The sequence below is a fragment of the Hylobates moloch genome, unplaced genomic scaffold, assembly GCF_009828535.3.
Source record: "Hylobates moloch isolate HMO894 unplaced genomic scaffold, HMol_V3 SCAFFOLD_6, whole genome shotgun sequence".
Classification (NCBI taxonomy): Eukaryota; Metazoa; Chordata; class Mammalia; order Primates; family Hylobatidae; genus Hylobates; species Hylobates moloch.
The window spans coordinates 67,929,132-68,073,310 of NW_026652281.1; the positions used below are offsets into that span (position 1 = coordinate 67,929,132).

The window sequence follows — 144,179 nt, forward strand, 5'->3', positions numbered from 1 at the left end:
CCTAGTATGTCAGAATGTGATTATATTTGAAAACAGGGTGATTATAGAGGTAAAAAAGTTACAATGAGCTCACTAGGATGGGCCCTCATCTGATATGACTGGTGTCCTTAAAAGGGGGATATGTGGGCAAAAAGACATGCATAGAGGGACGATGATGTAAAGAGACACAGGGAGAAGATGGACATCCACAAGCCAAGGAGGGAGGCCTGGAGCAGACCCCTCACAGCCCTCAGAAGAAACCAGCTCTGCCGACATCTTGATTTCCTAGACCAGTTCTCCAGAACTGTAAAGACAGTAACTTTCTGTTGTTTCAGGCAGCCTGAGCAAACTGATATACCATCTGTGGTAACTCTTCCCCCTTGCACCACTTCTTATGCACCCAGCTGCTCAGTCTTGGGCTATACACAGATCATAAGCTTCCTGAGAGCAAGGACGAGGATTATATTTTCCTTCTCAATCCCACAGGCCCCTGCATAGTGCAGAAGCTCAATGAAACCATGTTGATTTAAAGGACTTTCCCTCCCTTCCTCTGTTCCCCTTCTTCTTTTAGACTTTCTGGCACAGTTTGTATGGGAGGCTGAGCCTAATAAATGTGGTCCTTGCTGGTGGGCCTGGAGCATGGCTGTGCATTCACGCAGCTCTTGAGTTCTTGTGACTTAGTCTTTCTTTCAACTTCCAATCTGATGAAGGGAACAATCTTGCTCAGCTGTAGTGCATATCACCATGACCTTGAAATGACATCACAGTGCAAACATGGCAATCCCCATGAAGCTCTAGGGTTCAGGGGAGGGCATCCCAGGGAGGCCTTTCTGGGTGGTGAGGGGGTAGGGAAAGGGCCTCTGGCTGCTCCCTCCGGGAAGCTGCCTCTAGGTCCCAGGGCTTGAGATACCACAGAAGCCCGGCTCTCCCTAGGGGTGGCAACCTTGGTCTCCATGCAGACCCTTCTCAGAGCATGTTCCATTTGAACTTTGATAACGACAGCCTCTAAGACTGGGGTGCCTGCCCCTGCTCTGTCCTCAGGCGCAGCCCTCACGGCTGCAGGTGTGGTAGGGATTGCTGAGGGGGAGGGGAAGATACTTAGAGGCCCTAGAGGGATGGACTACTGAGGGAAGCCACTATGACTAGAAAGAAGAGGCACCTGGAGGAAGGGGGTGGGCTTCTGATGCAGGGAGGGGCTGTGAATCGTTACACGGTGGAGGGGGCTTGTGCCACGCTCTCAGAGGGTGCAGGAAATTGGACAAAGTGTTCTGGGGTTCAGGGGAAGGAGTGATCACATCTATCTGAAGGGTTGGAGAAGCCGCACCGGGGAGGTGACATCTGAATTAGGCCCTGGAGAGTGAACAAAAAACCCATAAGGAAGAGTGGAGGCTTCAGAGCTGCCCGCAGTCCTCCTCGCCCGGCACCTGAAGGTATAGCCCAGGGTGGGGAGACATTGCTGGCCAAAGAGCCCCATTTCTTCCAACTTAGTTGCCAAGGATGGGGCCTGTGATGGACCAGGTGCCAAGGGCATTTTAAAGAACAGAGCATGTCAGGAGAGTGGCGGGAAAACAGGGTTGCAGTATTAACCCCACTTTGCCATTCTCCAACTCCCTGTCCCCCTCCAACTTCCAAGCAGGTGACTTCCTGGCTCATTGCCTCAGCTGTGGAATGTGACAGACAGGAAGGCAGGACTGGACCTGGGATTCGAAAAGCCCAAAGCCACTCCAGAGTGTACAGGACCCCAGATCTAGCCAAAATATTTGGCATATGGGAGGTTTGATGAGAAGGTGATTTCCTTGGTGGTGAGGGGAAGAAGCAAAGCAATGACAGTACAGAGATGGGGATCCCTCGGAAACAGGGGGCAGATTGTCCTGTTTCCTGCAACCTAGAAAGAGCCCTGGGAGACCCCAGAGAGGAAATGGCTTGTGTGTGTGTTGAGGTAGATGGGACCTTGCCTTCTAGAGGTTCTATCCCAGCATGGTTCAGAACAGAACCAGTTCCTTCCCAAGACAGCTGCAGTGGGGGCAGCAAACCTTCAGGCTTAAAAGGACCATGACCTTGACAGGGCATCTGTCTAGTGACTGGGCTGAGAGGTGAGTGATGGCAGCTGCCCTGCACACCTCCAGGGATGTGCTCACACGGTGGCCTCTGCTGTAGGCAAAACTCTAAAGATACTCTCCCTTCTCCCTGTTTGGTCAATCAAACACAAATTTAGGTTCTGCTGGGAAGGGGCTTTGCAGGTGGAATTAAGGTTACTAATAAGCTGCCCTTAAATTACGGAGATAACCCAGCACATCCAGGTGGGCCCGAGGTAATCAAGCAGAAAAGGAAGGCGGAAGAGTCAGATGCCGCAGAAGGCCGAGTCCACGATCTTCCAAGTGCGAGAAAGATCTGATACCTCCTGGATGATGTGCAATGGACCAAAGAAGGAACTCTGAGGAGGTAAGGGTGACCCTAGCTGCCACCTAGCAAGTTTACCCACAAAGAACTGAACTTGGCCAGCAACCTGAACGAGCTTGGAAGACGATTCTTTCCTCGCGTCTCCAGCTGTAAGCCCAGCACAGCCATCACCTGGTAAGACCTATGTTGCACTTCTACAGAAACTGTGAGAAATAAGTTTGTGTTGTGTTAAAGCCATTATATTTGTGGTAATTTGTTACAGCAGTGAGAGCAAACTATACAGCCTTTGAATAGTGGTCTGCAGTTGTGTTGTGTAGGACACAAAGTAAGTGACAATAGGTGGCATCTTCTAGACACCTGTGTGACAAAAGACAATAAAGACCCCATCTCCCAGAGCTCAGTGGGACTTTGACAAGATCTTAGGTTCAGGATGTGGGTAAATTCTAAATCAACAGAGATTATGTTTCTGCCACACTGGCAGGATAGGAATCAAATAGAATTAAACTCTGTGACAGAAAAATGGTTTGTTGGCCAGGTGCAGTGGCTCAAGCCTGTAATCCCAACACTTTGGGAGGCTGAGGCGGGTGGATCACCTGAGATTGGGAGTTGGAGACAAGCCTGGCAACATGGTGAAACCCTGTCTCCACTAAAAATACAAAAATTATCCGGGCATGGTGGCGCACACCTGTAATCCCAGCTACACGGGGAGGCTGAGGCACAAGAATCGCTTGAACCTGGGAGGTGGAGATTGTGCCACTGCACTCTAGCCTGGGTGACAGAGCAAGACTCCGCCTAAAAAAAAAAAAAAAAAGACAAAAATGGTTTGTTTTCTGTACGCCTGAACTCGTGGCCTAAGATTGGGACCCACTTCAAGAAATCTTGTATTAAATGGAGCTGGAATTAAGGCCTCCTAAATGCTGACAGCTTCTGTGTCCAAGTTAGCTTTCAAAGGACAGGAGCAAGGGCGAGGAAGGCAGAACAGATAAATAGGTGAAGAGGTGCCCAGACAGGTCTTCACCCCAATACAGCCAGACCCACGGAACCTTCCACCAGCCCAGACAGGCTTTGCCCTGCTGCTGTCATGCTAGAGGAGCTCTGGGGCCTGACTGCTGCTGTGTGGGGGAAGAGCCAGCTGTCTGGGGGCTCTCAGAAGTACAGTTCTGCTTTCTCTGGCTTCCCACTGTTGGGACTCAGAACACAGTAGTCTAAAATGAAAGCCTCAGAAGTTAAAAGTTTTTCTCTGCATACCTGCTCTCCTGTCTCTCAGGCCCATTCTCCCCTAGTCTAGCCATAGAAACTAGAATCTCTCTTCCGCATAGAAACCAGAACCTCTTTTCCCCAAAGCCAGCCATAAATCCTAAAAATATTACTGTTATTTTCCCTCTGCCTTTCTGTGTAAAAACTGGCCATAAAGAAATGATTCGACTTACCTTGTTTGACTGTAAGTCGTAAGACCCCCATTCCAGAGAGGGTCCTGCCCCGCACATAGAAGAAAGGGATGCTGTGCAGAGAGGGCAAGAATCTACCCAGGCCTCACTGGATCTCCCAGCTCAGTCTATTCGCATTAGATCATACCCTTTTTTGGTCCACTCGCATTTCTACGTAGCTGTTTGTACTTCATTAATCTTAAGCATCAATATGGCCGATTTCCCTGTTATCTTTGGGTTTTCATTCTGAAGGCTCCTGTGTATAAACGTTAAATAAATGTGTATGACTTTTCTCCAGTCAACCTGCCTTTTACACAAAACATCTCACCCGTAGGGCTAACCTTCCTTGAAGGCATCCCCTGGGCTCCTTGCACCAGATAAGAAGGAGCAGGGGTTCCTGTGCTACAGCCAGAGCAAGCCTGTGGGCAGCCCCTGAGTGAGGTGTGTGACATGAAGGAGGGCTGAGATCTAGTGGCTGCTCCCAGTGCTCCCAGCACCCTGGTGACTTGGGAGGGCTGATGGATCTCCTAGAGTGACCAAGCATGCCAGGGACTCTCTGAGCTAGGTGCTGGGCTGCATGCAGAAAGCTCAGGATGTGTGGCTCGATGGAGGCTCTTATGATCATTTGACGACCTACCTTAGATTCTCTTTGGGGTCCAGAAGGCGGTGAGGCATTGGGGTCTCTGGGGTCACCGAGAAGCCTCCTGGGAGAGGTACACAAAGTCCTGTGGCATAAGGGTGTGTGCTCCATGGTCAGGATACTAGGTCCAAATCCTGTCTTTTCTCTTTATTAGCTGAGTGAACTTGGGCATGCTTCTTAACCTCTCTGGGCAGTAGTGCCCTGATTTATAATTGGGGTTATTGAGATGATTTTCTTGTTTGCTTTGTTGTAAGGCTTTAATGAGAAACAATTGGCATGTAGGATGTACACAACACATCTCAGCTATGATAACGCACAACAGGCCTAAAGAGGGAGGCTTTACATTTGATAGGATGCAAAAATCCTATTGAAAGTGCTCTATGAGTAGTTAGAGAAGAAGGTGTGGTTACTAGGAGTCAACAGAGGTTCCTGTGCAGTGGACAGTGGTGGCTCTTGGCTGTATATCATCTAACCCTCATTTTCTAGTAGCACCTATTACTTTTCCTTTTGGGGGACCATACTCCTGCGTTGTGGGGGGAGACAGTGCCCTTTCCTTCTAGACCCAAATGGGCCAGATCCTCCCTTTCCTACCTAGCCATGGGTTGGGCACATGCCTTTGGCTTGGCCAGTTACACTCTCTGTCCTGGAGATTGTCTCTGTTGTCTCTTAGTGGACTCCTATTAGGTAGATATTGGGTCTTCTGGATTGGTCATCTTTTCTCCCATTTTCTCTCTATTTATTTTTGTTCAATTTTCTGGATAGTTATCCTACTTTATCTTCCAGAGTTTCTGTTGAATTTACTACTTCAGTTGTTATAACTCCATCTCCAAGAACTATATCATGTTTTCCTTTTTTTTTTTTTATTTTTTTATTTTTTGAGACAGAGTCTTGCTCTGTTTCCCAGGCTGGAGTTCAGTGGCATGATCTCGGCTCACTGCAACCTCTGCCTCCTGGGTTTAAGCAATTCTCCTGCCTCAGCCTCCCAGTAGCTGGGATTACAGGTGTGCACCACCACATCCAGCTAATTTTTGTATTTTTCGTAGAGATGGGGTTTCACCATGTTGTTCAGGCTGATCTCGAACTCCTGACCTCAGGCAATCCGCCCCACTCAGCCTCCCAAAGTGCTGAGATTACAAGTGTGAGCCACCATGCCAGGCCTTCTTTCATGTTTTCTGATTACCCCCCATCCTCTTCTGTTTCTCTTTCATGGATGCATATCTTTTCATATTTCATAGATGATATTATTTATAGTGTTTTGTTTCATTTTGTTTTGAGGGATCCTCTGATTCCTTATAGTTTCTCTCTTTTTCCTCTGAGTTGCTTTTGTTCTGATTATTTGGTCCCTCACTTTTTAAAGCGAGGCACTAAAAAGCAAATTGAAAGTTCCTTGGGCGTTCCCATCCTATCACCCCACAATTGACAATCATCATCATGTTGATTTCCACCTCCCACATTTTTTCCTGAATGTTATTTTAACGCTTTTCATTATTTTATATGTTCCATTAAGCTAATGACCATATTTACTTATAATTTCCCAATTGTTTTTTTGGACTTTTTTTTTGTTTTTTAGAGAAAAGTTTGCTCTTAGAGGAAAGTTTGCTATAAATATCTTTCTACATGTGGCTTTTATTTCCATCTAAATTATTTTCTTGGAATAAATTTGAGGAGTAGAATTACCAGGTCAAAAGCTTATGGGTGTTTTCATCAGTCTTTCTTGTGTGTTGCCAAATTTCTAATGGTAGTGGATACAGGTACCAAAGCAGCAGCAACAGGAGTACAACCCTCCCAGCACTCTCTTTTTTGAGACAGGGTCTTGCTCTGTTGCCCGGGCTGGAGTGCAGTGGTGTGATCATAGCTCACTGCAGCTTCGACCTTCCAGGCTTAAGCCATCCTCCCACCTCAGCCTCCTGAGTAGCTGTGACTACAGGCACGCGCTACTGTGCCTGGCTAATTTTTTGTATTTTTTTTTTTTGTAGAAATGGGGTTTCATCATATTGCCCAGGCTGGTCCTGAACTCCTGAGCTCAGAGATCCACCTGCCTTGGCCTTGCAAAGTGCTGGGATGACAGGTTTCTGCCACTGCACCTGGCCAGCACTTGATTTTTGAGTCTTTTCTTTATAGTTGTTTGTTGTTGTAAAGGTACAAAATAACATCTTAACCTTATTATTTGAATTTGTCTATCTTTGAGTATTGGTGTGGTTGAACATTCTTTCATCTAGAACTGGGAAAATTGGCCGGGCGCAGTAGTTCATGCCTGTAATCCCAGCACTTTGGGAGGCTGAGATGGGTGGATCTCTTGAGGTCAGGAGTTCGAGACCAGCCTGGCCAACACGGTGAAACCCCATCTCTACTAAAAATACAAAAATTAGCTGGATGTGGTGGTGCATGCCTGTAATCCCAGCTACTTGGGAGGCTAAGGCAGGAGAATCACTTGAACCCAGGAGGTAGAGTTTGCAGTGAGCCAAGATCGTGCCATTGCACTCCAGTCTGGGTGACAGAGGGAGACTCTGTCTGAAAAAAAATTTAAAAATAGGGAAAATTAAGCCTGGAGAAAGTCTGTTAGCTATAAAAAAAAGTTCGTAAGGGAATTTCCAAATAGATACAAAAGCAACATTATTTTGTGTTAGTTGTGGTTCTTAACCTGGGGTCCAAGGGCTTGGGTGGATTGACTCCCTGAAATAATATGCAGAGTTTTGTGACCATATGCACAGTAGCATGGAAAGGGTCCTTGGCATTCATCACAATTTCACAAGGATCTGGACCTAAAAAGGCTCACTTACAGGATGGAAGATTTCTGCCCCAAGTAGAAAAAAGGCAACAGAGGAAAGCTCTCGAAGGCCACTTTTTGTTTGAAATTGCATTCTGCCACTTGCTAGCTCTGTGATCTCCAGCTAATTATTTACTTCTCTGTGCTGCAAGTTTCCTTGCCTGTCAGATCAGGTGGAGTAATATACAATAGCATCTATTTCATAGGATTGTTGTCGTGATTAAATCAGTTGACACAGGTCAAGCACTTTTAATTTAATTTTTATTTTTAAAGGAGTTGAGGTCCTGTTCTGTGGCCCAGGCTGGAGTGCAGTGGCGTAATCATAGCTCACTGCAGTCTTGAACTCCTGGGCTCAAGGAATCCTCTTGCCTCAGCCTTCCAAGTAGTTGGGACCACAGGTGCACACCACCACACCTAGCTAGTTAAATTACTTTTAATAGAGCCTGGCACATAGCAAGTGTTTAATAAATGATGTTTACTATTAGGAATTATTAATAACTAGAGCCTTCCAATAATAGAATAGGCTACAACATACAGCAGTGAGTTCCCTGTCACTTGAGGTCTTCATGAAGGAGATAACAGCTGTCAGGCAGGCTCTTGAGGGGATCCCTGAGTTGGGAGGGAGGAGGAATCTGGCATTCTGAGTTTCTGTGAATTAAATTTTCCTGTTGGGCATGTGACAAATGGTGAGACTAGCAGTTCTCAAGAAGCCAACAGGCCTCCAGCAGGAGTGACAGCTGCGCCTGCTAATATGGAAATGTATTTCTGAGCAAGCAGCCTGTTTCAAGAGCATGTTCCTGGCCCATTCTCCTGAGGGTGCAGAAGAATAGCTTTTTTTTTTTTTTTCTTTTTTTCTTTTGAGACAGAGTCTTGCTCTGTCACCCAGGCTGGAGTGCAATGGCGCGATCTCAGCTCACCGCAACCTCCGCCTCCCAGGTTCAAGCGTTTCTCCTGCCTCAGGCTCCTGAGTAGCTGGGATTACAGACGCGCACCACCACGCCTGGCTAATTTTTTTTAATTTTTAGTAGAGACGAGGTTTCACCATGTTGGCCAAGCTGGTCTGGAACTCCTGACCTTGTGATCTGCCCACCTCAGCCTCCCAAAGTGCTGAGATTACAGGCATGAGCCACTGTGCCTGGCCTGAAGAATAGTTTGAAAAAACCAAATGCAGTTTCTTCACCATTCTGTGCAGACAGACTAGGAGTGGGGAAATCACCATAATAGAGCAGGGGTTGGGGGCAGGGTGTATGGCGCAGGGGCAGAGTGTGTGCTCCCAGTAGCTTTGATGACTAACAGATATTTACTGAGCACTTACTGAAGGCTGTGGGTGGGTGTGATTGCAGGTGGTGAGTGAGGTTAAAAACATGAATTAGATCCAGTATCAGTGTCTCTTCATTTTTCTAGTTTTCATTATCCTTACTGGATTTCTAGGCTTTTCTTGGAAGGGCAGTAAAGCTCAGCTGAGTGGCTGAGGCATATGATTGTCTTTGGGTAGTGGGCTCAGAGAAAAGTTGGAAATTTCTTTTTTTAATTGAGATAGGGTCTCGCTCTGTTACCCAGGCTGGAGTACGGTAGTGCCATCGCAGCTCACTGTAGTCTTGAACTTCTAGGCTCAAGTGACCATCCCACCTCAGTCTCCCGAGGAGCTGGGACTACAGGTGTGCACCATCACATTCAGCTAAATCATTATTTTTGTACAGATGGGGTCTCCCTGTGTTGGTCAGGCTGATCTCAAACTCCTGGCCTCAAGTGATCCGCCTTGGCCTCCCAAAGTGCTGGGATTACAGGCGTGAGCCACTGCACCCGGCCAGAAATTTCTATATATATATGTCTGTGCGCATGCTTTTGAGCATAGGGTATCTGTTCAAACTTAATATTCCCTAATTTTGGAGTAAGTAAAATCTGAGTGCTGAGGAAGGTTTGCTTCTGGTCAGCTCCCCCAGAAGCAGACCCTGAGATAAGGATGAGTGAACCCTCTTTATTTGGGAGGTGGAGCACCCCTAGACTGGGGAGGGAGGAGAGGGGCCATTACCACTGAGGGCAGCTGGAGCCTAATCATGCGGGAACAATGCAGGGCACATTCCTCAGACTCAGCCCCCACCAGGCAAGGGGCTGAGGCTTTACACACCCATTCCCTTCATCTCAGTGGAGCCCATTCCTTAGGTCTCCTAAATCCCCCACACCTCCAACATAGGCAGAAAAAGCAGCTTCTGCACCAGAGGAAGCCCAGAAACAAAGAACTGCAGGTGCTGGTGCTTTGACATCCGTGAATGACAAAGTGAAAGAGAAATGGGCAGGCCACCAAAGCGTCTGCCACAGTGTTTCCAGCAGGGACGAAACTCCCTCGGTGTGAATGGGGCCGGGTGCGCATGGGGAAGCAGGATGGATCCCAGCGAGCTCTTTCTCAAGCCCGGTCCTCTGTAAAAGGTTGTTGGTCTGCGTACTTCATAGAGGGACTGGCCAAGAAGGCACAGGTGGGGTGAAATCTAGCCTGGGTTCCACCACTAAGCACCATATGGGTTCGAGGCACTCTGTATAGACTTAGGTTTGAACACCAAGGGAAGAGGGAGGTGTGAAGTCTGATGGGTGAGAGGAAGGTGAAGAGGAGGGAAGCTGGGGCCTGAGAAGTCCCAGGTCATACCTGCCTTCCACTGTTGAGTCTCTGCCCATCAAAACCGGAAGTGGGATGGCCTCCCAGGAGACCTCTGAAATTTCATCGTGTACAGTCTATCAGCATATTTTCTTTTTCGTCTTTTCTTTCTTTTTTTTTTTTTTTTTTTTTTTTTTTTTTTTGAGACAGAGTCTCACTCACACCAGGCTAGAGTGCAGAGGCACCATCATAGCTCACTGCAGCCTCAACCTCCAGGGCTTAAGCAATTCTCCCACCTCAGGCTCCCAAGTAGCTTGGACGACAGGCACATACCACCACATCCAGCTAATTTTTGTATTTTTTGAAGAAATGGAGTTTTACCACGTTGCTCAGGCTGGTCTCAAACTCCTGGGCTCAAGCGATCCACCTGCCTCGACCTCCCAAAGTGCTGGGGTTACAGGCGTGAGCTACGGTAATCCGACACTGCTTTTTCTTTGAGTCCTCTAGAGAGAAACCCCCTTTTGGACTTTACCCCTGACCTGGCCTACCTGAGGCAGTTCTCATAGCACGAAAATGAGAACCATGAGCCTGTAGCCCCAAAACCTGGGATCTGGCCTCAGTTTTGCTCCTAACTAGCCATGTAACCCTGACAAATCACAGAGGTGACTGGGCCTCAGTTTTTCCAACTGTAAAATGAAAAGGCTGCAACAAAAAGCTTCCTGATGACTCTTCAGATCTAAGATTTGGTGAGTCTATGCTTCTGGATACATGACTTTATAAACACTTCCCCATCTGGAATTTCTTTTGCGTTAAGGAGGATTAAATTTAGCTGGAAGTAACAGTAAAGCCCCAAGAACAGATGGAGATTTTTCATGTCCACAAAGTCCAGTGATAGAAATTTTATGGTCTGTTACTGGTATGTTACTCCATGGTGTCAGTTCTATCTTGTTCTCTGTGATGACACTTCTATTCCCAAGGCTTTCTTATCAACTCAAGACAGCCTCTGGAGCTCCAGCTATTATATCCATATTCCAGCCTAGGAGGAGGGAGAAGAGGACTAATAAGAAATATTAACGATCTGGCTGAGTGCGGTGGCTCACGACTGCACTTTGGGAGGCCGAGGCAGGCAGATCATGAGGTCAAGAGACTGAGACCATCCTGGCCAACATGGTGAAACCTAGCCGGATGTGGTGGTGCATGCCTGTAATCCCAGCTACTTGGGAGGCTGAGGCAGGAGAATCACTTGAACCCGGGGGGCGGAGGTTGCAGTGAGCCAAGATTGCACCACTGCACCCTAGCCTGGCGACAGAGTGAGACTCCATCTTAAAAAAAAAACAAAAAACAATTAACCCTCTTTAGAAGAGGATTCCCAGAAGCTACCATGAACTTTTTTGCTTATATGCCACTGATCAGAACTTAGATGGCCACAACTAACCTGGGAAGTGTAATCTTTTATTCTGGGTATCTGGGTTCCTGCAAAAATTTGGGGCACTATGACTATGAAAGAAGGGTACAGCTGGTATTGGGGGTGACTGCCTCACCTTAAATTTCTCCAGGTATGAGACCAAATAAACCACTTCAGTTAGACTCTGTCCCTTGTCATGTGTCCAATCTCAGGGGTCTCCACTTTGGGTTTTGCTCCTCCAGCTCTGCAGGCGTTTTGTGATTATTGGCCTCAACTTTTAGGCCCCTGTTTTCCATTATTTTCTCATTAGTGATGCCTGTGATGACCTAGCACCTCAATTATTCTTTGCACTTTGTAAGCCCAAAGCCTCTTTCAGTTGTTGGAGATAGTTGACTGATGTTTCGGGGTCCCCAAGACCACTACATTTAAGTGGTTTGCTAGAAAGTCTCATCAGAGGCTTTCTAGACAGGGATGTTTAGAACGAGGCTCTCTTTGGACCCAGATAAAAACTCTCAGGACTAAGTAAGTCTGAGTTCTTCAAATAAACAAATGCCCTCTAAATAGAATCTAGTGATTGGCTGAAGCATAACTCAGCATCTAGTTATGCTTACAGTTATAATTTATTACAGTGAAAGGATACAGGGCAAAATCAGCACACACACAAAAAAAGTGTATGGGGCCAAGTCCAGAGAAAACCAGGGGGCAAGCTACCAAGAGTCTTCTCCAGTGGAAGTCACATAATATGTGCTTAATTTCCCCAGCAATGAGTTGTGACAAGTTGTGATATGAAATGTTGGCCACAAGGGAAGCTCGTTAGAGACTCAGCACCCAGGGTTTTTATTAGGGTCTCATCCCATAGGCACCTTCTCCCTACCACGTACTAAAATTCCAACTCCCAGAAAGAAAGCAGATGCTCGGCATAAACCACACTGTACGGTCAAGACACGGTGAACCACTCTTATCAGTTTCAGAAATGGTGGGAACACTCTGGAGAGCCAAGTGCTCAGATACCAGCCAAGGGCCAACTTTGCTATTAGGCCTTTCTAACTAAAGATCGGCAGCCATCTCGGGCCTGCTGTTAACTCTTCTCTGCATACCTGATGAATGTGTGCTGTCGCTATAAAAGAATTTCAGATTTTGGAACCAGAGTCAGTGATGCTGGGTTTGAATCTCTCTCCGTCTATTCATAAGGTAGGTGTCCTCTACCTGAGACCTCAGCTCCTGTCGGCTGGCCCCCAGTGTACCCCTATCCTCTCCAGGCAGTGGTGACAACCCCTAACAGGTTGTTAGCCAGAGTGTTCCCAGACTGAACTGAGGATTGGGCTGCTTGTTCTCATGGCCCAGTAATGAGACGCAGATACACTGGGAAAGAAGAGAGTTTATTTCTGTAACCGGGTACAGGGAGAAGGCCAGGAAAATATTACCAGACCAACTCAAATTTACAAAGTTTTCCAGTGCTTATATACCTTTGAAGCTATATGTCTACGTGTAAGTGTGCATTCATCAAAAGACACAAGTGACTGATTCCCTCTAATCTATAACTAAGGTCCGGGTCCTGGAGACCTTCTTTTGGAGCCTCAGTAAGTTTATTTAATCTTGATGGGTCCAGGTGCTGGGGGTGATTACCCTTATCTTGTCTCCCGCTGAGTTATGGAGGTCTGGAGAGTTCTTTGCTGACCCCTAATAAAACGTGTTTAATCCTAAATGTGGGTACGAGGAATGTAAGAATTTCTTTGTTATCTTGTCATGCTTCAAGGCCCAGGAAAGGCCTAGGCAAGACTCTTGGTGGGCTTTTGTTACATTCCAGCCTTTGTGTAAGGGCACTGGCTCTTGCAGCCTTTAATATTTAACCTAAGCACTCAGTCAGTGCTGAAACAGTTGTCATGGAGGCCTGCCTGCTTAGCTGTTAGTGAGACCTGGCCTGCCACGAGAGGGGTTGAGTCCCAACCTTCTCCACATCCCCTGCAGGCCGCACAGGGTGCCTGGGAAATCCCAAGTACGGACTCTTATACTCGATCACTTACAGGGCCAGGTAGAAACTTATGTGTGTGGACACTGTGGTGCATGGAGAACACAGGCCCTTTTCAAGTTTCCTGTGCGTGAATGCAGATGGAGGCTGGAGCTTTTGACTTTTTAAAGAGAAGTTGGAAATCCAGGTTTTTGTGTAAAAACACTCAAATTTTAAATGTTTGCTCAAGTTAGCAAATAGAAAACCCAACAACAACCACCGGAACACTATATGGCCCAAAGAATTTTTGACTCAAGTAATTTAGGTCATGCAAACTGTCCTGGGCCAGGAAGCTGCCTGCCCCCTGCTCCCTGGGAGAGTTCTTCCTGGCAGGGATGTTTAGGACGAGGCTCTCTTTAGACCCCACTAAAACCTCTCAGGATTAAGTCTGGGTTCTTACAACAAACAAATGTCCTCTAAATAGAGCGAGAGAATCTAGTGGTTGGCTTTGAGGTGCATTTAATTCTTTTTTTTTTTTTTTTGAGATGGAATCCCCCTCTGCTGCCCAGGCTGGAGCGCAGTGGCACAATCTTACACAACCTCTGCGTCTGAGGTTCAAGTGATTCTCCTGTCTCAGCTTCCCAAGTAGCTGGGACTACAGGTGCGTGCCTGTAGTGGCTAATTTTTGTATTTTTAGTAGAGATGGGTTTTGCCATGTTGCCCAGGCTGGTCTCAAACTCCTAACCTCAAGTGATCTGCCCGCCTCCGCCTCTGCCTCCTAAAGTGCTGGGATCACAGGCGTGAGCCACTGTGCCTGGCCAGGTTCATTTAATTCTAAACTACACTATACTTTTGCAGTTATGATCAGTATTATTAATAGTAAGACAAAGGCTTTCAGTCATACAGAGGCCTGGATTAAAATGGACTGGCTTTGTGTACTTTTAAAATCCCTCCCAGTACCTAGCACAGTGCCTGGTGTATAGTAATTGCTCAGTGTGTGTCTGAAGAATGAGTGAATGATGAGTGTGGATAGATGAGTGGCTCTTTGCTTTGCTCATGGAGAAGACTCTATCCTGTGAATTTAGGCTGAGGGACAAGGCAGAAGTCTTTGCGAGGCAATACCTAAAAGAAAGCGAGGCCTCAGTGTTCATTCAGAGACTAAGTTGCAATAATTCACATTTAGGTGGTGGTTTCCTTCCTATGTGGTGGTTGTTGCTTTTTGTTGAGATGTTCGTTTTGATAAATAAGAGTTCTTTTTTTTTAGACAGGGTCTTGCTCTGTCACCCAGGCTGAAGTGCAGTGGTGCAATCATAGCTCACTGCAGCCTGTCCACTCAGGCTCAAGTAATCCTCCCATCTCAGCCTCCCAAGTAGCTGGGACTACAGCGCACACCACCATGCCTGATGAATTATTAAAACATTCTCAGTAGAGATGGGTCTCACTATGTTGCCCAGGCTGGTCTCAAATTCCCAAGCTGAAGCGATCCTCCTGCCTCAGCTTCCCAAAGTGCTAAGATTTCAGGCATGAGACACCACTCCTGGCCAATAAAATTGTTCTTAAGCCCTGCACTATTAGCATATAACATAGTGCTAGGAGCAGAGTAAGTGTTTAATAAATTGTAGTTGTTGTTATTCTTTTTTTTTTTTTTTTTTTTCCTGAGACACATACTTGCTCTGCTGCCCAGGCTGGAGTGCAGTGGCGCGGTCTCAGCTCACTGCAACCTCCGCTCCCTGGGTTCAAGCGATTCTCCTGCCTCAGCTTCCAGAGTAGCAGGGACTACAGGCGCAAGCCACCGCACCCGGCTAATTTTTGTATTTTCAGTAGGGATGGGGTTTCACCATGTTGGCCAGGATGGTCTCGGTCTCCGGACGTCGTGATCCGCCCGCCTCAGCCTCCCAAAGTGCTGGGATTACAGGCGTTTGTTATTCTACCTTTAATGAAATTTAGTCATCTTTTAGCTAAAAAAGTGGCTGGTTTAGGGGCTATTTTTAGAGGATTGCTGCCCCCTAGTGGATGATATGAAAGAGACAAGAATTTGAGGCCTCTTGGCCTCTCCAGTTCCACAAATTTGTACTTTATTGAGTGGTGGAGGGTGAGATAAACATGGCACGGTCCTCATCCTCCAGGAGCCTATAGAAAACCACAGGGCCACCGGGACTTTGGAGATGTTAGTTCTCAAGCCCTGATCCTCAGAATTCTGGTAGGAGGGGTAGGACTGGGATGGAATTGTGAGGAAAACTCCTTAAAAATATGCTAATGGAGAAAATTCCATTCAAATCTTCCTTCCATAAATTTTTCTTAGACATTAGATATCTGCTACTGTTTACTCTAATAGGTGCTACAAAATAAATAACTAATGAATGACTAGTAAATACCCCCAATGAGGCAGCAGATGCTCACACTTAGTTGGATGATGCTTGTGAACATATATGCTCACAGCAGTGAAATTCTATTGTGCTTTGCAGTATATAAATTTAATGTTACTCAACAAGTTAAACTTAATGAAAGGGAAACTTATGCACCGAATCACAGCTTGGATGATGGATAAAAGCAATCCTTCCTGCCCGCCTCAGTGTATCCTAAGCTGTGACTTCCTAGGTCTCCTCCTCCAGGCCAGGATGGGAACTGGGCTCAGCCACCCGTCTGCCTGGAGCCCTCAGCTCATGGGCTATTTGTGGAATTTCTAGGATGAGTGATCTGGCCTGGTTTAAATATAGGCATCTTTTACTTTTAGGAACAAATCTAAACAGTATGAGCCCAGGTGTGGCTGGGAGGCTGGGAGCCCAGGTGTGGCTGGGAGCCCAGGTGTGGGAGGCTGAGGTGGGAGGATTGCTTGAGCCCAGGAGTGTGAGACCAGCCTGGGCAACGTAGTGAGACCTCATTTCTAAAAAAGAATTTTTTAAAATTAGCTGTTGAAGTTGTTCACAATATGTTGCGGTAGTGCTTTGAGAAATTGACCCATTTCCTTTTCATATTTCCCTTTGCCCCAATCCTCCCATTCAGGTAGAGTGGACTCTGGGCCCACTATTTCAGTGAGGCTGTGGTGGTGTGAGTCAGAGCCAGCTTGCAAACTGTTCTAGTTTTTGTGTACCCAGAGCTAAGCCCATAGTCGAAGTCTGGGGTTTGTGGGAGTGTCTTAGTCCATTTTGTGTTGCAATAACAGAATACCATAGACTGGGTGACTTATAAAGTAAGGAAATTTATTTTACATGGGAGGTTGGGAAGTCCAAGATAGATCAAGGTGCCGGTATCTGGCAAAGACCTTTGTGCTGTGTCATCCCCTGGTGGCAGATGGAGGGGCAGAGAGTATAAGAGAGCAAAAAATGGAACTCGCAGCCTCAAGCCCTTTTATAACTGACATTAATCCATTCACAAGGGCTCCGCCCTCACGAATTAAACATCTCCCATTAGGTTTTACTTTTCAAAAGTGTTGTATTAGGGATTAAGTTTCCAACACACGAGCTTCAGGGGGCGCATTCAAGTCATAGCAGGGCATAAGTGAAGGAACACCGGGAATGGAAAAGATTTCTTGGCCAAAAGCAAGAGGGAGAATGAGGCTTCCCTCCTCATGCTTGAGAAGGATTCTCCCATGCTGAGAGAGAAGGAAGGGAGGCCTGTGGGGGCTTTCTGCAGTCCATAGGTAAGGGGCCAGTAAAGGAATGGCTGCAAAGTTTCACACAGATTTGAGGTCCCCAGTGTGGTCTGTTAGAGTATGGGGGGTGGGTGCTGACTATGGGCACATAGAAGGAATCTGTGTGGATAGATGTCCCCCTCCCCAAACACCTTGGTACTGAGAAGACATCCTAGAGTCTTGATTCTGGAAGAAGGATGGGAACCCCAAGAAAGACTGAGGTTATGTTTCTCTTGAGTTTGGCACAATAAGTTCTCAGAAGAAAAACAAGGTGAAATTTGGGAGATAAAGTTGTTTTTCTCAAAGACCTGAGTTGGAGGCATGATGCATGTCCACTCCATAGTTGAAGAGGTGGACAATGTGAGGAAAATGCTTTTCATTCTTTTATGATGAGCCAAGGAAATAAGCTAAAGTTACTTCTCAGTCAGGTGGTGCAGCCAGAATAGGAGAGCTTTCATTCTGGAGGCCTCATTCACCCCAGCCCTCCAGATAAGCAGACATGTTTAGGCATCCTTAAAATTTTTGATGTGGTAGGGAGAAGAGAGAGGTGCTCCTTGCCACATTGCCACACCAGGGCCCCAAGTTGGGGCTAGTGCATTCTTCAGGCCGTGTGTCCTGGCAAATGAGGGGCTTGAGAGCTGACAGCAGGATAGCTCAGGCCCCCAGCGTTGCTGCAGCCAGCTGCTTGGTGATGCTTTGGAGCCAGGGAGAGCTGAATCAAGGTCCTTTATCCCTCTGTGCGGTGACAGTCCCCAATGTAGAAAAGGGCAGTGCTCTGGAATGATTGTTAGTCCCTTATTTGGAACTGAGGATGCATTTCCCCAGATCTCCACCCCTCAATAAAAAAAAATCAGTGCTGACTGTCACTGTGCTGTTTTTTATTGATTTTGTTATTTGCTTATAAGGGTAGCTTTTATACACAGAAAACAATTTATGGTGACTGGTTTTTAATGTTTGATTAAAGTTACAAATTACAAAACCTTAAGTATAGAAGTTCAACTTAAAAATCTTAAGACTCTACTATATTCTATAAATATACAAATCTACTTATTACTTTATAGCAAAATTTATAATCACTTGTAAGCTTTTGATTACTGTCTAGTGCCATTTGTAAACTTAATTAAATTTCTTTAAATGCTCTAAATTCCATTTATAAATTTAATATATTTATAACATAATATACTATGCTAATTTGTAATACATTATAAACAATAAATTTAAATTGCATTTATAAAGTTAATGTTTTATTTTTATGTCACTTGTCTGACAAAACCTGCCTACGCACTTAAATAACCCTTGTAAATTAAAAAAATTTATATAGTAGATTATAAATTATCTGAACCACCTCAATATCATTTACATATTCAACCAAATTCTCCATACCTTCTGATTTTAAATCACAAGTCTGAAATCAAATACTCAACTACAGACAATCCCCAACTTATAATGGTTTGACTTAAGATTTTTTTGACTTTATGATGGGCTTATCAAGATATTAAATGCCATCCTGGCTAACACGGTGAAACCCCATCTCTACTAAAAAAATACAAAAAATTAGCCAGGCGTGCTGGCGGGCACCTGTAGTCCCAGCTACTCGGGAGGCTGAGGCAGGGGAATGGCATGAAGGCGGGAGGCGGAGCTTGCAGTGAGCCAAGATTGCACCACTGCACTCCAGCCTGGGCAACAGAGCGAGACTCCGTCTCAAAAAAAAAAAAGATATTAAATGCATTTTCACTTATGATATTTCTGACTTGCTGTGGGTTTATCCCAGGATGTAACTACATGGTAAGTTAGGGAGCATCTGTATGCATTTTAAACTAGAATCCCACGTTGAATTTATTGCATTCTTTATGCCAAATTCTCTTAGAGATTTCAAGTACTTTGACACATACACAAACACAATTCCCAAGCACCACACAAAAATATTAGGATGATGGGTCCAATTGACTTTGGCATCTCTGTACTTAGTTCTACAATTGTAGAATTATTTCTCAGGAATAAAAGACCCTTCTCCACTAAGGAAACTCTACTGCCTTAGGAAATTTGGGGTGCATGTCAATTGTCTGAGGTTGTTTATTAACCAATGATTTAGGCGAGGTGGTAAAATGTGGAGCTTGTAGGAGGCTTTCCTTATGCCTGAAGGAAAGGTTGTCTTTTACAAAAAACACAATTTATGGTGACTTTGGTTTTAAAATTAATATTTGATTAAAGTTACAAATTACAAAACCTTCAGTTAAAAAATTCAACTTAAAAATCTTATTACTTTACTATATTCTATAAATATGCAAATCTACTTATTACTCTATAGCAAAATATATAATCACTTTTAGGCTTTTGATTAATGTTTAGTCCCATTTGCAAACTTAATTAAATTTCCTTAAACACTCTAAATCCCATTTATAAATATAATATATTAATTTATGACAATATACTATGCTAATTTGTAACATTAAAAACTATATTTAAATTTCATTTATGAATTGTCATTTGATGAAACCTACCTATGTGCTTATATAACTTGTATTTTTAAAAAATTTATATAATGGATGAGAAATTATCTTAATCACCTCAATATTTGCGTATTCTACCAAATTCTCCTACCTTCTGACTTAAAATCACAAGTCTAAAATCAAATACTCTCTTCAGAAGGCCAAGGCAGGAGGATCATTTGAGCCCAGGAGTTTGAGACCAGCCTGGGCAACACAGTAAGACCCCATCTTTACAAAAAAAATACAAAAAATTAGCTGGGTATGGTGGCACGAGCCTGTAGTCTTAGCTACTCGGAAGGCTGAGGTGGGAGGACTACTTGAGCCCAGGAGGTTGAGGCTGCAGTGAGCTGAGATTGCACCACTGCACTGCAGCCTGAGCGACAGTGAGATCCTGTCTCAATAATAATAATAATGATGATGATGATGATAAACCAAATAATTCAACTATAAACAATTCCCAACTAATGATGGTTTGACTTACGATTTTTATCAAAACATAACCCTATTTAAATTGAGGAGTATCTGGACTTAATGATGGATGACTTAAACTTTTGACTTGGGTTTATTGGAGTACTAAATGCACTTTGGACTTAAGATATGTTCAACTTACGGATTTATTAGGACATAGCCCCATTTTAAGGTGAAGATCATCAGTCTGCATTCTAAACTGGAATCACAAGTTCAATTATTGCATTCTCTAATTATGCCAAATTCTCTTAGATATTTCAAGTGCGTTGCCACATATTCAAACAAAAATATTAGGATGATGGGTCCAATTTACTTCATCATCTCTATACTTAATTCTATAGTACTAGAATTATTTCTCTGGAATAAAACACCCTCACTGTGGAAACTATACTGCCCCAGGAAATTTGGGGTGAGCGTCTCTGTCGCCTGAGATTGCCTATGACCAAATTGGGCGGGGCTGTAAGATGCAGAGCTGTGGACACTGCAGGGGGTTTCTTCATGCCGCTGAAAGGTTGAGCCACCCTTACAGTCCCGATGTTACTGGGGACCCCAGGTGTGTATCCCAAACAGGGGCGCCCCACTTCTCACCCCTAGATTTATGCTGTACATTATCTAGTTTTCCCACGGCCTCACTTCTGGACCAGATTCTTTTTTGCTGCTTGAATCTGTTCCCAGTTATCTTCTAGCCTAGGCCATAAAAAATGCCTACAGATATTTCAATAGCAGGTGGCTGGATTATATATCTTCCTCCTTCTCTTTAACTCTATAGCCTGTCTCGAAAATTAACCTAAGGATAATCACCGTAATACTTCTGGAGCCTAGGACTAATAACCTGGATGGGGAGAAGGAAGAGTTTTTTTTTCCTCCTTCTTGGGTGTAGGCAAAAAGGGCTGCACCTCCCTTTGTGCACCTGCTGCCATGCCCCCAGGCCTCCTCTGGCTGCCCCCAGTGCCCTCATCCTGCCCCCAGAGATCTCCCACACGTCCTGTGGGATTCTACTCAGCCGTGGTCTTTTCCCTACAGTGACAATGCCTCTTTTCTTTCCCAGCCATGCCTCCCATTCCCCCAGTACTTAAAAAAAAAAAAGAGAAAGCATCTTGCTATGTTGCCCATGCTGGACTTGAACTCCTGGGCTCAAGTGATCCTCCCCATTCAGCCTCCCAGGTAGCTAGGACCACAGGCGCGCACCACCGTGCCCAGCTCCTCAGTCTTCTCGATCTCCATGAAAAGTCAGGAGGTGAATGGGCATTGGAATGAATTCATACTAGTTGGTGAGAGATTGATGGCCACTCAATCCTAGAGGTGTAAGATTCAAATGAAGCTGTTACTAACCTAATGGAACTGTAACAGGAATTTGAGTCATTGTGCTAAAGTTGAGCATAACAAATATCCAAGAAGCCCAGGGAGTTACCTGGGGGAGAGCATACCATACCTGCTAGCTCATCCCCTGAGTCTGCAACTGGCTAGCTTCTGTCAAGTGCTTCCTAATTTTCACTTTTTTTTTTTTTTTTTTTTTTTTTTGAGACATGTCTTGCTCTGTCGCCCAGGCTGGAGTGCAGTGGCACGATCCCAGCTCACTGCAACCTCCGCCTCCTGGGTTCAAGAGATTCTTGTGTTTCAGCCCCCTGAGGAGCTGGGAGTATAGGCAGGAGCCACTGCACCTGGCCTAATTTTTGTATCTTTAGTAGAGATGGGGTTTTACCATGTTGGCCAGACTGGTCCCAAACTCCTGACCTCAAGCGATCCTCCTGCCTAGGTCTCCCAAAATGCTAGGATTACAGGTGTAAGCCACAGCACCCCACCCATTTTCACTTTTCTTACTTCATTTCTTATGCAAGAAATTTTCTGAAAGCCTCAAGTTTTCTACATCAGCTTCAAAAATACAAAGAGGGCCAACTAGGAATAGGACAAGGTAGAATAATCACTTGTGTGCTGATAAATATTTAACAACCAGTTCTCTGGAGCCCTGATTTGTAGTGTTTGCCAGTTTCTGTGTAAATACTCCCACCATGGCCAATTTCAAACTACCAACAGTTTAACTGGCTCACAATATTCCTAAACTTGAATAGTTGGCTCTTATGAGCTGGTAGGAGCTGGCTTCAGCACACTGCTGGTTCTACATGCGTCTTTGTTTCTTGTTTTGCATAAATAACAAATTTTGTCTTCCCAAAAATGTAATAAGCTCCCTAAGGGATGGAATTATGTTCTAGATCTCCTGTGGGCCCATGGTTTCTAAAGCAGTTATAGACACAAAAGATTTAACCAAGAGAGTCTGTTTCCTGTGGACATACTGCGTTCTTGGGCTTGCACAGCCGACAGCAGGGAGGCTGCCCCAGGGGTGGGCATGGCGTGGGTTGCTGCCTCCTTCCACCAGCCTCACTCTCATTGCCCAGGCTGGAGTACAGTGGTGCAATCTCGGCTCACTGCAGCCTCTGCCTCCCGGGCTCAAGCGATTCTCCCATCTCAGCCTCCCAAATAGCTGGGACTACAGGCAAGTGGCACCACACCTGGCTAATTTTTGTATTTTTAGTAGAGATGGGTTTCGCCATGTTGGCCAGGCTGGTCTTGAACTCCTGGCCTCAAGTGATCTGCCTGCCTTGGCCTCCCAAAGTGCTTGGGACCACAGGCAAGCAGCACCACACCCGGCCCCACTAGAGTTTTTGATGTAGGAGATCGGATGTCCTGGATTACAAGGCAACACACATCTCCAGGCTGTACTTGAGGAGGACATCCAGAAATCCTCCAGATCTTATGCATGCACCATTGTATTTTCTCACTGTTAAGTCATGATAAAACTGTGGTGTTTTTTCTTCATACATGATTTAATATATCTCTAGGAATTCTGGAATAAGAAAATATATAACCACACAGCAATATTCTTTGAAACAAAATTTCTAGAGAATTTATAAAACTTTGCTTGGATCTCTGACTTACAACTGAAATACAAGAAAGGCTAGTGTACAAATTAGGCAAGTTTCTGCCCTGTACATCCAGCTACTGGTACCACAGATAGAGGATATGTTGTGACTTTTTGAGTTGAGGACTTTTATGATCACATACACTCTACTATCCTTTCACTTAAGAGGCATTCATTCATTCATTCATTCATTCTTCGTTTATTAATTCAGTAAACATTTAGTGGCTATCTGCTACATTCCAGATACTGTGGGAATATTGATTGCAGTGACATGATCCTTTATTGTCAATATGCTTACATTCCACTAGAGGGAGCCAAATATATAAATAAGCTTAAGAATTACGTTGAAGGGGCCAGAATAGAAGTCTGTGGAAGGTGTGGGATGGGAGGACAGCATCAGAAAGAATTGGGCAAATCTGTCCCAGGACTTGGTCAGAAAAACGCCTCCCTAAGGAAGGTGCCACCCCGAACACGTGTTTCTGAGACCCCTTACCCAAAATTAGGAGGCTACCGAGGTGAGCATGGAACGGTTAGGCGTTTTGTATGGAGCGAATTGGGGGGACCCCAGATGAAACCTCTGGCCTGGGCCCTGTGATTCACGCATAGGCTCATCTTATCGGCCACCGGGTTTGAGAAGAAACCACCACCCTGCAAGTTAACGGGGATCCCTCCGAGAACGGGCACCTCAAAGCCTGAGCCACGTGAGAGCAATGTCTGAGCAACACGGTTTTTAAAAATGATCTCTTCTCCTTTATTGCCACATTCACATAAAACGTTTTGATATATTTGGGTTGGTAACAGCCACAGTGTATATAAAGAAAATTAAAGGAAGTTAAAAAATATATGGTTTTAGTGTTCCGAAAAGCAGTTATGGATTGCTTCCTTGGTTTAATTATCGAAGCGGTCGAAATTCTGGGTTTGAAACTCTTGGAAGTCCTCAGGGATGGTGTCTGCAATAGGAATGCGCACAGGGAGGTTAGCGAGGCTCCTTCCACCCCGGACCCCGGCCCCCGCCCGCGGCGCAGGCGTCCTGTAGGGGGCGCTGTTAGCCTGCCCAGGAGGCCCCGCAGGCCCTCGCCGCCATTTTCTCCTGCAGGCTGCTTTGTAAACCGTTGGCTTAAAGCCCAGGAGTGCTCCTTTCCGGCCCTACAGAAAACCAGCAGGCAGAATGGATTTCGTATCTGTGATTATGTTTTAACCACATGAAAATAAACGCTTCCTGTAAATTAAATCTGACTGGATTTCTCCCTGAACCCCAAACCCTAAACCATGCAGTTAAATTCTATGGGTCTTAATTTCCACATGGATAAAATAGGATAAATGCGATCTGCTTTTTACTTCTGGTACACGGGGACTATCAGGTTTTAATGACTATGTGGTATGGGCGTTGGGCTTTTGCGGGGAAGTGCGGTATAAAAATAAGGTGGCAGGGTTTGACTAATCCTAGTAACAATATTGAACAGTAACGAGAATGCACGTTACCATTGCAGCGATACTTGAGGTTGGACCAGATGATGTTTTCTTGAGAGAAGCAGAAAACGCCAAGTCGGCCTCCACGCATTGTGGTGTCTATGGTGACTCCAGAGTCAGCCACCAACTCAGAGCCTTCATAAAATCGTACCCTGCAGACAACACAGCCGGAGGGGCCTCCATGAAATCCAACCCGGGTAAAGTGCCCACTGTGAGGCCCAGGGGCCCCACTTCTTACACGTACTTGCGTCTTTACTCTGTTTTAGGCTCCATTTTTCGCTCACCTGGATTGTACTGTAGCTGTTCCCACTTACTAGACTGGAAGTCCCTGAGGGCAGGGACTGTGTGTGTCCGTGTGTGTGTGTGTGTGTGTGTGTGTGTGTGTTGGGGGGTGTTTCTTCCCAACTTCTGCCTCTCACAAGGCCTAACATGATGTTGGTCACACTATCAAACTTGAGTTAAAAATCAAACCAAACCAAACCTGATGTCTTGAGTGAGAAAGTTTTGTGTTTTCATTGTCATGTAAGTTGCCTTGTCTAGATACCATGCTTAAAAACTTCTGCTTTTCCTTTGGTCTGATTTATATCTTTTGGTGGAATCTCAGAGCAATGATTCTCCACAGGAGACTGCACTCCCTAAGTAGAGTTGGAGGAATCTGTGGGGACACTTTGGGTTGTCACAGTGGCACTGAGTGATGGCAGCCAGGGATGCTGGATGGCGTGCAGTGCCCTGGAGAGAACAATCAAAACCTGTCCTGCATTCCATACACTTCTGGAGTGTTCCTCAGACACCAGGGTAGGTAAAGAGTAACTCTCAGGGCCTAGAACCTGACTCCCTTTCACTTGTAAACAGCAAGGATTTTTTGCATAAATTTTAATATAAACTATATTTTCCAGGGTAAATTGAGAAAAAATGTGTACCATTTGAGAAATTTACATGGCTGTCATCAACACCAGTGTAACATTTAAGTGACTGACACAACAGTCTGTTAGAATGTCACCTTCGTAGTGATTCTAGGCATGGGTGCAAGTGTCTGTTTCATTTTGTCTTCTGGTGTGGCTGTGCTGAAATATTTAAATTATTTTGTTATAAATTATTCTTCTTTCTCTATTATATTGTTAGGGCTCACATTGATTTTCTAGATTATATGTGTAGGTAGGTTGTAATTTCTATGATTCCATTTTGGGACGGTTCAAAATATTTATTATAAAAAAGGGGCATTGGGCTTAATAGGGCTGAGAACATGATCATCTTGCTGTGAGACAGAGTACATTTGACATAATGTCACAAAGAGAAACAAAATGTGAATTTGCCCTCATGATTTTCTTTTTTCCATGAGGCTGCTTTCCTTCCCTCCTCCCCGATGAGGAGAATGCACTCAGTACTCCTTCCTAAATATACTACATAGGCTAGGATGGGTGTTGATCTGCAAGTTCAAATGAAGACGACCACTATCTACATTTCAAAGATACAGCCCTAAGCCTCCTAATTTCCTGAGAATACTTAAAAAACAAACAAAAAGTCCTATAAAGAAACAAGACTACTTTGGCTTACATGACGATCAGTTCATGCCACGTGTAGTAGATGTCAGGCTTTGTGCTAGGCACTGGGGAGATCAAGATTAATAAGCTATGGCTGGGCACAGTGGCCCATGCCTGTAATCCCAGCATTTTGGGAGGCCGAGGCGGGCGGATCACAAGGTCAGGAGATGGAGACCAGGCTGGCCAACATAGTGAAACCCCGTCTCTACTAAAAATACAAAAATTAAAAATACAAAAATTAGCCTGGCGTGATGGCGCGTGCCTGCAATCCCAGCTACTCGGGAGGCTGAGGCAGAAGAATCACTTGAACCAGGAAGGCGGAGGTTGCAGTAAGCTGAGATCACGCCACAGTACTCCTGCCTGGCAACAGAGTGGGATTCCGTCTCAAAAAAAAAAAAAAAAAAAAGATACAAGCGCTGCTCTCATGCAGTTTGTGATCCAGTAGGGAAGACAGACTGTAAGGGGCATAGTGCAGTCAGGGTGAAATGTGCACTAGTAAGTGATTACACAGGGCCCAGAGGTGCCACAGGGGAGGGTGTGGAGAAGAGACCCCGCCACACCTCTTACCTCGTACCGATTGGCATGTCCACCCTCAGGCTTCTCTGCAGAGCATGGCAGAAGGGCACAGCCATCCAAATGCACCAACCCCACAATGCTGGGTCGTCCCCTCAGCTCTGCTCCTTCTATCCCCATGTTGGTCCTACTGTCCTGTCTGGGTGGTCTGACCCTGAGTACATTCTCCCCCACCTCTTTTCTAGGTTCCCCATCCTGCGGTCACAAAAGTCCTCGCATGTCCTTGGGGACTATCTCAGGTCAGAATTGCTCAGGGAAGTGAAGGCTCTGGGCTGCAGAACAGAGAATGCTTTGCTTCTAGAGCAAGGTAAGGAGATGGGGCCTCTACCTACCTGATGTAGCCCACCTGGGGCCTGTGCTGTAGGAACCAGCGGTAGGACACCTTGTCCTTCCAGCCCACATTCCTGGAGTCCTTCCACAGCAGCCTGACCTGGTCACTGGTGTCCCCTGTGTGCCACAGGGAGTTCCGGAGATGCTCCCCTGGACCTGTCTTAGACTTCACAGCCTGGATGATGACACAAGCAAGGTTTTAGGACAGGACACAGGCACCACCCTTCCTGCTTCCTGGATCTGAAGTGATGATCTAGGTTACAATCATGGTTATAATCTGACTGCCTTAGATTCAGAACAAAGCATAAACACTTAAATGCCATATATGGAGGTGACCCCAACCTTTTACTACTAAGCCTTGCCCAGCATTCCATTACACATTCCATGTTGTTCGTGCTGCACATCCACTGCTCCCTACATTGCCCAATGAGGGCTCTCATCAAATGTCTGGCTACTTAAGTCAGCCTTGTGTCCTAGCTGGAGTGACAGAAGTAGCCCATCAGCCCTCCTGTACAAAGTTGGACCTATCCATGAAATTTATTAGCCAGTTTCCAACACAGTGTGCCTGAAGATGCACTTTAAACCTTCCTTCTCTCTGACCTCATGTAGGCTGGGATTCCCCCATTAGAGGTTAGAATGTAGCTGGTACACAGGAATGAAGGCAAGGCCCTGCGTCAGCTGTAGTCTTCCCTGACTCTAACGTTAGCATAAATGCATCAATTTTTTTAGATTAACTAAGTACCATATGGGAAAACACAACATCTGAAAAAAGATGAGGGGTCCAGAAGAAAAGAAAGGGAGATGAATGACTTCAAACCACCAATACCTTAAGCTGAATGCCAGGTTCTGCAACTGCTCGGAATGGGGTGGCTTGCCAATATGTCTGCTCCGTCTGCTTCCACATGACCACGTAGAAGCTGGAGCTATCTTGGTAGCCAAAGATAAAGCCTGCATAGTCATCATCTGTCTGGGTATTTACATGGAAGGTCCCTTCGAAGTCAACGCCGTTAAAAGCCGTGTACCCTGTAAGGACCAGATAAGATTAGAACAATAGACAAACCACACTAGTAGCTGGAAGAATTCTATGCGAGTGGCAACTGAGGCCCTGCACGTACCCACTGCCAGGCCAGGATCACTGTTCATGGTCTGCACAATCTCCATGCCCTGCAGAGAGAATTGAGGGAGTTCAGAACAGTCTTGAAGGGGCCAAGTGACCTTAAGGAAGCTCAAAACCTCAGGCACCATGAGTGAGTGGCCAGTGATGTCTGGCCTCCATATAAAGATTTCATTATCTGAATAGTTGCTCTATTGTGTTATGTGCTCAAAGAAAGCATGTGCTTGTAAAGGTTAAAAAAAGCTCAAAGCTGAATAGAAATAAGTTTGCTGAGACTGTCACTTAAGTTGATTGAATAGGCCCTTAACTGGGGAGCATACAACATATACTTCTAATCAATGTGACTTTCTCTGTGACTCTGGAAAATCTACCAAGCCTCTCTGTGCCTGCATTTCTTAGTTACACAATGAGGAGGATATGCAGAAAGCAGTCTTGCAGAGATCAGAAGCGTGGGTTCTAGGGTCAGACTGCCTGGGTCCCAATTCCAGTCATCTCAGCTACTTACCACAGTGCTACCATCATTAAAGCTGCTACAATCATGAAAGCTGTAGCAGACAATTTCATCCTCTGTAAAATGGGCATAATTGAAGTAGTCTGTCATAAGGCTGTTGAGGAATAAGAGTGATGTGAAGAATGCCTGGCTCATTGTCTGTACCCTCTAAACATGACCTACCACTATCAGAAGGGCCTCTGTTGAGAGGCAAGGCTGAGCCACTGCCACCCATGTGACACTCACCTGGTTCAGGACCACCCAGTTGGGATCGATCTGGGCATCCCCTTCAGGATCCAGGACCACAGTCTGGTAAGCCCTGAAGTCGGTCAGGGTGACCTCTGCGTTCTCTGGGCAGACATCGATCCGATCGATGACCTGGTCCTGGTCAAAGTCAGACTCACAGATGTCTCCCACTCCGTCGCCTGAGTGGGGTGGAGAAAGGACAGGAGCTCAATAGTGCTCATACCCACCGCCACTCCTTGGCAGGGAAAGGGGCTGCATGAGGAACAGAAGGGCTCAAGCTCCCACAACCAGGGCCATGATTTCCCATCAGTATTGGGAGAGGAGCCCTGGGGACATGTTTGAGCTGGTGCCAGGCCCCATTCTGGAGTCCTCGTACTGGGTGACCAGGCCAGTCCTCCCAGAGCTTTTTGAAAGATCAATTTGAACAGTTGCCCTCCACTCTGTCCCCAGGAAGTTCTTATTACCTACAGTTGGGTTCACCAACTGGTGGATCTTAAGCTTGACCTCACATAAGCAAATGTCTACAGTACTTTCTGGACTGTAATGTGTAGAAAACAGGGAAATTATTGTTACCAGAATATCTCTAAGACTAACATCTGGTGGCTCCTAGACTGAATGTGGCCCCCACGTGTGTGTTGTTCAGCTAATGTGCTGGCATTTTTGCATGTGCACTGCTGTGGATGGGCATGCCCTCTCCAGGTCACTGCAGTCCCCAACACTCAACACTCCCTGCTGTCTCATGTCTGGCTTGGTGCAGACATTTTCTTATCTGCCTGGCCCCTGCAGGCATCTGTGTTTGTGGACCCAGCATATACCACTTCTACTGTGCCGTTCTCTCTATTCTGCTCCTTTTCTGGCACTCCTAGGGGAAGGTGGCAGGTGACAGGTAAGATGGTGGAGCAGCTCTCCAAGCCCTTTGGGGACTGAGCCACAGTGTGTGGCTGCTTCCCTGACCTGTGTGATGGCATCCTAGGGTTGTTCAGGAAGATGCAAAGCAGCTCAGTCCTGAATGAGTTGGAGACTGGTGTCTACCAGATATCTGCTGTCCACACAAGCTGCAGCTATGCAGAGAAGCTGGGTGTGGAGAAGCAGCTGATGGGAGCTGGGGATGTTCTGAGTTGGTGCCTGGAGAGAGGCGTGCCCCCATGTGCCTGGCTGAAGGGAGCCCAAGGGTGCTGTGCAGCTCTGGGCTGAGCCTGCTTACTGTTGCTATCCTCCTGGGCTGGGTTGGGGACCAGCCGGCAGTTGTCTGGTCCAGGGGGCACCAGGTCCGGGATACCATCATTGTCATCATCATCATCACACTCGTCACCAATTCCATCCTTATCGGTGTCCAGCTGGGCACTGTTAATGACGGTGGGGCAGTTGTCTGTGCTGTCCTGGTGCCCATCTCCATCACTGCAGGAGAAAGGACAGGTGATGTGGCTCACAGTTCAGCAGGGAACAGGAAGGATCCATTCTTAGGAAGGAGAGTCTGTGCTTGAGGTTTTTTTTTTAAACCAGGGTTGGCTTTTAAAATCAAACCCACTGGGGTCATTCCCTTAGATAAGGCTGCCCTATGGGCCTCAGAGACAATTTTCCCATCCCCAACCTCTTGAAACAAGTGAGTCATTTCCTCCTAAAGAAGATAAGGGTCTATTTCTATGATTTGTGACCAGATGCTCCTATCAGTCCCTGGGAACTGCTAGATGATACTCAACTCAGAGGATGTGTGAGGGGAACAGAGTGACAGGCAGAGAACCAGACAGCCTCAGTGTAAATCCTGGCTCAGCCACTGGCCAGTGTGTGACCTCAGGCATGACACCTGACCTCTCTATGGCTCAGTGTCTTCATCTGTAAAATGAGAATAGTACCTACCTCATAGGGTTGTTATGAAGATTAAATGATGAAAATCAGAATTTTGCATATTAAATTTCAATATATGAAAAAGTACTGACTCTTAGGAAGCCCTACAGTGTTTTCTGTTATATTACTCTTCACAATCCCTGGCTAATGGATCCAATGAGGATTCAGACCTGAACGCCATAGGGAGAAGGGCAAAGTGAACAGGGCCACGCCTTCTCGAGGGGAGTATGTAGGCCGGGCTCAGTGCTGGTCTAAAGGACTTCTCAGAACTCTCCTTCTCTGTCCACCTGACTTTCTGGGCTGAGGGGCCACCTGAAGATGAGTCTGCCTCCAAGAGGTGTCCTGGAGTCTGAGACCTCTCATGGTTACTCTGAAAAAGAATGAGTACTCCTTTAGACCTGGTCCACCCGCGGCCTGTCCTGGGCCAGGAGCTGCCCCTGCACCCTTTTGGAGAGGGAAGCCAGGGACCAGACCATGCTCTAGAGCCACAGCTTCCAGAAGGTACAGGGGGACAGAAAGGGTCCAGCAAAAGTGAAGTCAGCCTGGACAAGCAGATGATGTGGCTCAAACAGCAGAATCCCTGTGCATGCAGCAGGTCTGCTTTATAAAACACAAGACTGAGCTATTTCCATTAGCAGCCCTTCTATATAGCCCTGAACATTTTTATGCAAAAACAAGCAGTTCCTGCCCTCTTCTCCAACGTTCAACTTTGTGGGAATTAAAGCATAGCAGAATGAGTCATTTGTTTTGGGCAAATATCTAGAGGCTGGTGGGACAGGATATTTTAGAAATTAATGCAGACAGTAGTTAGAGTGCAAGATGACCTGCACCAGGGAACATTCTTGATGCACATCATTTACGGCAGTTGTCAGGACACAGTCCCACCTTCCCCTCGGAAGAGGAGAGGGACATCTGACGTCAGGCTCTGTTGCCGATGTGCCTTTCCTTGTACTGTGATACCAATAATAACATGGCCTCTGTTTTGTGCATGTCACCCTTGGGCCAGCGCTGTGCCAGGAGCTTTACCTACATTATCTTGAATTTTCACCATAACCTGAGTGATGCATTTATTCATCTCCTCTTTGCAGATGAAGTTGAGATGCCAAGAGACTGGGAAATATGTTTAAGTTCACTTAGCTAGTACAGTCAGGCCTCTGTATCCGCGGTTCCGTATCCGCAGATTCAACCAACTGAGGATTGAAAAGATTTGAAAAAGAACAATAAAAAATAACAAAAAATAATACAAATAAGAAACCAATGCAGCATAATAACTATTTACCTAGTATTTACATTGTATTAGGTATTAAGTAATCTAGAGAGGATTTTTAAAGCATATAGGAGGACAGGTATAGGTTATATGCAGATATCACATCATTTTATATAAGGGACTTGAGTATTTGAGGATTTTGGTATCCTGGGGGCAGAGGGGTATCCTGGGACCAATACCCTGGGATACTGAGGGATGACTATATGTACTTCGCAGCAAGGACACAGAGCATAATGAAAGAGATGCACACTTTGGGAGGCTGAGGCAGGTGGATCACTTGAGGCCAGGAGTTCGAGACCAGCCCGGCCAACATGGTGAAACTCTGTCTCTACTAAAAATACAAAAATTAGCCAGGGATGGTGGCACACACCTGTAATCCCAGCTACGCGGCAGTCTGAGGCATGAGAATTGCTTGAACCCAGGAGGTAGAGGTTGCAGTGAGCAGAGATCACGCCAGCCTGGGTGACAGAGCAAGACTCCATCTCAAAAAAAAAAAAAAAAAAAAAAAAGCTGTGGCTTCATAGGAGCTGTCCTTGAGTAAGGTTTGGGTCAGGAACTGGTTTCTGCAGGGCAACCTCTAATCCAGGTATCAGGAGAGAAATTACATCTTTTTTTGCTTTGTCTTTTAGAATCCTTTCCCTCTCATCCTTGTCCTGGCTGTCTTTGTAAGAATTCCCTAAGGAGACAAAAGGGTTTAGAACCTTGGGTTGCAGATGCCTCTAGGGCTGAGTGACACACGTCTGTTTTTGATGATGTTCTTCCAGAATCTGATCAGTTGATCCAGCCTTGAGTCTTAATGTAGGACTCCATCGTGTTGAGCTAGGAGGGTTCACAAAACTCACTTCCACAGAACAATTCCACTTAAATAAGGAAAACTGAATTAAAAAAAATTTCAAGGACCAGGAAATAATAGCAATCCCTCAGCAAACTGACAGCCTTCTATTTTGGGATGATGGTGAAGTTTTCCTGAGCTGAAAGAATATAAAAATGAAAGAGCTAATGTCTATTGAGTGCTATGTATATTACAGAAATCATAATGAGCACTTTCCGTGGATCAACTCAATCTTCACGATGGTCCTATGAGCTAGATCTACTGTCATCCTCATTTTACAGATGAGAAAATTGAGGCACAGAAGTATTAGGTAATTTGCCTGAGGTTAGCTGGCATGTAAGAGAAGAAGCTGAAATTTATATCTAGCTGTCTTATTCCAGAGCCCATCTGTGAAGCATGATGCTATATTACCTCTCCTGAAATAGATCTCGCTTGCTGGAGTGCCTAGTAACCTATTCTGACACCGTTATCCCCTATACAGAACTTTCAGGGAGAATTTTCATGGTAATTCTGACCAGAGGCAGGGCTCTATTATCCCACCAGCAGCTCAGTCCACCCAGAAAGATCCCAAGGAATGGAGCAGCAGGAAGTTCTGAAATTTAAAACCCTCTCCAGGCCGGGCGCGGTGGCTCATGCCTGTAATCCCAGCACTTTGGGAGGCCGAGGTGGGCAGATCACGAGGTCAGGAGATGGAGACCATCCTGGCTAATATGGTGAAACCCTGTCTCTACTAAAAATACAAAAAAAATTAGCCAGGCATGGTAGCGGGCGCCTGTGGTCCCAGCTACTTTGGAGGCTGAGGCAGGAGAACGGTGTAAACCTGGGAGGCGGAGCTTGCAGTGAGCCGAGATCGCACGACTGTACTTCAGCCAGGGCAAGAGCGAGACTCCACCTCCAAAAAAAAAAAAAACCCTCTCCGGATGTTTGCATCTGGCTCTCTGCAGTTGGGAGACATGCCATACCTGTCCTGATTGGTGTCACAGGAGTCCCCAACCAGATCATTATCCACATCAGACTGCAAAGAGAACAGCACACGTTATTTATTCCTGGGCCTGCACATACCGAATGTTCCAGAGAAGGCAGACCTCACCCATCATCATCATTGGATTTGGGGAATTATTTCTCTGGAACTGGGGTGGTGCAAAACTGCAAAAGGACAACACCATATTGGTGTAGGCACAATGCTGAATTTTCAAAAAAGCCTTCTAAAATATCAAGCTACATGGATGGGCTGCCCACACACCAGATGAGCTGATTGGAAAGGGGCGCTGGGGTAGCATGGTGGCAGGTGGAGGCCTGGAACTCTGGCACGGGTCAGAGGCAGCCAGCCACAGGCATGGGGAGAAGGCAAGTTGATTTTGCTTTGCTTCTGCAATTTGAAATTCAGCCAAAATCGTGAGTGAGTCACAGAGGGCAACCATGACTCCCCTCTCTCAGGGCTTTAAAAATAAATGACACATCATACCCAATTATCCAGACAGGGAGGAGGAGTGAGAAGGGAGATGCAACACATCCCTGGCTGAACTTAATCTGAAATGTCCATACATAGGCTGTGTAGGGGTTTAGGGACTAAAGGGACACAAGGCTCCCAATGGTTAATTTCCATGTTCCGTTTTCCTTTCTGCAGGAAAAGTACTTGTATTGAGCATCATGAAGCTCGTGTTACTAACCTCACAGGCAATCGACAGCCTAGGAGATAGTCCCTAGGGCTTCAGATCTTGTGTGGTGTTGATCCCACCATCTTCAGGCTCACAGTGTGTCATTTTTCCACCTCTGCTTTGTTAGGTAAGTGGCAACAGCTAAGAGGCGCTGCTGTTTTTCTAGACACCTGTCTTAAATGAGTCTTTGCATAGAGGAATTCATCCTGGAGTTTGAATTCCCCAGTATCCTACTAACCTGGTTAGGGTTGCTGACATCAGGACAACTGTCACAGGCATCCCCAACACCATCACCATCCTTGTCCCGTTGGTCACGATTGGGAAATTTTGGGCAGTTGTCCAGAATGTTTTTTATTCCTGTAAGAAAGAAATGCTACCTTGAGTCAGGGGAATGTCACTGACTTCTAGGTGCTGGAGAGATCAGGCGCATGGTGAGTCGCTTCTGCCTGGGCCAGTGTCACACAGGGACTACCGTTTTCTGCAGTTATTCAGAGGTAGCTTCAAAGGATGGATTCTGGGAGACTTAAAAATGAACAGCCTCAGAAGTATTTATGACTGAATTCTAATTTGTCCAAGATGTCAAGGGCTATGATAGCAACCACAAGGAGGGGATCATGATGGCTGTATGGACTGACCTTGGAGAGGGAGGATCTCGTGGGTATCTGAGCTATGACTGAGACCCTAGGGCTCTAGGCAGTGTTGTGCTGGAGCTGGGTCCATTGTGTCCCTCTCTTTTCAGTTTTGTGTTTGATTATGTCACATTGGTAGCTTGAAATCAGCAATGAGGACAGTATGGAGTTACATCATGGAAACTGGAAAATGCTACCAACCAGGTCTTTCTGTGGTTTGCTTACCAGCATATACCACTGGAAATGGGTCATCAGTTAGGCTTGCAGAAGGTGAGGTCATGTTTTACGGGGGTGTGCATGTTCTGGAGTGGGGTGTGTGTATGTGTGTGTTCGGGCAGGTGATATTTCAAAAAGGTTTTTCCTTCAAGTGCCCACAATGGGATGTGTAGCCTGTGATGTGTAGTCTGTGACCCTGCTCAATGCCTTCTCATTCAGCTCTCCACTTCTGGGTCTCTCACGTGTAGAAAAGATAGTGGAGAGTGAGGAAAGGTAGAAATGGGAAGGGAGATGCCCCAAAAAGACACACCCTGACAAGACACTGCTTGAAGGGGTCCTATAAAGTTTCTGGCAATGATACAGAGTCCTGGAAACATTCAGAGCCATTAGGTAGTGGAGTGGGCTGTGGGGTCTCCTTCCATAGACACAAGTCCACCTTGGGTCCTCCAGATGCAGGCCACAGTGAGCCACCCACAGCTGGAAGGCCCTGAATCAGTCATTCTATTCCTACTCTCTCAGAGAACAATGGAACAAGGTCAATTGAATCCCAAATAAAAGACAAAAGCAAGACAAATCTACCATCTCCATCCATGTCATCATCACAGGCATCTCCTCTTCCATCCCCATCCGTGTCTTTCTGGTCGTTATTTAAGACACTCAGGCAGTTATCACAGGCATCCCCAAAGATATCTTTATCACTGTTCCTTTGGTCCACATTGTGAATCAGGACACAGTTATCCTAAAAGATGGAAGGATAGAACATCACTCATACTTTTACTAAATCTACTTCCCCCATTGTTATGAAGCGTCAGAACTCTGGTGGCCCAAGTTTGTCAGTTTTATATTTCAAACATTTGTGAATCTTATAGGGTAAAAAGCTGCAGTGCTGCGGAATGCAGGCATGGAAACTAACATTTGGGATGATTCATATACATAGTTGACATCACAGGCTTTCTCCCATCATCCCTGGTATGTGGCAATTCACAGGCCTTCCCAGCGAAGCAGGTACCTGCTCATTCAGGATCCCGTCTCCGTCAGCATCCTCGTCACAAGCGTCGCCAATGCCATCACTGTCTGCATCTTCTTGGCCAGAATTTGGCACATACTTGCAGTTGTCCTTAGGGGGAAAACGCAGTTCCGAGTGACATCCTACATTTGTGTTAAGCCAGTAACTGTTTCTGACCTCAAGACACTGTGGCTTTATTGTTGGTGGCTGTTTCACTTCATCTGAGATGCAGCTACTTTACAAGTACAATTTTAAATTAGATCCACAGATCCTCTCCCCATAGAAGATGTGACTTTGGAAAGCCACAGTGCATGTGTGCCTACTGCCACCCCACACCCCTTACCTTTTTACAGTTCCTGGCAGAACATGGCAGTTCTTCGTCGGGGTAACTGTCGATGTCCACATCCTTTCCGCAGACATAGCCATCGCCAGCCCAGCCGACTCCACACTGTAAAGGGAAAGCCCATCAGAGGCCTGGGAAGCTGAGCCTGGCAGGGAGCTGGTGGCTGACAAGGGCCTCTCTGCTCCTTTGCTCATTCCCAGGGGGAGGGCCCAGAGTCACTCAGCCTTGTTCGGTGGGGCTTAGAAACTATTTAATTGCACTTGAATAGTGTAATGGTTCACTATTCAAAAGATGTAAAGGGAGACTTAGAGAGAAAACTCTCCCTCCCACTTCCAGGAACAGGCAGAGCAGCAGAGGGGAGATGGGAGGAGGGGACCCAGAAGGTCACAGGGAACTGGAAATGCAGAGGGAGAGAAAGCTGACCTGGGACGGGAGGTAAAGGAGGGAGGAGGGAGAGAGTCTGAGGAGCAGAGTCTGGGCCAAGGGAAATCAGACTTATGTGAGCACAGGTTAAATTTCCTGGCCTCACCACCCAAAATAAGGAGCTTTCAGACCAGTGACTTCCTCAGCCGCAGCCTGCCTATTCTCAATCATCTGTGCTCTCCCTCTGCAACCAGGATTTAGGAGGCAGGACTCCAGAGAAACCCTCCCGGGCTCCTGGTTCCTGCTCACTTGCCCCAACAGGGCCTTTGGAAGGCCTGGAAGGCTGATCTACGAGGTTAGTCCTTGACTCACTTTAATGAGGAAAATATGTCCTCTAGGAACAAATACATTTTTAATGAGCCATTTTCTGGCAGATTCAATTATTTTAGTAGTCACACCAAGTTTATTAATCCTTTACCATCTGTCGTTGTGCCTTATTACAAATTCAAAAACATATTAAGAGCCCCATCACCCACCATCCCAGGGGAGTTGTCAATTTGTTCACAGAAAATGGGGATTTCAACAGAGATATACACTTGCTTCTCAATGACTGCTTTTTGGTAATAAACAAGCCCAACCATGAGGAATTCAGGAACTTGCTGGGGTTATTCCCCCTCTGATACAGCACATTCTTCCATCTGACCTTGTTACTGAATATCTGTATTGCCAGGGAGGGCTGACTTTATTATATTTATTTATTTAACTCATTTTTGACTCTTATTTTTCCTATTTGAAAAGTGGTAGGCTCATTGTGGAAAATTATGTATGCATAAAGATAAAGAAGCATAACTTTGAGATAAAGATGGAAAAGGGATCCGAGAATCCATCTTGCTACTCAGGGGCGATCACTGTGAACCAGTGACTCCAGAGTCTGACGGGCCACCTGCCAAGAGCCTGGCACCCCAGGAAGTGCAGAGGAGGGCGGCAGCTGAAGTCTGCTGATTTTTTCAGTACCTAGGATCCCCAGGACTTTGGATCCTTGGATTTGGGAATGGATGGCAGGAGCATGCCCTCTCCTTCACATAGGGCCCACTACAAGCTCAGCATGAGACCCGTGTCAGGCCCTGCTGTGACTGCTCTACTCTCTTCCCAGCCTCTCCTCCCCAGACCAGCTCCATGGCTGGAGAATGCACAGGAGGCATGACCATTCACGGAGCTGTCCCTGATTGGAGTGGAGGTAGACATAGAGCAGGGCACTGTCTGGCCCCTGCCAGTCACCTATGGAAGACGGGAGGTTTCTCCCGGAGGGACTATGACAGTCCCCACCTCTACATGATGGCCCACCCCCCACAGGAGCGTCGAAGCAGACAGACTCTGGAAGTTGTAAGAATGAGGACAGTTAGAGATGACAGCAGGTATGTTGTCATTATACAGGCAGGTAGATGGGGCAGAAGAAGGAAAGGGGAGAAGAATGTTCCTTCACCTCCCTGCTGCTGGCTTCTGGGCCTTTCCATAGAAGGTGCTTGGGAGCTGGGGCTTCACCGGAGGCTCTGGCATCCAGGTGCCCAAGTGGACAGTGTTACCCGACAGCCAAGAGGGAGAGAAAAGGCAGCTGATGGTTAGATGGATGCCAGGCTGCTCCCCACAAACTCAGTGGACCCTGTTCCTATTACACTCCATGCTCATTTAATTGCAATGCTTTCATTTTGGAGTACTTTTACCCCGAAGCACATAGAAACTGGAGAGAGTTGGTGTTAAAAATGGAAGAGGAAAAATGATAGAGGAAGTCAAAAAACAACTTACCACGCATGTCACATCCCCCTGCCTCTCTTCAATGCACTGGGCATTCACACTGCAAGGGTTCAGCTCTGGGTTTCTGCAGTTTCTTTCCGCTTTGCATCCCCTTATCTGATCACCAGTATACCCTGGCTTACAAGGCCCACAGCGGTAAGATCCCTGCAAGGAACAAAGATCAGGTGATGAGCTGAAAGCTGTGGGCAAAGGTACAGTTTGAGCAAAGGTACAGTTATTGTGTATATTTTCACTGGTACTCATTGCTGGCAGGAATCAGGCAACAGACCCATGCCTTCCTCTCTGCTTACATGTAAGATCATGTGAATGTTGATGAAAACACCATCAGACTGGAGGCTGTGTCCGGCCACTCAGACAAAGAAGGAATAGAAGTGAGGGAAGAAGGCTGGACTGTGAACCAATGACACTGAGTTGCCTGTGCCACCCACCGTGGAGGGCATAGGGGACAGGCCAAAAGTTCCAGTGAAGTCCTGGGAGAAATTTACTCGGGACAGGGAGATGATCTGCTTAAAAAGCAAGTTAATTTTTCTTCTTTCCGTTCCTTGGCTCTTTTACAACGGAATGACAAAGGAATGGGTGCACAGAGAAATGCTGGTGGCCTGCATTGAGAATTTCTGATGAGGTAGGCTGAGAAACTGACAAATGAGCTGTCAGCTCCACTGCAATGACACTTCAGGGGCCAGGTGTTTTTAGCTTTTATTTATATAATATATAGTATTACACTGCACTATATATGTAATATATATTATATATTATACAATATGTATAAAAATCAAAATTAAAATTTTCATCTTTGTTGAGGTATAATTGACAAAACTGAATATATTTAAAGTGTGCAGTGTGATGATGTGATATACGTATACATTGTGAAATGATTACCAGTCAGTTAAGTAACACATCCATCAACTCACATAGTTACCTTCCTTTTTTTTCAGTGAGAACACTTAAGATCTGCTCTCTTAGCAGATTTCATATATATAATACAGTATTAACTACAGTCACCATACTGTACATTAGATCTTTTTCATCTTATGCAGTTTTGTTGGCATAAAATTTACAGATCGTAAAAGACATCCATTTGAAGTATACAATTTAATGATTTAAGTCACTCACAACCTCTTAATTGCCAAATCCAAAGCATGATTTCCGATGACCTGTCTCGATCTCTCAGCCTCCCCTGGCTGTGCTGTCAGCTGCTCCTTTTTCTGGCTTCTGCTCTTTTTCCTTGGCCTAGTCCTTCATTTTTGGGGTTTCCTGGAGTTCTATTTACTGTCTACTTTCCTTCTCTCTAGGTGGCTCAGTTATTACCTTTACACCAAGATCTTGCAAATCTATTTGCAGACTACTTTGTCCTGGTAAAAGCTGAGAAGAAGCCAGGCGCGGTGGCTCACGCTTGTAATCCCAGCACTTTGGGAGGCCGAGGCAGGCGGATCATGAGGTCAGGAGATCGAGACCACGCTGAAACACCGTCTCTACTAAAAATACAAAAAAATTAGCCTGGCGTGGTGGCGGGTGCCTGTAGTCACAGCTACTTGGAGAGGCTGAGGCAGAAGAATGGTGTGAACCCAGGAGGCGAAGCTTGCAGTGAGCCGAGATTGCGCCACTGCACTCCAGCCTGGGCGACAGAGCAAGACTCCATCTCAAAAAAAAAAAAAAAAAGCGGAGAAGCATCTATTCCTAAGCAATATAGCATTGTGGAGAAGAACTCAGGCTCTGTAGCCAACCTGGAAGATGTGTGACCTTAGTCTAAATACATAACATTTCTTTTTTTTCCTTTTGGAGACAGGGTCTCCCTCTGTCACCCAGACTAGAGTGCAGTGGCGATCACAGCTCACTGTAGCCTCAAACTACTCTTGTACCAAAATGATCCTTCAGCCTCAGCCTCCTGGGGAGCTGGGACTATAGGCATGCTCCACCATGCCTGGACTTAATGATGTAATATTTCTGTCCCTCAGTTTCTTCAATTGTAAAATGGGGATAATAATAATCCCTGTTTATGAGGTTGTTGTGAGGATTAAAATAAGTGACTTGATAAACATAAAGTGCTTTTACTTACAAGGAAACAAGGAATCTAGAGGTTGGATAACTTTCAAATAGTCATACACACAATCAGTAGTTCTTTTCTTGATAGTCAACTCTGATACATCTCTCATCTTGGACACAGTTTGATAGGAACTTTCAGAAATAAAACCCATATCTGAATACTTAAGTTATAGGCATCCCTAGGTGCTAAGCACTTCAATTTAATACAATGAAAAGTTTTGAAAAGTTTTTTTTTTTTTTTTTTTGAGATGGAGTCTTGCTCTGTCGCCCAGGCTGGAGTTCAGTGGTGCGATCTCGGCTCACTGCAAGCTCCGCCTCCTGGGTTCATGTCATTCTCCTGCCTCAGCCTCCGGAGTAGCTGGGACTACAGGCACCCGCCACCAGGCCCGGCTAATTTTTTTTTGTATTTTTAGTAGGGATGGGGTTTCACCATGTTAGCCAGGATGGTCTCGATCTCCTGACCCCATGATTAAAAAGTTTTATGAAAATAAATAATGCCATTTGGGGACTGTGTAGTCACCAGTAAAATACTGAACTATTAATATAAACTATGAAGCTCTTCACAATTTTAAAATACAGGAGTACTAATTTATTCAATAAATAGTTATCTAATAGCCTAATATTGCAACTTTGATAGAAAATAAAGAACAAACTTGGCACTTATAAAATTATTCTTACATAAAAATTACTTATAAAATCACTCATATCAAACACTATTTCAGCACAAACTTTTGCCTTTATTTTGCCAGTATTCGAATATATTATGCCCACATGTTCTAGGTGTGTTTGGAAGCTATGATCTATAAACATACACTTGTTTTAATAACCAGTTCTGCTTTGATAACAACAGCTGTGAGAAATACTTACCAAAGTATTAACGCAGATCGAGTTGGGAACGCACGCTCCATTTCGACACTCATCAATGTCAGTGCAGACCTAGTGCAGAAAAGTTCAGAGAAAGTTTAGCGAGACATGCTGCTTAAATAGAAATGCAAATCTCCTGTGTTTTGCTATCTTTGTGTGAAGTGAAGATGCAGAATTTCGGGTAGAATGGTAATCTGAGGGTTATTTGTGCCATCTCCCTTGCATTTATACCAGTTTGTACTTAATCTAATTGCAAATGAGAATTGCTTTCATGGTATTGAAAGTTATTCAGAAAAGACAACTTGTGTAATTCATCCGTTCCACCACCTTTTTAGGTTAGGAAAGCTTTATTTATTTTTTATCTTGCTTGGGACTCAATGTAGTTCTCCTATATGAGGATTCTTAGCTTTTTTCAATTCTGGAACATTCTCAGCTTCCCCCGACTGCTTTCTAGTCTTTCTTTGGAACTACAGTTGGATGAATATCGAACTTTCTTGTTAATATCTTCTTTTGACTCCTAACCTCTTGTTTATATGCTCCATGTCGTTATTTCTCTGTGCTGCGTTCTAGATGATTTCTTTAGACTCACCTCCTAGCCTATGAATTCCCTGCTAAGCTGTGTCTAATCTGTTTTGCCTATCTATTAAGTTCAACAATTTTCCATTGATAAAACTTTTATTTGTCTGTTTTACAAACTTGTCTGTTTTTCTCACATTGCCCTGTGCTTTTTTGTTGTTGTTGTTGAGACAGGGTCTCACTCTGTCGCTCAGGCTGGAGTGCAGTGGCATGATCACAGCTCACGGCAGCCTCGACCTCCCAGACTCAGGTGATCTCCCACCTCAACCTCCCAAGGTAGCTGAGACCACAGGCAGGCACCATCACACCCGGCTAATTTTTTTGTGTGTATTTTTTGTAGGGATGGGATTTTGCCATGTTGCCCAGTTGGGGCATTGGCCTATTCTTTAAGTATGGTATTTATTTCTTTACTTTTTTATATTTACTTTGCATTTATCATGTTTCCTCATGGTAGTTTCTTTATATAAACTGCCATTTTTGTTTATGAGCATATCTTCAGTAGCCCAAATTTTGCCTATGGGCATTCCATTGGCCCTGAATTTTGGCGTGTCTTTACAGAGTGGTGTGCCTTTGACTTGTGTCAGAGCCCTGGGGATTTCGCTTCTTCATGGCTGGTTATTATTTTAATTTTTTGGCTTGTGTTTCTGCATTATATGTATAACAGATTTGGAACTCATAACTGTATGTGGTACAAGTGTGGTGCTTTGATTTGTTGTGGGCAATTTTCATTTTTGTCAACCATGTCTTAAAGCTGAAGTCAAGCTTCTTTGTTGTTTCTTAGGGCTAATAAAGGTTTCCTGTCTCCTTGTAATGGATAGGGTGGTTCTTTGAGGGTCCTGGACTTATGCAGGGGTGTTAGGCCTTTCCAAAGTTCTCAGACTACATTGCTGCATCCACTCTACACAGGTGGTAAAAGCCAGGTCCCTGTTACTAAGACCTGGACCCAACTCCAACCTCCCAGGATCTGCTGAGGCATCAGCTCTAGTCACAGTTCTGGCTTTGAGTTTTCTCTTTGTTTCTGGACACTGCGCCATTTCCTTTTATTTTCTTTGACTTTGGAATGCAGTAACATTTGCTGTTAAATTTAGCAAGGTGGCTCCCTTCCACTTCAGTTCTGTCTGCCATGTTACTGGAAATCTATTGAGAAGCACTCCTTACTACCTTACACCAAGTACCTTATGTTTCCTTGGTTTGTTCTTAGAGATTTCATCTTTAGAGGACTCTAACAGCTTCTTATCATTCCTATATGTCTAGCTGGCCTCCCTTTTCTTGTCTAAAAAATCATGCCCTCCAAGGACTTCATGACTAAAACACCTAAAGCAATGGCAACAAAAGCCAAAATTGACAAATGGGATCTAATTAAACTAAAGAGCGTCTGCACAGCAAAAGAAACCACCATCAGAGTGAACAGGCAGCCTACAGAATAGGAGAACATTTTTACAATCTATCCATCTGACAAAGGGCTAATATCCAGAATCTACAAAGAACTTAAACAATTTATAGGAAAAAATCAAACAACCCCATCAAAAAGTGGGCAAAGGATATGAACAGACACTTCTCAAAAGAAGACAGTTATGCAGCCAACAGACACATGAAAAAATGCTCAACATCACTGGCCATCAGAGAAATGCAAATCAAAACCACAATGAGATACCATCTCACACCAGTTAGAATGGAGATCATTGAAAAGTCAGAAAACAATAGGTGCTGAAGAGGATGTGGAGAAGTAGGAACACTTTTACACTGTTGATGGGACTGTAAACTAGTTCAACCATTGTGGAAGACAGTGTGGCGATTCCTCAAGGATCTAGAACTAGAAATACCATTTGACCCAGCCATCCCATTACTGGGCATATACCCAAAGGATTATAAATCATGCTGCTATAAAGACACATGCACACATATGTTTATTGCGGCACTATTCACAATAGCAAAGACTTGGAACCAACCCAAATGTCCACCAATGATAGACTGGATTAAGAAAATGTAGCACATATACACCATGGAATACTATGCAGCCATAAAAAGGATGAGTTCATGTCGTTTGTAGGGACATGGGTGAAGCTGGAAACCATCATTCTCAGCAAACTATCGCAAGGACAGAAAACCAAACACCACACGTTCTCACTCTTAGTTGGGAATTGAACAATGAGAACACTTGGACACAGGGTGGGGAATGTCACACACCAGAGCCTGTCATGGGGTAGGGGTAGGGGGGAGGGATAGCGTTAGGAGATATACCTAATGTAAATGACAAGGTAACAGGTGCAGCACACCAACATGGCACATGTATACATAGGTAACAAACCTGCACGTTGTGCATATGTACCCTAGAACTTAAAGTATAACAATAATTAAAAAAAATCATGCCCTCTAGAACCCTTTGATAGGCAGCTAGGAAATAATAAACCCCTGCCTTTCTTCAAAGCTAATAATTTCCCTAAGGTAGTAAAATATATTTATAGAACAACCATTTTTAAGGACTAAAAACATCAAAAAGGATTTCACAGTCAGTTAAATAATGACCAGGATATAGTAGAGCATTTGGAAATAAGTGGAGACTGTCAAATACTCAAGTGCTTTATGGCAATTTATAGCTTACATAAGAAAAAGGGGAGGTTGCTTTGGGGGATTATTTCTACTCTTAAAATCCCCTCATCTCTGAAACAGCTTCGGATTGGCAACAATGACTCTACAAAAGTGACCTAATTTTTCAAAGCTTTTGTCTCCCTGGTTCTCAACTTATGCTGCAGGACAAAATGTTCAACGGCTATCAACAAAATAAGACTGAAATTATGCCAATAGCCATATTACCCCATTTACTGTTTATCTAGAGATAGATACTCTATTATCTCATCTTAAAAACTTCCTCCCTTCTAGATTTTATAAATGTAAATACTCAGAAACAGTTGAAAAGCTTCCTAATTTGCTCATTTTGCACTATGACATTCCACATGGCCTTGGCTGCTCATGGAGGTAAAGGGTTATACCGAAGAGGTGGGAACCAACCACAGTTGTTTTGTTAAGATGAGAAATGAATAGAAACCATGACTTCAGCCTACCTGCTTGTTTGACTTGGCAAAACTGATCCCAACACCCTGCACCATGGGCCCTGTGAAGCCCACTGGGCAGGCGTCACATCTGAAGCCAGGAGACAAATTTATGCAGCGCACGCCTGGGTAGCAGGGATGGTATTTGCACTGGAGACAAAAAAGTTCAAAGTCTTTAGCCACACTGAGAAAACACTCTCAAACTTTTCTTCATCTATTTGCACATACTTGTTTAGTCATTTAACTATCTTTTGGTGGAAAAAATAATAAAAGGAAATAAAGGCTTCCAACTCCATTTACCCACTGAATCCCTGACCACACAATCTGAGGTTGCTTTTTAGTAGGCTTTGCTGTGTTGTAGAATAATGGCACATCCATGTTGAAAGGGTCCTTGATATTAACCAGCCTACCTCTCAATGTAATAAGCCCCCTGATATTCTGACATGGAATTTGCAAATCTCTGTGAAAGGACTATGTCCCTGGACCACTTAGCTGGCTGTTAGATGCCTCCAAAAGCATCAGCAAAACTACTCAATCAGGAAGACCTCAAGAAGGCAAAGCCAGGGCTGGTGCCTCTTCAGTACCACGTAATCCCTCAGGGCCTGTGCCTGCCTCCTGTCAAGTCCATGCTATTCCAAGGCTCTAGGGATCTTGGAGATTGTTTTTTTTTTTTTTTTTTTTAAACCACTTCAACTAATGTAAAAAACATGACCACTTCCTGCCCTTTCAGAAAGAGGAAAATTCCAGCTCACAGATAAAAACCAGATGCAGTTCAGTGAAATGTATGCAGATGTTTCTCCAATTGAGGGATTACTAGAGACCATCTTAATTGCTTACTACTAGGGAAGGTAATCAGCTGAGTGTTACTAAGGTTACCACGGGCCTGCAGGAGCCCCAGGGAGCCAGTGTGCCTAAGTTCCCTACCTGCATCTCTCCCCTGCGCTTCTCCTCTCAGCCTTCCTTGGGCTGGGTGGGAGGAGAAAGGCACATTGAAGGCACATTTTGGTGGCAGCCTTCCTACCTGCTATGAACACTACTTTGCAACTGGACTGGTGATTGCCTAACCATGTTGTTTTTTTTATTTTTTCTTTTTTTTTTTTTGAGACACGGTTGTGCCCAGGCTAGAGTGCAGTGGTGCCATCATGGCTCACTGCAGCCTCAACCTCCTGCCTCAGGCAATCCTCCTACTTCATCTTCCAGAGTAGCTGGGACCACAGGCACATGCCACCATGCCCAGGTAATTATCATATTTTTTGTAGAGATAGGATTTTTTTCTTGTTGCCCAGGCTGGTCTCAAACTCCTGGGCTCATGTGATCCTACTGCCTCAGCCTCCCAAAAAAGTGTTGAGATTGCAGGCTTCAGCCACTAGGCCTGGCCTGCCTAACCAGGGTCTTGAAACAGTCTTTTCTGGGGCTCTGCCAGCCGGTCAAACAGCTGGTATTTGCTGGATGTGCCTCCTCTGGGGCCCTCCCTGGTCACGTTTAGTTACTCGTAGGTTACAGGGCCTCCCCCTTGTTGGTGTGAGATTCCCCTCTGCTCCTTTATTTTAGGAAGCCTGAAGAAATCCATGGTGACTCCTGAAATATACCCTTAGAAAAGTCCTCCCCTTCCGTATTTGCAAAAGTGGGGGAAAAACAAAATTGTAGCACAGACTACTTAAGAGAAATAACCAATGCAAATGTCAGTGTGTAAAGCAGAAACCTCAGCACTGTAGCCAATGGACCAGTAGAAGAGTTGGAAACACAGAGGAAAAATGACAAATGCAGCCATAACCTTGGGTCATGTCTCCTTCCGCCGTCCCTGTGTCTCAGGGTCTCCAAGCAAGTGGTTTTTCGATGGAGCCTGGAGAACAGCCCAAGTCAGCCCTTAATCATCAGCTTGGCTTCTTTTTCCAAAAAGCTGCAGGGTAAGGAGGATACTTAGGGATCCCCTCCCTGTCTAAGTGAACTTTTACCTCATCAACATCAATACAGGTGATCCCATTTCCTGTGTAGCCCTCGGGGCAGAGCCCACACTGGAAGCCATCTCTGCTGTCGGTACATTGGACACCTCGGAAACATGGGTTGGAGTCACACCGACGAGGTGGGCGTGTTGGCGGTGCAGGGGGCGCCGGGGGCACCACTGTGCTTAGAGTTGGAGACTGAAACTTGAGAGGACCTAGAGAAAAACAATCATCCACAGGCGTATTCACCGCCAGGAAGATATATGGAAGGCAAAACAAAATTTGGTTTCCTATTGAACTTTTCCTCCCTCCCCTCCAACTATGTGGTAGACCTTCAGAAACTGCGGTCAACACAGCCTCACCACAAGCCCTTCATCAGCCTGCATCATCCGACTCAGGCGAGCCCATTACTAGAAAAGCACTTACCGCAAGCCTGGCATTCAGCTATGGTGTTCCGCAAAAATGATGTTTCCTTAACCTTTAAAAATGAGAAGGGGAAAAAAGGATTGAAAAGGAATGCCTGATATCATCCAGGAATGAAAGAATCCATGTGGAGCTATCTATGTAACACTTTCTCCGGTTCCAGGTTCTCTGCCTCAGCCTCCTGAGTAGTGATTACAGGATGACCACCATGCCTGTTAATTTTGGTTTTTTAGAGAGTCAGGCTGGTCTCGAACTCCTGACCTCATGATCCGCCCATCTCAGCCTCCCAAAGTGCTGGGATTACAGGCGTGAGGCACCGCACCTGGCTCTCTGTAACACTTCTTACAGTAGCGTTAGCAGCCCTTGATGGCTCCCGCTCTGCTTAGAGCCATGGTGTGTTCATCATGAGTTTGGCCCCCATTTCCAGAGAACTTCCAGCACAGCCCTGGTGTGCGGGGCTGCATGGGCCCCCAGAAATCTGGTTCAGAGGCCGCCCCCGTGCCTGGGCAGGCCTGCAGCTCCACTAGCTTGTGGGGAGCTGCTCTGAGAAGACCAGGGCTTTTCTGATGATATGTCCCGCTTGTTACCTGCTGTCTCAGAAGGTCCTTCACCTCTCCCAGGAGTTGGTTTAATTGTGTCATTTGACCCAAAAACTGCCGGTTAAAGTCCCCTGCAGGAACAGCAAAAGGCAAAGAGTTTTCAGCCAGTGATGGTCATTTCTAAGTGACTCAAAACCAAATTATTCCCCAGGAAATCATCATGACAAGATGATTCAAAAACCCAGAATATTTGAATTTAATTTGGGGTAATTTCTTTAATTCAGCTAAAAAAAAATGATAATGATGCCACTGACTAAGTCTAAATTCATGTGAATCATAAAAATAAAAGCATAATGAAAATATTCCTTGCCCTGGATTTTGTTCAAGAGCCCGATTTTCATAGATACGTCTTGTTGGGCTGCTCTGTTGACAGTCCCACTTTTTGGTGATGGGACTCAGCCTATTCAGGGTCTTTGGAGTTTGTGTTGATGAAGGTATGCAAACTGCCCAAGAGCCCACACCTGTGCCTGTGGCAGCCAGCGGTTCACTCTGCTGCAGGAAGCAGTCTTGCAGGCTGGCCACCTGGAACAGTGAGCCTCTCACCACCAGCTTCAGCTCTTCCAAGAAGTCCTGGAAGAAATCACATTCATACCACAGATTGCTGACACTGTTCAAAAGCCAATGTGCTTGCCTACTCACGCAATTTTCATAATCAAGTAGTCCTGTATACTTGGACCCTCTGACATCTTACATAATTTTGTAGGATCACATTTTTTCCTAAAGCCTGCCAGCCCTATCTTTTTGACTAAAGTGAATATGTAAGTAGCCAGTAGCCTAGGAAAATGCTGGCATTGTCACCAAGAGGGCTGAGAAAACAAAAGGCTCTTTTCCTACATGGCAAAGGAGTTATTTTGTGACAGGAGCCTCTTAAGAATTGTCTGTAACTTGTTTATGGAATTTAGATCATAATAAATAAGGTGTTAACCTCAATTTTAAGCAGTATTATTTTTTGGATGTCTTGGCTCAAGGGTCTAGAAAAGCCTCTGATTTCTTTGGGATATGAGAATGAATAAATGATATCTTCTATGATCATTAGGTAGTTGGCATCATATTTTTACATTACGGGTTGATATTATTCATTGTTAGTCAAAAAGTCAATTTCCTTGCCCTTTTATCTTGTGAATTCTGCTTGCAATCACTTTTATTATATCTATATACAACAAAACGTTTATGTTAACTGCCAAAGTCATCATCCTTATTTTAGAAATGAGCACAACTAAGGATTTTCAGAGGAATTCTGCTTTTTGATTTAGCTAAGATTTAGGCAACATGTGCTGTTTAACACATATTGTATTGGACATCAGACTATAATCTCTGCAGTCAGGAAAATGACTGGCTTTGCCCACCATGGTAGCACTAATGCCTAGAATGTGCCTATTTGTTGACTGACTGAATGAGTGAGTGGGTGACTATGAGACTGAGCCACTGTGATCACTACCATGGTCTAAGGAGGTAGAGCTTCTGAGAAAATTCCAGTAAGTACAGTGTCTGATGACTTTGTCAGGGCTGAGTCCTGACTTTTAGAAATTGACTTATTTGGTGGTGAACACTAATTTCTGAAATGAGCAGTGACACAATTTCTGACTGTCATTCTGATTATGTGTGCTACTTTGGGGATGCAGAAATAGAGTTTAGCATATCTTTCTATTTTTTTCCATATGTAAATCTACATTAAAAATCTCTCTATAGATGACTGAAAAACAAAAATCCCCCAAAACCTTGGATTTTAGCTTTCTTGGAATTTCCGATTAAAAATGCTTCCTGTTGTTCAAGCGCAAAACTTCTAGGATCAGATTCATAGTTTTTATATTACTATCTAAAACTGCACAGCATTCCTACTTGCAATGGAAATTATTGCTTACACCCTGCTTCTCTGTACAAAGGGCTCAGAGTAGCTTGTAACTAAAGCATATATTAATGTAATGAATTAACAAATGGAAAGTGAGGATTGAGAGGTAGCAGACAAAAGTAATATGGGCCATTATAGATGAACATAGTTACTGATTTGACATTAGCTTATATAGTGGATGAAATTCAGGAACTTTAACCAGTTATACGTTATTGGAAAGGACAAAGAATACTAGTTCTTTATAGAAAACAAAGCACTGCCTAGCACAAAATCCTAAAAGAAATGTATGCGGCAATTTCTACAGCAAGTGCAATGACAGAATAATAAAAATACCATCACAACATGGAGTAAAACAGAAGACAGAGGTGATGGTATCTTAAGACCAAATGCAGCTAAGCTAAGCTCCCTTTTGTTAGTGGACGTTCTGACAAGACCTGTGAAAATGCTGTTATGAAAGCTTGGCAGTTTCCAATCATTCTTTTTTATTTTCATTATAGAAAATTGAAAATAGATAATGTCATCACCCTGAGGTAGTTATTTTTACTTTTGCCCTTCCTTCCCAACGTTACAATTGTATCCAGAGTCTCTACTTATCACTGAAAGCACAAGCTCTCAATTTTGGCATCACATTAGAATTGGTGTTTTAAAAATATGCTGATGTCCCTAGCATAAAAATATGCTAGGCCCCACCCGACAGATTTGGATTCCGTTTGTCTTAGGGGCAGCCCCCTATCACTTGCTTTTCAAGCTCCCCAGGTGATTCTGATGTGCAAGCGGCATTAGACCCACTGACCTGCAGCAGGAATTTCTCAGCACACTCCTCTGCGCACCCTAGGCACTGGCAGCTCATTTTTCCACTTCAGAGAATGGTTTGTGGGTTCCTACCTGTGGCTTCCTCTGGAAAGTCCTCAATTCAATGGTCTCAGGTTTCTGGGAGGGGCCAGCAAAGGCCCTGGGGAGATTGTGAATGGAATCCACCTGGATGCAGTCCAGGTAGAGCTCTAGGGAGCCAGCCCCTCGCTGCAAATTGCTCAGCCTCAGGAGGATCCTGTGCCGCCTTCCGTCTGCCAGCTGCAGGTTGTTGAAAACCACCAAATGCACCTTCCCATCGTTCTTCAGGTAACGGAGGATGGCTGGAAGCAAGCACAGATCAACAAATGGTGTGATAAGTGGAAGAGGGGGAAGTGGAGGGTCAACAAATGGTGTGGCAAGTGTCCTGTGCTGAACAGCCTCCTGGTAACAAGACTGGGTTGCTGGACGGAATGTGAGTGAGAAATAACCACAAATATTGATTCACCATCTTCTGTGTGCTAGGCACTGTTTCAGGCACTGGGAACCAACTGTCCTCCTGAGAATGTTTTGTGTTGATGGAGAAACAGACAATATGTGGCAAATTTGAAAATAAACAATACAATTCTCATATAGTGATTAGTACAATGAGCACGCAGAACCCCATCTGAAAGCAAAGTAAACTCTATGTAAGCTTAGAGTATGAATCCATTCATTCACCAAACACTTGCTGAGCACTACCATGGGGCTAGGGGCTGTCCTTAGGTGCTTTAAATACTTGATTTCTTCCCTTTTTTTTTTTTTTTTTTTTAAAGACAGGATCTCACTCTGTCCCCCAGGCTGCAGTGCAGTGGGATGATCTCAACTCACTGCAGCCTCTGCCTCCTAGGCTCAAGTCATCCTTCTATCTTAGCCTCCTAAGTAGTTGGGACCACAGGTGTGAGCCACCACACCCAGCTAATTTATATATTTTTTGTAGAGACAGGGTTTTGCCATGTTGCCCAGGCTGGTCTCGAAATCCTGAGCTCAAGTGATTCACCTGCCTCGGCCTCCCAAAGTGGTGGGATTACAGGTGTGAGCCACTGTGCCCAGCCTAAATACTTAATTTCTACTCACTGCAACCAAATGCAATTGGAATAACTATGGATGAGGAAAGTGAGGCTCAGATAAGTGAAGGCACTTGCTCAAGGACATAGGAAGCGGCAGGACTAGAATCTGAACCTGAGTATGGTTCATTCCATGACTAAAGCAATGCTAGGCATGCACAGGCCTTAGTCAGCACACATCAAATCGAGTGTAATCTGTCATATCGTCCCTCAGCAACCCATCCCTGAATTTAACAATGCTCAATTAGATAATTAGAGGTACTGGCTGGGCACAGAGGCTCATGCCTGTAATCCGAGCACTTTGGGAGGCCGAGGTGGGAGAATCGCTTCAGTTCAGGAGTTTGAAATCAAGCTAGGCAACGTAGTTAGACCTCATCTCTGCAAAAAATAAATTTAAAAAAATTGGCCAGGATGGACACGGTGGCTCACGCCTGTAATCCCAGCACTTTGGGAGGCTGAGGAGGGCAGATCATGAGGTCAGGAGTTCAAGACCAGCCTGACCAATATGGTGAAACCCCGTCTCTATTAAAAATACAAAAATTAGCCAGGCATGGTGGTGTTCGCCTGTAGTCCCAGCTACTCAGGAGGCTGAGGCAGGAGAATTGCTTGAACCTGGGAAGCAGAGGTTGCAGTGAGCCAAGATCACACCACTGCACTCCAGCCTGGGTGACAGAGCAAGACTCCATTTCAAAAAAAAAAAAAATGGCCAGGTGTGGTGGCACATACTTGTAGTCCCAGCTACTTGGGACACTGAGGTGGAGGATTGCTTGAGCCTGGGGGATTGAGGCTGCAGTGAGCCATAATCGAACCACTGCACTCCAGCCTGGGCAAAAGAGTGATCCCGTCTCAAAAAACAAAAAGAAAAGAAAAGAAAAGGTATCCATGGTTGTAAAAGGACTCCCACCTTATTTTCTGTTTTGTTTTGTTTTTCCTATGTGGGTAGCTATTCACATATCTGCTTAAGCCCACATATCTTCTGGTTTTCAGCCTTGTTGTCCTGAACATAAGAGGCCCTGAGCTAAAATCTGCTCTTGGAAGCTGACCCTTTGTGAGTGGAGCCCATTGGCTAAAGTTTGCTAGAAAGACCAAAGTGATTTCAGCTAGTGTCTAAACACGCCTCCAGGTGCATCCACAGGTACCATTCCCAAACCCAGCACTTTGGGAGGCCGAGGTGGGCAGATCACGAGGTCAGGAGTTCAAGATCAGCCTGACCAATATGGTGAAACCCTGTCTCTACTAAAAATACAAAAATTAGCCAGGCCTGGCTAATTTTCACCGGAAACAATCCCAGGAACAAGGTCGGAGGCTAACTGCAAATGTTGCTGGATAAGGGAGGTGGTAAACACATCATTGCAGCTGCAAAGCTCTGGCCAGTCTTCAGCTGTCCCAGGGTGGGAAAGCCTTAAGTAGAACTTAAAGTGGACCTTTTCTGGAGGGTAATTTAGTCACGTGCATCAGAACCTTAAACATATGTAAACCCAACAGCCCAGCATTACCACTTCTAGGAACTAAAACTGAGGAAATTAAAGAACAAAAAAAGAAGCACTTCAGCACTGTCCTGGGTTACAGAAAAAAAAACAGCACCAAGATGTATGGATGAGAATGTTCATTTCAGAAATACTTATTGTAATCAACACTTCGCACAACATATATGTCCAAAAGGAGAGGGCTGGCTACTTACAGTATAATCATAAAATGGAATACTTTGGAATAGCTGAATATTAAAAACACAAAAAGACATTCCCAGTATTTTGTTAAGTATTAAAAAAAAGGAGGTTATAGGTCAATATGGGTTTAGAAAAAAGTGTGCATGTATATATATATGTACATATATATACATACATACCCAGAAGATTAGAAGAAAATATGTCTACATTAATATGGTTATTTGCTGGGTGTTTGGATGGTATTTTTTTCTTCCTGCTCATCTTCATTGTTTTAACTTTTCTACAAGAAACAACCATTACTTGTATATAAAAATAATAAAAAGAAATATATTACACATATACACCCAGACTGTGCTGCTGTTAATCTGTGTGATTTGTGGCAAGTAACTTGGACCATCTTTCTCCTCAGGTACCTTTTCTGAAGAGTGTAAATGCCAAGATGGTGCTGCCCACAGATGAACTAGCCAAGAATACCTATTTATGTTGCAGTATCGCCAAAGAAAATAATCACTACAGTGGAACATGAAGGATATATTTTAAGGCTTTCTCCACATTAGACTTTCTAGGTTCATTTTCCCACCCTTCTGAAATCTCACTCGATTTTCCAGTTGACCATAGTCTGAAGAGAGCCAGTTGGCGTGAGGTTCTGTGACCTACAGAGATGGTGGGAGGAGTTAGATGGGAAATCTCTTATGTCGATGTGGTCACCACCACTTGCTTCCTGAGGGAGAAGAATCAGAAAGACCTGGCAAGACAGACTAGCTAGAAGGGCTTTCTGATTCCAGAACAATACTAAGTTTCCCGAAGTAAAGTATTAAATAAATATAAATAAATGGTAAGACGTATATAAATGTGGTATGAAGAGGAAGAAAATAATGGAATGGAGGAAAATAGACACAAATAGAAATTCTAAGGTATTTCTAATCTGGGATAGAACAGAATTCTTCTCCTTTTATTTAATATTAATTGTTGAGAATTCACATGTACCCCTTAAATATGTAAAAATTATTATCAGTAAATATAATTTGTATCTGAAAATTTTTTTAAATGTTGAGAATTTACAATAGTAACTGCACAGCTAGAAATTAGAACCATATATAGTAACCAAAAGAGGGAGAAATTGAGTCCAAACATACGCACTAACTCAATTTTTTAAAAACTTCTATTACATTACTATTTAGAACAGTTTTGCAAATACCTGTAGTTTTTACAGGCCAAGAAAAATACCACTTGGACCACCAAACTTGAATTAGGTCACACACACACACTCACTCACTAGCTCCTTATTTCAGTTATGGCCACTACCTCTGTTCTCTACATTAACTGTTTCAGAGCATACACATAGTGGCTTATAACAAAAACTCTTGATTTTTCCTCCTCAAACAAAGATTTCTGTGAAATTCAAAGGAAACATATTTTCTTGGGCATGTTGCCTGCTTTTAACAGGGCTTCACAGGGTATGTGGGCCCTGGTTTATTTTCATAACTAAATAGCTGGGTTTAATTTGATGAATAGTACCTAGTGGGATACTTTATATATAGCAGGTGCACATTAAATGTTGTTAATACAAACTTTCAATGAATAATTCAATGATTGTATTTAAAGCTTTTTATATAGAAAATAAAGTTTAGAGAGCAGCAATTCAACATCTCCTATTGTGTTCATACTCTCATTTAAGTGGATTCTGCACTTCTGCCTTGCTTTTCGTTGCAATGTAACACTCAAATGACAAATCCCTCATGCCCCTAGATCTCATGACAATAGCAAAAGAAAACGCAGGCAAGGAAAACCATGGAAACGTCCACCTTCACAATGTCTGTTTGTTAGCAGAAAAATTATCAAGTGCCTTGACATTTCCCGTTCTTCACACTTGATCCAATACTCATTTCTCTTATGGCTTCCATTTTTCATTTTCTTTTTTATTGCAAATTCTTTACTTCAGTGCCTCTACACTTATTTTATCATCAGAGCAGTTAGACTACCCAGAGGGCAAGCAGGCTCAGGAAACTCAACGTTTTCACATCAGTCATATGGAGTCTGGAAAAAGCAGAAAGCTCTGGCCCCAGGAGCCTGGAGCCTTTTGGGTGCGAGTTTTCCTCACCTTCTCCAGAGGCAGCGTCATCGGGAAGGGGAAGAGAACAGACAGGGTTCCCTTCCTCTTGCCAGCCCTCTTTCCCGGTGCTCATCCTGCCCTATCTTATCCCAACACACCCACACATAGCAGAAGGAGCAAAACGCAGGGGAAAACACTACAGAGGGAGGAGGATGACCGTTTTGTCCCTCCACGAAGGAAGAAGCAGCCAGGCCCCTGAGGCTGGAACCATCCCACCTCCCGGCTCGACCACACCTCTGCCTGGCCACCACCCTGGAGAGCACTCAGGAAAACAGTCACTGGGTATGAAACTGCCTTTGCCAAATTATAACTCAGGAAATCATGACAGTGAGAGAAATCAGACCTAACCGACTCTATCTGGCTTCTAACACTTAAGCTTTCCTTGTTCATTCCCGGGCATAGGCTGAACTAACTTTGGGAAGGAATTCAGTAGATGGTTTGACTCTGAAGCAAAATTGTTAACAGCCCTTTCCCGAAGACCCCCTTCTTGGCTGGGGACCAGTCTGCCTTTGCAGGACTAATAAATTAGCTACAGGATTAGAAATTACAGTTTAGAGGTCATGCAGCCTCTGGCCCCAAAAGTCTGAACCTACCCAAATTGCTCCTGGGGGTAACATCACTATTGTAAAACCTAACATCAGTGCTTGAGATATTTTGCAGACCCTGCACTGGATGTATCAGCTGACACCACCCAGACCAGTAATCTGGCCCAATCATTTCTGCCATCACACCCAGGAACAGAAGACATTAAGAAAACCTAATTTCGACTCACAATGATTTCATTTCCAACCTGACCAGTCAGCACTCCCCACTTCCCAAGCCCCTACCTGCAAAATTATTTTTAAAAACTCTGATCCCTGAATGCTTGGGGAGACTGATTTGAGTAATAATAAAACTCTGGTCTCCCACACAGCCAGCTCTACGTGTATTACCCTGTCTCCACTGCAATTCCCCTGTCTTGATAAATGGTTTCTGTGTAGGCAGTGGGCAAGGTGAACCCACTGGGCGGTTCCAGGTACAACTGTTTCTTCAGCTGCAGCACATTGAGTTCGCATCCTCGGTTTTCACTCACCACCAGCTGCACAGGTTTTCTTGGCAATTGCAGCTGGTTATCTTGCAGGGTTAGTACCCAGAATGCAGTGCAGATTGGATTGGAACTGAAGGCTGTCAGTCAGTGGGTGCTCGGATCTCAAACGGTGTCTCTGACTCTGCTCCACCTCTGGGCTTCTCTGTTAGATTCCTGACTCCCCTTCCTACTTTAGGTCTCTTTCTGCACGGACTTTTTGGACTGAGAGATTGAACTTCCTGTAGGACTGTTCTGATCAAGTTATTGCCTTCTCAATGCAAGCAAGCAAATGAAATCCTTCAATAACTCCCTAGTGGATTCTAAATAACGTTTCAACTCCTTATCCCAGGACTGGTCCTAATCTTTCCACCACCTTAAGTCCCTTCATGCTGCCAAGTCTATATCTTACTGATTTTCCCACATCCCATAGTATCTGAGGGCACCACTACAACTACTTATGAAGTGAAAAAAAAATAGATAAAATAGAGTGTGTCCACTCTGAGTTTTATTACTCACAATTATGTCTTTTTTAAAATGTGGAACACTTTGTTGGTTATATAAATCCTTTCCCTCTAAACTTGGCATCTTTGTGTAATTGACAATTTGGTCAGGAGTTTGAGACCAGCCTGGCCAACATGGTGAAACCCCATCTCTACTAAGGATAACAACAACAACAAAAAAAAATTAGGCGGGCGTGATGGCGCCTGCCTGTAACCCCAGCTACTTAGGAATGCCTGATTTTACGGCACTGTCCAAAAGCTACATTTCCATGCTTGGGACCAGCCGGACACAGGAACCACATAGCCCAGTCTGATTAAATATGATTTCAGTGACTGGCAGGAGATGAAAAAGCAAGCCCAGGCAATGAAGATTTGAAATATTGCTATCTTCAGAAAGAATTTTCAAAAGATGCTTTTTGAAAAGTGGACCTGGTAGTCAAAAATATTATGATATGTTGAATGTCAAAGTTATGAAGCAGGGTGTCAGCTTTAAAGAACTGGAAATGATAATATTTTGTCTGCTTGGGCAAAGGAGTCCAGAGTGGCCTGGCCTGCAAGCAGCAAACTCACAAAGGTAGTCCGGAGCTCTTTGCTTTGTTTGGCAAATGGCTTTGCTCTTTGGCACTTTTAAACATATGATGGAAGCCATCATTGTCAACCTTTCCTCTTCTTTTTAAATAATTGTACATTTAAAAATTGCCTCCTTGACATTAATGTCTCTTGCGATGGATATTCTTGTTTGCCTTTGCTTATTTATCTTCATGCTCTATACACTAGGTCTTTGTAACTTTAGTGCTTTGGAAATACATATAAAAGGTAAATCAGCAAATTGCTTTTTCTGAAAGTACTCTGGGTGACTCCTAGCTGTGATAAATGCAGTCTGTTTCAAAGTTTTCTTATGGCAATTTGAACAAATATAAAGTATACAGAGTATACACACACACACACACATCCATCTAGTGAAAGGAAACACAGCAATTATGCTAAACATCTGCAGAGGACTTTATGTTTTGAAAAAGTATGAGATTCATCATAGTATGCAACTATCTAGTAGACAACAAAGCTGTGAGTGTGCACAGAAGCCCAAGGTCATGTTACAGGAGAGAGCTGCAAAGCAATTTCTTAAGCGCCCATGAAACTTCTCTAGCCTTGGTAGAATGACAAAATATTAGCATTATAAGTCATCCAGCTTAATATCTCACTTCACAAATTCCTTCAATAAAAGTGCAGCCTCTACCAGCACATTTCCAGTAACAAGGAACTCATTACTCGGCAGAGAAGTCCATTTCACTTTTGGATCACTCTCCAAGACTTTCCTAATACAGAGCCAATATTTGTTTCCTCTGTCTTCTACCAATGGATCCTAATTTTACTCTTCAGAGCTAGAGAGAGATTTAGTCTGATCTTCATTCCAAATGACATTTTTCAAATATTATTTAAAATTTATTTTTAATTATTTTTATTTTTTTGAAACAAGATCTTGCCCTGTTGCCCAGGCTGGAGTGCAGTGGCATGATCACAGCTCACTGCTGCCTCAAACTCCTGGGTTCAAGTGATCCTCCTGCCACAGCCTCCTGAGCAGCTGGAACTACAGGCATATACCACCAAGCCAGGCTAATTTTTTAAAAAACGTATTTTTGTCTGGGCGCAGTGGCTCATGCCTGTAATCCCAGCACTTTGGGAGGCCGACGTGGGTGGATCACGTGGTCAGGAGTTTGAGACCAGCCTGGCCAACATGGTGAAACCCCATCTCTACTAAGGATAACAACAACAACAAAAAAAATTAGGTGGGCGTGGTGGCGCCTGCCTGTAACCCCAGCTACTCAGGAGGCTGAGGCAGGAGAATCGCTTGCACCTGGGAGACAGAGGTTGCAGTGAGCTGAGATCACGCCATTGCACTCCAGCCTGGGCAACAGGGTGAGACTCTGTCTCAAAAAAAAAAAAAAAAAATTATTCCTAATTTTTTACCCAGACTGGTCTTGAATGTGTGGGCTCAAGTGATACTCCTGCCTCAGACTCCCAAAGTGCTGGGATTACACGCATGAGCCACTGCACCTAGCCCTTTTTTCAAATATTGTAAGGCAATTTTCATATTTTTCATGTCTTCTGTCTGGCTCCTTCATTTTTCTAGTTCCTTTAACTTTTCTACTTAAATGTGGTAAAAAACAAAAAACAAAACCAAACAAAACAAAAAAATGGGGTCCAGATAGGTGCTCTTTTGGTGACTCTTTTCAAGGTAATCTTTGACTTGACAGTGTCCCTGTGAAATGTGTCCAGGACTAGACACAGTAGTAGAAGTGGCCTGGACAATTAAGAGTACAGTGGGACTATTAGCTTCCTTAACCTGGCCATATGTATGCACTAATGAAACCTAAAATGTAAGGAGCTTTTTATAAACAGTTGCATCACAGTATCTGTTCATTCATTCATTCGGCAAACATTTTTGAGTGTCCATTATGTGTCAGGCACTATCCTCAACACTGATTAGGATTTGTTGTTGATTAGAACTCTTAGGATAGATGTCTCCCATCCTGAACTTCTGCAATTTGCTTTTCACTCCTAGTTGACAGCTTTCATTTATTCTTGTTAAATATCATCTGATTGATTTTGGCCCATTGTATTATCTGGTAGGACTTTGTAAATATGAATGATAGCATCCAACATGTTCAACTCTTTTCTAGCTTTGAATTGCAAACACGATACAATGCTGTCTTTGCTCAAGTCACTGACATGTTGGACAGTTCAATACCCAAGACAGAGCCCTGTCAAAAACCACTAGATAATTTGCTATACAGTGACTTATCAACCCCAAGCGGTACTATTATCTAGCTCATTCTTTTTTATATTATTTAGAAAGGTATAATAAGTGACTTCATCCAATTCTTTTCTGAAGTCAGATACATTATGCTCACAGCATGTTTTTTTTTTTATCTATCAGCTTTGAAACGTTACTGAAAAAAAAAAGTTTGGCATGATTTATTCTTAGTAAATCCATTTTGTCTTAAAAAAAAATCCCAGATTTCTTTTCTAGGCAATCCCAAAATACATGAATAATCATATAACCCTCTGGAGCTCTGTCCTAAATTTCAGTAGCCTGTGGTTTTCAGAATCCACCCTTCCCTTCTTTACAAAAATGGAAACATTTGCCTGTCTTGTCTTTTAGGACCTTTCTGTTCTCCATGATTTCTAAATGATACTAACAGTGGCTCCACTATCACTTTCTTCACTAAATATCCCAATGTGTAATTCATCTGCACCTGAATAGTTAATCTCACTAAAGACAGTGGGCATTTTTCTGCTAGCTCCTCATCTAGCTTAGATTTTTGTTTTCTTTTAACTGTTCTTGACAATTTGAAGAACATTCCCCTTGATGGGTAAGACAGAAATAAAAGAGCCATCTATGACTTACCTCCATCACCTGTTAATCTCCCATTACCTATTCCAGGAGGGAGGCTTATTTCTTCTATATCTTCCATATCTTATTCTGAACATGGCTAAAAACATCCATTTTATTATCTTCTGTGTGAATCACCAACTTTGACTCAATTAGGTTTTAGCTTTTTTGTCCTAATTATTATAGTTTTGTGTCAAATTTTAAAATTCTTTCCATCTTCTGCATATGACCACTTTAAAATTAAGCTAATTCAAGGGCATGACATAGGAATATTGTGAAAGTTAAAAGGGGAAATAGGCTTTGAGCTTTTAACACAGTCCTGGTACATTAAAAAGACTCCATAGGGCCGGGCGTGGTTGCTCACGGCTGTAATCCCAGCACTTTGGGAGGCCGAAGCAGGCAGATCATCTGAGGTTGGGAGTTTGAGACCAGCCTGACCAACATGGAGAAACCCTGTCTCTACTAAAAATACAAAAATCAGCTGGGTCTGGTGGCGCATGCCTGTAAGCCCAGCTGATTGGGAGGCTGAGGCAGGAGAATCACTTGAACCTGGGAAGCGGAGGTTGCAGTGGGCCAAGATTGCGCCATTGTAGTCCAGCCTGGGAAACAAGAGCGAAACTCTGTCTCAAAAAAAAAAAAAAAAAAAAAAAAAAAGACTCCAGAAATATTATTATTATTAACGTTTGAGGCCCCTCATTTTTTCCACTTATTACTCGGTCTAAAACTTTATTTTTTAAGCTCTACCATCTCTCTTAATCTATATTTCTCTTTAGCTTGCAAGCTTCAGAACCACTACTCTGAACTATTTGACATGTCCTATCTTTAGGCCAAGGAGTTTGACTGACACTCTCTGGTCATTACAGCAAACACTTAGGGTTTCCTTCACTTCACAGCACCAAGTTGTTCTGAGACAATCATACTAAGACTAAAGAAGCAGTTCTTGTTTTCTTTTTCTGAAAGGTGAAATTGTCATCAGGGCAAGCCAAGAGTTCACCAAACCATCATCATTAGAAAACAGTTGCCTAAATAGTGGAAATCTCTCTCTCTCTAATACTGTTTAAAAGTATGAAAATTTTATTGAGCCTCATAGTCTGAAGAAAGTTATTATACCTTATATAATTCAGTTCTTGCAACCGGCCTGTGAGGTAGCTATTATTATCCCCATTTTATAGGCAATCAGCCAGGGCTAAGAGAGATTCAGAGATGTATTCATGGTGATGCAGTTTGTGACTCAAACTCAGGATACAAATTGGAAAGCTGTCTTTATGCCAGATACTAGAAGATCACCAGCCATATCTTCTATCCAGCCAGGTGGTTTCTGCAGGATGCTTATTTCTATCAAGATTTAAAGCCTGTATTACTAATAACCTGGCAGATCCACTTCTACTAGAAATACTACCTGTATCCTCTTACATCCTATTCCAAAAGGCCTTCAACATTTATTCATTAAAAAAAAAATCTTTTTTTGGCTGGGTGCGGTGGCTCAGACCTGTAAGCCCAGCAATTTAGGAGGCCAAGACAGGAGGATCACTTGAGACCAGGAGTTCGAGACCAGCCTGGCCAATATGGCAAAACCCCATCTCTACTAAAAAATAGAAAAATTAGCTGGGCATAGTGGTACACATGTAGTTCCAGCTACTTGGGAGGCTCAGGCAGGAGAATCAGTTGAACCTAGGAGGAGGAGGCTGCAGTGAGCCAAGATCTAGCCACTGCACTCCAGCCTGGGCGACAGAGCAAGACTCTATCTCAATAAATAAATAAATAATATTTTTTAATTACCTAATATGTGTCAGATATTGTGGAATCCCAGAATTTCACAATGGTGTATGTCATTTTTTACAAACAAATCTACTCTTCTCAGCCTCCATTTATTCTTTTCAATCTGTCCATGAACCACTTCTATGTACAAGGCCGCTTGCTAGGTGCTGCAGCAAATGCAAAGATAAGGGCTGTATAGTCCCTGTCTCAAGGGAGCTCCCAACCAAATGGAGAGAAGACCTAGAAGTAATTCAAGTACAAGGTGAGCTAAGATGAATGTCTTCCTTAAGAGGTACAAAGTCATATTAGAAAGAATATCAGAAGGAGCTGGAGATGGGTCTTGAATGTGTAGGATTTGGGTGTCGAGAGGTGATGTAGGACATGTGTCGAGGGAGCAGAGAGCAGGAACAAAAGGATGGAGGAGAGGCAGCATGCGTGGCCCCAAGGAATGGCAATAGCCTATCTTGGTGAAGCTCAGGCTGCATGGAGGTTGGGATGAGGGATAAACTGGAAAGGCTGCCTGGGGCCATGCAGTGGAAGCCCCGAATGCCTCGCTGAGACATGGGTACATTATTCAGTTTGGAAAGCGGGCCACTAGAGGTCTCAGAGGTCAGATGTATCTTGATCCAAATTATGTTTCTGAACAGTAATGAGGTGGCCTGGGGTACGCTGACTTGGAGAGGATGAGAGTAGAAGCAGAGAGCTCAGTGGCAAACTCTTTCTTTGCAGTCTTCATTAGCTACATTTTAATTTGTTCCAGGAGGTCATATGGGGCCCAGATGACCAAATTCTGCTCTTTGATGCTGTGTAGTCACCCTCCTTCATCTCCCAGTCCTGGACTTTAATGGAGGGAAGGGTGTGTTTTATTTCCTACTCAGGTGTTTTAAGTCAGTAGAGATCCATTTGGATTTCTTCTGTTTCACCGTTTTCCACGCAAATCAGCAAAAGACGAGATCAGCTGAACCTTGGCCAGATGAACGCTGTCTGGAGCCTACCATGTCCAGGAAGATAATTTATGGAGGGTTGTGGGGAGAATTATGTCAAGCCAGCATGGCCACCACTGAACACCGCAGTGGGGAGTCTCAACCACAGGCTCTGCCTTTTCCTTGGATCTGATGGACCCAGTGACTTCTTTTTATTGTTCCAGTCAGAATGGACTTCTTCTTCCTGAAACTTTTATATTCACCAGTGCTGGCAAATCTTCGTATTTTTTCCGACTGCTCCAGTGAAACAACTTCTCTACGTCATTCTTCAACTTTTCAAGTTCTAATAATGGTATAAATCCCTCTTTGCCTTATGAGAATTCTCATTTCTAGATTCTTCCAGGACTCCTTCTGCCCCCATAGTTTCTAAGAACAATTTATCTTTCCTACTAGGTTGGAGGGTAGGAAGATGTTCATCTTTCAGTTCTTCATCTCAACCCTTTCATCTTTTCCTCTCATTTGTTTTTTCTTTTGAGACAGAGTCTCGCTCTGTCACCCAGGCTGAAGTGTGGAGTGCAGCTGCACAATCTCAGCTCACTGCACCCTCTGCCTCCTGGGTTCAAGTGATTCTCCTGCCTCAGCCTCCCGAGTAGTTGTGACTATAGGCACACACTGCCATGCCCGGCTAATTTTTGTATTTTTAGTAGAGATGGGGTTTCTCCATGTTGGCCATGCTGCTCTTGAACTCCTGACCTCAGGTGATCTGCCTGCCTCAGCCTCCCAAAGTGCTGGGATTACAGCCCCTAAAATTTTTGATCAACTGGTATTTACAACTGACTCACATTACTAGTGATTCTTCAGAGGAAACATACTAACGATTCCCTTACCCTCTACCTACTGCCCATTAAATCTAGTGTTACTCTTGTCTATACAAACTGCAAGGATCAGTTCAGGGGAAGTTGCTTCCTTCTGTTTCCCAGCAACACAGACTTTCCACAATGGGCTCATACATACTGGCCAATTTAGAAATAGAGGGTGAGAGGCAGTGAGGGCAAAAGCTCGGAGCAGTTTTTTACTCTGTAGAGGAACTTCTGGCCATTAAGCTGGATGAACCAAAAGAAAAGTCTTTGCAATGCCTCTAAAATAGACAGGTTAGGAGAAGCTGCTGATCCACAGATGAAGAATGGTGATTTTTACAGATCACAAACTGAGTAGCTGGGTTGTCAGAAGATGAGCAGTTCCATCAACAGATGCTAGGCAAAATGGGGCTGTTTGATTCAAGGCAGAGACATGGGCAGAATCACCCCTCACTAGGGCTGAAGATGGGGAAAGGGGGACAGGAATGGTTGACCCATCTGCTGGCCATGTCCTCAGACTCACTTTATTATCTGACACCTCCTCACAGCCCCTGACAGGCTGTGAGGCACATACAGAGAAAGCGCACTTGGGAGTAGAGTGGAAGCAGGCAAGAAGCACATTGGAATCTGACAGAAAAGAAGGGGTTAAAGTCTCATTCCTTTATACTTTTAACTTTAGAGTCCTATGAAAGTTAAGAATTAGAAGCTTCTTTCATTTCCTAATGCCTACAGATTTAAGTGTACAATCACAAGTATAATCTAAGAGAGAATTTGAAGCACTAGGAAGTGTCTACTTTGTAAAGCAAACTGAAATAAACATAAAACCCAGCCAGAAGAACCAGTCCTCCTATTTTATTAAATGCATGAAGCAGCAGGAACACTCATCTGTCACATTCCTTAATAAACAGGAACAGGTGTTGTCCCCCGGGCAGGAGTGGAGGAGAAGGCAATGAAAAATAGTGACCATTTTCTTTGGGACCCACTTCTCAGTGCTTATAGTAACTCACTACGGCAACAAAACAAATGACAGCAGAGGGACCAAACCAGAGACAGGCCTGTGTAAATTGGCATGCACAGGGAGAAAAGAGCCCTATTCCTCCTGTTCTGCTGGTTGAGGTATATTCTTTCCATCACGGCCAGGTAGGTGCTTAAGGAGCTAGGAGCTAGGTCTACTGAGCACTGGCTTCAAAGGGAACATACGAATGCTATGGGGTGGCTGTCATGGGCTGAATGTTTGTATCTGTCCCCTTCCTCCCGCCCCACCAAATTCATAGACTGAACTCCTAATCTCCAGTGTGATGGTATTTGGAGGTGGGGCTTTTGGGAGACGATTAGGTTTAGATGAGGTCCTGAGGGTGTGGCCCTCATGATGGGAATAGTGACCTTATAAGAAAAGACACAAGAGAGCTTGCTGTCTGTCTTCATCATGTGAGGACACAATAAAAAGATGGCCATCTACAATCCAGGAACTGGGCCCTTATGAGGAGCCAAATCTGCAGGTGGTATGGTTTGGATATGGTATGTCTGTCCCTGTCAAAACTCGTGCTGAAATTTGGTCCCCAATGTGGCAGTGTTGGGAGGTAGAGCCTTGTGGGAGGCATATGGATTATGGGGTTGGATCTCTCATGAATGGCTTGGTGCTGTTCTCGAGATAGTGAGTTTCAGCTCTTGTGAAAATGGATTAGTTCTCAAGGGAATGGATTAGTTCTTGAGAGAGTGGGTTATTATAAAGCTAGGATGCCCCTCAGGTTTTTTGCCTCTTCCCATGCGTCTGCTCCCTCTTTGACCTTCTCCACCATGTTGTGACACAAGAAAGTCCTTGTCAGAAGCCAGGGCCATGCCCTTGAACTTCCAGCCTGCAGGACTGTGAGCTAAATAAATCTCTTTTCTTTATAAATTACCCAGTCTCCAGTAGTCTTTTATAGCAATACAAAATGGACTGAGATGGCACCATCATCTTAGACTTATCACTGTCTAGAACTGTGAGACCTAAATGTCTATTGTTTAAGCCACACAGTCTATGGTATTTTGTTATAGCAGCCTGAGCTGTCTAAGATAATGGCTGAGTTGTCCCTTGTCCTGTTCCAGAACTGGATTCAGAATAACATGAGGATGAGACAATGTCAAAAGGCATCTTGGTCACAGCAATTCCTTTTTTCTCCCAATGTCACTTTCTTCCTGAACCCCCCCGCCAACCCACCAATATAGGTAAATGTACAGTAAGAAGAATTCAGTATTAAAAACTGAAATGACTAGTGAGTGAGAATATAATTGTATAAGGAAACCATCTCAAAGACTCTATGCCCCTAATCCTGGAATAAAAAAAGGAGATTTTTGAGAAAATAATTTCAGCAAATTTGCTTACCTTTGTTTAAGCGTCCCATCACAGTAAATTCAAAATATTTACTGTTGTCAGTTGAAGAGTAAAGACCGAAGATGGTGGCTGAACTTTTAGTCTGCAGCTTGAAGGTGGAAATCACATAGAGATCATTCAGGGTGGGGTCTGTCAGGACTGGCAGCAGAGCGCCTGGGTTTAGCCTCTGACTGGAAGATGGGAGAAGGTCAAAGACTGGGAAGAAGGGAGAAGAAGGTGTATAAGTGAAAGATTCAATTTTGGGGAACACAGGGTTTTTTTGTTTGGGGGGGCAATTTGACAGTAAGCTACAAAGTAATGTAAACTAATCTTATAATCCCTTTTCCGTATTGCCAAACTCACCAGTTCTTCCCTGTCACTTTTATAGTGGCTGGACATTTGAGCCAGAAGAAATACAGCACAATATTCATCAATGGGTATAGCCCTCAGGAGAGGACTGAATTTGCAAACACAAAATTGGGTTTGGCTGAACAAGTAGCTCTGAAAATGCCCACCAGGAAAAGCACTAAAGGCTTAAAGTACAAGGGGGACTGGTGAAAGCATCCAAGCCATTGCTTTACTGATGTCCCCAAGCAGTGAATTTCTGTCATGGAGTCCCATAGGCACCTCCAGGACCAGAGCCAATTGTGTTTTTCTGGTCAGTGACAAATGACAGGAAATGAAGCAGAAAACATGGATATGGTGGTAGATGTGCTGGCAGAAAACGATTTGCTACCTTTGTGAGACCTAAGTGTTCCCTTTGTGCCTTTACAATTCTCCAACATTTCTCTGTTTAAAAAAATCCCAACGTGGAAACAAAACAAAATGATGTGGTTTCTGTTTCTTGACTGTATCTTGACTGATAGAATTGGTGTATAAAAATCAGAATCTGCATTTGTATAAGTTGCTTTTGATCAAGCAAGCAGTACTTTCTCTCACAAACTTTGTAATATTTATGAAAGCTATGAGAGAGTATGCACAGAGTCCTTTAAAAGGCAAAGGCCAAATTTGGGTCATACTCATTGGAAGTTATTTAGTATATCTATTAGCATATGCAAATATCATTTGAACAATTCCATAGGCTGCAGAAACTTCAGCACCTACAGCTGTCTCTTGGATATAATAATCTGGTTATTAAATGGGTAATACTGACAACTGATAAAGAGTTCTTACAAATCAACAAAATGATAAGCATCCTAATAGAAAAATGGCCAAGGAATATGAAAAGGCAATTTACATAAAAAAATTACAATGACCATTAAGCATATAAATAAATGTTCATGTATTTATCTAATGATGCAAGAGTTGCTAACTTAAACAATAACATATTGTTTTCACCATTGAATTGGAAAACCAGTAAATACAACAGTACTCAACTGTTCGTGAGTGTTCAGGGAAATGGGCACTCTCTGTACCACTGTGTAACATTTAAACTGGTATAAACATTTTGAAGACAGTTTAAACAACAGTATCAAAGGCCCTAAAACACATGTGCTCTTTGATCTAGCAATTCTACTTATGGGAATTTATCCTAGAGAAATAATGGATAACATGGTAAATGATTTAGGTACAAGAATATTAGACACTAGTGGTAATTCTAGAATTTCTATTTAGGAAAGAATTAGGTGAAAATCTAACTGGAAGAGAGGTAAACCTGAGCTCTGCTGGTATAGCATTTCGCTATGAAAACATTAACTGCCCTTAGCAAAAAAAAACAAGGGCTTGGCTGAGATTGAGGGGATGGTTAAATTCATCCCAAACCATCCTGTGACACTTGCACTTGTTCAATAAATTATTATTTACAATATCAAAACCAGAAACAACTTAAGGGTTCTATATTACAACCCTGGCTAAATACATTTTGGTTCTTCCAAACAGCAGACTACCTATTTTTAAAATGTAGCTGAATACTTACAGATATGAAAAGATGTCCATGATACATTAAGAAAAAAGCATTCTAAAACTATATGTATAACGTAATTCCATTTGAAATATATTTTTGCATAGAAAAAGATTTGAAATGAAAGACAATACAACAACATGCTAATGTTAATAGACGCTATCCCTGGGGATAGCGTCTATTAACATATAGTTATACATATAGTTGCATAAATATAAGTTTTAAATTTCCTCTTTTCTTTTTATTTGATTTTTTGCTTATCTAACTTTTATCTTTTCTACAATGGGCAGGTATTGCTTTTGTAATAAGAAAAGAATGAATGAAAGTTCTAAAGCAAACAGGCAAAAAACTAGTTACTCAAGAATGTCTACCCTTTTTAAAAGACAATTTGTCTTCAAACTGGATCTATATTGTATTTTTCACATGTACCAGGGGTCCTTACACAATAATGAAATTAATATGAGATGTGTTGGAAAGCAGAACATTTACTGTGTTCCTCTTAGTGCCTGTATCCCTAAACCATAAACACTGTTGTCTACTGCATTTAAAAAGGGAAATTGGATTTTTTAATTTTCAAGAGAATTAGAAACTTTACATTTCCACTAATGAGGGCAAAGGGAAATAAGGCAATATGTTTTAAAGTTCCATTCAGGACAAAACATCTTCAGAAGAGAGATATGTGTTTAAAGTATGGGAACTACCTTCAAAACAAAACTCTTAGTACTCTTGATTCTTGCTTTGACTATGATCAGGTTCATAATGTAACTCAACTAAACTTGCGGTATTTCAATCTATGGTTCGTCTGATTCATTTGCATCTCTCTCAAGAGGCAGAGATGGGATTAGTTAGTAATGAACATAGAGAGTGTTTTGAAAAGGAAATGAGACACTACCATTTTCTATTAATGTTATTACATTTTAGTAAAAGTGCCAGGATCAAAGCACAACCTTCTACTGTTAGGGGTGAAATTACTGCTACCAATGAGCGCAGCTACCATGGTATGTAAATTGAATATATACTAATTTAAGACTAGCAATGAAGCTCAGAGGAAGAAGGAGATAATCACATTATCCTGTTAAGCCTGATAATTGCAGACTAGATAATGCAATAAAAGAATCTATCAGAAACTTAATCAGATCATCTACAGCAACTAAATTACCCAGATAATTTAGGTTGTATAGGCCGAGTTCAAATCTCCATAAAATGGTCAGGTATGTCTGAGACATACCTAAGGCACACCATAAAGCTGTATGTTCAAAAGTCAAGAACGTATATAACACAAAAAAATTATACCTATAAATTCAAACTTGCCAAATATCATCACAATAAGACTTTTGAAGTGTTTAAAAGCTTCCTTTTTTACTTTCCTAGAAGTATGGGGCACAGACTACAGCATTTCAAATATGTGAACACAAACTAAAAGTTAGCAGTACTCTAACCCCTGAAACCACAATTCTGGTTGTCTGGTCTGGAATGAAAATGAGTTATTTGGCGAAATGCAGTTTAAATAGGTGATTCCAGCAGCGGGAGGCAGGGAAGTTGAGAACGCCCTCATAGGCGTCTTTGCTGTGGCTACAAGAGGAAAAACAACTTTTACTTCAAGTTGTGTGTCTCTTCCAGTTTTACTTCCACAGTCAGTAATAAATCAACCCAGGCACCAAGTTCAAACAGATGAAGCTCACCCCTGACCAGTTAGGGCCAGTTATAGCCCTAAGATCTTTCTTTGCTTAAATCATGTCTTCCTTTTGGTCTTTACAAAAAAATTCTGTTTAACTGCTTTCTACCCAATGGCTATTTCACCCCATTTCACCAAGGGGTTTGAGGATTGTCTAAGTATCTTTTCACATTATTTATTGAATTTTTACCGTTTCATAGAAAAAGACCAGTTTCTTTCTTTTTTCTTTTTAAATTATAGATTCAGGGGGTACATGTACAAGTTTGTTACATGGGTGTATTGCATAAGGCGGGATTTGAGCTTCTAGTGAACACATCACCCAGTGAACGTAGTACCCAATTGGTAGTTTTCCCAACCCTCCCCCCAGTGTCTACTGTTTCCATCTTTATGTCCATATGTATCCACTGTTTCGCTCCCGCTTGTGAGAACATGGTATTTGTTTTTCTGTTCCTGCCTTAATTGACTTAGGAAAATGGCCTCCAGCTGCATCCATCTTGCTGCAAAGAACTGATTTCATTGAAAAAGACCAGTTTCTCAGCCCTTCCTATTTACCTCAGAAATTAAGACATCAAGCCAACCCTTGAAAGAAACTTTCTTTTTGTCGTTCAAGCAAAGTCAGAGCAGAAAATGCAGGTGGCAGGGCAAGCAGAGTAATTCTGCGTCTTTCTCAGGGATGTCAAGAGCAGACTCTGGGCGAACATCGCTCCACCTGAGGAAGGATTTAGGGAGCAAGGCTGCCTGGAGGGAACCGGCACAGGGTACACGACCCGGAATTCACCCTATACCAGAGCCTAACATGTTAAGAGGTCTAGGGCCGTGTGGCAAGTTTTGAAGGCAACCCCACGTCTTTTCATAGTCTGAAACAATTTTGCATCCCCCGACTATTTAGGCAATTGTTCTCATCATTGGATAATCGAATTTCGGAAAATTCTAGACTAATCACTACCTCCACAATATGCTTTGATTGGGCCCGGGAGGGACAGAGAGGGGCTGAGCAAGGCCCCAGGAGCACAGGGCCGAGCAGGTCCCTCCACTCACTCAGCAGATGGGGCACCCGGTGCCCGGCGCTTCGGGGCCCGACCGGAGCCCACTTACCGTGGGGGGTGGCCTGGGCGCCGGCCGCTAGCCAAGGCTGCAGGACCAGGTGCAGCAGGAGGACGGCGGCTCTGCGGGGGGCCAGCATGTTGGCTCTTCCTGCTCCCCGCGAGGCCGGGGGCGACGGCGGCGTTGGCCCCGCCTGGGGGTCCCCGGGCCGTGCGTTGAACCTCGGTCGGGGCCCGGGCCGGCGGCGCAGGTGACCCGTGCTCGGCGTCCGGGCTGCCGTCGGGGGCGCGCTCGCGTCCCGGCCGCGCGGTGCTGGGGAGCTGGCTGCTGGGCTCCGCGGCCGCGGCCGGGCGCTTTATAGTGCGGCCAGGCGGGGGAGGGCCGGGACGGGGGCGGCCCCCTTGGCGGGATCCCCTGTCCTGGGAAGAGCTGGGCAGCTGGAGCCGCGAGCCGGGGCCGCAGGGAGAAAGGCGCGTGTGTGAGGATGGGAAGGAGCCTGGACAGACCAGGTCCTGGGGTGGGTGTAGACACGGCCCCGACGCGCGAGGGCAGGAGCGAAGATGGGCAGTCGGGGCTGGAGAGAAAGGGGTGCTGAGCAGAGGCACTCGGGGCCACAGGGGAGAAAGGAGAGGGAGGAAAGGGGCGAAAGGGAGGCAGAAAGTGACACTGACACACCCGCTTTGGGCACCTTCAGTCCCCCACCCCTTGCGCTCCTTTTGTTTTCTAAAAAGAAGAATATCCTTTGGATCGGCTTTGAACGCCCACCTTGGGTTCCCTTGCGAATGAATCCTGAAGTTCTCCAGGAACGCTCTGCCTCCTAAAGTGGCCCAGAGAGCAGCGAGTTTCTTTTATTTCTTCAAGCTTTTCTTGAATACTTGAAAGGTTGAATTTTTTTCTCTATCATTTTGAGACACAGCGAAAGTTTGAAAGTTTTTGTGTTTTTAATAGAAATAAAACACATCTCAAGGAATCCATCCAGACAGAGCCATTTCTAGGCTGGTGAATCTGTGCTTTATGGATAATTTGTTTTCAGTATGGTTTCCAAACGCCCTGCTTGCCCACCTCTATTCCTCTGTCACCAAAGATTCCGTGTGACAGTTTAAAGGACTTGAAAGAGATCGGAGGAACGCAAGTAATTCGTTCTCTTCCTGGGCAAAGCTCCCGGAATGATATGGATTAACTAGAGGAAAAAATATTTGATAAACAGTGGCAAACATTTCTCCTCTGTAACAATCTTGACTAATGGAGAAGATCCAGCAAAGTATTGCTATCTCTTTTATGTCTCAAATAATTCCATTTCAAAGTTTAATAAGCCACAAACTGGGAGATTAATGCACCATTTTATCCCCAAACTGTGCTAAAATAACCTGACACCAATTATCACTCAATTTACAGCTATCGACCTGGAGATTTGTGAGCTATCTGCAGAGCTCTCTAATATGTAAGGTCCAATACAGGTCTATCCAGGGTTCCTTTAATGCCACATCACACTAAAGTCACTCTTTGGAATGGGGCACCATATGTCTACACATGAGAGAGCACTGAAAGACACAGAGGATGTCCATACATATCAACTAATGAGATAAACTAGATTTGGGAATCTTCAAATCTCCAGACCTTGTTCCCAGGAGTGGCCTGGGTTTGAGAGGAATCTAGGCTCCCAACCTATGCTTCAAGTGGAATAGCCTTGCCTTTCTATGTTTTGTACAGTAGACTTCAGAGATTAGGATTTTCTGTGAAGACAATGTTTGGATGCCCAAAATTTTGAAAACCACTATTCAGTGGTTCTCAGCTGATTGGGTATATCAGAATCTCCTGGGGAATTTAAAAAACAGTGATTAGGTGCCTACAGGGAACAAATGAAACCAAACATCAAAAGAAACAATATACTATATCACACCATAGACTACTCTGATACATAAAATAGGGTTACTCCTTAAATGAGTCACCAAGCAAGCCTAGTAGATGCCTGTGAGAGTTCTTGTGCAGTGCGCCAGACATGGCCTGTTTCCTCTCAGATCTGGTGCTCACCTTCCACTGCATGCTTGTCAGCAGTCTACATAAAATGGGAGACTAGAGAGCAATAAGAAGGTAGAAGGTAGAAACTAGAGTATTTCCCTCTCTGTGACCTGAATGGATGCATCTTCTTTGTGACTCTTGCAGGTGAGGTCCACCATGATTCTAACTTCTGCCTTCTCACCATTTGCACCCTCCAGCCATGACATTGGAGGTCACTTAGTGGAGTTGCTAAAATGTGGATTGCCTCACTCTTCTGTTTGACATCTCAGTTCTTCTATTATATATGTAATCATTTCCCTGTATTAACATTTCTTCTATTTAAAATACCTAGAGTATTTGCTAGGAATCTCCGTGGTGAGGACGATGCACCACGTGCTGCTGGAGGTGGATGTGTTGGAGGGCACCCTGCAGTGCCCAGAGTCTGGACGTGTGTTCCCCATCAGCTGCAGGGTCCCCAACATGCTGTTGAATGATGAGGAAACTGAGAGTTGACTGTGCCAGGTGCCAGTTTTTCTTTTTATGACCGTGTGTATTTTTGTTGATGTTACCCTGTTTCCGAATTCTGCCATGTGTGTCCCCAACCCTTGACCCAATGACATACCAGATACACAGTGTTCTTGAGCACAATAGTATTTTTTTCTCATTAAAGATTCAAAACCAAAACAAACAAACAAAAAAACTAGGAATTTTCGATCCTAGCAAATTCCCAGCAAAATAGCTTGCACATCATGATGGTTAATGTTGAGTGTCAACTTGATTGGATTGAAGGATGCAAAGTATTGCTCTTGGGTGTGTCTGTGAGGGTGCTGCCAAAGGAGATTAACACCTGAGTCAGTGGACTGGGAAAGGCCAACCCACCCTCAATCTGGGTAGGCACCATCTAATCAGCTGCCAGTGTGGCTAGAATAAAGCAGGCAGGAGAAGACGGAAGAGCAGACTTGCTGAGTCTTCTGGCCTTGATCCTTTTCTGTGCTGGATGCTTCGTGCCCTCAAACATTAGACTCCAAGTTCTTCAGCTTTTGGACTCTTGGACCTACACTGGTGATTTGCCAGGGGATGTTGGGCCTTCAGCCACAGACCAAAGGTTGCACTGTCAGCTTCCCTACTGTGAGGTGTTGGGACTCGGTCTGGCTTCCTTGCTCCTCAGCTTGCAGACGGCCTATTGTGGGACTTCATCTTGTGATCGTGCGTCAATACTCCTTAATAAACTCCCCTTCCTATCTATCCTGTTAGTTCTGTCCCTCTAGAGAACCCTGACTAATACACACATATAGGCACACAATAAATTTTGGTTGACTACTAAGTGTAATGAAAAAACAAAAGAATCAAATGACTTTCTGTTAGCCTAACAGAATTTACAATCTGGTTTTGCTTTTAGAGGGCTTGCATTTTTATGCAGCCATTCACTGGGGAGTCTCAGTAAACTTTTTCTTTATGTCCTCAGGTCTACAGTAAATTTGATTATAATAAAATTAATTTAATTAGCTATGAAATATATGATAAAGGAGACAAAAGAGTTTATTTTCATTTCCATGCCACTTCTTGTTAAAATATCTATTCATGTACTTACATTGGATTTTATCTCATTTATTTTAATAATGTATTAATTTGTTTGATTTTTTTTCCAGTGTCCAACTGTGAGCTCCTTAGGATTATCTCATTTATTTTTGTAACTCTAATTCTAAGTACAGTACCTAATATTTAGTAGTAAATATATCATTGAATTGACTTTCCTTCTCTTAATACTGAACCTAGGATAAGAGCTGTGACATATTAGTAATCCATTCATAGGTGCAGTAGGTTACAAAAATGGCCCCAATTCTTTGCTCTTCTATGTACACATCTTTTATTTTTCTGTGTACACATCTCACAGCTTGGCCATGTAACATGCTTGGGCAACGGGATTTTGGCAAAAGTGCCACAGCAGAGGCTTAAAAAGTGCTTGTGTGATTGGGCTGGTTTACTCCTGCACCTTTGCCTTTGCCATGATAGCATGCCTGTGCTGGCCTATTGGAGGGTGAGAGACATGGAGCAGGGTACAGCCCACACCTGGCAAAGCCAGCCAAGATCAAGCTGACAGATGAATGAGTTCAGGCAAGATCAGCAGAGCTGTTTAGCTGACTCCAGATGTGTGAGCAGGACACATTTATTTTTGTATACCATTGAGGTTTGGGGTTGTTTGTTACGTAACAATATTGTAGCAATAGAGAACTGATATACTACATTTTATTTCTTTTCTAATTGTTGTAATACAGAGTATGACTTAATTTTTGATGTTTGACTACTGACAGCTCTCAAGCCCCACCACTTCCCTTCCTCTCTGTCCCACATCTGGGCAAACTGATAAGAATGCCTAGGTGCTCCTTCCTTGGCACTAGCAGGAAGTTCCAACAGTAAGCCCTAGCCCATGTACAGGAACCCTCACCACAGCCCCACTCCTAACCACAATAAGAATCCCAAAGCCATCCTCCTTTCTTGTTCTCAGACCAGCTTGGAAGCCCATCTTACTCTCCCCAAAAAAACGCATTATGTGAGCAATAAACCTTTCAAACCCCTTTGCTGCATGTGTGATGGCATTATTGATTTTGACATCCAAACACAGTTTCGAGAGTGGGGATCTATCCTGCTCCTGTGGGGTGACTACAGCACTATTCTTCACAAGTAGGGGATATCACCCATACTGTGCTCTGATATTTGGCACAACTAAGTAGAAGTTTTATACATATGTGTTAATTGATACAGGTATAATAATAAAGTTACCATTATTTATGTCAGGTTTTCCACTTGAATTTTTGAAGGAAACAGAAATGGATATAATTATTAACATTAAAAGATGGATAAAGGGGCCAGGCATGGTGGCTCATGCTTATAATCTCAGCACTTAGGATGCCAAGGTGGGAGAATCACTTGTGCCCAGGAGCTGGAGACCAACCTGGGCAACATAGTGAGAACTCATCTCTATAAAAATAAAAATTAAAACATCAGGCCAGGCGCGGTAGCTCACGCCTGTAATCTCAGCACTTTGGGAGGCCGAGGCCGGTGGATCACAAGGTCAGGAGTTCGAGACCAGCCTGGCCAACATGGTGAAACCCCATCCCTACTAAAAATACAAACAATTAGCCAGGCATGGTGGCGGGCACCTGTAATCCCAGCTACTCAGGAGGCTGAGGCAGGAGAATCGCTTGAACCCAGGAGGTGGAGGTTGCAGTGAGCCGAGATCACACCAGTGCACTCCAGCCCGGGCAACAGTGTGAGACTCCGTCTCAAAAAAAAAAAAAATTAAAAAATTAGTTAGGCATGGTGGTGCCCACCTGTGGCCCCAGGAACTTGGGAGGCTGGGGTGACAGAATTGGTTGGGCCCAGGAGGTTGAGACTGCAGTGAAAGCCATGATCATGCCACTGCATTCCAGCCTGGGCAACACAGCAAGACCCTGTCTCAAAAAAAAAAAAGATGTTTACATTCTACTGTGTGATGACATTTATACTCTAGCACTGGGAAAGGCAGACTTTGGACTCCTATCTAGTTCACTGTTAATAATAAAGGAAGGTGCTTAAGTGACAGGAAAAAAGCTATTCCAAAAACTACTTAGCACAGATAGGGGCTCAGTAAATGAAGCAGGAGTCTTTTGATTAGTGTGCAATTCAAAGTAGAATTTCCTCCCCAGAATTTAGAAGATATTTTGCTGTAGCAATTAGGCACTGACGATTAGTAAAGCAAGAAAAGAAGCGTGAAAACTCACTCATTTTCAATCTTACTAAGGGTCTTTATAAAAAAATTATCATTAACCTCTTTAATATATTTTACTAAATAAAGTGTAAAATCCTTAGAAAAATAGCCAGAAATCAATTGTGCGGACATTTGTTACAATTAATAATTATGTATACATTTAATAATTATGTATATACCAAACTTGAAGTCCAGAGAGAGTTTTTAACAACTAGGATCTCTTAAAGTAATTGCTTGCCTTCATTAAACAACACATTTATCCATCCATATGGTGGTTCCTGCAATGTCTAATGAAAACAATGATTATCATGCCAGGAATATCCCTTACTGAGTGCCAGGTGTCTAGATGTATTTGCTAAGAAAATATGATGCAGAGTGTAATGAATTAATATGACATAAAACAAACTTGCAAAATACACGAAAATTACATGAATTTGGATCCTCCTCAGCTTCCCAAGTAGCTGGGAATTTTGGATAGTTTGATTTTATTTGGGTTGAAGTTCATCTATGGGGAAAAAACGGTTTGCAAGCAAATGAATAGTATTACTTCAATTCCTGGGGGCATGTTTGTCCTAACTAAAAGAACTGTCACATCGAAGGATTTTAGTAGTTAACTTTCAACAGGAAAATCAGTGCTGCTAATTACAAATTACCTCTAATTAGTTCACTAAAGCTGTAGGTACAGATGAGACTATATAAGAAGAGTGTGTAAAATAAGAAAAAACGGGGAGGGGGGGTACAGGAACACTGGAGAACACTAGTATTAAGAGCCTAGTAGAAGGAGAAGCCAGAAATAAATACTTAAGGATGCAAAAGAAAATCTGGAAAGTATGGTTTTGTGGGCCGGGCATGGTAGCTCACGCCTGTAATCCCAGCACTTTGGGAGGCCAAGATGGGTGGATCACTTGAGGTCAGGAGTTTGAGACCAGCCTGGCCAACATGGTGAAACCCCATCTCTATTAAAAATACAAAAATTAGCTGGGCATGGTGGTGGGCGTCTGTAATCCCAGCTACTTGGGAGGTTGAGGCAGGAGAATCGCTTTGAACTCGGGAGGTGGAGGTTGCAGTGAGCCGAGATCGCACGACTGCATTCCATCCTGGGCGACATATCAAGATTCTGTCTCAAAACAAACAAACCAAAAAAAAAAAAGTATGGTGCAGGGGAGGCATAGTGAATAGTATCGACTATTTTGACCTGTGTGGAGAGGTCAGGCCAGATAAGAGCTAAAAACTGTGCTTGGGTTTATCAACTCGGAAGTCACTGGTGACTCTGTTGAAAGCAGTTTGATGGAGTAATGTGGGTGAAAGAAGGGCAGAGTATTGCTATTTGAGGAGTGAGGATGACAGAATAGGAAGTGGAGATGGTAAGGGTAGATAAGTTGGTGGGTTTTTAGAGACAGTGGCGGAGGTGCGGTGGGCTGGGGATGTCTTGCTGTGTTGCCCAGGCTGGTCTGAAACTCCTGGGTTCAAAAGATACTCCTGCCTCAGTCTCCTGTGTAGCTGGGATTGCAGGTGTGCACTACTGTGCCCTGCTAAGGATAGATTAACTTTTTGAAGTTTGTCTGTAAAGCAGAAGATGTATATAGAGCAGTAACTCTGTGGGAGAGATATGAACGTATTTTGATTTAGGTCGAATAGAGCTGCCAAGGAGGGAGGAGTTATGGTATTTTAAGTTTTCTTTTTCTTCCTTTTTTTTTTTTTTTCTTTTGGAGACAGGGTCTCACTCTGTCACCCAGGCTGGAGTGCAGTGGCACGACCTCGGCTCACTGCACCCTCAACCTTCTGGCCTCAAGTGATCCATCTCAACCTCCCAAGTAGCTGGGATTACATGTGTCCACTACATGCCTGGCCAATTTTTGTATTTTTTTTTTAGAAATGGGATTTTGCCATATTGCCTAGGCTAGTCTTGAACTCCTGGGCTCAAGAACTCCACCCGCCTCGGCCTCCCAAAGTGCTGGGATTACAGGTGTGAGCCGCTGTGTCCCGCATGATATTTTATGTTTTTTTGTAACAGGTTTTTCATTTTATGTGTCACATCATTCCTCTAGCAATGTAAGCTTTGCAAGAATGAAGTCTGTCAGTGTAATAAATGGTAACAAAATTCCCATCTTGGGGATTTATTATTTCCTACAACATGAAGTCCATGGGGAGAGAGCTGCGGAGGTGCTTTGGTGAATTAATGATGTTATGCCTGTGGACCAATTCCTGGACTTCCCTCATGGTTGCAAAATGGCTGCTGCAGCTCTAAACATTGTCTCTTTACATGATATCATCCAAAAGTAGGAAACAAGGAGAGGGTGGGGATTCTGCTCTTGTAGCTTTCTTTTTTCCGGTGAGAAAAACCTTTCCTAGAAGCACCCCAACAGACTTCTCTTCAGGTCTTACTGTCCAGGAGTTGGTCACAGACATACGCCTTTGTTTGCCAGAAAGGTGGAAAAGTAACAATCTGTTTTTTTCAGACTATTATAAGAGGTGGACTCTACCAGGAAGAAAGAAGGAGAAGGGAATGGATTATTGCCCATGTCCACATGATTGGCCGCAAGTTCTGTGTCTTCTGCTTTGTTAGTGCCTGCTGTAGTGCTGGGTGTTTACAGGTGGGTCTTTGGCAGTTTTATTCTCCAGTGAGGTTTATAGTGCGATAAAACAAATATGTGAGGTAGAGAGGAGAAGTAATGTCCTGGTAAATCAGAATGGGAATGAGAGTGTGGGGAAAAAAATTAAAGTCTTAGGGAAAAGTAAATGGGCGGAAAGAGTGAAAATGACTTCAATTTCAGTGGTTTTAATGCAACGAATACTCTCAATGTATTAAAAGTTTTAGACCAGGGACTGGCAACTATAGCCTATAGGCTGAATCTGGCCCACTGCTTGTTTTCATAGGATCAGGGAGCTAAGAATACTTTTTATAGTTTTAAATGATTGGAATTTAATATTTCTGATGTGAAAATCATGTGAAATTCAAATTTCAAGGCTCATAATTAAAGTTTTATTGGAACACAGCAATGCTGTGTCCATTTTTGTGGCACAACAGCACAGTTGAGTAGTTGTAACAGAGCCCATGTGGCCTGCGAAGGTCTCAGATATTTACTCTCTGGTCCTTTACAGAAAAGGTTACTGACCCCTGTTCTAGATCATGCCTTTTCTGGCAATCCTTGTCCATTAATATTAGACTCAATTATTAAGCAGAAGAAAACACAGAAGGAAGGAGAAGGAAATATTCGTGGGCTTCTTTTCTTGCTGGTAGTCCCTTCCCTACTTTCTTATCGACTACTCAGATCTAGGAGTCGAGGCACACAGGGCATTAGAATTACCATCTTGCCTCCTAGTACCACAAACTAAAAAATATTAAATCTGTTGTTCATCTCCTTCTAAGTATAGTGTTTCTTTCCAGTGGCATTAAAATGATCCGGGCTCATATAAATTTCAGGAGAAGTAGGAGGGAATTGGTCACTGATTTGAAAACTGTTTAACAGAAATGTGATTTCATGTATGGATCTAGGGAAATGTATACTGCAAACATAGTTTATTATTCCATTTGAGCGTTAAATTCCATTGGTATGTAGCATGTGCTTTATCATGCATGTCAGTTAAAAATGATTTTGCGACCTATATAATCCTCACGATAGGATTTCCTTGTGGAGTTCTGCCACGCCTCTTCACCAGAAGAGTTTTTGAGTATGGGTATAATTACTAGTGATGTTGGTTATTTTGGCCACCACATTTAAAAATTGACAAATGGGAAAGGAAAATAGATGTAACAAATCTAATAAAGTTTACCCAGAAATCCAGGGTGAGTAAATGTAGTAGAGGAATTTGGAATAAGAACAGAGAAGGGGGACGTGTGGAGGACCTCAGAAGGACAGGTGAGAGGCGACAAAGGGTCCCTCAAGGATGAATGAGCTCATCACATCCAGGGGTTTTGAGCACTGATTCCTTTAAAGCACCTATCAGGAAGAGCTCCTCCTGAGTGAGCCCCAAGCCCCATTCATGATTCCTTCTTCTTTCCTTGGTGTTCCCTGACCACTCCCTGCAAAGTAAGAGCTCATTTTCTAGTGCCTTTCCAGTGGGGCCAGGTGCTCCATCCACAGCAGCTCCCTAAAGTTGCTTGTGGGGTCATGGGCTTTGGGGCTAGTTCTCTGAGGGCTGCAGTGCCTTGAACACAATCTTTCAACACTGTCTGTGTATCCAATAGTTAAGCAGCTAAAATCAGAGGCCTGCAGACTTGCCCTAGCATACTTTATCAGGGCTTCTTCTGCGAGATTATGACTAGTTTTTCTCATCTTCTTTTGCACACCACAATGTTCTAATACATATATACGTGTACTCATATTCATGCGTGCATATATATGCATGTTTATGTATACGTACACATATACCCACACATCATCTTTTTCTTTTTCTGTGGAAGAGTATGGTAAGTTTTTACTGCCTAGAAACCCACATCATAATAATAATCAACTTTAAATATCTCATTCAGATAGGGAGCTTTGTCTTATATTTGATCTCATCTAATCTTTACAACAATGAGGTGGGACAGATGGGTGCCATAGTTATAATTATAACCCACCAATTTTTTCAGCAGGTACTATAGTTATAATTTCCACTGCACAGATTAGAAAACTGAACGTCAGGGAGATTGAACAACTCTCCCAAGGAAATGACGGAAAGTGGACTCGAACTCAGGTCTTCTGACCCTAGGCACAGTGTCCTTCTATTTGCCTGCACTGCCTTAGGGAGAGTGAATGTCTAATCAATGCATAAAACTTTGCTTCTGGGGCAGACTACGTGAATTGAGGCCATGAGAATGCATTTCTTGTAATTAATTGAATGTACTTCCTTCTTCACATATTATGTGAAGCCCAAAACTCAGCTTTTTAGTATTTGCTTTTTTTCTCTATATTTTTAGAAAGCCATTGCCAAAATGGTTGTGGTCACCAGCATAATACATCATGATACAGCCCTGTCCTGTGAAGGACTCCTAATGTTATGTACGATCTGGAGAGGTAGCACGGTGGAGCCACACCTGGGTTTGAAACCTGGCCCAGCCACTTACTAGCTGTGTGGCCTTGGGGAAGTCCCGTACGCTCTTGGAGGGATAAAGGAGTGGTGTCTTACTTTCCTCACTGGGAAATGGGAATGATAGCTACCTTATGGGTTAAGAACCAGCTCTAGGGTGGTGCGTGACATATCATGGCTCTCAATGAACAGCATTGGGCTTCTGACTTCAGGGACCTGAAACTGATTCCCAGGATGCATGATCTTGAAATATGTCCGAGAGCGGCCGGTAAAAACAAGAAGGGGTAGTGTCCTGGTTAGGAGTGCAACAGCCTTTAATACTGGCTCCATGACTATATGACCTTGGGAAGCCATTTAATGGTTCTGTTCCTTAGAGTGGTCATTCATAAGATGAGGATGCTAATGGGACCTGTTTTCAGGTGAGTGGAAAAGCCAATAGTACTGTTCTTAGTTGGAGGATGAATATAAACACTTAACCCATTGCCTGGCACATAGTGGTTTCCTCATTATTGTCTTTATTTTTGTGGGTGCTACGGTTTGGATATGGTTTGTCCCACCCACATTCATGTTGAAATTTGATCCTCTTTGTGGTGGTGTGGGGAGGTGGGCCCTAGTGAGAGGTGTGTGAATCCTGGGGATGGATTCCTCAGGAATAGATTAATGCCCTCCCGCAAAGGTGAGTGAGTTCTTACTCTCGTGGGATGGATTAGAATGGGGCGGGTTGTGAGAAAGAGCCTGCGCCCTGGCTCCTTGGTTTCTCTCTTGCTTCCCCTCGCACCATGTGATCTCTTTGCACACACCAGCTCCCCTTTTGCTTTCCACCGTGAGTTGAAGCAGCTTTAGGCCATCACCACATGAGGATGCCCAAACTTGAACTTTTCAGCCACCACAATCATAAGCCAAATAGACCTCTCTCTTTCTTTTAAAATAAACTACCCAGTCTTGGATATTCTGTTACAGCAACACTAAATGAATTAAGACAGTGGAGTTCAGATGTTTCCATTTGTAACTGAGTTTGTTAATCTATTATCACCCAAAGCTTAAAAAAGAGGAAACAGGGAAACTGTAGGTTATTGTTGACAATCTTTGAACAAGTAGAGCATACTCTGTTAGGGAAGGGGCACCTAACCCTCTTGTAAAAGGAAGGAAAATACAGCAGGACTTAGAGTAAATTTTAATTGCCCTGACTACAAGTAGAACGAGTGATTTCAGCTGCTTTTGTAACCTAGCGCAAATACTGCGCTCCAAACTCAGGTGGAGTCTGTGTTACTTTATATAGAGATATGATATATCTCACATGTGTATGTGCAGGTACAGCTAGGTATATTGTCCAACGTAGAGATGAGACAAATAGAGTTCAAGGGCTGGTTCAGGCCAAACAAGGTCTCAGGATAAAAATATCCAGCATCTACAACCTGTAAGTGACACTCGGGAATAATTATTCTGTGATAATCAGGGACTGGGTTATCATGTGATGTTATAATTCTGAGATTTGTTTTTTGCAGGATCATGTCTGTTTACTTTTTGCTTTATTTTTCTTTAATAAATCATTGAGGCTGGTGTTCTTGCAACTGAGGAAACTGATGATCACCTACTCAGCTATCCAGGGGAAAGGTCTATCCTAAATCTTAAGGGGAGGCTTGAGTAAAGGGGAGTGGACCATCCTCAGGCAGTAGCCTAGTCCTGAGGATCCCAAGCCCACTACGCTAAAAAGGAAACCATGAATGACATTGGCTTTAGAAACCTGCTTCTTATATAAAAATGTCCTTGCAAATTAAAAAGCATGAAAAAAGAGATGTACTGCACTTGTCAACAGGGCTATTTCCACATTGTTATGAACGTATTTATGACTTTTGAGAAGGTGTTTTCTCATGATCTGGCCTATCTTCATACTTTTTTTTGTACAGAATGTAGAATTCTGAATTCACAATAATTTGAATAAATGAGCTGCACAAATTAGGAGGAAAGATTGGTTTGATAGACCACTTTTTTGTGTTGAGACAACTGTATTTTCAACTGAGTAATTGAAAGGTGAACATGCTGGATTTATTGCCTTAGGGCCACCAGCTTTTTTACAGTATTATGGTAAAGAATCTTTTTTTCAAAACTTGCTTGTGGTTGTAACCACTATTTGAATCTCTTGCTTGTGGCTGTAACTACTATTTGAATCTCTGCAAGAATTGGAAGAAACGTGATTGCAATTTAACTTCCATTTAAAATGCTGTTGCATTGAGACTTCCGTTTCTAGTAGTGTAATGTGATGACATACCCTGAATGATCCTCCCAGTGAAAATAACTAAAAACTTGTGGTAGAAATTTTAAAATTAAATGAATTATTGAGCTGGCAAGAAAGCAAGAAACGTATAGAGACCAAATATAAAGTGAAAGCCTGAGTCCTGAGAGGGAAAGCGAGTGCCAAAGCTAGATTTTACCCCGAAAGTGTCTGATAAAACCTGGGACCTTAAACTTCTGTTGTATCAGTGTCATGGGTTGAAGAGATTAAGAAAAAGACATCCTAGGGTGAAAAGCCCAGTAGGAAACCTTTCATAGAAAACTGAGACATCAGGAGTCGCACCCTCAGTGTAGGGTAGCTTAGACATAAACCCTCCTCCCAAAAGGAGAGAACAAGAAACTTGCCTCTCCTGATTTTGGCTGTGGAGTAGAGGAGAACACCTCTAGGGGAATTCATGTGATTTTCCGATTTGTTTTTACACTTTCCCACAAAATTTAAAAATTTGTGGAAATTTTGAGCCTACAAAAAAGTTGAAAGAAAAGTACAATGAGGCCAAGTGCAGCTGCTCACGCCTGTAATCCTCGTACTTTGGGAGGCTGAGGGAAGAGGATTCTTTGACGCCAGGTGTTCAAGACCAGTCAGGGCAACATAGGCCCCGTCCTTACAAAATATACAAAACACAGACCCCATGTCTACAAAAAAATACAAAAATCTAAGCTGGATATAGTGGCTCATGTAGAGGCTGAGATACAAAGATCCCTTCAGTCTGGGAGTTTGAGGCTATAGTGAGCTATGATTGTACCACTGCACTCCAGCCTGGATGACAGAGACCCTGTCTCTAAGAAACAAAGTACTATAAACAGTGCTCTTGGAGTCACTACTTTATCTCATATGCCTATACATATGTGTGTATGTGTCTGCGTATAGATAATATGTTTTTTCACTTATTAACATACTTTTATTAAAATCAACTATTTTTCAAAACAAAAAAATTTAGTGATAAGACTAGCATTGTTTTACCTTTTTGCAAATCTCTTTTATGTCTGACAGTGGAAGACAGTTGGATTCTCAAGTCTGCTTCTTCATTTGATGCACTGCTTTGGTTAAAGTATATGAAGAAAAACTAGTTTCACATAGACTTGCAGTTGGAGGGAGAACTTCATGAACCCCCTGAAATGGTCTCAGGTACCATATTTCGAGAACCACTGCAACAAAACTGTTTCTCGGTTGAAGATTCTCTATAGCTACCAAATTAGTACTAGAACTGGCAATTCCTTCTGTGGCCCAAAACATTTTAACAAGTTGTGATGAGGTAGTGGTAGTAAGGGAAACTTGAACTCTTGTGTTAATTCAATTTTAGGTGACATCAGTTTTTAAATTGAGTTCACACATTTGCCAGCCAAGATTACATATTACAATTTTTCAAAATTTATTTTTCTAAGCTAAGAAGAGAAAGCAACATGTCATATGCAAGCAATGTTTACATTTGTATAGTGGTTTTGCATTTTATAAAGCCTCTTTCTGTGCCCCATGTAATGCCATGTAGTTCTCAGAAGCCTACATTATAGAGGAGGAAAGCTCAGGGTAGACAGGCAACGTGCCCGAGATTGCCATCAGTAGCCAGGCTATGCAACCAGGACTCAGAGCTGGGTCTGATGACTCTGAATCCCACGTTCTTTCCTCATTCAGCTGCCTGCTGCTATCACACCAGAGGAAGACAGGGCTGACTGCTGTTTTCAGGGTCAGCGATCCACATTCCCCCTTGTACGGTTGGAGTCCTCTGACTAAGCGATGCACTCACAGGACAACCCTGCTCTGGCTCTAATGAACACACATATCACTTTCTTTTTTTGTTTGTTTGTTTTTTGTTTTCTGAGACGGAGTCTCACTCTGTTGCCCAGGCTGGAGTGCAGTGGCGCAATCTCGGCTCACTGCAACCTTCGCCTCCCGGGTTCATGCCATTCTCCTGCCTCAGCCTCCCGAGTAGCTGGGATTACAGGCTCCTGCCACTACACCCGGCTAATTTTTTTTGTATTTTTAGCAGAGACGACGTTTCACCATCTTAGCCAGGATGGTCTCGATCTCCTGACCTTGTGATCCGCCTGTCTCCGCTCCCAAAGTGCTGGGATTACAGGCGTGAGCCACCGCGCCCGGCACATTTCACTTTCAAAAGGTGGCTTTTCAGCCTTGGAAGAGGGGACCCTTCATTTACGTTCACTTTTTTTCACATACACAAGAGACAGCATTCGCTCTAGAATCCAACTGGACTTTGACACAGAATACAATGTGGCTGCGAGAACAGCAAATGGCAAAGACAAAGCAGAAAAGACACAGTTCTAATTTATAATCAAGTGACAGAAGGGCAAGTCATTAAATGAATCACAAAACAGTTAAGTTTGATGGAAGAATTATTTTTCTGGTGCCCATACTTTTGGAATTCCTACTGTCTGTTGTCCAACAGACACAGCTGTTGTGTTTTGAGCCAGTGAGAGAGGCAGTGGAAGTGAAAAGCCGGTTACAGGCTCCCCGTCCAATGGTCCAAGCTTCTGAAGTGGCAGACTCTTGGTTAGCTTGACATTCTATGCAGATCCATGCTGTGATTCCTGCAGATGGCACAGTTATTAACCACAATATCCCAAGCCCAGAGGGCTGCTACTGCATTTCACTTTTTTACTTCAAAGCACTGCTGTTGGTACTGCTTGGGGTATACATATCCATTGCCACTGCCATTTTGGACTGGCTTTTTTTTTTTTTTTTTGTCTGTTTGAAAGCCAGTTATAAGCACAGGATACTTTACCCTTTAATACTTCAGCAGCCATCTCCTAGATGAAGGACATCTCTTGTATAATTGCAATATCCTTATCTCACCTAAGAAAAGTAATGATAATTCCATAATGTCATTTAATATACAGTTTGCATTCTAATTTTCTTTAGTGACTCCCAAATACCTTTTATGACTTAAAAAAATCCAGAAGTCAATGAAGGACATGCCTTGTATTGGGCTGTTCGTCTCTGTAGTTTCTTTTGATTTCTAAGTTATCTTATAAAGTGTACGTGTGTGTATGACTTTTTTGAAGAATCCAGGCTCTATAGAATGTCCTAGATTCTGTCCTATAGTCTTGATTTGATCAATTATTTCTCATGATTAGATTCAAGTTAAATATTTTTATCAATAATACTTCATAGTTGATGTTGCTTCTTGTGGTTTTGTAGTTCCAAATTCATGCTACTATAGTTGAGCCAGTGAGAAATGCAGTGGAAGTGGAAAGCATGACCAGGAAAAAAAAAAAAAAATCGAAGAGAGAACTGGTAGTCCTCCCAGGGAATCGAAGTAAAAGAAAATCCTTTCTGAAGGACAACAACTTTAACCAGTTCTCAAAAAATCCTACAGATAACATTCTAAAGAATATGAACTCCCCTCCCAACACACAAAGACAAAGTATACTAGGCAAAAGGTACACCAAGTAAGAACCAGAGGAAACAGCAGACAACAACATTACACTTTCACAGACTTGCAGATATTAGAAATATCAGAAGTAAACTATACAATAAATATATTTAATATGCTTTAAGAAGTAAAACAGACATTTGAAAATAATGACAAGAAATAAAAAACGTTTAAAAAATAAGTATATTTGGGCTGGGCACGATGGCTCACAACTGTAATCCTAGCACTTTGGAAGGCCAAGGTGGGCAGATCACCTAAAGTCAGGAGTTTGAGACCAGCCTGGCCAACATGGTGAAACCCCATCTCTACGAAAAATACAAAAATTAGCCAGGTGTGGTAGCAGGTGCCTCTAATCTCAGCTACTAGGGAAGCTGAGGCAGGAGAATCAATTGAACCCAGGGGGCAGAGATTGCAGTGAGCTGAGATCATGCCATTGCACTCCAGCCTGGACGACAAGAGCAAAACTCTGTCTCAAAAAAAAAAAAAAAAAAAGTATATTTGAACTGGAACTTCTGTAAGTGGAAAATATAATTTAAATTAAAATCAATGTAGGAATTAAACAGCAGACTGGACACAAAGAGGTAACTAGTGAAGTATAAGATAAATCTAAATAAATCATATAAAATATATAGTACAGAGAAATGAGATTTCAAAATATAATAAGAGAAAAAGAAGATAGAGTTTTTGAAAAAGTCCATATACCTAATTGGAGCTCTGGAAAAACATAGGAGGAAGAATGGAAAAGAGACAATATTCCAAGGAAAAATGGCTGAGAGTTTTTCAGAATTGTTGAAAGATGATAAGCCAAATCACAAGCAGATAAGCACAGATAAAATAATTCCTTGGCACATTATAGCGGAAGTTCAGAACAACAAGGTCAAAGAGAGGATCTATCTTAAAAGTAGCCAAAGATAAAAAACAAATCACCTCAAAGGAATAAAAAGTAGAGGTATAGCAGTATTTCCAACAGCATTAATGGAAGCCAGAATATTATTTTCAATGTGTCAAAGAAAAAAAAAGATCAATCCCAAATCCCACAATTAGTAAAAAGATCGTTTAAGAATAAAAGTAAAATAAAAGACATTTAAGACAAAACTGAGTATAGATCCTCACAAAAGAAAATTTTGAAGGATATACTTGAGGCTCACAGAAAATGAATCCAAATTGAAAGTCTGAAATTCAAGAAGAAATGGTGAGCAAAGACATTTATAAATAAATACACGTAAACACTGGCCATATAAAACAATGGTGATGATAATAATAATAGCGTTTAATTTGTAGAATTAAAAAGCAAAATAGAACTAAAACACTCAACTAAAACAACAAATAAAGTGGCATGGGAAGCAATTTGATTAGTCTTATAATCCCCTTCTATTTTTCAGAAGCAGTAAAAAGATTTAAACTTAGATTTTATTAAATATTAAAATATTTAGGTTAACCTCAAATGAATAGACAGAGGATGTATTATTTAAAAATTAGTAGATGGAAGAAATTGAACAAAGAACAAAATTCCTTAAAAAAACACACATTTTGTTGGGTTGCATGTTGTTAGATTGTATTGTGGTATTGTGTCATCCTTTTCACCGAGATTTTCTTATCTAAATAAAAAATTTCTTTCAGATTCGAGTGCCAAGAAAAAGCTTTCTTTATTTGGGGAGGTGTTCTTTACGGTATTATTTCGTACCTATTATAATTTCATGTATGCTTTTGCCACCAGGAAGCCCAGCTTGAACATTGGCCTCCATTTTAATAATTATGTAGGAACTAGCATTCTATACATCTTTCTAATTCTAATTCCTCCTCCCATCTTTGTCATCTAACATTTATTTTTATTTTTCTTGATCCTGATTTTTATCTTGTGTTCTTACCATCTGTCTTAAATGTTTTGGAACAACTTAAGTAGGAATAAACCAACATAATTGAATGGATCAATAAATAAATATAAAATGATTAAAGCAAATAGAAGATTGACACCTGGGAAGTGTAAACTCTTTTGCTCTTTTGTTTCTTCATTAGTGTCAGCACAGGGAGTGTGGTATGGGTTAATCTAACCGTTTTGAATCAGTTCATCCAAGGTTGGAATTTTAAGCAGTTTGTCTATGCTTGAGGTTTTGGGTAGCTGCGGGCAGTGCAAATCACTAACAGGACAGGCAAAATCTATTATGAAAAGGAGAAACAAAAACTTATCACCTCCCATTGCCAATACTTCACTGATCATTTTTTAGGGCTAGCAGTACTATAATCCTAAATACAATGATATGTGTATATTATTTGTTCATCATTTATGAAGAACTCAGTTTGGTTTCTCAAACAGAAACTGTCATCAGTAAAGAACCTGCCCTGCTTTCATACAATGAAACAGTTGAATTTGTTATAAGATTTTGTCTCACTGGATTCATTTTGTGCTAAAAATAATACCATTTCGCAGACCAATCCCACTCAAAAAAATCAGTGGAACACAGAAAAAGAACACAGAAAATAAAAATGAAATGAAATAAAACATGATGACATTTCAACACTACAGTGTAGGTGTTATATGGGAGGAAGGCAACAATGGGGTGACCCCAAGAATTAGGCTATGAAGGGACATAGCCCTTTGCCAGCTGAGCACATATAATGGGTCAAAACAGCATGCAGTCACATCTTCCAGAAAAAAGAAACTTCACTTTAATCTGTCTTGATTAAAGACATCAACACGTTTAAGGCAAGACCATGTCAATCAGAAAGGGAATCGGTGAGTCATTGAGGTTTGGAAATGTGTGACACAGGAAGAGTCAGTGAGGCAAAGTCTGGCAGTGGATGCGTGAATACTGTCCAGGGAAGGGTCTTCCTGGCCCCAAAAACAGCCCTTCTGGTCCAAGAGGCAGACAGAACCACATGGTGGAAATGGATGCATCATGTAATTATACACTGACCCCATTAAACATCACCCTTGTTGCTTGCCAAGCAACTTTCTGTTAAATTGGCTTCCTTGCGGTTTGTCTAAGAATGTACTTGCCAGGCTGATGCTAATGCTCACCTCGTAAAAGACACCTTGCCTTTTAATGACAACATTGGCAGTCTGCTTATTATTCTTCAGCTTCTTTCAGGCACTGACAAGAGTTTCTGCATCTCTGAGACTGAAGGCCTGACCCTGGTCCCTGGTGCCTTCATCATGGAAAGGAACACTTGCCTTGGGAGCCAGCATGCCAGTCTTCCCTGCAACAGCTGACCTTCCCCAGGGACCTTCTCCGTCAATGTTGACAACCAGCAATCATTTTACTAATGATGAGGATGATGTTGTTCCAGTGAAACACAGTATTATCAGGAGGTTTCTTATCAGAGGGAGAAATGTTCCAAAAGGCATAGGGATCGGCACCAGAACATGGACTTATCCCTCAGGGATACTGGTGATCTCACTTCCCTCAAAGGTGAGACAGGCTTCAGCCCTTGAGGGAGTGTCCTCTTACCTCCCTAAGTACTTGTAGGCCTTTATAGAGGGTCTCCCACTGTGACCACGCCATGCAAGCCCCACAAGGGCCTACTCACCTTGGCAGAACCTGATGGCTGGATCATCTAGGGGAAGTCCACACCTGAGATGCTCAGCCGCCTACTTAGCTCTTGCTGCCACCAACTCAGTACTAAAGAAACCAAAACTTTCCCCATCCCCTAACTGGATATTTATTTCAACGCCAAAAGGAAAAGTATGATAGGGTTACACCTTTTTTTCTTGCTTCATCTCTTCTCATCTAAATTTGGAAAATGTTCTAAGGTTGAGTACTGAATGTTAATTATTTTAGAAGATGTAAAGTTTCCATTAAAAGATTTCTTACCAGAATGGTGACATTTCCAAGTTTTTGAGAGTCACCACATTTCAACTGGCAAGGAGTGTTAGCAAGACTTTGGCTTTATCTGAATCTGGTAGTGATGAAATAAAATTATCAAAGAAAAGACGTCAGTTATTGAGTGCTACTCTTTTTCCTCATAATAAGGTTTGAAGAGATTAAGTGACAGACTTGGATTAACACCTGGTTCTCCAGACTGCTGGTCCGGTGCTCTTTCCACTTTCTCATTGAAATACAGGGCTGTAAATGAAGCTCTTAGTTTTATGCTTATGGTGACCCCAGGTAATAGAAGTATACTCCGTAGTTCCTTGGCTATTTTCCTCACGCTTGTCCAATTCAAAGTCTCTTCTTCACATTCCTCATACCCCAAATGTCTGTACCTTGGGCTATAACCCACACATGGTCATAAATAAATACCAGCAGCTACTCCATGGTATCAGACACTTTCTCCCTCTCTTCCCCCAAGTACTGGCTAACACCACATCCTTGGGCTCCACTACCACTCTTGCTGAGCCTAAGAGATATCTGAACTCCCTAACATCTCAATCAGTCTGAGAATGTTAATGCTTCCAAGGGTCCTGCTGTATCCACAGAACATTATTCTGCTTGTTCCAGAGATCCCACCACATCTGCGAGGGACCACTGTCATGACTGCTGGAATCATCAGTACCTCTGTTGGGAACCAGAGCTGTGTCTACTACATACCACTGGCACATCACCTGAAGACCATGGTCATATCTGTTGGAGGCCACTGCTACATCCATTGAGCATCCTCTGATGCTTTGGACACTGTGAGATTCCAAAGCTGGGCAGCATTTGAAGCAAAATTTGAGGCGTTATCTCTTTCCTGGTTAGGGAGGACATATGTATTGTAGGAAGTGGTGTTGGTGGTATCAAGACAACACTGTGCTGTACCCCAAAGCCTTAAGGAGTTTTTACTGAAACCGTTCTTTTCACAATTTACTTACAATCCCACCTCTACATGGGACTCAGTGATGAATTACAGGGAAGCTGGGCAAGGAGACATAGCCAAGAGCTGGGCTCCAAGCTATGTCTGGAATCTCTTCTTCTGAGGTTTTGTTACTGGATCAAGTTGACTTTCTTCTTACCTTATGGTAAACTTCCTTCAAAGAGGCTTACTTATGGGGTATCTACTATTAGAACTGTCATTTATCAGTGCCTACTACGTTCTAGGCCCTATGCCAAGAATGAATTGTATATCATTTAATTCTCACAACAGCCTTGTGAAACTATTATTATATCTCTATTTTACAAACGAGAAGATGAAGGATTAGAGGGGATACGGACTCTTCCAGTAGAGCTGGGGTTTAAACCCAGACCAGTGGAATACTGGAGCCTGCTTTCTCAACCCCATGCTACATGGCCAGGGTGCAAATATACCCTGGGCAGGCTGTCACCTACCCACTATCACATATGTCCAGCTACAGCTAAATCCCAGAGGCAAACATAAATAGGGCTCAAAGTGGGGCCCTTCATGGAGATAGCACTTTATTCTTAAAATATGACAATGCAGGATCCTGGCTAGACCCCTTTGGGTTTAAGAAATTACACGTTTGGCCAGGTGTGGTGGCTCATGCCTGTAATTCCAGCAGTTTGGGAGGCCAAGGCAGGCAGATCACCTGAGGTAGGGAGTTCGAGACCAGCCTGACCAACATGGTGAAACCTGTTTCTACTAAAAATACAAAAATTAGGCAGGCATAGTGGCGGGCACCTGTAATCCCAGCTACTTAGGAGGCTGAGGCAGGAGAATCACTTGAATCTAGGAGGCAGAGGTTGCAGTGAGCCAAGATAGCGCCATTGCACTCCAGCCTGGGTGACAGAGCGAGACTCTGTGTCAAAAAACAAAACAAAACAATTACACAGTTTTGATGGGGGAACAGGGCAGAAACTTGCCTTGTTTTGAGGATCCCTTGGCCCTGCCGATATGCAGCTGAGAAATCTCATGTGTTCCAGCACTGAGTTTCTGGGAGATGATGGGGGTGACGGCACGGGGAGAGGAGAGAGGATGTGTAGCAGTCAAGTGCTGTGCAGGAGAGTCCCAAGACGGGGCCAAGTAGGACCTCGTGTGACAGCCCCAGTCAGTAGGGGTAAAGATTTTCAAACACACTTTAATCTGAAGATAGAATGCCACTACTTAAGTAGAGTGAAATTTCCTGAGTTGTGAATCTGGATCTTAGTTCCAGCATACTTTGCAGATGGGATGAGGTTTTCTCATTAGGCGTATTTCAGGTGTTTGTTGTGGGGACACTCAGATTGTCTCAAGTGATGGACACTGATGGCCAGGAAGCCAAGGCAAAGAGAGCCCAGGAAATCACAGCCTTGGAGTGGGCCTGTGACGGGAAAGTGAGAAGCCCTGAGTCTTGATAAGCTTCTTAGCTTCAACCTCGAGTTGAAATTTGCCTCTGGGGAAGAGACCAAGGACACCTCTAGGAGCTCATCAGCCATTTGAGAAGTCAGATATTTTATGGTCCCTCCTACTCCCTCTGTTTGGGTTTCTAGAGTTTTAATGTGTTTTTCCTGTTGTACACACCACATACCCCTCTCCCTGTCCACAAGAGGAGGACCACATTGGTTAGTTAGATGCCCACACTACCTCATACAGTGTCACTACCAGTCAGAGTTTTATTACCAAGTTTCCTCATAGGCTACTGATAATCTTATGCTCATCCTAGAGGTGGTGGCTGCTTTATGTTAGTTTCCAATCCCTGGTTCAATCAGTGGCAGAGGCTGGTCTGGTTATTTTGTTCAGAAAGAAGGGGAGTGGGCCCTTAAGTATTTCTTGGTCTCCTTCCTTTATTTTTATTTTTACTTTTAAATTTTATTTATTTATTAATTTTTATTTTAGGTTCAGGGGTACATATGCAGGTTTGTTATATAAAGCGAAATTGCATGCCATGGGGGTTTGGTGCACAGAATATTCTGTCTTTCAGGTAATAAGCATACTTTGGTCTCCTTCTTTTAAACAGAACATTATTATGTTGAAAATCCAAGCAACACTAACAGAAAGTGATACATTTTAATAGTGCTATCTTGGGTCAATACAATTACTGTTTGAGTTTCTTTCTTTCTTTTTTTTTTTAGAAACAGAATCGTTTCTCAGCATATTTTATCTTTTACCTTAAGTGACTTTTTCTGATATGCAGCAGGTCTTAGGAAGAAAAGCATCTAAGTATCAGTTGTCCTTGTGACTTGGGGTTTCAGGTGCAGGTTGGAAGTGTGTCCTCAGGAGCCCCTTCCTGCAGAGTTCTGGGGAGTTGTCCCTGGCTCATTCTGAAGCCTACCTAAGTTTGGTGTAGTCCTCACTATTTAAAATATATTACTGGATGAGCAGTTTCTCAGTTGTTCTTATTCCATTTTTAGCTCTCTTTCTGCTTCTGTTTGGTGGGTTGCTTTCCTCAATGAAGTGGTTTTTGATCTAAAACAGTCAATAAGCTGAACAAATTCAAACAATGATTTTCCTTCCCTCTTGTGATTGCTCCCCACTATCCCTTCTCCCTTCTCCCTTCTTCCTTTTGGTGCTAGCTAGGCATAGGGCCTCCTAGCTAGAGACTGTATTTCCCAGCTTCTGTGGCAACTATGGTGGCTGTTCTAGACCTTCTAGATAATGAGGGGTGAATGGAAGTGGTTTACCCTTGTATTAGTCTGTTCTCATGCTGCTGATAAAGACATACATGAGACTGGGTAATTTACAAAAGAAAGACGTTTAATGGACTTGCAGTTCCACATGGCTGGGGAGGCCTCACAATCTTGGCAGAAGGCAAGGAGAAGCAAGTCACGTCTTACATGGATGGCAGCAGGCAAAGAGAGAAATTGTGCAGGGAAATTCCCCCTTTTAAAACTGTCAGGTCTCATGAGACTTATTCACTATCACAGGAATAGCATGGGAAAGACCTTCCCCCATGATTCAATTACCTCCCACTGGATCTCTCCCACAACACATGGGAATTCAAGAGGAGATTTGGGTGGGGACACAGCCAAACCATATCAATGCTATTTCCAGGTCACATCCTGTCCCAGATGCTCTGCTGTACTGCCATCTGTCCAACTGCAAGGCTACTGGCTGACAGCTCCCTTTGAGAATTGCCTTAGCTAAGAAAAGTCATCTCATTCAAGGTCACATCCCTTTCCAGGAATGGCTTGCAGCCAATATCTGGTCTCATCCCAGCTCTGAAGGACCAGCTCAGCTTCAACATCCCGTATTAGTTGGGTTGAGACCCTGTCGTGACTGTACTGCAGCTTAACTTTTCCATCTTCCCAGTTCTGCTTCCTTCCTTTCCTCCAGTGGGTGATAATTCATGGAGCACCCCATAGTGAACTTCCTGTACACTAATGTCCATCTCAGAGTCTGTTTCCTGGGGGACCCACTCAGCAACACAAATTTAAAAGAAAGCTATTCGCTGGCCTCCCTGCCTACCTTTCTACAGATTGGGACAGAGTGAGGGTAGTGGTGAGTGAGCTTTGACCATGTGGATGAGGAGAATGTCTTAAAGGGTGGGGAGCAACAAGATAGAAAGTACATGGGTCAAAGTACCTTACTTAGATGGCCTCAGGGATCAAACTTTCCACAAACTCTGAACTACTGACCACTGCATACTTCTACCCTGGTAGGTGAGAGAATTATCAACTTTGATCTCATTTGAGCCACTCTATTTTTTTGATCTCTAACTTAGAGCAGCTTAGCCTATACCTTGGAGTTGGGGAAAGTGTAGTCTGCTCCAATCAGATAATTTAGGACCTTGTAGACTGCAGTAAGGATTCTGGACTTTGTCTTAAGGGTAATGGGTTTTTGCTGTATCTCTAGGTGTTGTGTATTATGTTTATCCAAAGAATGAACTGTAGATCAGAACTGAGTTGCTTTGTCAGTGCAGTGGTCCAATCATGGTTCATTGCAGCCTTCAACTTCTGGGCTCAAGCAATCCTCCTGCTTCAGCCTCTTGAGTAGCTGGGACTACAGGCACATCCAGATGATTTTTTTAGGGGGTAGGGTGTGGGTAGAGACAGGGTCTCACTATGTTGCCTGGGCTGGTCTTGAACTCCTGGCTTCAAGCAATCCTCTTGCTTCCTCTTCCCAAAGTGCTGGGATTACAGGCTTGAGCCACCAAGGCTGGCTGCTTTAACATAACTTTTTTTAAAAAGCAATATAGCTAGGACACTTGGCCCCTAAATTTAGTGAGAATGATTCAAAAGAATTTTTTTGCATTATCCTGAGAAAAATACAAAATTGTAGGTGTCAATTAATAAAGGCAGAATAAGAAGTTCATGTATTCTCTTTGGAAACTTGTTTGAACCACTGTTTTTTTGAGTTTTTCTTCATTGGAAGTAGATTTGATTTTTCACTCCAATCTGGCAATCACAAAGAATTTGAGTGGAAAATAGGATTATGCTGAAAATTCCTTGGAGGAAGGAATGCTTAGTGACTCTCACTATACAACCGAAGAGCAGTAATTAGAGCCACAAAGACTCTAAAGGTTAATTCCTTAAAAACTTCCCCATAATATGTATAACCACATTAGTTTCTTGGTTTAGACAGCAAACTAAATTCATATGTTTTCTTGGGTAAAATAGAAGGAACAACACTTTAGCAAAATTCCCTGTCGAATTATTTTCTGAAAAATCAAACAGTAAACACTTCTCCTATTCTGATTCTCAATGCATCTCTTGGCAATTTTTTTTTGGACACACACATATAATTATTCAGCTAGGTGGTCTAGGTTGGAATTTCAGTTATTGCTATCCAAATAAAACACTCCTTTTCCAGAAATCAGCAGAATCTGTACTAACTGTTCTTTCAAAGCCTTGGATGAAGTCTATATTGGGAACCTGAGCCGTGTCATGAGTACTTTCTACTGCCTTTTTCTCTCAGAGCTGCTGGAGCAAACAGAAGCTTCTGTCATAGAGCCTCAGACTGCAAAATAATCCCACGTCTACCAGCTCTCTAGTTCCTCAACCATTTCCATTGGTGCTTCTCCCATGACATTTTAAAATACAGGCTACATAAAATATGGCTTTCGTCTTCTTTCTTCAAGATCAGGACAAGCTAGTTTTCTACTAAGATATTAATACATATACTGTACTTATAAATAAGCTTCTTCCCTCAGAACAGGGGTCCTCACCCAGGGATGATTTTGTGACCCCCTCCCCACCAGACATCTAGCAATGTCTAGACATTTTTGGTTGTCACAACTAGGGTATGCTACTGGCATCTCGTGGTAGAGGTGAGGGGTGCTGTTAAGCATTGAACAATGTACGAGAGCCCCTCACAACAAAGAATTAACTGCCCCAAAATCAATAGTGCCAATGTTGAGAAACCCTGCCTCTGTGAGATTTGAAATTGTATTGAGCTATTTTCCAAATTAATTGGCTATCATATGTACTTTGGATCTTATTCAGGGGCAGTGTTTGGAAGCAAATTTTGTCCTTTAGATTATAGTTGCCATACTTAACAAATAAAAACGTGGGAAGCCAGTGAGTCGAGATCGTGCCACTGCACTCCAGCCTGGGTGACAGAGCGAGACTCTGTCTCAAAAGAAACTTAAAAAAAAAATAATGTGGGAAGCCTGGTTAAGTTTGAAATTTTTACTTATAAGAAAAAATTACCTGCTATTCATATGAAATTCAAATTTAAGTGGGCATCATCTTATATTTTATCTGGCAACTCTGTCTTAGATGGAGACATTTGCCTTAGTTTCTCACTGGTAGACCTACATTTATATCTTAATTTAAACCACTGATTGTAGCTGGAAACTGCTTACTATTTTTCTATGTTAATATAGTACATAAACAAAGTATCTTTCAGAAAGACAGTATTACTATAAACACAGCCTTAAAGTATCATTAGTTTCTTCTTTGAAAATTATATCAATTTGATTTTCATTGACACCGATATGATGTGTTAATAAACTTTTTAATGCTTTTATGCTCTGCTAGAAGTTGTCCACATTTATTCCAGACCTGGGCCCAGTTTGTTGTAAGATCTTACCCCAAATACACAAATCAGGGTCTTTCATTCTCTTTTCTTGTAGGAGCATCTATTGCCTTAATTACTCTCAAAACCAACTAATTACTATTTGAGAAGAATCTGAATAACTGATATTGATAAAATCCAACATGCCATCCACATCAGTAGAAGAAAAGTGACAATAACGCCCCAAACAATGATATTTCAGAGCACTGTGTGGTATGTGCACAAGCCCAGGGCTAGGGGTCACAAGCCCGGCATTTTGGTTGAGGTTCTGCCACTGGCTTATACCTAGTCTCTCAATGATTCTCTGGGCTTCAGTTTTATTCACAGTTTCCACCCCCAAGGCAGATGGACCCCAAGAAGTACATCACTTGACAGAGCGCAAGCCTTGAGGTAGAACTTGAGTGAGAAACAGGATCTGAGTAGTAGCCACGTTCTGCAGACAGGACACACATGGTGGACGGTAGTAGGGATGCCTGCTTCTTAGAGGATTGGCCACGAACACCAGCCACCTAGCTTCATGGGGCAGACGAATTCCAGGAGGCACAGGGATGCCCCTGCACGAAGCACCACTGTGCTGGCTTTGGGCAACACAAAGGCTGCCCTTTGAAGGCCCGCAGACCACAGATAGGCATGGCTGGGACAAGTAGGAGCTGACACAAAATATCAGAGAGTTGAAAAAAATTACTACCATAAAATTAATTTAGTTCTTTTAACCATGCTATTGTATACATCTGTGAAATTCATATGAAAAAATAAACTTAATTACTCCCTGTTAGTATCTAGTCACATTATGGTCAAGTCTGGGTCTACACATTTATGGACTATGGAATTATGAATGAGGATGAACACTCCTAAGCTTTATCCTATTGTTCACTGGGCATCATCCACTCTTCCTTCTCTCTGCTCCTTCTGAGACTTTATCTCCTTGGTCTCATATTCTTGAGTGTAAGCTCCACAAGGGAAGGAATTTTTGTCCATTTTGTTCATTTATGCACCCCAGGCATCTAGAAGAGTGCCTGGCACATAGTTGGTGCTCAATACATGTTTATTATATGAATGAACAGCATACCCCTTTATTCTTCTTTAAAATTCCTTTTTATTTGTATAAATATATGAGGTGTAAGTGTAATTTTGTTACATGCATAGATTGCAAATTGGTAAAGTCAGGGCTTTTAGAGTATCCATCACTCAAATAACACACATTGTACCCATTAAGTAATCCTTCATCATCCACCCTGCCCCCTTTATTCTAAACCAGCTCTTGCAATGGCAGTGAGACTCCTTTTTGGGCCATTCCCTCTTCAGACATTTTAACTCCTGTGGGCCTGCCAGCAGGGTGATGTTGAGGTCCAGTGTGGAGAAGTGTCCAATCTGACAGTGAGTGGCAAGACAACCAAAGGGAAGAGGCCTATTTCCAAAAAGAACTAGAGCAGAGGTGTATTAGTCCATTTTCACGCTGCTGATGGGCAATTTACAAAATAAAGAGGTTTAATTGGACTTACAGTTCCACGTGGCTGGGGAAGCCTCACAATCACGGCAGAAGGCAAAAAGGAGCAAGTCTCCTCTTACATGGATGGCAGCAGGCAAAGAGAGAATGACGAAGACACAAAAGCGGAAACCCCTGATAAAACTATCAGATCTTGTGAGACTTATTCACTACCACGAGAACAGTACAGGGGAAAGCACCCCCATGATTCAATTATCTCCCACCAGGTCCCTCCCACAACACGTGGGAATTATGGGAGTACAATTCAAATGAGATTTGGGTGGGGACACAAAGCCAAACCATATCAAGAGGAAAGCTGATCAACCTGGAGGAAGGAAACCTCCATATTTTATAACTATGAGGGTAAAAGAGTTTCCCAATTCCTTTTCTGGAAATCTTTACTTTTCAGGAAAACTATAATACATGCTTTAGTTTAAAAACAATGCCACAGGCCGGGCATGGTGGTTCACATCTGTAATCCCAGCACTTTGGGAGGCTGAGGCAAGTGGATCACGAGGTCAAGAGATCGAGACCATCCTGGCTAACATGGTGAAACCCATGTCTACTAAAAATACAAAAATTAGCTGGGCCTGATGGCGCACGCCTGTAATCCCAGCTACTTGGGAGGCTGAGGCAGGAGAATTGCTTGAACCTGAGAGGCGGAGGGTGCAGTGAGCCGAGATCGTGCCACTGCACTCCAGCCTGGGCAACAGAGTGAGACTCCATCTCAAAAAACAAAACAAAACAAAACAATGCCACAAACAAAACATACTGTATACCGTGTTCCAGGTTATAAACATCTCTAACATATGTCATTTCTCCAGAGTCTCACAGTGCTCTGCCAGCCAGGCAGAAGAGGGATCAGGTCCCCCTTTATACAAAACAGGACACCAAGACTCAGGGAAGTTAAGTGAACTGCTCAGGCCAATATACAGCAGAGCCTGGACCCCAGTTCTCTAGAATTCACATCTAGTGCTCATTCCTCCGTGCACACTCTTTTTACAAAGTTTAAGATGCTTTGTGGTTTGGGTATATTAAAATACATTAGAAATGAATTAACTTATTCACAAACTTGTCAGGTCTTGTAAATTAAATTTGAAGTACATTTAATTCAGATAACTGCAAATTTGCTAATTAAATTAACCTTTAACTATGCTTATTTTTATTACACATGGAAATAACAAGTGGCTAAACCTTGAGAAATCCATAATCTATTTCTTTTTGCAAATGTATGAAAAGCTGGAGAATATTAGAGTAAAAAGGAAGACATCTACAATGTTTTCTGAATTTTCTGTTTAGTAGCACTAAGGCACTAAAATAAATATTAACAAAAGGAGCTAAGAACAATAAGGAAAACCCACCCTGTCCCAAGATATATCAAGGGCAACTTTTCCGTGTGAACTTTGTTTAATTACTATCATTTTCTGAGCTCTTATTATTATTCTAAATTTTAGATTTTTTTTTTTTTTGGCTGGGCGCGGTGGCTCATGCCTGTAATCCCAAGACTTTGGGAGGCCGAGGAGGGTGGATCACCTGAGGTCAGGAGTTTGAGACCAGCCTGGGTAACATGGTGAAACTGCCTCTCTACTAAAAATAGAAAAATTAGCTGGGTGTGGTGGTGGGCACCTGTAATCCCAGCTACTCAGGAGGCTGAGGCAGGAGAATCACTTGAACCCGGGAGGCGGAGGTTGCAGTGAGCCAAGATCACGCCACTGCACTCCACCCTGGGTGACAGAGCATGACTCTGTCTCAAAAAATAAAATAAAAATAAATAAATTGTTTTTTATTCTTCCTCTTGCCATGTGTAATTGAAAAGTGAAAGTTACACATGGTAAGTGAAACAATAAAAGACAATTTAAAATTTAGAATAATAAGAGCTAAATAATATGAAAAGTTGTGGCTTTGCCCTAGTGGATAAACACTTCTCTAACCTTTTATCTATTTGCTCACTTCTAGTCTTTTCTGAATTTCTAAATCAAACCCGTAGGCCACAGTTGCAGGAAGACCATAGCAGATGAGAAGCAACAAGGGGCCACCCTAGTGTCCTGCAAAGGTCTGAGTCTGCGGGACCCAGATCTGCATCTCCAGAATGAACACAGGGAGATGTTCCAGGTCACCAATATGTGGGAGCACCTACCTGGAAGGCAGAATCCTGACTTCCCTAGGCCAGTCCCATGTGGTGCTGGTCCCACTCACAGAATCTGAACAATATCATTTACACACATTCATCATCCCTCTAACATGGATAATCTAAAATTTTCCCATTTTCTCCATTTTGTGGGAGAAAACCAAAACCCTAAATCAACCCTGAATGACACTTGAAAAACCTGGCTTCCAGTTTCAGCTCAGTCATGGTGGCTGGGGTTCCCTGTGAAAGCTATTGTCACATGTGGAAACTGAGGAATCTGACTAGGAGATTTTCAGAACTCTTTTAGCTGTAACGCTTAGTTCCCTTTATCTTCACCTCTCTAGCCCTGAATCATGCAGGCCACATTAGCAGCATCCCAAGTATGAATGACCCTCCCTACTACTTACTACCAGATCCTCCTTGTGCTCAGCTACACTTTTAACTTTTAAAGAAACAGACTTGTAGAAGAATGTTTAAAACCCAGGATACATGAAGAGCTTCTCCAGAACCTCTCAACAAACTGCTTTTGATGATAAATACCAGATGCTATAGAGGACGATTAACTATGCAGACAACTTGCATGTAAATTATACAGTAACACAAGAAAGGGGTCTTCAGAGATATGGGATTTCATTTTGAATTTGGCGAAGGCATCTGCTTCTGTCCCCAAAGGGGGGTAGTTTAGAACTGCTTTAGGTTCATTCATACATATATACTCATTGTTTTTGTTCTTTTCTTCTTGAGGGAATTGCAGTTGCTCTTTTTTTCTTTTTTCTACTGGGAAGAACTGCTTTATGTTGGCTGGAGCTATTTTGTGGCTGGGTCATAGAGCTGAGAATACCATGGCAGCTGCTTGAGCCATTTGGTGAGAAACAGGTAGAGAGCTACTCAATCAGGGTAAGAATTGATAAGGCAAACAGCGTGATGTGACCTCTAACCTAACCCTTCCAGAAGCTCACTAGGTTCAGAACCATTCCTTCCCTTTTCCTCTCTCTCTCTTCTTACTTCTTCTCTTCCTCTCATCCTCTGCCCCTCCGATTTCTTTCTTGCTCCCTCTCATTTCCCTAAATATTGCCCGAATCTCCAATTCACTTTTAAAAGTTTATGAAATGTTTGTAGTATTTAGGGATTTATAAAGGTATAAGGAATAACTCAAGAAACATTAGTTCCTACTACTTAACTAAAGTTTGCAGTATTCAAACTGCAACTTACTGAAGCCTCTTCTATATCCCTCTCTTAATATCGATTCCCCTATCCCTTCTCCATCCCAGGAGTTAACCACAATATTCTACTTGCCACCCACTCACCTGTAACAGATCATAACATGGAATTTTAAGAAAACACACTTGTTCTTAGTGAAAAATGTATATTCCCTGTTCTGTTAAGAATCAGGGAATTTAGTTAAAATTTTAAAGAGAAAGAAAAAATGTTTTTTTTTTTTTTTCAAATGATCTTTCATTAAAATAACAGTTCCTCTACCTACCTTCCTGCTGTAAGGGGTATGCACTAATTAAGTTTCCCAGCACCATCAATGCTATTTTGTTCAGAAGTCTTTTTCTGATTCGGTGTAAATTTTAGGCTCTTTTATTTTGTTCTTAGGTTTTCCTTTTTTCCTTCTGGAGTTTCCTCAGCTGTCCAGTGTTTCTCTACTATCTCCAATTACAGGACTCACCACAATGACATTTACTGCTTGGACAATTTCTTCTGGAATATGAAATGCTCTCTGTCCCTGCACTCTGCTCTGCACCAAGTGATTACAGTTGACTTTCTCTGCACCCTTTCTATTTAAAAGATTTGATGAAAAAGCATAAACATCGTTCACATTAGGATAGAGCATGGGGTCACTGAGAGGGGACTTCCCAGCTTTTCCGAGGCAGCATGACTGTTATACAAGGCAAAAGTCTTTGGTCTCCTGTTTCTTTTTGGGACATGCTAATGGGTTAGGGGCAGGAGAGTCATCCTTAGTGACTGGGTCTCCCCTGACATCCATTGAGGGTATGTCAGTCTCCAATGCTAGGGCTGGGAGAAACCTGTTTTCATTAGGCCCAGCAGATGTGTCTTGGTAGAGGTGCCCTTGAGGTAGTGTGGCTTCAGATTCACACCTTTGTCAGGCAGCTACTGAAGGTAGTGGCTGGACATCAAAGAACAAAACGCCTGTTGTAGGGTACCCACCAGTGTAACCCCAGTATTAGATGCTGGTCAGTTTGTCATTTCACTATTAATGATAGTTAACAAAAGCAGAGTGCATGGTATGGTATAAAATATGGGACTAGAAAATGTCTAATCATTGGACTCAAAGTTCAAATTGAAAATAGAGATACTACACTGGCTTTTTCCAAATAATGCTTTCAATTATTTTCCAAATTAGTATTGTTTTTCTTCTTATAACTTATTTACATCTTTGGTAAATGGCTAATTTGAAGAATGTCTATGAAGTAAATATGGTTTAATGTAAAAATCATGGCTTTGGAGACAAACAGAACTGGGTAAAAATCCTCATGTAATCACTTTTTGAAACAAGATATTTACCCTTTGTGCCTCCAACTCCAAATTCCTTAGTGTGGGTAAATAGGCCTCTGACTGTGCCTGCAGTCTTATTTCTCATCATTATCTACTGCTCACTTTACCTTCCTGAAATGTTGAATTATACGTAGTTCTCAGACCACAATATACTATTGCTCTATTCCATGTTTTTATTTCAGCTGTTTTCTGTCTGGAACACCTCCCCTGGTACACCTCCTCCAGGAGTGCTTTACTGACACTGTTTCATCCCCAAGCCCTCTGCAGACGGGTGAATAATTCGTCTTCTATAACCTCGTAACAATTAATCGCCAATAGCACTCACCACACAGAGTGGACGTTACCGTGTTTATCTCCTCCATGTACGCCATTCAGTAACAAGAGCTACATCTGATTGATCTTGGTATCATTGGTGCCAGCATTTAGTAAACTCAATAAATGTTAGTTGGATTGAAAGGGTTATATCTGCAAAACGAGTAGAATACTATCCCTTCAGTTATTGTGAAGAAGAATTCAATAAATGGCACTGCTGGTTCTGTTACCCAAACTTCTCCTAAAATATTTCTAAAACACGGCAACAAATATGTAGTATATGCAAAGAAAAGATATATTGGCAGTCACCTCTAGATGTCGTTTTTGTACTCAAAAGATTTTCTGGAGAAAAATATGTTCAATGGAGTTGTAATTATATTTGCCAATTTTAAGATATGATTTGGCTTATGAAATCCAAATAAAGAGATGATGCTCATGGACCAGGTGAGAAGTTTTACTGAGAGTCAACTGGTCTAATTTTTATAAGTTGTTGGCGATGTCCATAGGTACAAGTCATCTCGAAGAATAAATCTAAAACTAAGCTGTTTTAAAAACAGGGCCAAATATATAATGAAAACATCTACATATAAAAAAAATCAGAGAAAAGAAAATCTTTTCTTTAAAATAGAGACCCTCTGGGAATGTTTTCTTTGGCCTCAGGAAGCTTCTACCACAATTCCCACCCGTAACCCTTCCTCTCCTCAACAGTGCACACACATACGCTCTCTTGGAAGCCTCTCTCCTGGATACTTATACTGAGTCACTGTTCCACACTGGAAATACACCTCTCTGGACTTGATTTGCTCACTCTCATCTTATCCTTTTGGTTTTCAGCACTATGGTTAACCTTGAATGAAGCTGAAGGTCACTTAATTATCCATACCAACAAATGGAGAAAAAGGCATATAAATTATGCTTATTCATGACAGCCTTATTGTCTCATCCCTAGGATGGAAATGAGAGCTGGGGAATGGAAGCCTGTGGTGGCAATAACAGAAGTCATGACATATTAGGAAGCCAAAAGATGGAAATGCCTTGTAGTCAAGGGTCAGCAAAAGGAGGAAGACTCCAGTTACTGAGTAGATGTGGGAGAAGAAAATGCAATGGAAAGAGAGGACATAGACACCTGAGGAAACCACCATAAGGAGGGGTAGACTTTGTGGTCAAAAGCAAAGGGTAACTTTGAGACATTTGAAACTGAAGAAGCAATAAAAGTTCTATTCTTGTAATAGTTGAATATGTTTTGTGTCCATCACCTATAAGCATCTATTATGTGCCTACTAAATGCTGTGGGGGATATAAGAGTTAGTCCCTGCATTTGAAGTAAAAATGAGTGTGCAGCTTTATGCAGGTGTAATTAAATGGTGTAAGCACAGCAATATAAATTAATAATAATTCACAAGTATTTATATACTGAGACATTTTATCAAGAAGTTAATATGCCATTCTCCCATATACCTACTCAGTATACTTCTTGGGTTGATTTTAATGTTGTTGCCTCAGCACCTTGATGAATAGGGTAAGCAAGACAGTTCCAAAAGCTATGAACAATACCCAACTGTGAACACCATTTCAAACTCATTGGACCCTGTTCTTTCCTCTTCCTAAGTCACTTTCATTACTCAAAATGTACACTAATTTCTTTTAGTTTGCTAAGATGGCATTTAAAGCACTGATGTGAGTAATGACTGACATTTCAAGAGGAAGTTCCATAAATTGAGGTATCAGACCAGATATATCTCATTTTACACAACTGATACGACTGTGGATTGAGAGAATTTTTATATATGGACTATTTTTAAATGCTAGGAGAGTTAGATGTTTAAAGCAATTTATGTATAAAGCAAAGAATCCTCCACTAATGAATCTTTCCTCAGGCAAATTTTAAAATGGCAGCATTTCACAAGGCAGGATTTATTTGTTCTTCATTATCGATGGCAGCCTATTAATCTGGAAAAGTAATATAACTCCCTATAAACTAAACAATACACATAATGACTTAAGTTCTGAAAATAACTAAGATCATTTTATACACTCATTTTTAAACATTTCAGAAAATGGGATCATATCCATAACTTTTTCAATTACTACCATAAAAATAGGAGGCATGTGAACTTAGTATTTTTGCTCCCTAGTAGACTTGGCTAATCCAATGGAGGAAATATGAATAAATATATCTATTTTTTCTTGTTTGGTGTAAAAAAATAAAGCTTGATATAATTATTCCTCACAGGGATAGTATAAGAAATGGATAAGCTATAAACTGTTAATGGGTTTAGAATTATAGTAATTCTTATTATGCCATAGCCCCTTAATTTTAGTAATATGGCTGTAAGAACTATTGATCCAGCAAATATATATATATTCAAACAAAGCATTTTAATACATCTTTTTTCTTAAAGAAAACTTTGAAATGTATCTTTAGCCAAACAGAGAATGCTGGACTGTTTGTAGATTATATTAAGGATTCCAGTGATTTCCAAGGTTGACTGAATCTCAGGGGTGTAGTGGGGTTACCCAGTCCTAAGATGATTTCCTGGAGAGCATCTTTACTCCCAGCTGTCCATCCTTATTCATTGTTACTGATTCTAGAGAGCCATGTGGCCACTGAACATAGCTCAGCATCACTTCTGGGAAAACATTTAAATGGCATGGTCTTGCTGATGAAAAGATGTCCAAAATACAAAGTTCCATGAAGGCAGATGGTCCACATTTTTAGTTGCCATCTGGTTGAATGCTCTGGACATTTCATGTGCCCATTTTTTGCATCACATGCCATTACATTACCTTTAATTCTTTTTAAAAACATCTAGTTTCAATTAAGTATAGACTCACAGGAAGTTGTAAAATAAATGTACAGGGAGGTTTCCCCCAATTGTAACATCTATTATAACTATTGTATGATATTAAAACCAGGAAAATGACATTGGTACAAACCACAGAGTTCATTCAGATTTCACCAATTTTGGGTCTGGGTCTATGTCTGTGTTGCTATGTCTCTTTTTCCTTATAAGGTCACCTTTATTAGGCTGTTATCACACTGCTACAAAGGAATACCTGAAACTGGGTAATTTATGAAGAAAACAGGTTTAATTGACTCACGACTCCACAGGCTCTGCAGGAAACACGGCTGAGGGGGTCTCAGAAAACTTACAATCATGGTGGAAGGCGAAGGGAAAGCAGCCATGTCCCACACAGCTGGAGCAGGAGGAAGAGAGAGAAAGGGGAGAAGCTACACATGTTCAAACAACCAGGACTCATGAGAATAGCAAGGGGGGAATCCCTCCTTGATCCAATCACCTCCCGTCAGGCCCCTCCTCCAACAGTGGGGATTACAATTTGACATGTGTTTTGGGCAGGGACACAAATCCAAACCATATCAGTTACTAAGCATTGGATTTGGAGTCTATCCTAATCCAGTATGATTGGGTTGTTTTCTTGTTGTAAGTTTTAAGAGTTATTTGTATGTTTTGGACCCAAGTCCTTTAACAGATATATGTTTTGAAAATTTTTTTCTCCCAGTCTGTGGCTTCTTGTCATTCTCTTAATAGGAAATGTTGTATTTTTATTATCAATTGTATATATTTCTTTTCTGTTGACACTTCCTCTCTGACCCACTGATTACATAGAAGTATGTTAATTTCCAAGTTTTTGGAGATTTTACTGTTGTCTTTCTGTTATTGATTTCTAGTTTAATTCCAGCACAGTCAAGTAATATATTCTGCATTATTTCATTAAAAACTTTTGTTGAGGTTTGCTTTATGACTCATAATAGCCTACTTTGGTGAATGTTATATAGGCTCTTAAAAACAATGTATGTTCTGCTGTCACTGGGTGGAGCATTCTATAAATGTCTATTAGATTCTGTTGTTTAATTCATCTATATCTTTGCTTATTTTTTGTCCAGTAGTTCTATCAATTGCTGAGTGTCGGGTAGAACTATAGCTTATATGTTATAGTTAAAATTATGGATTTGTCTATTTCTTCTTTCACCTCTATCAGTTTTTGCTTCATGTATCTTGAAGCACTGTTGTTTGGTGCACACATTTGGGATAAATATGTCATCTTGTGGATTGATCCATTTGTCATTATGTAATGTCCTTCTTGTCCCTAGTAATTTTCTTTTCTCTGAAGTCTATTTGATCTGCTATAGATATACATATATATATCTTATATATACACACACACACACACACACACACACACACTTATACGCATACTACTTTTTTTTCCTGATCAATGTTTGCACGGTATAACTTTTCCATCCTTTTAGGTTCCATCTACCAATGTCATGTTTGAAGGAAGTTTCTGATGGACAGCATACATTTGACTTAGGCTTTTTATCCACTCTGCCAATTTCTGTCTTTTAATTGGTGTATTGAGATCAACTTTACATTTAGAGTAAGTCTTGGTATTTTAGGATTTAAGCCTGCCATTTTGTTACCTGTTTTCTGTTTATTCTCAACTTCTCATCTCTCTGACTACCTCCCCACCTCCAACCTATCCCCTGCTGGCCCCTTGCCTTCTTGTGGGTTACTTGGACTTAAAAAAACAAACAAACAAACAAACAAAGAAACAAAACTATTTTGATTCATTTAGTATTTTTGAGTATATCACTTGTATAGTTCTCTTAGTGGCTACTCTCAGTATTACAATATACATATTTAACATCACAGTCTATTGGTATATTAGGTTTTACCACTTTGAGTGAAGTATAGAAACAAGGCTTCCATTATTTCCATTATTTACTTCCATTATAAGGTCTTTATTTCCACCTAGGACCCTTTACGAACCTCACTTTTTAAGTATAATTGTCCTATTTCCTCAACATAAATTGAGCACAATGTCAGATTATAATATTCTCATTTTGGTTTCATTTAATTCTTTTTCATACAAAAGACAGCAGGTTTACTATGCTGGAGGAGCAAAATGAATCCCTATCAGTATATATTACTGCCTGATCACCTTTACATAGCTACCAAACACATGAACTTGGCTTTTTATGCTTCTGGGTAACAAAGTACCTTTAGAGGAAGCCACATAACTGTACAAATTTAGCTAGACATCAGGATGGCTGAGCCCCCATCACGCTGAAGCTACAGAGTTCATCTTCTTTCAACTCCTGGGGCAACTCCTAGGGTACCATCCCTCTTCTATCATCCTCAGGACCAACTTTTAAGTGGTACTAAAATCTGGATTTCCAAATAAAACTTTTAAAATAATTGGTAAAATATAAATTGATCTTGTTACATTCTGGGGCCAACTTCATTTCCATTTAAAAAAACTGAATGAATATTTAAAGAATATCTGTTTAAAGAGGCACGTAATCATTAGCCTGCCCATGGCTCTCCCTTGATTTATCGCCTTAATACTAATTTACATTTGACCTTTACCACTGTCAGCAACGCTCCCATTCACTTTTTACTAACCCCTGATATAGTCTCTAAATTATTCCGTCTTTTGTGTGTGTGTGTGTGTGTGTGTGACAGAGTCACTCTGTCGCCTAGGCTGGAGTGCAGTGGTATGATCTGAGCTCACTGCAACCTCTGCCACCTGGGTTCAAGCGACTGTCTTGCCTCAGCCTCCTGAGTAGCTCGGATTACAGGTGTGCACCACCACATCCAGCTAATTTTTTTTTCTTTTTTTTAAGTAGAGATTGTGTTTTACCACGTTGGCCAGGCTGGTCTGGAACTCCTGACCTCAAGTGATCCTCAAGTGGTCTGCCTGCCTTGGCCTCCCAAAGTGCTGGGATTATAGGTGTGAGCCACTGTGCCCAGCTGTCTTTTTAAAGCCCCAATCTCTTTCTCTCAGGCACTTTTTATTTGTTTTCTAATGTAATAGGGAAATTTGAAGGTAACTGATTTATCTACTCAGCATCCCATAGTTCCCCTTGAAACTTCCTCCAGTGTCAGAAAGAGAGCATGTCTCTCATTTTCAATGCCAGCCCCGCTGCTCAAGCTCTGGATCTCAGCCTCAACTCTTAGGGCAATTCCTGGGATCACATCCTTCTTCTCTCCAGCATCTTCAGACTTTTACTCACTAATAGCCAATTTTGTCCTCATATGTGTGTAGATTCACCATGTCATCTCTTTCAAAAACTTTGAGTCTTTCGGTCCTGTCCCATTTCTCTTCTTCCTTTATCAGTCATATTCCTCATGCTCTTAGACCTGTCCTTATTGTTTATACCCTTTTCTCCAGTAATCCCTTGCCACTGATTTCTAACAACCTCCTCTATCAAAAATGCTCAGTGGAAGGGTGCCAAGTGACCTTCCTCCAATAATATTCAGTAGCATTTTCCACCACACTTTTACTTTATTTAATAGTTTATGGGTTTATAAAATGCTTCTTCTTATAATGTCCATGTAACAATAGCTGTCTACCTCCCATCCTTGACTATGTAAATCCACTAATACTGTATTTGGACTTTTACTCGTCTTTACTTTCTCAAAACTATAAATTCCCATGCCTTCCAATTCTGGTTCTCAAGTTAGTCAACCAATACTCTCCCTGAGCAGTCTCCAGCTTATAACCAAACCCAGCATTCGTTTACTCATCTTCAGATTCCTTGCCATAGTCGGTCCTGTTTCTATGCCTTCACTCATATAGCACAGCCCACATGCAATGCCTTACTCTGTGCCAATCTAAATGCAACGTACCCACCCTTCGAGATCAGCTAGCACCTTACTTCTTTCATTAGGCCTTTGCCAAGCATTGCAGTACATTCAAGCCTTTGTCTAAAACCATATTAGACTTGTCTTCTTGACAAAAATGGTACTTCCTAATAGTCTCTAGTTAGTTCAAATATGTGGGCCTTGTTTTATCAACTGTGCCTCTAAAAGCTTGAACATAAGTTTTTGCACAATCATGGCTCACTGCAATCTTCTCCTCCTGGGCTCAAGCGATCCTCCCACCTCAGCCTCCCAAGTAGCTGAGACTATAGGCACACACCATCATGCCCAGCTATAATTTTTGTGTTTCTGTTGAGACAAGGTTTCATCATGTTGTCCAAGCTTGTCTTGAACTGCTGGGTTCAAGTGATCCTCCTCCCAAAGTGTTAGGATTACAGGCGAACATAAATTTTTATTCCCTGACAGCTTTGCAGTGTGCTAGGCATACAGAAGCTGCTTAATGAATTTGTTTAATGGTGTAATACTAAACAAATATTATTTACATAAATAATAACAATAATATCATGGCATTGATATCTCCACTTTGGGTGAAACTGGGCTTTTTAATGGACTACACAGGAGGCTACATGAGGCAGTATGACACAGTGGTTAAGAGTATAAACTCTGAATTCTACCAGAGGTACAAGGAGGAGCTGGTACCATTCCTTCTGAAACTATTCCAATCAATAGAAAAAGAGGGAATCCTCCCTAACTCATTTTATGAGGCCAGCATCATCCTGATACCAAAGCCTGGCAGAGACACAACCAAAAAAGAGAATTTTAGACCAATATCCTTGATGAACATTGTTGCAAAAATCCTCAATAAAATACTGGCAAACCGAATCCAGCAGCACATCAAAAAGCTTATCCACCATGATCAAGTGGGCTTCATCCCTGGGATGCAAGGCTGGTTCAACATACACATATCAATAAACGTAATCCAGCATATAAACAGAACCAAAGACAAAAACCACATGGTTATCTCAATAGATGCAGAAAAGGCCTTTGACAAAATTCAACAACGCTTCATGCTAAAAACTCTCAATAAATTAGGTATTGATGGGATGTATCTCAAAATGATAAGAGCTATTTATGACAAACCCACAGCCAATATCATACTGAATGGGCAAAAACTGGAAGCATTCCCTTTGAAAACTGGCACAAGACAGGGATGCTCTCTCTCACCACTCCTATTCAACATAGTGTTGGAAGTTCTGGCCAGGGCAATTAGGCAGGAGAAAGAAATAAAGGGTATTCAATTAGGAAAAGAGGAAGTCAAATTGTCCCTGTTTGCAGATGACATGATTGTATATCTAGAAAACCCCACTGTCTCAGCCCAAAATCTCCTTAAGCTGATTAGCAACTTCAGCAAAGTCTCAGGATACAAAACCAATGTACAAAAATCACAAGCATTCTTATACACCAATAACAGACAGCCAAATCATGAGTGAACTCCCATTCACAATTGCTTCAAGAGAATAAAATATCTAGGAATCCAACTTACAAGGGATGTGAAGGACCTCTTCAAGGAGAACTACAAACCACTGCTCAATGAAATAAAAGAGGATACAAACAAATGGAAGAACATTCCATGCTCATGGGTAGGAAGAATCAATATCGTGAAAATGGCCATACTGCCCAAGGTAATTTATAGATTCAATGCCATCCCCATCAAGCTACCAATGACTTTCTTCACAGAATTAGAAAAAATTACTTTAAAGTTCATATGGAACCAAAAAAGAGCCCGCATCGCCAAGTCAATCCTAAGCCAAAAGAACAAAGCCAGAGGCATCACGCTACCTGACTTCAAACTATACTACAAGGCTACAGTAACCAAAGCAGCATGGTACTGGTAACAAAACAGAGATATAGATCAATGGAACAGAACAGAGCCCTCAGAAATAATGCCACATATCTACAACCATCTGATCTTTGACAAACCTGACAAAAACAAGAAATGGGGAAAGGATTCCCTATTTAATAAATGGTGCTGGGAAAACTGGCTAGCTGTATGTAGAAAGCTGAAACTGGATCCCTTCCTTACACTCTATACAAACATTAATTCAAGATGGATTAAAGACTTACATGTTACACCTAAAACCATAAAAACCCTAGAAGAAAACCTAGGCAATACCATTCAGGACATAGGCATAGGCAAGGACTTCATGTCTAAAACACCAAAAGCAATGGCAACAAAAGCCAAATTTGACAAATGGGATCTAATTAAACTAAAGAGCTTCTGCACAGCAAAAGAAACTACCATCAGAATGAACAGGCAACCTACAGAATGGGAGAAAATTTTCGCAATGTATTCATCTGACAAAGGGCTAATATCCAGAATCTACAATGAACTCAAACAAATTTACAAGAAAAAAACAACCCCATCAGAAAGTGGGCAAAGGATATGAACAGACACTTCTCAAAAGAAGACATTCATGCAGGGAAAAAACACATGAAAAAATGCTCATCATCACTGGCCATCAGAGAAATGCAAATCAAAACCATGATGAGATACCATCTCACACCAGTTAGAATGGCCATCATTAAAAAGTCAGGAAACAACAGGTGCTGGAGAGGATGTGGAGAAATAGGAACACTTTTACACTGTTGGTGGGACTGTAAACTAGTTCAACCATTGTAGAAGTCAGTGTGGCGATTCCTCAGGGATCTAAAACTAGAAATACCATTTGACCCAGCCATCCCATTACTGGGTATATACCCAAAGGATTATAAATCATGCTGCTATAAAGACACATGCACACATATGTTTATTGCAGCACTATTCATGATAGCAAAGACTTGGAACCAACCCGAATGTCCAAAAATGACATACTGGATTAAGAAAATGTGGCACATATACACCATGGAATACTATGCAGCCATAAAAAATGATGAGTTCATGTCCTTTGTAGGGACATGAATGAAACTGGAAACCATCATTCTCAGCAAGCTATTGCAAGGACAAAAAACGAATCACCGCATGTTGTCACTCATAGGTGGGAATTGAACAATGAGAACACATGGACACAGGAAGGGGAACATCACACTCCGGGGACTGTTGTGGGGTGGGGGGAGGGGGGAGGGATAGCATTAGGAGATATACCTAATGCTAAATGATGAGTTAATGGGTGCAGCACACCAATATGGCACATGTATATATATGTAACAAACCTGCACATTGTGCACATGTACCCTAAAACTTAAAGTATTGAAAAAAAAAGAGTATAAACGCTGAAGCCAAAACTGCCTGGGTTCAAACCTTGGTTCTACCACCTACTGGCTATATGGGTACTGATATTTTCTTCTATTTTCAAGGAGGGACACGAAGATGTTAGTTAACCTTAGGAAGGTACCTGTGTCATGAAATCATTATGGAGATCAAGTGAGTTATGTTAGATACTTGAAACAACTTCTGGCATGTAGAAATTGCTCCATAAATGTCAGAAATTATTAAATGTTCATTACACACAAAATGATAGCATCTCAGAGATAAAAGAACTTTTGCTTCATAAATGAATGAGCAGAGATATCAATGTAAAATGATTGGCTCAAGTGCATATGGCTAATCAGAGGCCAAGTCAACTCAGCTCTCCTGATTTCTATTCAGTGTTTGTTCTTTCCCCTCCTTAAGGATTTTATATCTGAACACAAATTACAGAATCTTCAAGTTCAAAGGGATATTTAAGACTTTACAATTTAATTTTCCCATAAGGGACCATATACTGCACCATCACTTGTCACAAACCTTTCATCTTTCCCAACAGCACCATTTCCCAGATTCTTAATCACCCAGACAAAAAGAGCCTAACAAACCTTGCACTGTGGCTCCCAAGTTAAGAAACGCACGAAGGATGGGTATGGATGCCAAGGTCAGGTTGCCTGAGTTCAGATGACTATCACCAGATGAAACCATTCTTAATGATCATCTTTTGAAAAATAAGATTTCTTTTTCCGGGAAAACACTGTCTGGGATACTCATTATAAAGCTGTGATTCAGGCCATCCCACACAAACATGGATGTTTTGCAGATAGTATTCTTCCCGGGAGGAATCTGAAGTTATGATTTAGATGAACTCTGAACAATACTCTAAAACAGCCAGGAAAAGGCAGAAGAGCCAACTAACCATACCAGGCATAATTTCTGAAGGTTTCAATTTTCTGTGTGGTTCTCTGGAACAGTATTCAGCCTGTTTGTGCAATCAGCTATGTTAGAGTTTTTAAATTCAATCTAACAGATACAGACTCTCAAGAGGAACTGCAGCAATAAAAGATTGCTATTATCTATGCACTAATAAACCTGTGCGTAAGGATTCTTTCATCAGATTAAATGACATGCTATTCTGTCTCAATTCAACACTAAGGGAAGAGATTTAATTTCTCTTCAATGCAAATGAAATCACTGTATGTAGCAGCAGCAGTACGGAAGAAGGCCAAACTGAGTAACTGTGTTATGTGTCCACTAAGAATGTTCATTCACTCCTCTCAGTCCTGCTACAAACAAGGCTCAGGAAATCCACATTCTTTCTGTATGATTGTTTTAAATGCCTGATTGTAGTATATGGACCCTCAGCTTTATGGCTTAGGATTTTTTTCCCCCTGCCTTGCCTTTGTCAGTCTATGGCTTGGCATTTCTAACCCTCAAAACAGGGAGGCACCATTACAATCTGAGAGTTGAATTACTTTACTTTCTTTATACTGAAGACTCAACAGATAGTCTCCACTGATCACACAGAGGATGCATTGTCCCTCCTTTGTGTTTCTGTAGTATTTTGCTTATATTTCTAACCCTACTCGTGATTATCTGACTTGTTACACCTTGGTGTGTGTATATCTCCTTTGTGCACTGTGAACTCCTGTGGACAGAATTCATGTTTTATATATTTCTGTATTGTTCCAGAGCCTTATGATGTCTAAGACATAGGAGCTGCTCAATAAATGTTTCAACAGTTGTAATGGTACATATGTTGCGCATTTTTCAATTATACAGTTATTATTAATGAATTCTCATTTCTGACATATCTCTTTTTCATTTCTGAGAACTCTTGGTTTTGAAACATGTAAAAAAGACTTTAGCAGGCTGGCACTGTAATTTAGATGATTATGTAAACAGTAAGGGAGTGCCTAGCAAATATTTGTTGAACAGTAATTATACGAAAAGTTGCAGAGGTTTCCTTTGAGTTTTAGTTAAGAAGATCCGACCATCTCAGTGGGATAGAGGAAAGGAAAGAACTCAGAGGCATGACTGGGAGGGTATCCCAGAAAGACTACTGTGCCTTCTAGAAAAAAGACCCAGCACCCAAGTTCTAACTCTGAGACCCAGTCATATGTTTGGATCATAGCATTCCCAAGACCAAAATTTCCTCTTTAATAGTTTTTCTGAGAAATTGTCAGGTTTAACGTCAAGAAACATTTAGTCTGTGCTCATTAGGCCCACAGACATGACTAGCTACATGATTTGAGGGGCCCAGTACAAAATAAAAATGCAGAGCCCCTTGTTCAAAACTTAAGAATTTCAAGACAGTGACGGAAGAGCATCAGCCAAATGAGGAGTCTTTTTAAGCACAGAGCCTTGTGTGGCTGTACAGGTCCCACACCTATGAAGCTAGCATTCTTCTGTGAAAGGCAAAAGGTCTCTAGCTAGGGCGAGAAGCTACAATTCAAGTATGCACAAGGGACTGCAGGAACCCAGAGCTCCTAACTTTGTAAAAACATCACAGGGAAGGTGAGTTAAGCTCATTTTTGAGGGAGCAGTTGCATAGGGAAGAAAGATATTCCAGATTGAAGGACCAGCACTGAAGGTGGGCACACTTTACGTGATGTTCAGAGATACTGTAACTTTTAAGCAGGGTGGTGCCAGTGAACATGAGGGTGAGAACAGAATGAGGCTGGAAAGGCAGGCAGAGGCCACATATATGGGAGAAGGGGTTGAACAATTACTGAGTGCCTCCTGTGTGCCAAGTTCTTTCTCTCCATGACATTTTAAATACCACAATCTTGTAAATACTGGGTCATCCCTGTTTTACAAACAGGTTAATTTAGGCATCACACAGCTTTAATGTTCAAAGGGTTTGGAACACTCTAGGGATCTAATAAATATTAATATTTGAAGAATTACAGGTGGGTCTGTCTGACTTAAGACGCAGAACTCTTACCCTTTAGGCCAAGCTGCTCCTAAGAGTTCTTTTTAATCCCTCCAGTCGTTCTCTCCCTCATCTCTCAAGAGCCCCCAAATTACCCTTCCTTCCCTTCGCCACGCCCCCGCGTTCCACGTGCCGGAAATTAGGAGGAAAAGTACTTCCGGGATAGTAAAGGTCGGCCCCCGCAAGATGGCGGCCCCCTTGGAACTCAGTTGCTGGGGAGGCGGCTGGGGGCTCCCATCGGTTCACAGCGAGTCCCTGGTGGTGATGGTGAGGCCGCCTCGCGGGCCAGGGCGCAGGAGGAAGGGGCGGGGCCGGAGGCGCGAGGCTAACTTGCCCCAGTTTCCCGCTGCGCTGCGGGGTCCAGGAGGGCCGGGCCGCTGCACGCTGCATTGCCCTGGGCTCCCTCCCACCGACGAGTCCCAACCTGGCCTGTACCGCCGCCGAACGCCGGCGGCAACGTCAAGGCTTCTCCGCTTGGCTCCGAGTTTTGTCCGCCTCACAAAGCTGTCTGGGCGGTGGAGTGAAACCCCGAAGCAAGGGGCGCGCCCTCCCTACTCTGCATCCCCAGGACCTTTTGGGGAGCAAAGTCCCCGAAAGCCGGGTGGCTGGCGCCCGCGTCCCTACTTGAGATCACGGGGAGGGATGCGGTCTCAGTATCAGTCGCCTTCTGCCTTTGGGGGATGGGGCTATGAAGTAAAGCTGCTCTGCAGCTTTGCATTACGCACTTGGTCTAAAATGTTTGATTGCAAACTCTGTTTCAGGCTTATGCCAGATTTTCTGGTGCACCCTTGAAAGTCAATGTGATAGATAACACCTGGAGAGGTTCAAGAGGTATAGTGTAAACCTTTACACTTCCCTTTCTGCACTTTTTTTTTTCTTCTTCCTCCATTTAAAGCTGTGAGGTATATAGCTATAATATTGAGGATTTAGTTTCTTACCGTGACCTTGGCTCTGTGTTGTTTATGGTTTGATCATTCTGAGTAATATCTCAAAGTGCAAGCGAAATCACTGGAAATTATGAGAAACGAAAATGTTCTCTAGAACTGCTCTTTGTGAAACAGCAAAAAACCCAAGACAAGCTTACTCATTTTTTCCCCTCTAAATGTGCAACTGGTATAGTTTTTAGGATACTGGACTCTCTCAGAGGAAATCACACTGTGTCCTTGTATGTAAACTGTTTTTTGATTATAGGTGATGTACCAATTTTGACAACTGAAGACGACATGGTTTCTCAGCCAGCAAAAATACTAAACTTTTTAAGAAAACAGGTGGGTGGTTCACTTTGAAGAAGTAGATTGGTAGATTGTTGATCCCTGCATGTTGGGCTTTCTTTTTTTTTTTTTGCCAACTCATTAGACAATTGGAGATACCTGAGACAAGATTTAAAAACAGATTTGAGAATCACTGCTCTAAAGCATGAGTTCTGTGATTTGAAAGTCATATAAGAGGTAGTCAATTTATATTTTAATAAACTTTGCTTGAATTGTATTGAAATTTATATGTAAGTAGATTTAATTTAGCCATTTTCACTATTACACTTATTGATGGGATTGTCTGTTTTGTCACATAGTTGGTACACGTTTTGTGCTGGGCATGACACCTGAGTTCTCACCAACTAGCAACTATGTTATTTTTAAAAAGCTCTTATAGCAGTTTTATGGAATAATGTATCTAAATGTTTTAACAGTAGAGAGTTATGTATCCAAAATGTTTAAACATGTAAAGATTTATATGAATGCATAAGTTACTTGTTTTGCCAATACTGTACTTAAAAAAAATTGTGTCAATAACATTTTGAACTTTTATAAATTGGAAGGTTTTTTCTTTTTTCATGGGGAGAAACACAGCCAATTGGAACTGTTTCTTTCTTGTTAAAAATAATAGTTGCTTTTATTAAGTTTGTACTACATGCCATGCACTGAACTAGGTCATTAACAAGCATGAAAATAATAGTAGTTAATATTGTAACATTTATTGACCATATTGTGTATGTGATGCTGTGCTAAGAACTTTATGTGCATTAAGCAGTAGATTTCACTGGATTTGTATTTCTCTGTCTCCCATTTTAATACCACGTTTACTATTTATAAGGGAAAATATGAATCCTGATTTGATTAGTTTTACTGTCTTTGGGCTGCTCTTTGACTTCTGAGTTTCTTTGGTTTTATTTTTTTTAATAGAAATATAATGCTGATTATGAACTCTCAGCAAAACAAGGGGCAGATACATTGGCTTATATTGCTCTCCTCGAAGAGAAGCTTCTCCCTGCAGTGGTGAGTGTTCTTAAATATTACAGTATTTTAGTAGCCTAGTTGCAAATGTACATAGTCTGTTTAGAAAAATACCAATGAGAAAAGTCTTAAGAGAACATTTTACTTATATGTTAATCTTAATTCCTTCATATTACTGTGAAATTGGATTCTGTTAGGCATTCAACTAGTATGTGAAACAACAAAGTAAAATAAAATGTCATGTTGGAAATTCTTTGTGGGAGATGGATCTTTTTGCTCCATGTATAGAATTGGGTGTAATTCATTCATTCAACAAATGTTTATTGAACACCTGCTATGTGTCAGGCCTTGTTCTGGGTGTTTGGAAGATAGCAGTCAACAAAACTCACACATTTAAAATAATCTTGTTTTATCCTGAGTCATTCTAACTGGAAAATTTGTATGAAGACACTTAATATAAAGATATTTATAAAAAACTCTCATGTTGATTGAGTGATCTTTCATTTAATAAAAGAACATCCTTGTAGTGTTCTTTCTCTTCTTTTGCAGCTTCACACATTCTGGGTTGAGAGTGACAATTACTTTACTGTGACAAAGCCATGGTTTGCTTCACAAATTCCTTTTCCTTTGAGTTTGATCCTGCCTGGAAGAATGTCTAAGGGAGCACTGAACAGGATTCTCCTGACCAGAGGACAGCCTCCCCTCTACCACCTCCGAGAAGTGGAAGCACAGGTATAGTATGGATTATTCTTCAAGCAAGGGCCCTAGAGAGAAAGGACAAGATAAAATGCAGACATGAGTTTACCTAGAGATGCCTTCCTCAAAAGTAGTTTTAGAGTATCTTTTCTACTTTTGAGATATAATTTCATCCTTATTAGATATACAGAGATGCCAAGGAGTGCCTAAATCTTCTATCAAACAGATTGGGAACATCTCAGTTTTTCTTTGGACATACGTGAGTATTCCCTTAAAAATCATTTTGATATTTTGTGCACATATATTCAGTGAGCAGCTATTTAAAGCAAGTCCTCTTATCTCCCCAAAAGATGAGTTTTTCACTTAAAAAAAAACACAAGATTTAGGCCGGTGCGGTGGCTCATGCCCGTAATCACAGCACTTTGGGAGGCCGAGTTGGGCGGATCACCTGAGGCCAGGAGTTGAAGACCAGCCTGCCCAACATGGCGAAACCCCATCTCTACTAAAAATACAAAAAATTAGCTGGGCGTGGTGGTGGGCACCTGTAATCCCAGCTACTTGGGAGGCTGAGGCAGGAGAATCGCTTGAACCTGGGAGGTAGAGGTTGCAGTGAGCTGAGATCATGCCACTGCACTCCAGCCTGGGTGACAAGAGTGAAAATCCGTGTCAAAAAACCAAAACAAACAAAAAAATTTAATAGGCTTTTATCGGAAACTTTTTCTACCAGTGATAATCTAACATTGACTTAATAGGCTGCATATGTGAATTTAAAAACATCTAAGACTGTTCCCACTCTGCCTCCAGTCTATTTAACATTTGTGAGTAAAAATGAATCTATAAGGACAATTTCATTTTCTTCTATAGTCTAAGCTACTCAATGAGTAAAACCTTAGTTGCATCATTTTTATAAACTAAAATGGATAGTAAACCTTTTAAGAGAGTATACTGTGTAATTCAGAATTGAGAATTTTGAAAAAAAAAAAACCATCCCAAGTTAGTATTTTCTTATGTGCTTAAAAAAAATCCTTAATTTAATATTTTCTTTTCTTTTTTTTTTTTTTTTGAGATGGAGTCTTGCTCTTGTCGCCCAGGCTAGAGTGCAGTGGTATGATCTTGGCTCATTGCAACCTCCACCTCCTGGGTTCAAGCAATTCTCCTGCCTCAACCTCCCAAGTAGCTGGGTTTACAGGTGCCTGCCACCACGCCCGGCTTTTTCCGCATTTTTAGCAGAGTCAGGGTTTCACCATGTTGGCCAGGCTTATCTCGAACTCCTGACCTCAAGTGATCTGCCCCCCTTGATCTCCCAAAGTGCTGGGATTACAGGCGTGAGCCACCACACCCGGCCTTCACTTAATATTGTCTTATGTGCTTTAAAAATCCTTAATTTATTTCTAGGCCTTCTACCTTGGATGCCTATGTTTTTGGTTTTCTTGCACCTCTTTACAAAGTACGGTTTCCTAAAGTTCAGCTACAAGAACATCTGAAACAGCTCTCCAACCTCTGTCGCTTTTGCGATGACATCCTGAGCAGTTATTTTAGGCTTAGTCTTGGAGGTAAGCTGGCTCTTTTTCAGCTAATGTTTGTATGCATATTCTCCTATGTATGTATAAGCAAAATCCACTACTTATTTTAATTTTAGAAGTTTGTGTATTGTCTTCAAATAGTGGTTTATAGCACTTCAAGGATTTGTGTTTTTCCGACTTCATTTTTATTCTCATGTTAGTTCTTATTTAAATAGATAAATAGATATTTGCCTTTTATCTATTCCTCTGGATTTTTACATTTCTTCTTGTTTTTTAAATATTACCCCTTTGAAGTGGGTCATTTTCTTCTAAAAGGTTAAAACCACAGGTATTAAGTCTTTGCTGAAAAACAGTATTTATCCTAATGCAAATGGGCAAGTACTTTAAATGATTTTTACCTGCTGCTTCTAGCATTTTCCTGCATGAACAGAAATCAGCAGCAGATTGATTTTGGTGAGGTACACTCCCATGATTCCACTACTTGAAAACTGATTGCATCAGAATGGAGGTATAGTAAATAGAGGGCACCTGTTACTTAGGATGTGCTTCGTTGAGAGAGTGGGGGCCTTGTGCTTAAGTGATTCAGATACTAAATTTCTATTGGGAGGGTTGGCTGAAATTGTCCTTTTAAGAAACAGGTTATAAAGATAGCTGGCTTAGGTGGACAGTTTATTATTTTATGGTGGGTTATGTATTCTGTATACAGGAAGGGGTTAGTAGTTTGGGAGTCATGAGATTAAGTAATGTTCAACCTTGTTAACTTGGGAGCAGTGGTTAGCAAACCTGATTATTTGACAGATAAAAAATCCTGGGTCCTATTCCAGACTTAACTAAATTAGAATCTTTTAGGCATCAGTCCTAGGAATTTGTAATTTTAAGTTCTTCTAAATACTTTGGATATCTGGTGGGCAACTTTTTGGGAGTTACTGCCTTAGAAAACTATCCAGATAGTTGTGACGAAAGACCTATTTGAAATGGATGCAAGAAAGGAATAGCTTAAACTTGAGAAGGAAATGAGGACTACTGTGCTGTTTTTTTTTTTTTTTTTTAAATACTAATTATTGTGGCCAATTGCAGAACACTTGGTTAGCAGTGTCTACTTAGTGGATAAATTTTTGTCCGTTTAGCTCAGGGTTTAGTTTTGGAGCATTCGAATTCCTCTCTTTGCCTTTAAACCCAGAATGGTTTTCCTCTTTGCCTTTTTTGGGGGAGGGTGGGGCACTGGACAGGGTGGGTAGACTCAAAATTCTTTCAATCTAAATAGCTTTAAAGGCTTTAAAAATTTCCTGTCTTTCTCTGATTTCTGTCCTGGCTTCTTAGGCATCTCTCCAGCTGGACAAGAAACGGTAGATGCAAATCTGCAGAAACTCACACAACTTGTAAATAAGGAATCCAACTTGATTGAAAAGGTCAAGTCTACTTCAATCATTTTATCATAGTTTAGTATTTTCCTTTCTGTAGCTAATATTGTCATTTGGGTCACGCATTAACTGTACCCTTTTAGTTTTTTTATAGAGTTTATTTTTCAGAAAACTGTTTAAATATACTTTCACTAAAGTTGTATGTAACATAGTATTTTGAAGCCCATAGTGGTCTGATTGGGGAAAGATCAGGTAAGAGTATCAGGTTTACTTTTGCCACACAATTAGTACCCTTTAAGCTAGGAAATCCAAAAGATTTGCTTTAAAAAAAACAAAGCGGCCAGGCGCAGTGGCTCACTCCTGTAATCTCAGCACTTTGGGAGGCCGAGGCGGGCAGATCATGAGGTCAGGAGATCGAGACCATCCTGGCTAATAGGGTGAAACCCCGTCTCTACTAAAAATACAAAAAATTAGCTGGGCGTGGTGGCGGGCACCTGTAGTCCCAGCTACTCAGGAAGCTGAGGCAGGAGAATGGCGTGAACCCAGGAGGCGGAGCTTGCAGTGAGCTGACATCGTGCCACTGCACTCCAGCCTGGGCAACAGAGCGAGACACCGTCTGAAAAAAAAACAAAAAAACACAAAGCAGAAACACTTCTTGCTGTGTGTCTGCCTCTCTGTCTCTTAATGTTTCTTAAGATTGTAAGCACTGGGCTTATCCTTTCTTATTAACAGCACCGTGTTCTTTTCTTCTTTCCACGTGAAAGTTTTATTTTTTCTCCTTCTTGTTGTTCTCTGCTCTAGATATAGTTTATAGTTTTTCACCAGTGTAGATATTTTGCCACTTGGGGTGTTCTTTTCATGAGAGAAACATTGAGGAACTGGGAGGGGAGAGAGCCAACAAAAGAAATTTCAAGTGTGATTCTAGTAGGAAAAATACAAAGAGGTTACATATTTTTTCCCCAGTAACTGATAAGCTTGCTTTTTTTTTTTTTCCTGATACAAATAGTATTACTTACTATTTTACAAACTCATAGGGCAATGAGGCCTGATGACACTGGCTAACAGTTTTTGAGGTCCACCACTGTGTTATTTGAGCTTGATGTGGGTTACCTCATTTAGAACTGATCCAGTGTTTGGAAAACCACTGGATTAGATTTAAAGAATTTATCTTTCTTTTTGCCTAATGTCCTAGCTTCCTTTGGTCTGCATACTCTCAGTTCTAAAAAGCTGGTCTTTTTTGATTGGAATACAGGTCATTTTCATTGAGGTAAAGAAGTATAGTTGAAAGAATAATAGTTTTGGAATCAGAAGACCTGGGTTCAAGTTTTAGCTCTCATACTAGCTTGTGACGTGGGGAAATCACTTAACCTTACAGAGTCTTGTTTTGCTCATTTGTACAACGAGGAAGGTCTGTGTCTGCCTTTTCTTAGTGTATCGGGAAGATCAAGTAAGATACTGTACGTGAACATAGTTTGCAAACTGGAGCTTAGTGTAACAGAACTGCTTTTACACTTACTATCAGAAGACCTCTTTAAGTTATGGTTGAGTTCAGTAGAATATTTATTTTGTGGAATTAACTATAATTCTGTGAAGGTATCAGGAATGAGCCACATTGCTTTTTACAGAAACTGAGTCAGCTGGTATTTGAGGTATGACATTTAGAATTCTTGAGATTATTTGTAAGAAAAAGGTTTCTCTAGCAGCCCAGGAAACATATGGTTCTGTACTCTTCTAGGCTGTAGTTTGGATGGGGAGGCCACAGTCCACATAAGCGGTGCCACAGCATTAGTCAGATGTATCTTTTGTACTTTCTACAGATGGATGACAATCTTCGCCAAAGCCCTCAGCTTCCTCCTCGGAAACTGCCAACACTTAAATTGACTCCAGCAGAAGAAGAAAATAATTCCTTCCAACGGCTTTCACCCTGACGATAGTCATGGTTTGTGGCCAAAGTCAAATGATTGTTGCAGTAATCTCTTACACCAAGTGTGTGAAGGCAAAAAGAAGATACCATAATAGGTATTAAGGAAGACTGTAAACCAAAAGGAACTTTCTATGCCATCTGTTTTTACTATTATTATTAGGAAGCTTGTATTCTAGCTTGGCACTGCATTTTTAATAACATCAAAGAGAATGCTAAATGAACTTGGGGGAGGGGGAAGAAAAACACTTCGTACTGTATACAAAGAACTGCCTTAATCATGGCAGATTTTTGCCTTTGGTTCACATGTTGCTGACCAAAAGCTACAATTCTGTTCTGAATGTGCACTCCTAATTTATTTGAGTTAGTTTATTCAATTATTAACTTAGTTTTCTTAGACCAGGCTGAATACCTAATATGTGGCTTTTTGGCTGAGGCTTTTTACTTCTGTTTAGAAATTTGATGCCTATTTTAGGAACCAGAAAAAGATAAATTGCTTCAGTAGAAGAGACCATATTTAACTTTAAAAAGTGATGAGGAATGTGCTTTTTAATTATGCTCTCATAAGTCTAATCTTTTGGGGGTTTAGTAGCACATAGATAAATATTAAAGGTGGTTACGTATAATAACATCTGATAATACTCATTTCAGTATAACATTGGTCTTTGCTGATGTGTTCGATATAGGTTAGGAAGGGGTCTTTTAGTTTACTTGGGCGAATGTGGCAGTTTTAGACCTATGTCTTTGTAGTACATCTTTAGTTGTCTTTCTTGTATTAATTCCAGAAGAAGTGAATGTACTGGTTATCGTTACTATGCTAGGCTGTAAAATCTTACTGAAATTGCCCACTTGTTAGACACTACTCAGGAGGAGCCCATGGGCAGGGTAGTAGAAAAACTGTGCATCTGGTCCAAGTTTTCTGTGCTTGGCTCAGGCTAATATTCTTTCATAAGATGCATATCATGTAGTCAAAAGCTTTCTGACAACCAATTATTTTTCATACGTTTCACTTACAGTCGAAGAATACAAAGGAGCAATCAGAAATAGCAGCTTTTAACGAATATTTTCTATTTATTGGTTGCTGAACTGTTAAGGGATTTGCTGTGTGGTAATTTTACTTATAATAGAAACTTGCTTATTTTAGTGGTTGAGGTGCTTTGGTTGTCCTAAAACCACTTCTGAGGTTTTTAAAATGTAGAACCATGTTTTTGATTAGTGTCTTAAAAGATTACTGTGGTGCTCAGCAAATCTTATCAAGTCGTGCAGGAACCCATATGTTAAGAAAACGAGTTTTGTAGTCAAAAGACTCATCTAATTTGAGCTGAGTGGAGCTCAGCTGTGTTTGACCCACATCCTCCCAATTTGTTCTGTATTTAGGTAGTTATTTATACAGGAGTCTTTAAGTCATTGTAAATATTTTTTCTTGAAAGTTTTAACTAAGTGAGAAGTAAGGTAGTCTTCAAAATCTTGGTCATCTGTTTGGATTAGGGAAAGTACCTCATGAGTTGCACATTACTTCTACAACAGGGTATGTGTGTGTGTGTGTTTGTGTGTGTCAGTCATCTTCAAAGGCAGATGATTAGATTCCAGCAATCTGAAATCTATTATTCCAGCAGTCTGAAACCTAAATATTTTATATTGGAAATCATGACTGTGAGACTTTATTGTCCTCTAGGATGGATGGATGTTGGGGAAGGGTGGTTAGCACATTCATCAGACATCTGCTTATGCTTTGGTCAAGGCCAGTCATTTTTAATTATGATTTTTTTTTTTTTTTTTTTTTGAGACGGAGTCTCGCTCTGTCGCCCAGGCTGGAGTGCAGTGGCGCAATCTCGGCTCACTGCAAGCTCCGCCTCCCGGGTTCACGCCATTCTCCTGCCTCAGCCTCTCCGAGTAGCTGGGACTACAGGCGCCCGCCACCATGCCTGGCTAATTTTTTTGTGTTTTTAGTAGAGACGGGGTTTCACCATGGTCTCGATCTCCTGACCTCGTAATCCACCCGCCTCAGCCTCCCAAAGTGCTGGGATTACAAGCGTGAGCCACCGTGCCCGGCTTAATTATGATTTATATCAGACCCTCCAAAAAGTATTTGAAATATATTACAGTTATAACGTACAAGTACATTACATGTATATTACATGTAAAACAGGACAATTTAAAAATTTTAAATTTTAAAGAATTAAAAAAATTTAAAAATTTAAATTAAAAAAATTAAAAATTTGTAGAACCATATCAACACTGACAGATTCTAAAATTAAGTAGCAAATTTAACTCCAGGTTTCTCCATGGGCAAAGTCAAAAGATAATGCTAGGTTATGTCAATTTTTCTTTCAATAAAACTGCTCATGTCTATTAGGAAGAAAAATGTGTTTAAAGTTTTACAGGAACGTGGAGCTCATGTTCTTCTGATATTAGACTTTGATAAAGAAGCATACTGTAATGTTTTATGAACTGAAATTTTAATCAAAAGAGGTCATTTTAGAATAACAAGTATTTGTCTTTTTTAGTAGAAGGAATGACTGTCAATATGATTTATTCGTTTTTGTGTCATCCCTACTTTGAACTGCCATTAGCCTTACATTCTCACTATAGTCCATAATGCTTCCAGATCACCTTTCCTAAGATGCAACATGTGATTTTAGTGAGAGTTTATATGTTGGGTTACTTAGTTGAGCTGTTTATGTATATGCAAATAAGATGACAGGAAGCTGTAACTGAGCACAAAGTACTTTAGGGACCAGACACACATATAGGAAGCTCTTAGAAATGAACTTTTTTTTTTTTGAGACAGAGTTCACTCTTGTTGCCTGGGCTGGAGTGCAGTGGCGCAGTCTCGGCTCACTGCAACCTCTGCCTCCTGGGTTCAAGCAAGTCTCCTGTCTCAGCCTCCCAAGTAGCTGGGATTACAGGCATGTGCCCCCACACCCAGCTAATTTTGTATTTTTTTTTAGTAGAGACGGGGTTTCACCATGTTGGTCAGGCTGGTGTTGAACTCCTGACCTCAAGTGATTCACCTGCCTTGGCCTCCCAAAGTGCTGGGATTACAGGCTTGAGCCACTGCGCCCGGCCAAAAAGAACATTTTGTCAATCTGAACAGAGCACAGAACACTTTTTCAGACTGAACAGACTGCTGGACCAGCCTCTCATGATATGTTTTGGATAAAGTTTGAGTTCATTGGGATAAATGGCCCACAATCTTAAACAGAATACTGTGAGTCAATGCCTTTTGGAAATGATGGTGGAGGATAATATGATTAAAGGGAACATGCTTGTTTTTATTTTTGTTGGTAGTACATGATTAGAAAAACTAGATAATTCCCATAAGATGAAGATCTTCCATGAACAAACTACGATCAATCATCCATCAGATTGATTTTTTTTTTTTTTTTAAGTAACACTAAAGAAGCTGTAAAGAACATTGAAGGTGGTCATTCCTTCAAAACTGTGTTTTGACCACACAAAAGATGGGCATTAACAAACCAAATTTCAACTTAAGTCTGTTTGTATTATATTGGGGGTGCTGCAAGACTGGAGATTTTATAAAAGCAAGCATTTTTATTTCCATTTATAATTTCTATTCAATATTGCTAGATACATTAACATGAAGGAATGGGGAAACTTATTTCAGTCAAAGCTAAAATTTTCAGAAGTCTGTAAAAATAGAAAAACACCATTGAAAGAGGCAGAAATAGGTAATGGGGATAGTATCTTAGAAAACCTGTTGCTTAAGGCAGCTGCATGTGATAAAAGTGGTATTTGAACTTGGTAGTGTTTCCTTAGAACCTCTTCCAAAAATATGCACTTACCAGGCTTGTTACATTTTTTTGGACAGTTTTTCATCAACTATCAAAAACTTTAACCCTTTTAAAACCTAGATGTAAATGCTTACATGTAAAGACAGGAAGCTAAGCAATGGGTACCTGGGATCTCTGAACTATTTTTGTAATTTCTTATGAGTCTAAGTATTTCAAAATAAAAGTGGTTTTAAAGTAAATTCATAGATTAAATGTATCATTATCTATATAAACTATGATTTAAAACTTTAATTTTCCAAACATAGTATTCAACTTAGTTGAATAAATATATGATAGAAGTTAAATACAATTTTTATTTCATTCTTAAGAAAAACTCGTTTGTAACAAATGATATCTAAAGATCTATTTTGCCTTACCAGAAAAGAAAAAAAAACCCTAAAACCAAAAACTCCTTTTCCCTAGGATGTCAAAAATGCTGTGATTTAAAATATCTAATTATATTTTTTTCTTTCTATGGTAGCAGGGTTTACTTTTGAGGATAAAATATTTTGAAAAAGTTCTGTCCCTTGATGTGGTACTTCTCCCGTGCCTTGTACTTGTTCTCTCTCCATATGCACAGTGTGACAAGATGCTCACCTTTAATGAAGAAGGTGTAGCTTTTTGTTTTAAGGTGTAATTGTCTTTGTCTTGATTTGGCTATTTTTATAACTGAAATCCTGAGCAACAGAGATAATTTGGGTGGTAATGATCATCTTTTGTATATGTTCTTGATGTTAAGAAATATTTTTTGCTGTCATTCAGCTTTGTGGAATTTATGTTTACTTTTCAATATTTTCATATTTCTTAACCAGATTTTAAAGAAACTTGTTAGTTACGTGAAATCAAAGGTCAGGTCAGTAATCCCATTATCCTCAAACTTGAAGTTTCATTGGATGTTCAAAATGCTAATTTTCGCAGAGATATAAGGATAAATTAGTTTTAGTTTGTGTTTTTAAGGGTTTGCAAAATAATTTGGCTCCCAAACTCTTGTTGGGGTATAATGTTTGCCAGGAGCCCAGGTTACCTGCCCTGGACTTAAATTGTGATTGAAGTGGAGAGGTACTCTAGGAGTTTAAAAAGACACAAAATTATTTTTTTCCAGACTAGTGTGCCATGGATTTCTGGTAAGAATTAACATTCTTGAACAAAGGTATCAGAAAGGGTAACTTGAGTTGAAGGTTTGTGAATAGAAAGGGAAATGTGATAGATTATTCAGAACAAAATAAATAGACAAAATAACAAAAGACAGGAAAATAAGTCTCTTTGTATCCTTATTAATCATTTGAAATTATGCTATAATATTTTTTAAAACTCACCTTTTTGGTTCTGGGTGAAGTGGTTCCTAAAGGAGTGTTTTGTCAGAAAATATTGTTAGGTGAATAGAGGGTTCTGTGGCCAAGTAAGTTTGGGAAATAGTGGGTTAGACAAAGTTGAGTAACTGTTGGCCTTTCAGACCTTTGATAACGCTAATGTGCATTTTAAATCTCCAAGAAGCACCTCTATTTTGTACATCATTTCCCTAATTTATTTTAATACGGATTTTTCATTTTTGTTTTCTTGAGACGGAGTCTTGGTCTTGTCACCCAGGCTGGAGTGCGGTGGTGCTATCTCAGATCACTACAACCTCCACCTCCCAGGTTCAAGTGATTCTCCTGCCTCAGCCTCCCAAATAACTGGGATTACAGGCGCCTGCCACCACGCTCAGCTAATTTTTGTATTTTTAGTAGAGATGGGGTTTCACCATGTTGACCAGGCTGATTTTGAACTCCTGACCTCAGGTGATTCTGCCTGCCTCACCCTCCCAAAGTGCTGGAATTACAGGTGTGAGCCACTGCCCCCAGCCGGGTTTTTTTAAAGTAGGTATCTTGTGGGATTTGTGTTCTGAGAGATACACCTAAGGAAATGCTGCCCTACAGTGTTTTGCTAGTTTATACTCATTACAAAGGTTTCTTATTGTTGGGTGCCCCTCTAGCCAGTGGTAGTAAAATTGGAAGAGACAGGTCAAGACTCCCTTGGACCATGGCATTGAGAGAGGGATGGCTGTCGGCATAGATATGTTGGTTATTTAGGCATTTGTGAGGGAGGCCCCTGGCTATTCCAGCCCATTTCCTTAGAATCCCAGATGGCTGGGAACAGCTGTACAAGGGTCTGAACTGGTGGTTTCAGAGGACTACCCAGTTCCTAAGCATCCATGAGGCAGAGGGAACCAACTTGTATTTCCAGAACAATTTTCCAAACCTTTTCTGGCTGTGCTTTAAAAGTGCCAAAAAGGCAATGGGTGTTTATGACACCAAAGTCACATACAAGCTAGTATGATACATACATCATAGAAAGCTTATAGTTGCTTCAGTGACAAAGCAAAGGAAGTTTAATATTTTCAAGTTTTGTTCATTATCGAAGACAGTCTAAGGTTCATAGTTTTCACTAAATTCTAAGCAGATTCTATATCCTAAACATTTAAACGTTTAAACCTAAGCCTTATTTAAACCTCACTAGGCCTGCAGATATGTTTGATATCACTTCAGAGTCTAAAACCAGATTACTAATCATGCGTAAGGAAGCATTTTGTGTGTCTTTGCAATGTATACAATTGCATTATTTGGAACACCATTTTGAATGTGTATTTGAGAGAAAGCTCACCTGTGGGTTTTGAGTTGTGGTGTAATGGTGAACATGTAGCCACATGAAAGGCTGTTGGATCTTTGTTCTGATTCTTCAGTCGTCTTCTTGCAAATTCAGAGAAATGTCTTTTAATCATTTCGTTTACATAGCCCAGATCCTTGGAAATCATGAAAAATAACTTGCCAGAGTTTGCATCAGTCCTCAATAAGTCATGAACCATAGAGAAGGTCATGGGGCCATTTATTCTTTGGACCGTTGGCTACTTCTGAAGTGCTGGCTTCTTTCTCTCTAGGAGGAGTCGTGTACTCAAGCTTTTAAGTTAAATGCATAAAAATGAGTTTTACTTCTCTTCTGACTTGATTTTTAATTTTATGAAATGGGAAATAATGTTTTTCCATTTTTCTGTTCATTTTGAAGTGGGAATTCAAGGTGTTTATAATGTCACGTCACTGTTCTGAAACATTGACAGTAGAGACAAGAAATATATGTATGTAGTATGTATATTAGTTTTGTCCCACCAAGCCTATCTTTGAATGGCAAACATTTTAAAAACATCTGTTCTAGTTGCACAACTACTCTAGCTTCATTATAAAGTAAACAATCTTAAAGTAAGCAATGTTGGCCATAATTTCAATATTCTAGCCTTGCCGAGTGTGAATATATTTTACTCAGAGACTATGTATAAATACACTAAAAAGTGGTGATGGTGATCAATATTGTAAAGAATTTATTCTGATAAATGAGAAACTGGATATAATGTCAAAATAGCTATTTTCTCAATAAAAATCTCAAATCTCCTGACTGCTTATTAATTCTTGACTTAATGTTATTTATTCTTTGAGGTAAATCTTTTCATCATGAAGAATTTTTTGGTGGTTGAATGTAGTTGTTCAGGTAGGGCTGGGACTGAGCTATAGACATAGTGGGTTTTTTAAAAATGTCCATTCTTTTTTTTTTTTTTTTTTTTTTTGAGACAGAGTTTTGCTCTTATTACCCAGGCTAGAGTGTGATCTCGGCTCACTGCGATGATGCGATCTCGGATCACTGGTGCTATCTCGGCTCACTGCAACCTCTGCCACCCGGGTTCAAGCAATTCTCCTGCCTTAGCCTCCCAAGTAGCTGGGATTACAGGCACCTGCCACCGCCACCTTACCTGGCTAATTTTTTATTTTTATTTTTTGTATTTTTTTTTTAGTAGAGATGGGGTTTCACCATGTTGGCCAGGCTGGTCTTGAACTCCTGACCTCAGGTGATCCACCCATCTCGGTCTCCCAGAGTGCTGGGATTACAGGCGTGAGCCACCGTGCCTGGCCAAAAAATGTCCATTCTTTCTGTTATGTGTTGAGACCACTTGTGCTCTTGCCACTCCAGGCTAAGGGAGGTTAGAGGCCTGTTCTCTAGGCCACCGGTTTGTGTAGGACCTCAGATGCTTACACAGCCTTGCAGGGTTATAGTTCTCTCATCCCTTTAGCTCTGTAAGTTTCTTGTAAATTATACCTTTTGCTCACCCAGATAGTACAGTGATAGTCTAGTCTATTGTAATTGAATGGAAGATTTAACTGAGAAAAATAATGTAATTTTAGTTGGAGGGAAGATATTCAGGTTTTTTTACTGCTTCGTTTATGGGACAAAGTATATGGTTCTAGAGAACCCTGTTATTTATAGCTGTAAGTTAAATGGACAAGTTCCCTGAGAGAATGGGTGTCTTTGCTAGTAGAATTTTTTTAAATTGAGGTGTAATTTACATGTAGTAAAATGCATAGGCCTTCCAAGTAGAACTGTGCAGGTATGTAAGTACTTTTCTCACATGAGAAGCCAGCTACATCTTTGTCGATACTCCTTTCCCCAAAGAACACAAATCTTAATTACTTATGCACTTTGGGTTCCAGGTGAAAGCCCTTGGGTGGATTGAGCTGGTGAGTAATGATCACTTGCTTGCTGCAAGAGAACAGAAAAGAGGAGTTGCTATTGTGGAATAATGGAATTATTTGCAGAGAGACAACTATTTAGAGTCACAAAGCTGGGAACCATATGACAAAGAGCTTCAGAAATTTTTGGTTCTTATTTGCTCATCTCAGAGGCTTGACTTTTGTCTGAGACTATCTGGGGAATTCAGAAACTCCTGGATGTCCATACTGATCTCCTTCAGTGGATGGTAGGCTACAATGCAAGGTGCTGTCTTTCCTTTGCTGCAGATAGCAGCTATTGGTGGGAAAACTCTTAAGTTTTGCCATGTTGGGATCTTGTCTTCAGTGAGTCTCCATAGCAGAAAGATCACTAAGTGCTGCACATTATGTTTGAGACAAATGTAAGAGAATAAAAAGCAAATGGTGATGAAGAAATGTCAGGTTTTGTCTTACTCAAGATCATCCTGTAGTTCCTAGCTGCAGAATAAAGGAGAAACTGGTCTCTTCTTGACCAGACAAGGGCTTCAGGAGAAAGAATGAGAAACCATGATCCCTCTCCAGGTATATGAGTCAGCCTCCTGGAATGCTTTAGACATTTGTGACTAAGAAATGAAGACAGCTGTGCCTCATCAAAGACATTTCTAATTTCCAGTGCAGCCAACTCAGGGCTCCAAAGCTTGTGCTTTTCCAAGTGGAAGAGAAGCTATTATATTTATCCTGCATTTTGAGTGAGTGGAAATAACAGGGGAACTTTAACATGTATAAATACAATTAGGATTGGTTCCCCAGATCCTGGTTTGGAGAAAGTAGTCCGCTCACAAATTCACATTTTGAAGAAGCTAAGAAATCTTTCGGTGTAGAAGAAAGCATGACACTTTGCAAATATCACGATTAAGACCAAACAGATTTCAGTTTTAAATGCAGGAAGCACACTGACTTATTTGAAGACTGTCATATTGTGCCCCTTCTGATATGTGTTGTCGCAGTTTTCTCCATGAGGGGGGAAATTGCGTTTTTCTTCTAATGAACATGATTTACATTTTGTATTGCATATGACATCCAATTCACAGGGTTGACTACTGCTAAAATGGTTTAGAAAACGGTAGGGAGTGGAGAGTGTGTACAGCAGATGTAGAAATTAAGAGGAAAAAGACCAAAAAGAAAGGAAAAAATAAGGAACACACACAGCCTAATGGAAATTTAAGCAAATTTAATCCAATCTCTGGTTTTGGAGCCTTGCAAATCACGTTCATGCCAAGACTGACATCTATCACTCAATAATGACTGCTGTATGGAAGCCTGGAGATGCCCACGTGTCTAATCACATTCCAGCCACCTAATCTCTCAGGGAGGAGGCTCCTGTGGAGGTCTTGAGTACCTGTGATTTCCAGGCACTCATTTATTTGGAGAGAATATAAAGAGAAGGTTACAAAGACTGCCCTCAAGGAACTAAAAATATGAGAGAGATGCACATAATTTAAATGCATATGACTGATTTGCATCCATGTAGTTTTTCTCTTCTGTCCCAAAGAGATAGTATAGAGATACCTTCCCAAAACATAGAAGCTAAAAGGAAATGCAGACGCAGTTTTCAGTTCAGACCTTGGAAGACCCTGGGACCCTGCGGTAGAGGTGCACAGCTTGGGAACATGTGGAATCAGTGATTAGTTTCATTAGTTAGTTCATTTACAGTTGGGGAAGCTGAATCAAATTTAAAAGGGATCAAAAGCAAATCAAGTGCTTAAAAGAGAGGGAATTGAATACAGGAACTGGTTGTACAGATGAAAGGAACACCCCCCCACCCCATTCCCCACCACCAAATCCCTGCCTTTGTGGGCTTATGAGAAGGGCAGCAAGGAGCCCAGTGTGGCTGGAATGGAGCCAGAGAGCCAGGGAGTAGCGAAAGATGAGGTCAGAGGGTTAGCTGTGGCCGATCATAGGGTGGTTCTCAATTGCCCACCCTTGGGATGTGTTTAGAAATGTGTGGTGGCAGTTCTGTTGTCACAGTGAAGCCCTGAAGGCATTTAAGCTGGCCAGGGCTAACAGCCCTACTCAATGAAGAATTGTTCAAACCCAAATACCAATGTTCGCTGTTGAGAGATGCTGAAGACCTCGTAAGCCCTTGTCAGGTTTCGCAGAACAAAAGCAGATGATGAAAATCAGGATGACCTGCCAGCAAGCGGGCTTTGAAAAAATAAAGAGTTGCTTAATGCAGAAAGAGTGCCAGCTTAGAGATTTTAGAACAACAAACCATTTTGGTGGGAGAAATTTATCTCGTGATAAAAAGTCTAGAAACTAGAAAGGTCATCAAGGGATTACTCTAGTTAGGATATAATTGGGGTTATGGAGCTGAATGAGTAGGTTGTAGAAAGAAAATGGATTTCAGACTTAGAAAGCAAGACTTAACATAATATACCAGATGGGTGGTTCTGAGCAAGTTACTTGACTCTTAGTCTGCATTGCTGTTTGTTGCAATATAGTTGCATAACAAGATCTGAATGTATGAACATTTTTATGTTTGGGTTTTTTAAATAATTGAAATGTAGAAGATACCAATAGAAAGAACTCTGTCCCATCTTTTACGAATAACCCCTGTTAACATATTATCCATTCTTCCAGTCTTTTATTTTCTCCACACTCACACACACACAATCCTGTATATATTGTCATCCAGTAGTATCTACTATTCTGTAATATGCCTTTTTCATTTAATATTTGGTAAATCTTTCTAGGTCATTACATATTCTATATGATTTTTAGTGGCTATGTACAATTTCATTGGATGGATGTAACATTGTTTATTTCATTCCCTTGCGATGGACATTAAGGTGAGTTCCTCTTACAGTGGTCCTTGTTACATATTATGCCCCTTTTGTTCCCTGCAGCCCTATGCAAGAGAGCCTGTATTACTGCAACCCCACCAGTGTAGAGTATTATTTTTCTCTTTACCACCTTGATAGGTAAAAAAGTAGCATTTTATTTACTTAATAAACCAGTTAATAACTGTATGGTTGAGTATTTTTTCCATATGTCTATCGTCCATTTGTATTTCTTCTGTAAATTGTCTATTTGTATTCTGCATCACAGGCAAATTAATTAACTTCTCTGAACTCCTGTCTTCTCAGCTATCAGATGGGGTTTCTGTGGGATCTAAAAGAGATTATACACATTGCAGGTCCAGAATATGGCAGGTACTCAAAAGTACTATTTCCCTTTATGTTTTTTCTTGGATTAACAGCTCCAGAGGATGGAGACTCTTTTCTTTATTGTACCCCAGCACTGAGCACAGTGCTTGGCATGTAGAAGGGACACAAAAAGTTTTAAGGAAGGAAGAATAGTGAGATTTGGAAATATTTTGAGTATATCAGGAAAAGCGGTGAGAAAAGTTGAAGACAAGATCCAGTCAATAACCAGTGAGAAAACTGGTGTGTTCCTCAGATGCTTACTAATATTGGTGTGGAAGAATTTGAATCTTATTCAAAAACTCTACTAGGAAAAAATTTCTTACAGACAGATGTAGCTAAAGGGTGTTAAACACCCATATTCAAGGCTGTAACCAGCCTTGAAAAGTTGGGTAATTATTACTTTGTAAGCAAAGTATTTTAACTGTACTAGGAAAAGTCACTAGTAAAGGGATTAATATAATTAAGTTTTTCTAGGGTGAATAACTTTTTTTTTTTTTTTTTTGAGACGGGTCTTGCTCTGTCACCCAGGCTAGACTGCAGTGGCAAGATCTCAGCTCACTGTAACCTCCACCACACAGGTTCAAATGATTCTCGTGCCTCAGCCTCCCAAGTAGCTGGGACCACAGGCGTGGGCCACCACACCTGGCTACTTTTTGTATTTTTAGTAAAGATGGGGTTTCACCGTGTTGGCCGGGCTGGTCTGGAACTCCTGGCCCCAAATGACCCATCCTCCTCGGCCTCCCAAAGTTCTGGGATTACAGGCATGAGCCACTGCGCCCAGCCTGTGAATAACTTAATTTCAAAAAATGATGAATCCTGATTTTCACATACTAGATATGCCTAGACTGGGAGTACATGTGCAATAACAATATAATATAAAAATGATAATAAGTTAAAGTAACCCAGAGAAGTGGTGCCTGAAATGGAGAGGAGAGGATTGCTGTCAGGTCTTGTTTCATTCAACATGTCCTGTGATCGTGAGGGAGCAGGAGTCAGTGGTTTGTTAATGAGATTTGCAGATGGCTTTAAATTGAGAGGTATTGTAAACAGTGGGAATGACTGAGAAATGATACAAGAGGATCTGGAAAGGTTAGGAACATGGACAGGAAATCAAATGATTCAGCCTGGAGTAACGCAAGCCAATCTGACATCTGGGGCCAAATACGAAGAAATACAGATATGCCATGAAAGAAGCAGATATGGAAAATTGCCATCTCAAAGGTAGGGCGGGTACTAGAGGAAAACGAGAGACATGGGAAGAAGGATGTCAAATGCCCACTATGTGCCTAGTATTTATCATGTTGATTTCTTTTTGACCAAGATTAATTCAGTGCTGGGAAAGAAATTAGAGTTTTTTGAGGATTCATTATGCACAAGAGCTTGGGTTCTTAGTGAAATAAAAACTCAACCTGCCTCTAGTTGATCCTAATGAGTGTTCTCAGTGTAGAGTGAGAGTGTAGAGTGTTCTCAGTGTAGAAAGCATTGTGGAAGTGGCCCAGGGTCTCCAGAAGAGCTCCAGTGGGAGATAGCACTCGCCACATATCTGCCTGGGCGTTTCTCATTCCATGGGTATTTCTTAGAATTCTTGGAGAAGCCTCCACCCGGCTATCGTAGGTGCCAGCAGCATGATGGGGGGCTCACAAAACCTTTGGTGAGTTCGCCCAGTTGTCCACCTTAGGCAAAAATAAGACGTGTGCCCCATGATCTGTTCCTTCCAGTCGTGCCCCTCTTTCTCACTCCTCTGGGACATTCATGTTAGCCTCTAGTAACATAGAGCTCCCAACCCAGCCCTTTGCTTGGGTTTCCCACTATACCGTATCCTTCTCTCTTGCTATAAAGTTTTGGCGATCGTTTGTATTTCCTCTAGATGTCAATGAGCTAAATCTGGTTTAACAGCAGCATTGGCTTAATTTACAATCTGCGATATTTCTTACAATGGAGTCACTAGTTCTCATTTTTTTTAGTTTCAAGGCCTTGAGAAATCGGATCACAGTTCAGATTTCATGGGGATAAGGAGAAAGAAGACCAAATTACTCTAGGGAGGATAAACCCTGAGCAGACACTATTGACTGTATCCATTCCCCATCCTGAGGAGAGGACCAGAGCACTGGGATGAAAAATGTGTTGAAGGAGTGAGCTAGAAAGGAAATGGATCAAAGACATCTCACTTGTAGTTCGTTCAAACTTATAAGATATGTTAATGGCTCAGATTGGAAACCTGAAGCTGAGTGTATCACCTGTCCAATAATATTTGCCTTATACTAGGAGCCCCTTGTGATTGAAGCCTAAAACAATCTTCCATTAATTCAATAAGCATTTACTGTGTGCCTCCTATGTTCCAGGCACTGTTCTTGGTGCTCAGGATACATCAGTGAACAAAACAAAGACCTCTGCCTTTGTAGTTCTTAGACTCCACCAGGGATGACAGTTGAAAGTGAACCTAATAAATAAGCAGATTGCATCACATAGTAGGAAGTGATATGTGCTATGGAAAAACAAAAAAGTAAAGCAGGGCAAGGAGGCTGGGACCACTGGGGCTGGGGCAAGTGACAGTATGAAATATGGCAGGATAGGTGGCATTGGGAAGATGGCATTTGAACAAAGCCATGAAAGAAGTGTGGGGCTGGCCTCTAGTATCCAACAGCATTCAAGGCAGAGGGCATAGATAGAACTTCTCTGGCATGTCTGAGAAACAGCAAGGAGGCCAGTGGTCAGGAGCAGAGTGAGCAGGGGAGAGCACGAGATGAGGTTGAAACTCAGGGGAGGGAGCAGACCGGGCAGGAGCTTGAAGGCATTTGTAAGGCTTTGGCTTTTACCCTGTGTCACTGCAGTTTTTGAGTAAAGAAGTGATGCCACTGATTACTTTTTAAGAAGGATTACTTGAGCTATGGTGCTGGTGCTAGACAAGGGTGTATAAGCAGGAAGAGAAGCTGGGAGTATATTGTAGTGACTTTGAGCTGAGAGTTGGTGGATCAGGATGGTAGCAGGGGAAAGGTAGGAAGAGAATGGATTCTGGGTGTACCTTGCAGACACAATCAACAAGATTAGATGTGGATTGTGAGAGAAAGAGAGAAAGATGACTTCAAGATTTTTGGCATGAGCACTGGCTTAATCAAGTTGCCATCAACTGAGATAAGGAAGGCTATGAGTAGAACAGTTTTTGAAGGGAGATGAGGAGTTCCATTTTTGACACATTGAGTTTGAGGTGTCTATTAAACACCCAAGTGGAGATGCTGAGTAAGGCTGGAGACCAGGAGGTACTAATTGAAGAGTTGTCAGGATAAAGTGTTATTTAATACCATGAGACTGGTTGAGATGATCAAGGGTTTAAGTTATAGAGAAGAGGACTAGGAACTGAGCCCTGGGGTATTCTGAACACTAAGAGACCATAGAGAACACCAGCAAGGAAGGCTAAGCCCAATGACGTAGGAAAAAATGGAAATAATGTGTTATTCTTGATGCCAAATGAAGAATGTGTGTCAAGGAAGAGGTAGTGATTTGCTGCACTGAATGCAGTTGATGGATCATGTTAAATGAGGACTGATGCCTGACCATTGGATTTAGCAAAATGGAGATCACTGGTGACCTTGACAAGCAGTTTTGATGGAATGGTGGGGGCATAAGTCTGATAGGAATAGGTTCAAGAGAGACTAGGAAGAAAGAAATTGGGAAGAGGGAGAAGAAAAAAATGATGAATATGATAATTGTAAACAGCATAAGAAGTCTGGGGAAGACACCTAGAGGTAAAAATGCCTTCCCCTGGGTCCTCCATCTCACATCAAGGAGGCAGCCACTTATTTATTTATGTATAGCTGGAAAGCAAATTAATGTGCAGCAGCAGTGTTAAGCTAGGTCACTGGGAAATCTTCCCCATTAACAGAAATCCACGTGGGGTTTAACAGGGTTTGTTGAGGGACTTCTTATTTATTACAAAAATACTGCTGTTTGAAACATGGGCTTTCTCTCACAATGATGAGCTAAATTATTTTAATGAATAGGGTCTAGCATATTAATACTTCTGTACTTAGTTAAGCCAGGTGATGTGGAGACCAAGTCAATCACTGGGGTATTTTCTTCTTTGTGGAGGATTTTAGCTTCTGTGGTTTAGGTAATAGATTTTTTTTTCTACCCAGGCCTGGGACCTAGAGTGCATATGAAGTAAGTCTGCATCTTTATTTTCCACTTGAGCTAATTAATGACTGCATGCATTCATCAGGAGACAGGATGAGAACATATTTGAAAATTAAAGGGTTATCCCTACAGAAGACATTGAGGGTGCTGCATGGAGCATAAGGATGGATTAGGAAAAATGTAATATTTTAAAGGCACAGAATAGTCTGAACAAAAGCAGAGGCCATGGCGTCATCCTCTCTCTTACCTTCTCTAACTAGTCAATCACCTCATCCTATCTGTTTTTTGCTGTGGTCATTACTTGAATTGGAACCGTTGGCCTCCCCCACAGTCCTGGTTTGTCTTTTCTTTGCCTTTGTCTTGCCTTTTCTTTCCTGGGTTACTGTTACAGATGCACCATTGGCCTCTCAGCTTCTGGATTTGTTCCTTTTCAATGCATTTTCTACCTTGTTCAACAGGGATCTTTCTCAAATACGAAATAATCATGCTTCACTGTTGCTTAACACTTTGAATGGCTCCTTATTGTTATCAGGTTCAAACTCCTATGATAGCTTATAAGACATTTCATCACCTGGTTCTAGTTTATGCCCCACCTTCTGTCTTCACCATTGAAGATCTAGCCATGAAACTACTCATATCTCCAAATTCTCCAGACTTTCTTTTAAATCTTTGGATCAGAGATTCCAGTGAGGGATAGGAGAAGCCACAAAATCAATGTAACAGGGCTAAACAGAAAATTAGAGTTTTAAGCTCCATTAAAATAGAAATACAAGGATGTCCTTTGTTTTAATATTCCTTATATTCAAATTATACCAGATATTCTATTTCCACTTGTCTAATGCATGTGTATAAAAGCACTGCGCATAAACCAGTAGTTGGCCCCTCATTCTCTACTTGGCTTTCAGAACTCTCATGGTCAGTCCTTGGCCCTGTATTCACACTTTGCTCACTCTACACACTCTTCCTTGCTTGTCTTTTCCATTCCCTGGGCTTCAAATGTTGCCTGTATTTGGAAGTCTTACAGATTGACATCTCCAGCCCCAGGGATCTCTTCTGAAATCAGACTCTTGCCCAAAGAGAGATGTCCAAGAGGTCTGAGCAATCTCAAGCCTGTATCTAAGGCTAAACTCTGATCTTCAGTCCATCAAAGTCTCTTTTTCTGCTAGTCTTTCGCATCTCAATAAATGTCACCTGTATCGCTCCATTGCTCAAGCCAGAAGCATGGAAACTTACCTCTCTTTTTCAGTTTGTAAGTAAACCGACATGCAGGCAATGTTTGAAATGTTTTATGCATGTTAACTTGTTTAATCCTCACAACCAATCTTCAAGGTAGCTACTATTTTTATCACCCACTTTTTAGATGAGGAAACCAAGGCACAATAAGGTGACGTAATTTGCCCAAGGTCACCTAGCTTACTAATGGAACTGGGATTTAAAATCAGACAATCTAGCTTCAGAGTTCATGTGCTTAACCTGTACCCCAACTGTTATTCTTAGCACCACCCTTTAATTCACGCTACATAGAAACAATCAAAGTACAATCAGTTCCGGCTCCCAAAATCTCCTGAATTCATCAACAGTCATAGGCATCATAGTCTTTTGCTGCAACTATCATAATAACTCCACAGGGATCTCCAGTTCTGTCCTTGTCCTCCCCCAACTCTCCAATCCCAGGCATTCTTCCCAGAGAAGCCAGATCTTAGCTTTAATGTCATTTTTTCCCCGACTGGGAATCCTTCATTGGCTCTCATAACTGAATCACATCCCCCCAGTTATTTTCTGCAGAGCATCATATTGTCTTCTTTCATATTAAGTTTTCTAATTTAAAATGCTACATCTGTGTTTTACATTTTTTAAAGTAAGCACCATGACAGCAGGGATTTGATTTTATTTTCTGCTATCTACCGAGTCCCTAGCACAGAGCTTCGCACATAGTAGGTACTTAGTAATATTTGTGAACAGTTGGATGAATGAGTCCTTAATAATAAGTAAAAAGTGACTGTATAATTTTTATTTTATGTATTAAAATGAAGGTACAGTGATACCGTTTTATAATGAACTAATGAAAGGAGGCTCATGAATTAATGAAGAATATATAACATATGACTTTTAAAAACTAAAATGCAGTTTTATTGTTTCAGTGAAGAACATTGTATAATTCGGTTATGCATGCCACCCATTGCTTCTAACCCCACACTTCTTTCTAAGAGATTCCATCCATACTCTCACACCCCTAGCTCAGCTCATTGAGTTTCCAGGGATGGAAACTGACCCAAGCTGGACAAATTAGATTCTCCCTGTTCAGAATTTAGAATCAGGAAACTGAGAAACAGATCTTTAAAGTAACTGCATTCATCTATCTGTCAAATGTTTTTTGAGAATCTAGAATGAGCTGATTATTGGAGATATGATGAGGAAGATACATCTCTCCTTGAAGGTTTTTACAATCATCTGGAGAAAACTGATGAGTAAAGCTGCTGCTGAAATTCAGATTGTTGAGTGCTGTAATATAGGTAATACAGGATGTAAATACTATAGAAGCACATAGGAGAGGTCCCTTATTCAATCTTGGGAAGGCTGAGAAGTTTCCCAGGGGAGGTGATATCTTAGATGGAAGAAAGCTTTATAGGTCCAGGGGAGAGTGGAGATGAGGGGGATGGCATTCTAAGCAGATGGAACAGAAAATACAAACAGTGCATTCAGTCTGGTGTGCACGGGTTATGCTGAGGGTGGAATGTGGTCTCCATCGTGAAGGCCCTTGTCAGCCTAAGCAAAGTGTGGGCTTTATATTGAGGGCAATGGGAGTCCTGAATATATTGTTGTTGTTGTTGTTGTTGTTGTTGAGACAGAGTCTCACTCTGTCGCCTAGGTTGGAGTGCAATGGCGCGATCTCGGCTCACTGCAACCTCCACCTCCTGGGTTCAAGCAATTCTCCTGCCTCAGCCTCCCAAGTGGCTGGGATTACAGGCGCCCACCACCGTGCCTGGCAATTTTTTTTTTTTTTTTTTTTTTTGGTATTTTTAGTAGAGACGGGGTTTCACCATGTTGCCAGGCTGGTCTCGAACTCCTGACCTCAGGTGATCCACCCGTCTCAGCTTCCCAAAGTGCTGAGATTACAGGCATGAGCCATCATGCCCGGCCCTGAACAAGGTTTTTAGCAGAGGAGTGACACGTTCAGATTTGCATTCTAGAAAAATTTCTGTGGTCTTAGCAGGAGAAAGGTTTTAGAAGCAGATGGATCAGTTAAGAGATTGCTATAGAAATTTGGACAAGAAATGATGATGGCAGGAATAAGTTGACAACAGTGGGAAGAGACAGGGTGGATGGTTAAAGTGATATTTAGGATGATGATGGGAAGGGAAAGAGGAATTAAGCATAAATTCCAGGTTTAAGGCTTAGACTAGCAATAGATAGTGG

General features: G+C 42.0%; 2 protein-coding genes and 1 pseudogene across 6 annotated transcripts; 1 reads left to right on the forward strand and 2 right to left on the reverse strand.

The window, feature by feature from the left end:
- Positions 1–23,388: 23,388 nt before the first annotated feature.
- On the reverse strand, positions 23,389–71,217 carry THBS4 (thrombospondin 4). The gene is made up of 22 exons (XM_032156957.2): positions 70,940–71,217; positions 66,282–66,485; positions 50,629–50,876; positions 48,356–48,464; positions 47,883–47,965; positions 47,299–47,350; positions 46,885–47,087; positions 44,942–45,079; positions 41,307–41,375; positions 38,388–38,540; positions 36,222–36,326; positions 35,882–35,989; positions 35,452–35,611; positions 34,266–34,384; positions 33,332–33,384; positions 29,630–29,823; positions 28,426–28,604; positions 27,691–27,739; positions 27,402–27,598; positions 26,578–26,750; positions 24,144–24,283; positions 23,389–23,611 (listed from the first exon to the last, which is right to left on the reverse strand). Exons 1-22 carry the CDS (start codon positions 71,025–71,027, stop codon positions 23,550–23,552), a joined length of 2,886 nt encoding a protein of 961 aa, XP_032012848.1. The 5' UTR covers positions 71,028–71,217; the 3' UTR covers positions 23,389–23,549.
- A 15,010-nt stretch (positions 71,218–86,227) lies between these two features.
- LOC116470276 (RING-box protein 1-like) lies at positions 86,228–86,610 on the reverse strand (annotated as a pseudogene).
- A 30,966-nt stretch (positions 86,611–117,576) lies between these two features.
- Positions 117,577–132,336, forward strand: MTX3 (metaxin 3). Of its 5 annotated transcripts, XR_009214131.1 has the most exons (10): positions 117,577–117,658; positions 118,153–118,222; positions 118,583–118,659; positions 119,572–119,664; positions 120,172–120,354; positions 120,501–120,577; positions 121,714–121,871; positions 122,253–122,349; positions 123,162–123,250; positions 125,020–125,043. XR_009214131.1 is itself a non-coding variant. In XM_032156961.2 (9 exons), the coding sequence occupies exons 1-9, from the start codon at positions 117,578–117,580 to the stop codon at positions 125,128–125,130; spliced, it is 939 nt and encodes a 312-aa protein (XP_032012852.1). In that variant the 5' UTR covers position 117,577; the 3' UTR covers positions 125,131–132,336. The 5 variants fall into 5 exon arrangements, 4 of the variants coding, with proteins under 4 accessions (XP_032012852.1, XP_032012854.1, XP_032012853.1 ...); XM_032156961.2 differs by lacking the exon at positions 122,253–122,349 and having other exon boundaries at positions 125,020–132,336; XM_032156963.2 differs by lacking the exons at positions 122,253–122,349; positions 123,162–123,250 and having other exon boundaries at positions 125,020–125,095.
- Positions 132,337–144,179: the final 11,843 nt, after the last annotated feature.

Coding starts and splice junctions, on each gene's coding strand:
- THBS4 (XM_032156957.2), bottom strand. CDS start 71,027: ATGCTGGCCCCCCGCAGAGCCGCCGTCCTCCTGCTGCACCTGGTCCTG. Junction 26,751..27,401: donor AACCTGGCATTCAGCTTAAG/GTATTGGTGGTT, acceptor GTCATCATCCAG/GCTGTGAAGTCTAAGACAGG. Junction 23,612..24,143: donor CCTCAAGTATCGCTGCAATG/GTAACGTGCATT, acceptor TTCCTATTGCAG/ACACCATCCCTGAGGACTTC.
- MTX3 (XM_032156961.2), top strand. CDS start 117,578: ATGGCGGCCCCCTTGGAACTCAGTTGCTGGGGAGGCGGCTGGGGGCTC. Junction 120,355..120,500: donor TCCGAGAAGTGGAAGCACAG/GTATAGTATGGA, acceptor CATCCTTATTAG/ATATACAGAGATGCCAAGGA. Junction 121,872..123,161: donor TTTTAGGCTTAGTCTTGGAG/GTAAGCTGGCTC, acceptor CTGGCTTCTTAG/GCATCTCTCCAGCTGGACAA.